The sequence below is a fragment of the Procambarus clarkii genome, chromosome 43 (genome assembly GCF_040958095.1).
Source record: "Procambarus clarkii isolate CNS0578487 chromosome 43, FALCON_Pclarkii_2.0, whole genome shotgun sequence".
Classification (NCBI taxonomy): domain Eukaryota; kingdom Metazoa; phylum Arthropoda; class Malacostraca; order Decapoda; family Cambaridae; genus Procambarus; species Procambarus clarkii.
The window spans coordinates 26,055,038-26,197,432 of NC_091192.1; the positions used below are offsets into that span (position 1 = coordinate 26,055,038).

The 142,395-nt window shown below is 41.8% G+C and overlaps 6 protein-coding genes and 1 non-coding gene across 9 annotated transcripts; 1 reads left to right on the forward strand and 6 right to left on the reverse strand.

Annotated features, from left to right (window-relative positions):
- Window positions 1-13,202: 13,202 nt before the first annotated feature.
- Window positions 13,203-27,586, reverse strand: LOC123755851 (WD repeat-containing protein 70). 3 transcript variants are annotated; one of them, XM_045738744.2, is made up of 4 exons: window positions 27,403-27,586; window positions 23,310-23,523; window positions 20,877-20,996; window positions 13,203-15,026 (listed from the first exon to the last, which is right to left on the reverse strand). In XM_045738744.2, the coding sequence occupies exons 2-4, from the start codon at window positions 23,515-23,517 to the stop codon at window positions 13,342-13,344; spliced, it is 2,013 nt and encodes a 670-aa protein (XP_045594700.1). In that variant the 5' UTR covers window positions 23,518-23,523; window positions 27,403-27,586; the 3' UTR covers window positions 13,203-13,341. The 3 variants fall into 3 exon arrangements, with proteins under 3 accessions (XP_045594700.1, XP_045594701.1, XP_045594702.1); XM_045738745.2 differs by having other exon boundaries at window positions 27,329-27,569; XM_045738746.2 differs by lacking the exon at window positions 27,403-27,586 and adding an exon at window positions 23,740-24,086.
- A 3,285-nt stretch (window positions 27,587-30,871) lies between these two features.
- Window positions 30,872-54,664, forward strand: LOC123755850 (AP-3 complex subunit carmine). Its single transcript, XM_045738743.2, is given in 12 exon segments — window positions 30,872-31,029; window positions 34,379-34,563; window positions 35,084-35,196; window positions 43,766-43,887; window positions 45,598-45,757; window positions 47,264-47,377; window positions 48,197-48,376; window positions 50,770-50,877; window positions 50,879-50,929; window positions 52,376-52,426; window positions 53,217-53,321; window positions 53,323-54,664. Coding segments are annotated over 12 exon segments (1,254 nt in total). The 5' UTR covers window positions 30,872-30,994; the 3' UTR covers window positions 53,353-54,664.
- Window positions 54,665-54,898: 234 nt separating this feature from the next.
- Lipt2 (Lipoyl(octanoyl) transferase 2) lies at window positions 54,899-61,379 on the reverse strand. Its single transcript, XM_069300159.1, has 7 exons — window positions 61,220-61,379; window positions 58,875-59,090; window positions 58,540-58,743; window positions 58,066-58,243; window positions 56,951-57,070; window positions 56,480-56,485; window positions 54,899-55,917 (listed from the first exon to the last, which is right to left on the reverse strand). Exons 2-7 carry the CDS (start codon window positions 59,083-59,085, stop codon window positions 55,689-55,691), a joined length of 948 nt encoding a protein of 315 aa, XP_069156260.1. The 5' UTR covers window positions 59,086-59,090; window positions 61,220-61,379; the 3' UTR covers window positions 54,899-55,688.
- Window positions 61,380-63,235: 1,856 nt separating this feature from the next.
- LOC123755847 (uncharacterized) lies at window positions 63,236-67,922 on the reverse strand. Its single transcript, XR_011221987.1, has 3 exons — window positions 67,676-67,922; window positions 66,477-67,336; window positions 63,236-64,109 (listed from the first exon to the last, which is right to left on the reverse strand). It is a non-coding gene; the product is annotated as an uncharacterized protein (transcript).
- Window positions 67,923-72,289: 4,367 nt separating this feature from the next.
- On the reverse strand, window positions 72,290-79,941 carry LOC123755846 (uncharacterized). Its single transcript, XM_069300157.1, has 5 exons — window positions 79,894-79,941; window positions 78,933-79,177; window positions 76,397-77,363; window positions 76,047-76,366; window positions 72,290-73,008 (listed from the first exon to the last, which is right to left on the reverse strand). Exons 2-5 carry the CDS (start codon window positions 79,173-79,175, stop codon window positions 72,508-72,510), a joined length of 2,031 nt encoding a protein of 676 aa, XP_069156258.1. The 5' UTR covers window positions 79,176-79,177; window positions 79,894-79,941; the 3' UTR covers window positions 72,290-72,507.
- A 458-nt stretch (window positions 79,942-80,399) lies between these two features.
- On the reverse strand, window positions 80,400-99,193 carry LOC123755845 (uncharacterized). The gene is given in 8 exon segments (XM_069300160.1): window positions 80,400-81,635; window positions 81,637-81,804; window positions 82,083-82,952; window positions 83,225-83,484; window positions 83,663-83,760; window positions 83,792-84,068; window positions 89,187-89,240; window positions 99,044-99,193. Coding segments are annotated over 8 exon segments (2,181 nt in total). The 5' UTR covers window positions 99,132-99,193; the 3' UTR covers window positions 80,400-81,269.
- A 2,545-nt stretch (window positions 99,194-101,738) lies between these two features.
- Window positions 101,739-113,975, reverse strand: LOC123755844 (uncharacterized). Its single transcript, XM_045738735.2, has 5 exons — window positions 113,858-113,975; window positions 112,949-113,564; window positions 110,167-111,407; window positions 107,221-108,558; window positions 101,739-105,082 (listed from the first exon to the last, which is right to left on the reverse strand). The coding sequence occupies exons 1-5, from the start codon at window positions 113,861-113,863 to the stop codon at window positions 104,558-104,560; spliced, it is 3,726 nt and encodes a 1,241-aa protein (XP_045594691.2). The 5' UTR covers window positions 113,864-113,975; the 3' UTR covers window positions 101,739-104,557.
- Between the last annotated feature and the right edge of the window lie 28,420 nt (window positions 113,976-142,395).

Below are 142,395 nucleotides of genomic sequence, written 5' to 3' on the forward strand. Positions count from 1 at the left end.
ATCATGGCTCTTTTGGTTTTTCTTGTATATATGGAAGATACTGGAAAGACAGGTTCCAAATTTGCACAGTAGAATAACAACTTAATGGAGCTAAAGATACAGAAGGAAATATAGAATAGAACAAGTGAAGAGTATGAACATCGGAGATTATAGCTGTTCACTACAGTACTCTCAACATGTACTGTAACAGTACTGAAATGTACTTTCCAGTACATTTCAGCATACACTGGAAATATTGGCGGTATAAAGGTGGACTTCAACAAATTAAATAGGTTTCTGCAGAAAGTGGCAGACCAACCAGGTTATAGTTGATGTGTGGGCTTGTGGGCTATTCCAAGCAACAGCCTGTTGAACCAAATTATAACCAGTAGAGCCTGGCTCTAGGTCGGGCTTGGGAAGTGCAAGAACTCTCGGAACCCTCTTCAGGTAGGCACCAGGCTCTGGCGGTCCCAGACCAGGTTTTGTCTTTGGGTCCACTCACTTCTCCAGCCTCCTCTTTGGCAAGATCAACCTCCAAGTCCCCAATGGTGACTATCACATCACCTGGAGTGACTCGCTTTGATGGTTACTTCAGTGGTAACCATAAAATGATGGTCTAAGGCAGCATCCTTGCCATCAAAACTGTTATTTCAGCTTTGCCTCAGTGGAAGGTTGCACTGGTAAATTATTGCAGGATCCTAACTTGCATGCTGAAGGCTTCTGCAATTGGTGTCTTGAATTATATTTAGCGCTGTGTGAATATCTTGCAACTTAGTGTTATGTAGTCTTTTGTGGCTTGGTGCCTTCTTTGATAATTACTTTGCATCCTGTGATGGGCAAAATACAACACTAGCCATTTCTAATTTTTGACAAATATAAGATAGTAGAAGTTTGCTACGGTATATTGGAATTACAGTACAGTACTTTGAATGAACTCGCAGATGCCGCCACTCGGGCCATTTGTGTGTTCAACATTTCCCAGAAAAAAAATCTTTATTCAGGGCACTACCTGGTCATTAATGCTGCAATCTGCAACCATTGGCAGGGTCATTGGGCAGGTGTTACAGGAAATAACTGCTCTTTAATGATTTTTTTCCCCATGGCCTTTCTTCTACCATTGTAATGAGTGATGGGAAATGGCTTTGGTAGATTGCATATCAGCCGCTCGCCTAATGGTCATTTAATGGAACGTGCTGCTTCCTTTTGTCCAAACTGCATTGTTCCACATATAGTTGTGCACCTCATAAATTGCCCTGATTTTCGAGATGATCAAATGTCAGCATGCTGACAGTTAAAATCACTCGAAAGAAGCACAAGCTCTGGTAATGAGTTAGAAGTGTTTTAAAATTGGGAACAGCAAGTGGAGTATTTTGAGAACGATAAATGTAACATATGGTATACCATTTTCTATAAGATTAGGGCAGTAGTGGAATGAATGTTCAACTGAAAAAGGATGGGGGGGGGGGGACAAGTAAGTAAGTAATTATCAAAAGAAGGCACCAAACCGGGAAGGCTATGTAGCACCATCAAATTCGCAAAATAATCAGAGGGCGCTAAATATCACCAAGGTTGCCAATACGAGAACAAAAACGCATAAGGCGAACGATATCAAAAGTATCCGAGTCACCAAGAATTCTATCGAGGGACAGGTGACCGCGAGGGGCGGTCGGAAAGCAAGACACACGCTCGTCCTGGAAGTCAGGACATTCAAGAAGGACATGCACGACCGTATGCAACTAGGACAATAAGGAGCAGGGCGGCGCTCCATCAAGTGACCATGGGTTAAGCGAGTATGGCCAATACGCAACCTCGCTAGAGCTGTTTCCCACCGCCGGTTACGGTGGAAGGAGGACGGCCACGAGGAAACACAACATTTAAGAGTACGTAGCTTGTTACCAGTAACAGACAACCAAGAAGCCTGCCAACGGGTAAGGACTGAGGAATGGATAACCGGGTAAAAGTCGGAATACGGAATACCTTTACGAGAGATGGGACAAGAGCGGACAGCTTCCTTGGCGACAGCATCCGCACGCTCATTTAAAGACACCAATATGGCTGGGAACCCAACAAAACTCAACCAACTTAAATTTACTGTGAACAAGAAACTGCCAATGCTGGATCTCGACAACTACTGGATGAACCGGATTAAAGGACCAGAGAGCCATGAGGGCACTACGAGAGTCAACAACAACTACAAAGGAAGACTGACAACGAGAAAGCAGGAGACGAAGAGCATAGAGAATAGCATAAAGCTCCCTGTAAAGATGGTAGTCTCCGGAGGTAAGCGACACATATAAGTGCGATCAGGAAAAACAACAGAGTAGCCAACACCGTCCGCAGACTTAGACCCATCGGTGAAGACAGAAACGGAGCGGGAGTGAGAAGAAAAGTGCTCAAGGAAAAGGCGTTTTAGAACCGTAGGAGGGGTAAAAGCTTTAGTGATATGGGTCAAGGATGTACAAAACCGCGGAAGAGGGACTCTCCACGGGGGCAAAGAAGGAACAACACGAGGAGAAACATTAGAAATACGAACGGAAAGAGAGTCCTGTAGGCAAGATAACCGGACAGAAAGAGGGAGGTGGTGAAGAGGAACAGGAACCGCAGGAGGGGTAAAAGTTAAAGCACGACAGAGGAGAGAGGAAGGATGTTGTAAGGACCGCCCAAGATAGCGAAGACAGTAGCGATCACGGCGGTCTTGGAGAGACAGGAAGCCAGTGTCAACATACAAGCTAAGGACTGAGGCGCAACCCAGTATGGTGCAAAGCATCAAGACGGCGAAGAGTAGAAGGAGAAGCAGACGAGTAAGCAGGGCAACCATAATCGAGCTTAGACAGGACGAGAGAGGAATGTAAAGCAAGGAGAGTGCGCCTATCTGCCCCCCAAGAAGTATGGGACAAGACCCGAAGGAGGGTAAGGGCCTTAGAGCACTCAACACGGAGGTAAGAGATATGGGGAGACCAAGACAAACGAGTGTCAAGGAATAACCCCAAAAGCTTCGCGGAATCTTTGTACTCAAGGGCATGACCATAAAGTGACAAAGAGGGACGAAGACCGACCCGTTTCCGCGTAAAAGTCATGGCACAAGTCTTAGAAGTAGAGAACTTGAAGCCATGATCGGTGGCCCAAGACGACACGGCATCAATTGCAAGTTGAAGCCGGCGCTGAAGGAGAGGCGAATCATCACCCTGACAGCAAAGGGTAAGATCATCGACATAGAGAGCGGAGAAGACACCTGAAGGAAGAGAGGAAAGAAGACCATTGAGGGCAACCAGAAAGAGTAGTGGTCAGAACACTACCCTGGGGCACACCTTCGTATTGCTGAAAAGAGGCAGAGAGAGAGCGGTACCAAGGCGCACCCGAAAGGAACGACGAGAGAGGAAGCTGCGGAGAAAGAGAGGGAGACGAGCACGAAGGACAAAAGAATGAAGTTGAGATAGAATATGATACCGCCAAGTGGTGTCGTAAGCCTTTTCCAGGTCAAAAAGGACGGCAACAACGGAGGTCTTCGCAGCAAAAGCAGTACGAATATAGACCTCCAAGTTCACCAGGACATCTGTCGTGCTGCGGCACTTGAGGAAACCAAATTGAGAAGGGGAGAGGAGGTGATGGTGTTCCAGGAACCACATCAGACGAACGTTAACCATATGTTCAAAGAGTTTGCAGACACAACTTGTGAGGGCAATAGGGCGAAAGTCCTTAGGGGAAGTACCCAGAGACCCCGGTTTGCGAACAGGGAGGACTGACGACGACTCCCAGATCTGATTATACAGACTCGGTAAATACTGAGACGTGCACGGAGGGAGATGGTGAAGCATCTCGTAATGAATACCATCGGAGCCCGCCGCCGTAGAACTGCAGAGGGCCAGGGCAGAACGAAGTTCAGAGAGAGAGAAGGGATCATTATAGGGAAGCTGAAGACGAGTGCAGAAATCTAAAGGACGAGACTCAAGGACAGGTTTACGAAGAAGGAAAGATTGGGGAAGATGAAGACCAGAGCTAACAGAAGAAAAGTGGGAACCCAGTACGGAAGCGACATGCAACGGGTCCGCCACAAGAGTATCATGGAGGTGAAGGACCAGTGAAACATCGGGAACGCACTTACCCGCTATCTTGTGGATACGCTTCCAGATCTGGGCCAGAGGAGTTTCGGACGTAATTGTTGAGACATAAGATGCCCAACATTCACGTTTAGCCGTACGGATGGCCCTATGGGCCACCGCACTCGCTTTCCGAAAGAAAAGAAAAGAATCGGTCGTCTGCCTACGGCGGTGCCTCTTCCAGGCTGCACGCTTACAGTGGACAGCCCGAGCACAGTCTGCATTCCACCAGGGAACGCACTTCCGTGGACCCAGAGAGGAAGAGCGAGGAATAGAGCGGAGGGCAGCGTTGAAGACAGTGTCATAAAAAAGGAGAGCGCGAGAGAGAGGCAGAAGGGAGAGGTCAGAGAGAGCAGTACTGAGGGTAAATAGGGTCCAGTCCGCCTTAGCAAACTGCCACCTAGGGAAAGAGAGGGAAGGGCGAAAAGAGAAAAAGGAAACAAGGATGGGGAAATGATCACTTCCATGGAGGTCATCAAGAACCTGCCACGTGAAATCTAAGTAAAGAGAAGAAGAGCAGAGAGAAAGATCAAGACAAGAAAGGGTGCGAGTCCGAGAGTCCAAATGAGTGGGCTCACCAGAATTCAGAAGAGACAGGGAAAAGAGAGGAGAAACGGCTCAAGAAGGCGACCCCGGGTATTCGTCAGAACGTCACCCCAAAGAGAATGACGACAATTGAAGTCACCCAGCAGGCGCACAGGCTCCGGCAAGGAGTCTAGGAGGTGTTTCAAATCAGGAAGAGAAAGCGGGACACTTGGGGGGAGATAAATGGAACAAACTGTATACCATTTCCCCACAAAGATATGAGCAGCAGAACAATGGAGAGGCGAAGGAAAAAGTAAAGGAAGAAAGGGAACATCAGCACGAATCAAGAGAGCAGAAGAATTAGAAGCCCCAGCAACGGCTGGGGGGGGGGGGAGAGAAAGGAATAGCCACGAAAACGACCAGGACGAGCACCAAGCATCGGCTCCTGGAGACAGACACAAAGGGGCAAAAACCGCGAAATCAGAAGTTGGAGTTCGAGGAAATTGGCGTAATAACCTCGAACGTTCCACTGAAGAATGGACAACGACGAGAAGAGAAAGGACAAAAACAGAGAACAAGGAAGAAACAAAGGCGAAAGAGCAACAGAGCACGTTAAAGAATATCAGGGTTAGGGGGCATGGGTAAACTGAGCAAAGACGGAGGGAAGGAAATGGGAGAACAGATCAGAGGTGGGCGGGCGGGGTCCGGAGGAGGAAGAGGAGGAGACAACGGAGAGGAGCAGTCAAGGACAGCAGCAGGAAGAGGGGGAGTAGAAAGAGAGGAGTGCACCTCAGCAAGAGCAGCAACTGAAAGGGAAGCAGGGGCCAAAGAAACCTCCATAGCAGGAACAGGGGGCGCAATCACTGAAATGGGAGGGGAAGGAGCAACAGAGCCAGAAGTAGGAGCTGAGGAAGAAAGCGAAGCCTTCTTACCCGCCGGGGAGGAGGAAGGAGAGGAGCCAGGCTTACGCTTCTGATTTAAAGAGACTGGTGTCCCAGCAACTACATACCGGACAACGGATTCCAGTGTCTCAACAGGAGAAGCTGAACGAGAGCACACACGACGGCCGTTAGGAGAGCGATGGACATTCGCCTGCACCGACAGGCGGTGGGGAGAGCGATAGATGGAGGAAGAGGATGGGAAGGAGGATCGGAGGGAGACGAGGAAGAAGACACAGGAGACATGCCAGACCGGGTAGAAAGAAGGGGAGCCCCAGACAGAGGACCAGGAGGAGGACCCCTCGGGACAGAACGCAAAGGAACAGAGGAGGGGGCAGTGGGCGTATCAGGGTCCAAGGCCCAGAAGCGGTTGTGAGTCTGAGGAAGGAGGGAAGGACGAGGAGAGGAAGAGCGCAACACACGAGCATAAGAGACGTTAGTATAAGGCGGGAGCTGGCGAACCTGGCGCCTCGCCTCAGGAAAAGATAAACGCTCCCGGTGCTTCAGGTTGAGGACGGCTGCCTCAAGCTTGTAATGGACACAGGCACGGGAGAATGTAGGATGGGCCTCACCGCAGTTGAGGCAGCGAGCTTGGGGCACTCCGACTTAGAGTGACCTTCACCCCCACACAAAGGACAGAGAGAGACAGTCCCAGAGCAGCAGAGGGCACCATGCCCAAACCTCCAGCACTTGTTACAAAGTCGAGGAGAAGAATATACTCCTGGACAGAGCACCTAGCACCAGCAAGAATGACAGAGGATGGAAGGGTCCTACCATCAAAGGTGATCTTCACAACGCGAAGGGGTTGATGGCGACGACCACGAGGGGGACGAGTAAACGAGTCAACCTGGAGGACAGAATGGCCTTGGGCATCAAGGATATCCCGAATATCATCGTGGCAATCCTGCAGATTCCGAACACCGGTTGCAACATGGGGTGGGAGGAGAATAGTGCCAACACTGGCATTCATCCGAATGTTCTTGGAGACCCGAACAGGGATCTAGCCAAGGCAAGATAAGGCAGCCAAGCGGGAAGCTGCATCCTGAGAAGGAGCAGCAACGACACGTGTACCGAGACGAGTGGGGTTGAAAGTAACAGACGCATCCACGGAATCTACAAGATGTCGATGGAGGGAGAAATCGTCAGGAGGCGCAGAATCAAGAGGGAGGAGATCAAAGTATTTGGCCCATGAAGCAGGACCAAACAAGGCCTGATACGCATCAGCACGGGAAGGAATCGAGCGAGTGCGGCTGGGGCGCGAACGGCGTTGAGAACCCCCAGAGAGAGAGGGGTCAAAAGGCGCAGTAGTCACAACGAGAGACTTAGCCGCACCAGGGGACGAAGTGGTCACCACTGGGGGCTGGGGGCTCGACCCAACCACAGAGGAGGGAGGGGAGCTGGGGGAAGAAGTCAGGACGGTCAAAGGAGGAGCAAGGTCGGGGCCCAACGCAGCGGGAGCTACAGAGCCTGGTCTTCCAATACAGGCCGATTCGGGGGCTTGATCGCCCACCCCACGAGCCTGAGAGGGTACAACAGAAACATTCATCGACATAGAGACGAAGAGAAAGAAATTCATCCACGAATGTGCCCCCATACCCACCATGGAGCCACAATTAGAGGCAGGACACCCAACAGGAAGCTATCGCCGATCATGCCGGGGGCCCCCTAGGGGTGCGTCGTGAGTATACGCCCCACAAACGCCACCTTAAGAACCGTCAGTCCGTCGAGATCGGGTTCAGCGACGAAAGGGGGGATTGACAATAAAAGGTTCCCCTCGCTCGAGACGTCGGGTACAACAGTTCTACGGGTGCAAGAGTATGCCTCCCCAAGCACCTGGGCGTCAAAATAGAAGAAGTCCAAAGAAATAATCCAAAACAAGCAAAAGGCCGGCAGGAAACGACAAGCAGATAGGAGAAGAGGTGGGAGAAAAACGAAACATAATGAAAAGGAAAAGCGATCTGGCATAATTAGAGAAGACAGCAGCAGGAGTGCAAGGCCATAAAAGGACAGAGGACTGTCCCACGGAGCATCACACTCCGGCAGCCGACCACGAAGCCCCCTCACGACGCCAACGGGCCGGATGGGGAGTGCCGGAACACGGGGTGAAAAAGTGCCTCCTTTCATTTTCATAAAAGTATATATCATTTTAAATATTCATACTTTTATACTCTAAGATGTCTACAAGAATTGGTTTTTGTAAAAAAAAAAAAAAAAAAAAAAAAAATAAAAATAAAATAAATACACCCATTTTCTTTAAAAAAATTATATATATATATATATATATATATATATATATATATATATATATATATATATATATATATATATATATATATATATATGAATGAAAACTCACACCCCAGAAGTGACTCGAACCCATACTCCCAGAAGCAACGCAACTGGTAACTACAGGGCGCCTTAATCCGCTTGACCATCACGGCCGTCAAAAGGAAGTGATAGCCGAGGCTATTTGAGCCACTTCCCCGACGGCAACTCGGATGGTAATCTTGGGCATAGCATTTCACCAAATCACCTCATTCTTTGGGGCACACGTGAGGAACACAAATGCGAACAAGCCTGAATGGTCCCCAGGACTATATGCGAATGAAAACTCACACCCCAGAAGTGACTCGAACCCATACTCCCAGAAGCAACGCAACTGGTAACTACAGGGCGCCTTAATCCGCTTGACCATCACGGCCGTCAAAAGGAAGTGATAGCCGAGGCTATTTGAGCCACTTCCCCGACGGCAACTCGGATGGTAATCTTGGGCATAGCATTTCACCAAATCACCTCATTCTTTGGGGCACACGTGAGGAACACAAATGCGAACAAGCCTGAATGGTCCCCAGGACTATATGCGAATGAAAACTCACACCCCAGAAGTGACTCGAACCCATACTCCCAGAAGCAATGAGGTGAGAGCAATGAGGTGAATGAGGTGATTTGGTGAAATGCTATGCCCAAGATTACCATCCGAGTTGCCGTCGGGGAAGTGGCTCAAATAGCCTCGGCTATCACTTCCTTTTGACGGCCGTGATGGTCAAGCGGATTAAGGCGCCCTGTAGTTACCAGTTGCGTTGCTTCTGGGAGTATGGGTTCGAGTCACTTCTGGGGTGTGAGTTTTCATTCGCATATAGTCCTGGGGACCATTCAGGCTTGTTCGCATTTGTGTTCCTCACGTGTGCCCCAAAGAATGAGGTGATTTGGTGAAATGCTATGCCCAAGATTACCATCCGAGTTGCCGTCGGGGAAGTGGCTCAAATAGCCTCGGCTATCACTTCCTTTTGACGGCCGTGATGGTCAAGCGGATTAAGGCGCCCTGTAGTTACCAGTTGCGTTGCTTCTGGGAGTATGGGTTCGAGTCACTTCTGGGGTGTGAGTTTTCATTCGCATATAGTCCTGGGGACCATTCAGGCTTGTTCGCATTTGTGTTCCTCACGTGTGCCCCAAAGAATGAGGTGATTTGGTGAAATGCTATGCCCAAGATTACCATCCGAGTTGCCGTCGGGGAAGTGGCTCAAATAGCCTCGGCTATCACTTCCTTTTGACGGCCGTGATGGTCAAGCGGATTAAGGCGCCCTGTAGTTACCAGTTGCGTTGCTTCTGGGAGTATGGGTTCGAGTCACTTCTGGGGTGTGAGTTTTCATTCGCATATAGTCCTGGGGACCATTCAGGCTTGTTCGCATTTGTGTTCCTCACGTGTGCCCCAAAGAATGAGGTGATTTGGTGAAATGCTATGCCCAAGATTACCATCCGAGTTGCCGTCGGGGAAGTGGCTCAAATAGCCTCGGCTATCACTTCCTTTTGACGGCCGTGATGGTCAAGCGGATTAAGGCGCCCTGTAGTTACCAGTTGCGTTGCTTCTGGGAGTATGGGTTCGAGTCACTTCTGGGGTGTGAGTTTTCATTCGCATATAGTCCTGGGGACCATTCAGGCTTGTTCGCATATATATATATATATATATATATATATATATATATATATATATATATATATATATATATATATATATATGTCGTACCTAGTAGCCAGAACGCACTTCTCAGCCTACTATGCAAGTCCCGATTTGCCTAATAAGCCAAGTTTTACTAAATTAATATATTTTCTCTAATTTTTTTCTTATGAAATGATAAAGCTACCCATTTCATTATGTATGAGGTTAATTTTTTTTTATTGGAGTTAAAATTAACGTAGATATATGACTGAACCTAACCAACCCTACCTAACCTATCTTTATAGGTTAGGTTTGGTTAGGTAGCCAAAAAAGTTAGGTTAGGTAGTCGAAAAAACATTAATTCATGAAAACTTGGCTTATTAGGCAAATTGGGCCTTGCATAGCAGGCTGAGAAGTGCGTTCTGGCTACTAGGTACAACATATTATATTAAATATATATATATATATATATATATATATATATATATATATATATATATATATATATATATATATATATATATATATAACTGAAAACTCACACCCCAGAAGTGACTCGAACCCATACTCCCAGGAGCAACGCAACTGGTATGTACCAGTACAAGACGCCTTAATCCACTTGACCATCACGACCGGACATAATGAGGTGATAGCCGAAGCTATTTGAACCACCCCACCGCCGGCACTCGGATAGTAATCTTGGGCATAGCATTTTACCAAATCACCTCATTCTTTGGGGCACACGTGAGGAACACAAATGCGCCCCAAAGAATGAGGTGATTTGGTAAAATGCTATGCCCAAGATTACCATCCGAGTGCCGGCGGTGGGGTGGTTCAAATAGCTTCGGCTATCACCTCATTATGTCCGGTCGTGATGGTCAAGTGGATTAAGGCGTCTTGTACATACCAGTTGCGTTGCTCCTGGGAGTATGGGTTCGATTCACTTCTGGGGTGTGAGTTTTCAGTTGCATATTGTCCTGGGGACCATTCAGGCTTGTTCGCATATATATATATATATATATATATATATATATATATATATATATATATATATATATATATATATATATATATATATATATATATATATAAATGTCGTACCTAGTAGCCAGAACGCACTTCTCAGCCTACTATGCAAGGCTCGATTTGCCTAATAAGCCAATTTTTCATCAATTAATATATTTTCTCAAATTTTTTTCTTATGAAATGATAAAGCCACCCATTTCTTTATGTATGAGGTCAATTTTTTTTTATTGGAGTTAAAATTAACGTAGATATATGACCGAACCTAACCAACCCTACCTAACCTAACCTAACCTATCTTTATAGGTTAGGTTAGGTTAGGTAGCCGAAAAAGTTAGGTTAGGTTAGGTTAGGTATGTTAGGTAGTCGAAAAAACATTAATTCATGAAAACTTGGCTTATTAGGCAAATCGGGCCTTGCATAGTAGGCTGAGAAGTGCGTTCTGGCTACTAGGTACGACATAAATATATATATATAAATATATATATATAAATATATATATATAAATATATATATATATAAATATATATATATATATATATATATATATATATAAATATATATATATATATATATATATAAATATATATATATATAAATATATATATATATATAAATATATATATATATATAAATATATATATATATAAATATATATATATATAAATATATATATATATAAATATATATATATATAAATATATATATATATATAAATATATATATATATAAATATATATATATATAAATATATATATATATAAATATATATATATATATAAATATATATATATATAAATATATATATATATAAATATATATATATATAAATTATATATATAAATATATATATATATATAAATATATATATATATATATAAATATATATATATATATATAAATATATATATATATATAAATATATATATATATATATATATATATATATAAATATATATATATATAAATATATATATATATAAATATATATATATATAAATATATATATATATATAAATATATATATTTATATATAAATATATATATATATATAAATATATATATATATATATAAATATATATATATATAAATATATATATATATATATAAATATATATATATATATAAATATATATATATATATAAATATATATATATATAAATATATATATATATATAAATATATATATATATAAATATATATATAAATAAATATATATATATATAAATATATATATATATAAATATATATATATATAAATATATATATATAAATATATATATATATATATATATATATATATATATATATATATATATATATATATATATATATATATATATATATATATATATATATATATGTCGTACCTAGTAGCCAGAACTCACTTCTCAGCCTACTATGCAAGGCCCAATTTGCCTAATAAGCCTAGTTTTCATGAATTAAGGTTTTTTCGACAACCTAACCTACCTAACCTAACCTAACCTAACGTTTTCGGCTACCTAACCTAACCTAACCTATAAAGATAGGTTAGGTTAGGTTAGGTAGGGTTGGTTAGGTTCGGTCATATATCTACGTTAATTTTAACTCCAATAAAAAAAAATTGACCTCATACATAATGAAATGGGTAGCTTTATCATTTCATAAGAAAAAAATTAGAGAAAATATATTAATTCAGTAAAACTTGGCTTATTAGGCAAATCGGACCTCGCATAGTAGGCTGAGAAGTGAGTTCTGGCTACTAGGTACGACATATATATATATATATATATATATATATATATATATATATATATATATATATATACATATATACATACATACACACAGACATACATACTGTATGTCTGTACAATGCACATTTACAGCATTGTACAATATGTAATTGAAATGACCAAAGGTTAAGGAACGTAAAAGGTAAAAATGTAAAATGTAGAACTTGCAACACATACTATGAATAACCACAAAATGTGGATTATATTATAATGAATATACTTTACTGTACAGTATTGGAAAATATAAATGTAAATATCAAAGATTTTAACTTAAAATTATATAAGTTAAAATATCAATGACTTTAACAAAGATAAAGATCAAAGATTTTAACACAGATCAAGTTTTTTTTATCAAAAATAAGATAAAAGATTTCAATAAAGATAAAGATAAGATTAAAGATTTTAACAAAGATCAAAGGTTTTAGCAAAAGTAAGATCAAAGATTTTAACAAGCACGGAATACTGCAAGGGGGAATAAATGACTGGATCCCTTAGATTATGAATGGTATCATGGAATAAAGAAAATATTAAGCTGAAAATAGTTGTTTAAAAAGTACATATACTGTAGTACATAATAATTTGTGTGTACAGTAATAGGAAAAGGTATGATAGTATAGCTAGGACAGGTGGAGGATATTGCTGCAAAAGTGAAATACAGAGATGAATGAGGACAACTTTCATTTTCTACATATCCTGCCACAAGGATACTCAGAAAATGTATGTAGATGAAAATGTTTACAGTGGGCTACCTGTAGGTGTCCCTACATGACCGCCCTCAAATGTGTGTTCCTGAATGAATTGGTTTTGGTGATGGATGTTAGTCTTGAATATTGTATTTATTATATTAAACTATAGAACACTAATGCTTAAAAGTTGCAGCACACTGCAACTTTTTAACAGCCCCAGAGGCAACCAATTTATTAAGCTTTACTTTGTAATGATTATTAATCTTTTATTAAAAGCATAAATTTATAAGAATTTACACACTGAATTAAAAATACTACATATGCCCACACATCCCACATTAGTTTGTACGTTACAAGAAATGAGGGCAAACAAATACTTCTAATCAGATTTTATCTTTTTTGTGGCTGGTTCTTCAATTTCCTCCACTTTGGTCTCCTTTTCATCTTGGAAAACTGGTTTGGGTTGATTTTTTGTGTATGCTGGAGTAACCCAGTATGGGTTTTCTTCTGCATCCTTGGCATACTTCAATAAGGCTTCTCTTGGGTCACCTTCTTCATGTACCTTATTACGAAGACCCATATTACGAATGATATATGATGAGAGTGTTGATCCACCGGCTGAAACACGTCCTCCTGACCCGGCTTTTCCAACAGGTAAGTCTGGTTGGCGGGACTTTACAGGATCTTTCCTGTCTCTTTCTTCTAATTTCCGTGTAGACTTGTGTCTCTCTTCACGGAACATTGGCAATGCATGTGGTGTAATAACTTGCTGGGACACTACCACTTCAGCCTGCTTGGAACGCTTCCTGTGCTTACCGACAACTAAAATTGCACCATTATGTGAAACTTTAGGTTCATAAAGAAGTCGTACCTTGCCATCTCCACAACCAAGCATAATCTGGTTTAATCTAGGGTGCCAAATTATTTTCACAATATGACTTGTTCCAACTTCTAGCTCTTTCACAATTTCCCAAGTATTCCGATTATACATTAATAATTTCCCCGAAGTTTCCCCTCTGTTCAGAGAAGTTCCAGTTACTAAAATCTGGTCGTTTGGACTAAATACACAGTCAGTCATTCCAAATCTATTATAAAGATCGTTGGCAATGTGTACGGCTTGTTTTGTATTACGCATATCCCATAATTTTAGAGTATCATCGCCTCCCCTTGTGGCAAAACCTTTGTTGTCGTAAGCAAATACTAATCGTGAAGTGTCACTTCCTCTTGTGTGGGCATTTTTTATATTTAATGTCACATTAACAAAATTCTTGCGGTGATCCCACATTTGTATGGAGCCATCGTCGCATGCACATGCTACCAACAACCCATCTTTGCTGAAGGCACAAGTAGTTGGTACAGTTTTCAGGCCATTTAATGCTCGTGCTTTGATAACATTCTTCTGAGAGTGTGGTTGACTTGTGTGCCACAAACGGCAAGTGCCATCTCTTGCAGATGTCATAAATTCTTCCTTATCCTTTGGATGCCATGCACCACAAGTTAATCCTGCAACGTGCCCTTTTGTTTTTGCCATATCGTGCAAGTACATATCACCCCTGGCGCACTCAAATAATTCTATGCCATCTCTGTCATAGACTTTAGCCTGTGCAGATCCAGGAACAACCAAAACTTTATCACCGGTACAACTGTATTCAACACTATTGACTGGGTAGCCATCAGAAGGACAAAAGGATCTAAATGCTTCTCGTGCTTGATCCATGCCTTGAAAATCCCAATACCTCACATCATAATCCAGACCTCCTGTGACAAGTCTAGTACCTGATGGATCAACAGAGAGCCCGGACACTGTTTTTGTGCCATGTTCCAGAACCAGTTCATGAGTAACAGGAATTTTATACTCTTCTTCATCATCGCTCTCATCATCTTCACTTGCCTTAGGCATGCTTAAACTGGGAGGAAGCGGTGGTCCAATAAAGTCCTCATCTTCACTGCTATCGTCATTTCTTATTGACAGAGAAGATGGTGTTGAATCTTTTGACAAGGGCAAGTCATCTGCCTTACCCTTATTGTCTACTTGCTTGGCTTCCAATTGAAGTTTCAGTTTTTCTGAAAGGTAAAAACAATAAATTTAACTATTGCTGTACTTGCATCCTTAAATTAAAAAAATAAAACAGCGTTGAATGTAATGAAACGCCATTTTCTGGGCGAGTCTTGGAGGCTCCCCGGAGCTATCCATGGCTGATATGGATACCCTAACTATTTTGCATCAGTTGATGTGGGTGGAGTTCTAGGCCTACCGGGGACCACGAGCCAGAACCTGGCCCCCTCACAGAGGCACGGGGAGCAATGGCCCATAGAAATGCACATGTGATTTGGAGCATTCTATATCTGCCATCGACTGGGACAGGCACCCAGAAAGGTAAGCGCCACAAAACAAACCTCTATTCTGGTTAACAACGAAAATCGACAAACGAGTGGACAAAACTCCCCAAGAAAAACGAACAAACAAGCATGACGTCACACGTCACACGCCGCATGTCTGCGCAGCTCCCCCCTCCCAGGAAGGGAAAAGGGGGAGCCCCAGACCCCTGCGCCGGCAATCCCCGCCCCAGTTCCTCAGCTGATGGGATAGTGCATGGTCATGTGGCTCCAGCTCCAGTCTTGTCTCAGTGCTGTGACTTGTTTTCAGTGCTGCTCTTATGGTGGTCGTGTGAGCTGGGAGTAATATTCTCAGGTACTCGGGCTGCATGTGCTTAGGGTCACCTTTTCTGAGTGCCCTGTAAGTACCGCCCTTGGGGCTTGGGGTTGCCTTCCACAAGTCACCTTGGGTCTACCTCTGTTGGCTTATCGCTGCTTGGCGTTTGGCTGCCCCGAGTGTTTGGGGGGTTTTCTCCCTTATTTACCTTGGGGTAAGTGGTAGTTATAGCACTGGTAGAGCGCAGGGTAATGCGTATCTAGTTTTCACCTATAACAGCGGCCGGCTCTGTTCCCTCTGGGTATGTTGTCCACTTGTGTGGTTTTCTTTTATTTTTGTTTTTGCCTGGTAGGGGGGTCTGCCTTGTGTCCCCCCCCCCCTTATATTAGGGTCGTTTGTGTGGTGGCACCCCCTGCTTTGCCCTCACGGGTGGACACGTCCCGTGGGTTCAGCTTTAGCAGTTTGCTTGGTAGTTTGGGGCGCCGGTTAGCAGTGCCCTGCCTGGGATAACCCTTAGCCGACCCAGTCTAGGGGCCCTGGGAAACCCCACAGGGGCTTTCGGGTCCGATAGTGGAGACCCTTGCTTCCCTTCTCGCTTTATGTGAGTTAAGGGTTGCTCTGTCCTTTTGTCTCAGGGTGACTCTCCTTGTTTTTGTCCTCCGTCATGCTGCCTGATGGGTCGGTGACACATTCGACCCTGAGTCCTGCGAGCTTTGTTGCTTGTTCGTGACTCAATTCACCCAGTCTGCTGATGAATTCCCTTGGGTGCAGGCAGCTCGCGCGTTGCAGGGTAGGTTGTTGCAACGCGCTTGAGTTGTCGCTTCCCCAGATGCCCTGAGGCTGCCCCACTTTATGTAGGGACCCAGTTGACCAGACCACACGCTAGAAATTGAAGGGACGACGACGTTTCGGTCCGTCCTGGACCATTCTCAAGTCGATTGAGAAACAACATACTTCAGCCACGTTATTGTGACTCATCGCCTGCATAGGGACCCAGACTTGGGGGTTTTGGTCGCTTCGGCCTTGGTTCCATCCATGCCCCCTTGTTTTTCCCCTTCGGTGGTTCATTTTGTTCCCCCCCCCCTCCTGCTTCTGGCCCCTAAGTATCTGAAGACTTCGGGGTCGGGGCGGTGTTAAGAGGTTTCTGAGACTTGGGCAGTTTCGGGGGTTGCCCCGTCTGGGGTAGCTACGGAGGCATTCGAGTCTGTTCCTCCAGCTGATGCTCCGGGGTCTGACCAGTGGGCCCCTTCTCTTCCAGCTCTCTCGGCTGCCCCGGCTTTTTCTTGTGAGGCTGGGGCTTTGGAGGTTGACTCGGCCCCGGGGCCTGGCGTAGAGGCTCCTGGGGTTGGGGGGGGGGGAGCGGCCTTGGGGGTCTTGGGCTCCATTGGACCCCACCTGGATTTCCGTCCTTCTGAGTGGGGCTTACTGTTGCAAGGAGTGGGGTTTTCTTTTCTCCCCTCTGCGTACGATTTGGACTTGGGTTCTGCTCCTCCCCGGGTTCGGTTTCGTGTCCCTGTGGTTTCTTCGGTTCCGTGTTTCGGAGGTTTTCGGCTACCCGCATCTCTTCGCCTGCGGTGCGGTCGGCCTTTGTGGCTTACCTCCTGCGTGACCCGGAGTTTGCCTCCGTAATGGTTCCTTCTTCGTTCGGGTTTGGATCGTTGTGTCCTTACTGGGTGCGTTGTGCGGTTCTGGGTTCGTCCTGGCATGGAGACGGCTCCTTGTTTTCGCTGGATGCTTGGGACTCGTTCTGTCGAGCCCACACGTTTGAGTGGCGCGAGGCGTTGACGGTGGTCCGGGTTTTCCTGGGGGCGATTTTGCGCATATTAATGAGTGTCTTTTCGCTCCTGCCCTTCTGCGGGATGTTGGTGCAGGGCGGCTCTTTGTGCGGGTTCCTTCCCTGTTGGCTGCACTTGTGGCGGTGGAATTGCGTGCTCGTGGCTTTTTGGTTTCGGTCCTGCATTTCATTTCCCTCCTGGAGCTGTCTTCGGATTGGCTTGCGGAGGATGTAGAGGCGCTTGGGGACATTCCTGGGTCTGGCACCTTGGTTTCTGCTGCTTGGGCGTCGTCTGCCATGTTGAAGCTCCTGTGCCAGTCCTGCGGGAGGCGTTGCTATGGTTTTGTTGTGGGGCATCAGTGCTACCCCTTTCGTTGTCTCCCCTTCGGGTTGTATCTGGCACCTCATGTGTTCACACGCCTTACCCGGGTCGTGGTGGCCCGTTTGCGGCTGTTACGTGTTCGGGTGTTGGCTTACCTCGACGACTGGCTGGTTTGGGCTCCCGGTCAGTCCGCGTGTCTGCTCACCAGGGAGTTGTGTTTTCCCAGCTCGCCGGGTTCAGGTTCCTAGTGAACTGGTGGAAGTCCCGTTGGTTCCCTCCCAGGTTCGGTCCTGGCTGGGTATTGTGTGGGACTCTCGGACTGCTTCCTTGTCTCTTCATCCAGAGTCTCTCCTTCCACTGCGGTCTTGCTTGTGTCTGTTTCTGGGGGGCTCCTAAGTCACCCAGTGGTTGCTCGAGGGTTGTGCGGGAGCCTGAGCTTCGCGATGTTGTTCTACCCACTGGGTTGGGTTTGGCTTCGTCGGCTGTTCTGGTTCCTTCGGAGACGTCCCTTCCGCCTCTCTCGAGATCGCTGGGTTCGATCCCGGGGGCTTTGCGTTGGCTGCTGCGTCGCCGGCTTCATCAACAGGTTTTCGGGGTTCAGTGCCTTGGCGCCTGCCCGAGCCCTCGCTCGTTGTGTTCCCAGATGCTTCGTTGCTAGGCTCCGGCTTTGTGACCAGTGCTCACTAGGTCGGCCAGGGGTGGTGGGGTCCGTCCTTCCGTCAGGTCCACAGCACGGTGCGGGTGTTCGCGGTATGGTTTGCGCTTCGGAGGGTTCGGTCACCCGTGGATCGTCGTTCCGGCTCTATTCGGACTGCTCCCTGGTGGTTCCTTGCCTGAACCGAGGGGGTTCGATGAGGTCCTTGGCTCTTTGGGGTTGGTCACTTCACTGTCCAACGTCCTGGCGGTCGGCCTGTCCAGGTTCGTCCCCTGTCCACGGCATGGTCGGTCGACGCAGGCTCCTTCCTTTGGCTCTGCTGGACGTTCGGGCGTCCGGAGGTGGACCTCTTTGCGTCGGCATGGTCGAGGAGTCTTCCATTTTCCATGGCGCCCCCTCCCGACTGTGAGGCTGTCGGGTTCGACACCTTTCGGCGGGTCTGGTCAAGGTGGGGATTCCTGTACCTCATTTCCCTGGTTTGGCTGTTATTCCTGGTCCTGGCCTGCTTGGAGGCTTCCCAGGGTCGTGTGGTCCTCTTGGACCCGTGGTGGCCGGCTCAGCCGTGTTTTCCGGGGACTGCTTCCACGGTGTCCGAACCCGGAGGTTTTTTCCTCGGCTCCGCCTTTTCTGGAGATCGGGCCAGTCCGGTACGAGTCTGGTTTGCTCTTCTCCACGAGTCTTCGCATTTGGTGTTTTTGACTCGTGTTTCTCACCTTCCCTATGGTGAGCAGATGGCTTCTTTGTTGGTTTCTCACCTGCAGGTTCCTCTCGGCGGCAGTATGAAGTTTCCTGGCGGCTTCCGGTTCTTTTGGCCCTTCGTCGTTGTTCATCGTTTTCGGTTTGGGTGTTGTCCTTTCTCTCTTGGTTGTTCCAGGCCTGTCTTCTGCTGCCTAATACTGTCGCCTCGTATCGTGCAGCGCTGGCAGAGCCGCTGCTGCTAGCTTTCGGTATCGATGTTCCTTCTGCACCGTTTCGCAGTGCTCTTCTTCATGCTCTTCTCAGGCGCAGTGGTTTTTTTTTGCTCCTATGGTCGTGGTCATAGGTTTGTTCGTCTGCAGCCATCTCCCTTTTTTTCTGGCGAAGAATGTGACTGCTGCTTTCCGGAGGGGTCCCTGGGTTGCTGTTGCTTGGGTTATCAGGCCGGGGGTTCACCTTGTGTTGTGTCTGGTTGCGGCCCTCCGCCGTTATCTGCGCGCCACGGCTTCTGTGTCCAGGGACGCGCTTTGGGTTTATCCAGTTTCCCTTCTTCCCTGTTCGCGGGTTCGGGTCTCAGGTAGTCCGCGGGGTTATTAAATCTAGCCAGCCTGCGGTCTATCCCTGTGCCCATGACGTTCATAAGTTTGCTGCTCTAGCTGCCGTCTTCAGCGATAGGTCTTGGGCTGACATTCGGGCACAGGGTTTTTGGCGGTCCTGGCTGCGTGCTCCCTTGTGAACGTTGCTGGGCCCAGTCGGGCCTGTGTTGCTTTAGGTCAGTGAATGCAGCCTGTTGTCTTGACTTCGTGTTGAGGAGTGGAGCACCGACCGCCTCCAGGGTATGTCCCCTTGTTTTCTTAGGTAGTCATTGGTGAAGTATCTCCGGGAAGCCGTAGGAGCTCCCCCCAGAAAACCAGCGTTGAATGTAATGAAATGCCATTTTCTGGGTGAGTCCCAGAGGCTCCCCGGCACCCTCCCGCCCTCCGGTTGGCGTTTTTTTCGCGATTTTGATATCCAGCCTCAGAACTGGGGCGGGGAATTGCCGGCGCGGGGGTCTGGGGCTTCCCCTTCCCCCTCCCAGGGAGAGGGGAGCTGTGCAGACATGCTGCACGGCTCATGTGACGTCATGCTTGTTTGTTCGTTTTTCTTGGGGAGTTCTGTCCACTCGTTTGTCGATTTTCGTTGTTAACCAGAATAGGGGTTTGTTTTGTGGTGCTTACCTTTCTGGGTGCTTGTCCCGGTCGATGGCAGATATAGAATGCTCCAAATCACATGTGCATTTCTATGGGCCATTGCTCCCCGTGCCTCTGTGAGGGGGCCAGGTTCTGGCTGATGGTCCCCGGTAGGCCTAGAACTCCATCCACATCGACTGATGCAAAATAGTTAGGGTATCCATATCAGCCATGGATAGCTTCGGAGAGCCGTAGGGGCTCCTCCCAGAAAAGTCATATGTGTATCTGTTCACAGCTTTAGGACTATACATTAATACTGTATATGGTATATCTCCAGTTTATGTATCAAATCTATTGCTTTCCAATTAATAATATGTGCAATGAAAAAAAAGTTCTTGGATAAGATTTTGTATAAGCCTTTCTGCATTGCAAGGTAGAAAAAGCTTACAAGAGAATGAACAAAGTAAAAATGATTTAAGTAGTGTGAAAAGCAACTTATTCTCTCATGAAAATCTAATGCTCATTTCTCAATTACCAGTTTATATTATTGACATTTTAAATGCACCATGGGGTTTTAGTAATTTACAAAAGAACATCTAGCCCCCTGAGAATGTCAAATTACTTCACAGAATATTTAATATTTACCAATGTTGTTTCTGTTTCTTTCAATGGCAGCTTTACGAGTCTCCTCTGCCAACTGGCTGATGTCAAAATCCCTTGCCTTCTTGCCGAAGCCAGAGAATCCCATGGTGTTTGCCATTTCCTCTGTGGGAGACAAATGTAATCAGTAAATAGTCTCTTAATAAAAATATTATATATATATATATATATATATATATATATATATATATATATATATATATATATATATATATATATATATATATATATATATAGATAGATAGATAGATAGATAGATAGATAGATAGACAGTGGCAAATAGGACACTGGGATTTATTACAAACAAAATACAAATGCAAATATTTATTCAGGTAAAGTACATACATACAAGGTGAGATACAAAAGTTGGTGGATTTATAGATAGAGCTAGTACATACAATGCCTAAAGCCACTATTATGCAAAGCGTTTCGGGCAGGAAAAACACTAAGACTAAAACTTAATACTAATTGAGATTAAAGTATAAATTGTGTTGAGAAAAAATAAGAAAAAAAAAATGAAAGAAAGGGGGGGAGGGAAACATGGCAGAAAAAAAAAAAATACAATTTGGTCAACAAACAGCATTGTTTAAAATCGTTGACATGGGTTGACATTTAGGGGTGAGGTAGGTTACATTGAGTTAATTAGGTAGTACTTAGTTTTTATCTTAAACTGGTTGGGAGAGGTACAGTCTTTAACATAATTGGGAAGGTCATTCCACATTCCACATTCGAGGTCCCTTGATTTGTAAAGCATTTCTAGTTTGACCAAGTCGTACTCTTGGAATATCAAATAGGTATTTGTTTCTGGTGTGGTGCTCATGGGATCTGTTACAACCTTCTAGGAAGCTTTTAAGGTCAGTACTGACATTACAGTTCAGCGTTTTATATATATAAAATACACATGAGAGGATGTGCAGTGACTTAATATCTAACATATTCAGAGATTTGAGTAAGGGTACCGAGTGATGTCTGAGGCCAGAGTTATATATTGTCCTAATACCAGCTTTGTGCTGAGTAATTAGACGTAAATGATTTTGGGTAGTTGAACCCCAAGCACAAATACCATAGCATAGCATTTATCAAAGCATTAGTAATAAGACACCTGATTACACACAGAAATCACAATAGCGTGATGCATCAAATGAACAAATCCACAAGGGCCGCATTCTGTGTGTAATGAAGTAAGAGCGAAGAGGTAGAACAGCCTATTGACGGAGCTCGAGTGTATGGGGAATTGCGTAAAATCCTGGTTTGTATCTCGGAGAGGCTGCAGGGTCCAAATAAGGGCAGTAGAACTTCTGATTGCAATTCTTTACCATGTCGTAGTGCAATCAATTAAGGCAGCGTCTGGGATGCTCTCGGACGTAGGTTCGAACCCTTGTCACGGCCCTTGTGGATTTGTTCATAAGACACCTGATGTTGTTCTTCAGCTATATCTTGCTCTGGTTGGGCTCCATTTATATTATGCAGTTTTGGTTTGTTTTGGTCGCCGTACTATAGAATGGATAAACATTCACTAGAACGCATCCAGCGTAGGATGACAAAGTTAATCCCCCAAATTAGAAACCTGTCACATGAAGAAAGATTGACAAAGCTTAAATTACATTCTCTAGAAAGGCGAAGAATTATGGGTGGTTATCTTGAGATGATTTCTGGGCTTTTTAGTGTCCCCGCGGCCCGGTCCTCGACCAGGCCTCTACCCCCAGGAAGCAGCCCGTGACAGCTGACTAACACCCAGGTACCTATTTTACTGCTAGGTAACAGGGGCATAGGGTGAAAGAAACTCTGCCCATTGTTTCTTGCCGGCGCCTGGGATCGAACCCAGGATCACAAGTCCAGCGTGTTGTCCGCTCGGCCGACCGGCTCCCCGGTCGGGAGCCGGTCGGGGCTCGTAATAGAGGTGTATAAGTGGATGAATGGGCATAACAAAGGGGATATTAATAGGGAATTAAAAATATCAACACAAGACAGAACACGAAACAATGGGTAGAATTGGATAAATTTAGATTCAGGAAAGACCTGGGTAAATACTGGTTCGGTAACAGGGTTGTTGATTTGTGGAACCAATTACCGTGTAACATAATAGAAGTAGGGTTGTTGATTTATGGAACCAATTACCACGTAACATAATAGAAGTAGGATCCCTTGACTGTTTCAAGTGTAGGTTAGACATATATATGAATGAGATTGGGTGGATATAAATCGGAGCTGCCGTGTATGGGCCAATAGGCCTTCCGCAGTTACCTTTATTCTTATGTTCTTAAATCCAGCGTAAAAAAATCATCAGGATAAAGGGAGGGATCTATGACAAGCTACCAGCTTTCCATCCCCATTGAGGCCACTAAAGACAGGGTGGCCCTCAGGTAAATAAATATACAGAACCCCCATAAACACAATCAGCTATTGATATACCCGTACCTTCATTTTCTTCCTTGTCATTTTCTTCCTTGTCGTTTTTGACATTCTTCTCTGGCTGGATTTTGCCAAAAGACCCAAATCCTGTAATACTTGCTGTCTGCTCCTCAGCATCTTCAGCTGTGCATGGTGTTGTTGACAGTTCACTGATGGGTTTTGTGCTACCCAAGCTGAACCCAATTTTTCCGAAAGATATCTTCCCACGATTCATTTTGCTCTGCAAATAGGTAGAGATAATTATAAAGTACTGTACAGTAAATTGCTACTATGCCTCATTATAAAAAACTTTCTAAATTAAATCAACACTCCTACGTTGGTAATTAGTTTATTCTGCTGCATAGCATTTGCTTTTATATTTTTGTATTCTATATTGTACAGCACTGTACTAAATATGGTATAGTATATTGCCAAGGGTTTTACACAATTTTTGTACCTGGATATGGTTCCCTGAGTTCTTCTACTCCCTAAGCCTGGCCTGGGGCCAAGCTTGACTTGTGAGGGCTTGGTTCAACAGGATGTTGCTTGGAGCAACCCACAGGCCCACATATTCACTACTGCCTGGCTTATCCAGCACTTATTGCAGTAAACTGTCCAGTTTTGTCTTGAAGATTCCACTTATGTTCTGGCAATATTTTTTATATTTGCTGGAAGGATATTGAACAACCATGGGCCTCTGATGTTCATACAGTGTTCTTTCTCTGATTGTGCCTATGCCACCTTTATTCTTCACTGGCTCTATTCTGAATTTCCTTACATATCATTTGCTCTAGTATGATGTTATCAGTATAAATTGTTATCGAACCAATCAACTTATCATTGAGGCAAGAAAACAAGTGAGTAATAAACTCCCAATTGTATTTTATTTTTTGTTCACTGCACACCCAAACCATATAAAATGAACCAGTAAAGAAATTTTTTGTGGTAGAAGTAAGGTTAATTTTACTGGATGTCTGGCAGACTGTGCATTTAATAATGCCAGAAATTGAATTGGTCTCATGATTTTCTAGAAAAAGCTTTGAAGCTTTTCTTGCAATTTTAAGGAAAGTACTATACAGTATACAGTAATTTAAATCTTCCATGGGCTTTATGCAGCCAAATTTGTCAATCAACAAAATGATTCATGCGTTGATAAATTTAACAAAACATGCTGTGCTATGTCATTTAATGAAACTATTGTATCACATGAGTGAGATTCAATTATCTGTACGTGGAACAATTGTAAAATATTCATACAGTATATAATTCAATTACCAGAGGCACCAAGTTAAACAGTGATGGATATAAATAAATTGTTCTACTGTACTATAAAACCTTTACCAAATTTAGAGAAACCTCGGGTGACGAGCGGCTCCATCTACGAGCATTTCAGGTAAAGAGTGAGCTACTCACAGAAAATTTGTCTCGACTGACGAGCTTTCGCTCGGTTAACAAGAAAACCATGTGGTGGGAACCATAGCGTTCCTGCTGGTTCTCACAAATTCTCGGATGCCTCTGATGATGTAAATCAATGAAATTTTTTATAAAAGATGCTAATGATACTGGGATGTAAAAGGGTGACTGCTGTAATGTTACAAAACATTGATTTTTTGTTTAGAAAAAAGAAAAAAGAAAAGATTAAAAAATTTGAAAAAAGAAAAAAATGTCAAAAGGTTTGTCAGGTAAACTGCTCCATTTTCTATAAAAAGTAAAAAAATACAAAAATAAAAAAAAAATTGAAAAAAATTAAAAAAAAAGTCAAAAAGGTTTGTTCATTTTATGTCAGGTAGGCTGCTCCATTTTCTATAAAAAAAATTTAATATCATATTGATGTTTTTCGGTGGTGGAATAGATTAATTTTATTTCCATTATTCTTAATGGGGAAATTCGTTTTGCAAGACGAGTGTTTCACATGACAAGCTCGGTGTCGGAACGAATTAAATTCATTTACCGAGACACCACTGTATTACCTGATATTATAAAAACAGTTAGCCCTCACTTTATGTAAGTTTCATACAGTATCAGTAAAATTCACTATTCATGAAATAAGTATTGGGTTTGCTAATTTGTTCTTGTGTTTTATACATTTATTAAGTTATATTCTTGTATCATGGAACCTTCCAAATGATATTGCATTTGTTGCACCTATGAAAAATGAAAGTACAGGTAATGTAATGTTTACTCTCACTTATGTCATTAGTGAGTGCTGACACTGCTTCATCAGTGAGGTAATTGAAGTCACTGCAGATACAACGTTTCCAAAAAGGTCTATTCGGAAGTTGGCATTTTTCCTATACATTTCTCTCTATGTACATGGGTATTTTTTATATTTGCAATGTAAACTGATAGTAAGGGGAGTCGCCCTATTTCCAAACCTGCTCGAAATTTAACCTAAACTAACCTACATAACCTGATCTAAAATAAATCCAGAAAAGTGTGTATTATTAATAATAATAATTGTCATTATTATTATTATAATAATAATAATTTTAATAATAATAATAATAATAATAATAATAATAATAATAATAATAATAATAATAATTCATTGTGTCGGGGGACAAGAAACCAAAGTGTATTCATACACGTTAGGCTTATATTGAGGCCCCACCCCCCCAAGGTTGAATTACTGACCCCGCCCAGGATGCAACCCCACAACAAGCTGATTAACTCCTGAGTACCTACTTACTGCTAGGTGAACAGGTGCATCAGGTGAAATTCAAACCTGAAATTCTCTATTGTGCATCGAAAATGAATCCGATTGTACTACCGGGACCCTAACAGATTATTATTATTATTATATTCTTGAATTAATTTCCATAATAAAAATACCTGGCAAGTATAATAAAATAATCATGTTTTACACTAATTTACATTTAGGACATTACAGTAATTTAATAAAATCAGTCATACTGACACGAGCTTGATATCCCTCGAATTCATCAGTATCCAACATGTACAGTACTAACAGGCAGTGGAAAGTTGTTAATTAACCATAAAATGAATGTGCTGTTTCTGCAGCCATCAAGATAGAGCATGCAACCAAATCCCTATGCACAAATCATTAAATCAATCTAACCTAACAAGAACAAAATTTAATCTTCTCCAGTCTTAACAAGCAACAGCAACAAAATTTAAACATTGTCATAACAAGAAACAACAAAGAAACCACTTAAAGACCTAATAAAAACAATATCATAACATGCAACCAAAACAACAATAATAATAATAAATAAAAAAAATGCTTTCTTCGTAAGTCCAGGTAGTAGTCGTGTTCATTCTCGACTCACAGTAAAGAATTCTGGGTTCGAATCCCAGGTGGGACAGATATAGTTGGGCACATTTCCTATCACCTAACAGTAAGTAGGTACACAGGAGGTAGTCAGCTTGTTGTGGGGTTGAATCCTGAGTGGGGTCCATAATTCAATCTTGTGGGGAGGGGGAACACCTCGATATAAGCCTAACATGTATGAATGCACTCTGGCTGCCTGTCCCTCAACACAATGAATTATTATTAAATTATTATAAAAATATGCATGCTGTACAAAGAACATAAGACAGGTATATTTAAAGGTATGGGGATTGAACATTAAAATGAAGCCACTAATGTGCAAAGCATTTCTGGCAAAACTTAGATAAAATTCAGATAAAAATTAGGTATAATGGGGTAAACACTAAATAATAAATGAGAAGTAGAGCAATGTATATGAGATGCTCAAGATATATAACAAATGATATATAGTACAATATAAGGAGATGCTGGCCTCGGCCAGGCTCGGGGAGTAGAAGAACTCTCGAAACCCTCTCAGGTAAGCTCTAGATGCTTACTGATGACAGACAAATCATTTAACCATTTAATAATTTAATAAGCATATAAGACTTGAAAGGTATGATGAACGGCATACATTTTAATCAATAAAATTTAAGATAACAGTAAAACATAAAAATCTTTTTTCGACAGGGAAATGTGAGTGAGATTTGTTACACAAAGTTAAGTAGATTTATTTATTTATTTTTATTTTTTTTTATAATACAAGAGTTCTTACATTCTTGTTAAGCCACTAGCACGCATAACGTTTCGGGCGAGTCCTTAATAGATAGACAAAGTGGCCGCACTTACTGGGTGACAGTTATTACTAGTGGTCACTCAGACCATTACCATGCCAGGACCACCACTCCGTGTCCTCACACCAACACAAGAACACTTCAGCGTAAGAAACAAGAGCAGCCCACCAAATTAAATACGTCACTCAACAAGAACAACAAAAACTGTAAACAATGTCTGAGTCGCTTAGTCACAGAATATTTTTAAGTAAGAGAGAGCAAGTTTAACTTATTTTGCCACAAAACATTTCATTTAGTTACAAATACTTGCATAAAAGAGTACATTTACTTAGTTTAAGGATTTTATGTTGGATTAAAGACGTTTGGAGATTTTCAGTTATTATTTTTTTTCAATTTAATCCTAAAGTTTTTCAGTTAAATAACAAAGTTTTTTTCAGTTAAATACTAAAGGTTTTTCAGTTAAATCCTAAAGTTTTTTCAGTTAAATCCTGAAGTTTTTTCAGTTAAATCCTAAAGTTTTTTTTAAGTTTTATCGAACAACGATTAGGGAAAGGATAGGTTCATTAAAAACTGAGACAGGTCAGATGGCGAAGAGACGAGTAGTATTTTTAATATATATTTTATCTCTGTATTTACTAAAGAGGTACTTAACATTATGCCTTCAGGCAAACAAATCTATTTGATTGGGAAAGAAGACAGGTTGACTAGTTTAGCAGTTACCAGGGAGGATGTTATTAAACAAATTATTAGCAGTCTCCGTGGTGTAGTGGTAAGTCACTCGCCTGGCGTTCCGCGAGCGCTATGTCATGGGTTCGTATCCTGGCCGGGGAGGATTTACTGGGCGCAATTCCTTAACTGTAGCCTCTGTTTAACGCAACAGTAAAATGTGTACTTGGATGAAAAAACGATTCTTCGCGGCAGGGGATCGTATTCCAGGGACCTGCCCGAAACGCTACGCGTACTAGTGGCTGTACAAGAATGTAACAACTCTTGTATATATCTCTCAAAAAAAAAAAAAAAAAAAAAAAAAAAAATAGTGAAACTCAAGCCAAACAAATCCCCAGGGGATTTGTTTGGCTTGGCAAGCACCCTGGCAAACTAAGTGTTTGCCAGGGTGCTTAAAGAATGCAAAGATTAGCTTTGCGAGCCATTATCTGCCATATTTAATAAATCATTAGAGTCAGGCAGAGTGCCAGAGTCGTGGAAGGTTACTAATGTGGTACCAATTTTCAAGTAAGGAGGAGATAGATCACTTGCGTCAAACTATCGGCTAATTAGTTTAACGTCTATTGTTAGATGGCAAATTCCTTGGCGTTCTCATTGACCAGAAGCTGAATTTCCAGGGACACATTCTAAATATATGAAAAGTTTTGTCTTTAACATGATTGGGAAGGTCATTCTACATTCTGGGCCCCTTGATTTGTAGAGCATTTCTAGTTTGATTAAGTCGTACTCTTGTAATATCAAAAAGATATTTGTTTCTGGTGTGGTGCTCATGGGTTCTGTTACAACCTTCAATGAAGCTTTTAAGGGCAGGATTGGCATTACAATTCAGCGTTTTATATATATATATATATATATATATATATATATATATATATATATATATATATATATATATATATATATATATATATATATAATACACATGAGAGGATGTTCTGTGCCTTAATATCTAACATATTCAGAAATTTGAGTAAGGGTACCGAGTGCAGTCTGGGGCCAGAGTTGGATATTGTCCTAATAGCAGCTTTGTGTTGAGTAATTAGAGGACGTAAATGATTTTGGGTAATAGAATTCCAAGCACAAATACCATAGTTAAGATAAGGATAGATGAGGGAGTAACGGAGCGTCACCAGGGCAGGGCGAGGTACATAATATCTGATCTTAGAAAGAATGCCAACAGTTTTTGAAACTTTTTTAGATATATTTAGAATGTGTCCCTGGAAATTCAGCTTGTGGTCAATGAGAACGCCAAGGAATTTGCCATCTATTTTGTTACAAATTTGGGTATTATTTATCCTGAGATTTATGCTTGTTGAGCTTGAACCCGTTGCTCCTCTTTCCTGTTACGTCTGACCTTTTGGAGAAATTGTCCGGATCAACATCCTCCAAATTGTTTAGTATTTTAAAGGTGTACCAAAATATATGTACCAAAGCCATACAACTTCACCATCTGGTCACCATTTCCCGTCACGCTGGGTGCAGTCGCACCTCCACAGATCTCCAGTATCATCTATTGATACTGGTGATGGCTCAAAAGGGCCACCACTTACGAGCAATTCATGCCCGTGCCACCTTTTGGGTGGCTTCATCTTCATCTTAACACATTCACAAGGGAGACATCTCCCGTCATGCAGGGTGCATTCGCACCTCCACAGATCTCCAGTATCAGCTTTTGATACTGGTAATGGCTTAAAATGGCCACCACTTACGGGCTATTCATGCCCGTGCCACCTTTTGGGTGGCTTAATCTTCATCAATCAATCAATCAGGAGTAACCACATTCATGGGAGACATCTCCCGTCACGTAGGGTGCAGTGGCACCTCCACCTCTAGAAGTGCCCTGAGTCGACTTTTGCGTGTTCCTATGAGTTGATTGAGCTCCTCTTTCTTTACCTTGTTAGAGCCGACAGTGACGCCAAGGTACCGATAGTGGTCAACCCATTCAAGTGTTACACCATTAATTTGCAGTTCTTCATTTGCTCTCCGCTTGTGATGGGAGTATGCCTTCGTCTTGTTTGTGGAGAGAGTGAAACCGAGCTCAATACATTTCCTTCCAAGGAGTTCAATGGACTGTTCAATTTTTCCCAAGGTGGGAGCTTGTATTAGGACATCATCTGCATATCCCACTTGTTGTGTTCCTTCCGGAAAATCAATATTTGCAATGGCGTTCATAAGTACATTGAATAGTGTAGGGCTTAAGACTCCGCCTTGGGGGGTCCCGAGTTCCATATTCATTGTTCTGGAGACTGCTCCATTGAAGCAAACCTTGGCTTTCCTTCCTGTGAGGTAGTCTTCAACCCATTTCATGAGTCTCCCCTTGACACCCATGCATGCAAGCTCGTCCAGGATCGCAATCCCCTGTGCTTTGTCGAAGGCTCCTTTGATGTCAACAAATACAGAGTACCTAGCCGTGTCATTAGCCAAGTAATTAACTATACAATTTGCTGTGCTCCGTCCTTTAACAAATCCATTGACCCCCTCCCGAAACGCTACGCTGGCTCTCTGTCCTCGCCGACAGTAGTGTTAGTGGCTCTCAGGTAAACTCAGATATATTTATTAACTTATTTATAATCAAAAAGATACATTGGATTGAGAATACATAACATTTGTGTTCTTATAATCTTACAAAGCCATTACACGCATAGCGTTTCGAGCTTCGAATGTTATTTTATATAGTCCGAAAATCTGTTGAATTAGAAATTATACAACATACCAAAACAATAAATATTAATAAATATTATGAATTTATATGTAGATTTTCAATAGTATGACAACTAGAGCTGGTAGAGGGAAGCCGATGCCAGGGTTGTGATCGGACACGTTGTAAACAGTGGAGGTCAGCTGTCACTGATGGTGGCAGAGTGACGCCTGTAGTTCATTATATTTAGCCACCCAGAGTGTTTTCTGGACAGGCGACAACCATGATTCACAGCCTCTTTATTATTAACTCGTCCGGGTAAGACATATTTTAATTTATGCCAGTTTTGATGTAGGATAAGGTCCGTCTAATTCCACGAAAAAAACATATTTTTACCCATAAATAATGTCACTTTATAACTAAATTAGATGAAACTAGGTGGCAGGTGACACTACAGGAGGACGACGAGCCAAGTGACAATGTTGTGGCTTTGGTAATTAGATGGTACCCAATTTCGTTATAAAATGACATTATTTCAGAGTAAAAATGTTTTTTTCATGTTCTACATTCAGCATCAACATTATAGTGGGTAAATGTCATATTTCTTCATTACTGACAGTCCAACTACTTGGGCTGGATGGTAGAGCGACGGTCTCGCTTCATGCAGGTCGGCATTCAATCTCAGACCATCCAAGTGGTTGGGACACCATTCCTTTCCCCCGTACCATCTCCAATCCTGATCCTGATTCCCTTCCCAGTGCTACATAGTCGTAATGGCTTGGCGCTTTCTCCTGATAGTTCGATTCGATTCATTACTGACGGGCTCGACAGCCGAGTGGACAGCGCTTGGGATTCATAGTTCTAAGGTTCCAGGGTTCAATCCCCAGTGGAGGCGGAAACAAGTGGGGGAGAGTTTCTTTCACCCTGATATCCCTGTTCACCTAGCAGTAAATAGGTACCTGGGAGTTAGACAGCTGCTACGGGCTGCTTCCTGGGGGGGAGGGTGACAAAAAGGAGGCCGGGTTGAGGACCGGGCCATGGGGACGTTAAGCCCCGAAATCATCTCAAGATAACCTCAAGATACAAAGCTAGGAGGCTTTGGGTAATTAGACTGATTGGTAGGTAAGAGTAATTAGGTGGGTAAGATAAGATGTAGGTAAGACCCCCAGAAATGGAAATGGTTATGCATACAGTAGTTTTTAATTATAATTAATTCATTGTCGGGAAACAGGCAGCCAGTTTATACATACAGTACTGTACATAATAGGCTTATTTGAGGTCCCCCCCCCTAACCCCCAGGGTTGAATTACTGACGCTCCCGATGTAACGGGGTGGGGGAAATGGCTCTCTTTAGTCCATTATTCCGCCCCCCCCCCCCGTTAACTAACAAGGAGGGGGGAAACAGCTCTCTTTTGTCCGGTATCCCGCCCCCAGTTAGTTAACTATTCTAGAGTTCCCTCAGAGTTCCTACTGCAAACTCTCTAGCTCAACACCTTGTAACCTAGGTATTTGATTACCTAGGTGCTACAACTACAAGGCGCCGTGACTTGATCAGCTACCCGCAACTCTAGAGAGAAAACTCTAGAACATTTCACTGCCCCAAACGTATAAGAGAACTGAAAGGGAAGAAATGGATAATGAAGTAATTAGTGAGGGTTTGGGGTGAGGGAGGTAGAGAGAGGAGGGAGCAGTAGGTGGGAGGAGTAAGGAGGGTCATCAGGTGAAAGGGAAAAGGGGGAGAGAGGCGGAGGGAGAGATGAATAGGAAGTGAGTAGGAGGTAGAGGTAGAAGGGTAGATAGGTAGAAGTAGAAGGGTAGATAGGTAGAAGTAGAAGGGTAGATAGGTAGAAGTAGAAGGGTAGATAGGGTAGAAGTAGAAGGGTAGATAGGTAGAAGTAGAATGGTAGATAGGTAGAAGTAGAAGGGCTGCCACCATGCATTTGGGTCAGTACATACTGACCCTAATCTACAAGCAGCTTTACTTGCTGCTTGTAGATTAGCTTGTAGATTTTGATATCTAGCCAAACACAATATACATGGCTCTTGTCAATATGGCTTCAGACCCAAAAAAAAGCACTAACGATGCACTTATTAGTATGATTAACTTGATTCATGCAGCTCTTAATAAAAATGAGTTCCCTGTTGGGTTATTTGTGGACTTACATTACATCATTATGGAGTCAGAGGACACTCCCTGCAATACCTCAAATCTTATCTTACTGACAGGCTTCAGTATGTTTGTGAATAATTCAATTTCTCTCACCCTACCCATCAACATCGGTGTTCCTCAGGGCAGCATACTTGGCCCTCTCCTCTTTCTCATCTACATTAATGACCTTCCAAATGCCTCCCAACACCTCAAATCAATTCTATTTGCTGACGACACAACCTTCATTTACTCCAGTTCTGACCCCCTTGCTCTAAATGCCACAGTAAATACTGAGCTAAATAAAGTCCATCTCTGGCTAACTGCCAACAAACTCACCCTTAACATTGACAAAACTTTCTATATTCTGTTTGGCAATTAATCCTCTAATCAAATAAATCTTAGGATAAACAATACCCAAATTTGTAACAACTTAGATGGCAAATTCCTTGGCGTTCTCATTGACCACAAGCTGAATTTCCTAGGGACACATTCTAAATATATAAAAAAAAAAAGTTTCAAAAGCTGTTGGCATTCTTTCTAAGATCAGATATTATGTACCCCGCCCTGCCCTGGTGACACTCTATTACTCCCTCATCTCTCCATATCTCAACTATGGTATTTGTGCTTGGGGTTCTACTACCCAAAATCATTTACGTCCTCTAATTACTCAACACAAAGCTGCTATTGGGACAATATCCAACTCTGGCCCCAGACATCACTCAGGTACCCCTACTCAAATCTCTGAATATGTTAGATATTAAGTCACTGCACATTCTCTCATGTGTATTATACATATATAAAACGCTGAACTGTAATGCCAATCCTGACCTCAAAAGCTTCATTAAAGGTTGTAACAGAACCCATGAGCACCACACCAGAAACAAATACAGTTTTGATATTCCAAGAGTACGACTTAGTCAAACTAGAAATGCTTTACAAATCAAGGGACTTCGAATGTGGAATCACCTTCCCAATTATGTTAAAGACTGTACCTTTCCCAACCAGTTTAAGATAAAAACTAAGTACCACCTAATTAACTCAATGTAACCTACCTCACCCCTAAATGTCAACCCATGTCTACGATTTTAAACAATGCTGTTTGTTGAGCAAATTGTATTTTTGTTTTTTTCTGCCATGTTCCCCCCCCACTTTTTTTAATTTTTTTTTTCTGATTTTTTCTCAACACAATTTATACTTTAATCTAAGTTAGTACTGTATTAAGTTTTAGTCTTAGGTGTTTTTCCTGCCCGAAACGCTTTGCGTAATAGTGACTTTAGGCATTGTATGTACAGTACTATCTCTATCTATAAATCCATCAACTTTTGTATTTCACCTTGTATGTATGTACTTTACCTGAATAAATAAACATTTCGGTCGATCAAAGCCAGTTGTCAACTCCAGACTGTTTTACACCAGCCATTTTACACCAGCTGAATAAAAGTACATCTTGGTGTTCATGACAAAAATTGCATTTAGTGATTCTAGCCATTTAAGGGTTAATATAAAGCATGGTTACAGGGATGTGTTCATGGAAAAGCACTGGAAGAGCGTCATCCCTCGATCTATCTGCGATTATTTCTTTGACGCTCAGAGGAAGGCTAATAACAATGAGGACATTCCACCAGTTATCACCACGCCACACCACTACCTCATCAGCGTGTTAAGAAGTAACCTCTTCTTTATTGCTGTTTGCATGACTGAAGGTAAGATATAAATCTGCATTTGATATTTGAGACTATAAATGTTTGCAGGTGCATTACTTTCTACACTAAAAAAAAAAAAAAACCCACTGCATTTAACATAATCTTGCAAACTTCATACATGCTCATACCTCTCTTGCAGTGTTAATTTAAATTGATATCCTAAATGTTATATTTTTAGACTAAGATTTAATGCTCTGGTGTATGTCCCTGTTTTTATCCACACTATGCATTTCATGATGTGGTTCTCGATATATGTTGAACTGCAGGAGGTACTTGTAGTCTGGTCATAGTTGAACTGTGAGAGCATTTACATGTTTACTGATATTGTTACTTCCTATGTATACCATATGTTTTGTTTGACACATTTAATTGTGATAGATAATGGATCTGCTAATTCCTGTTCACACTTTACTTTTCTCTAGCAGATTCATCCGATATTTCTTTTTTTATATGAATCCAATTCCTGAGATTCTTTATCATGTCTTAAAGTGCTTTGAACATATTCTGTTTATCATTCCAGTTCCACCTCTGTTTGTGATAGAGTTCCTTCATCGTGTGGTTGACACGTTTGAAGATTACTTTGGAGAGTGTACCGAGTCAATAATTAAGGAGCACTATGTAGTGGTCTATGAGGTAAGTTGTGGAATATAACTAGAATCAGTCAGTGATGTTATTGTTGTGGAAATTAGCATTAATATTTGTAAGCCATAAATTGTTGAGACTTCACTGTTTGTGAAGTGTTGCATAGTCATGGAGTACAGTAACCAGAGGTTTTACAGGAGGCTCTACCATCACTCAAACCCTTCACTCTTTCAAGCTTTGACTCTTCCCACCACATGACCCTTTCTTTTGTATGTTGTTCCACTCTTCACTTCTAGGATTCTGGTTATCTTCCTCTACCATGTGATTCTTTTAATTTCTTGGGCTGGCCGTAACAGCAATGATCTCGCTCCATGCAGGCTGCCATTCAATCCCCAACCGTCCAAGTGGTTGGACACCATTCCTTTCTCCCGTTCCATCCCAAATCCTTATCCTGACCCCTTCCAAGTACTATATAGTCGTTATGGCTTGGCGCTTACCTGCTTGATACCTGCTTGATGGGGTTCTGGGAGTTCTTCTACTCCCCAAGCCTGGCCCGGGGCCAGGCTTGACTTGTAAGAGCTTGGTCCACTAGCCTGTTGCTTGGAGAGGCCCACATATCCACCACAGCCCTGGTTCGTCTGGCATTCCTTGGAGAAAATTATCTAGTTTTCTCTTAAAGATGTCCACAGTTGTTCTGGCAATATTTCTTATACTTCGCTGGGAGGATGTTGAACAACTGTGGACCTCATATTTATACAGTGTTCTCTGATTGTACCTATGGCATCCCTGCTCTTCACTGGTTCTATTCTGCATTTTCTTCCATATCATTCACTCCAGTATGTTGTTATTTTACTGTGTAGATTTGGGACCTGGCCCTCCAGTATTTTCCATGTGTATATTATTTGATATCTCTCTCGTCTCCTTTCTAGTGAGTACATTTGGAGAGCTTTGAGACGATCCCAATAATTTAGGTGCTTCATTGCGTCTATGTATGCCATATATGTTCTCTGTATTCCCTTCATTTCAGCAATGAAGGGCATATTCAGCTTTGTCCTGATAGTTCCCTCCCTCCTTTAATTTCGCCATTGTGTCTCTTTCTTGTTAAATGATTCTCGAGCATTCTTCTAACATGTCCATACCACCTCATTTGATTGTTTTGCTTGCTCCACATTTAATTCCTCACCCCTCTCACTACTACCACATCTCTTGTACATTACTATACAATCCTCCACATATTTACTGTACTGGCTTGTATCAGGGGAGGGTTTAATACTATTTTTCTATTTATCAGCACAGCTCCCCCCCCCCCCCCCTGATGAAATAATATAATAACTAAAGTAATGATGACACTACAGTACTTACTGCTGCTGTTGTCAATCAATCAATGGACAATGGAGTGCACACTGGAGAGTCTCCTTGTATTTGTCTCGCGTATGGAGCAGGGGCTCAATGTCGCCTTATCTGGGGGAATCGGCTCAACTCTGGCCTATTTGTCATAAGTACACACCCCACTGAGCCACCGGACTTACCCACACTCTCCTTGCGTTGGGATAACCTTCCAGTTTGTACACGTAAAGTTCCTTTACACGGCTTCACCAAAAACATGTAGTTCCACTCTACTAAAGTTCCACTACACTCTTGGAGATCCATCATATAATCTTCACCAAACACGAAGCTCATACACGAACTTCTCCATACACAAACATGTAATTCCATTATTGTACCAAAATAACATTTTATCAAAACATAAATAAAATATATGTATATATACATATATATACATTATATATATATGTATATATATATGTATATATATATATATATATATATATGTATATATATATATATATATATGTATATATATATATATATATATATATATATATTAGTATATTTTGGTAGCAGTCTTTCCTGTAGACATATATTATTAAATATGACCGAAAAAGTAAGATTAATAATTCTAACACGAATTTTCTCAATCTTTCGTACATTACGCTTCACTGTTGGAGGTAAATAAAAAATCAATTCTCCAAAATTCATTTTTATTTCTAGTCTGACGCGACACGGGCGCGTTTCGTAAAACTTATTACATTTTCAAAGACTTTAGTTCACAAATACACAACTGAATAGAACTTACGTATCTCCGATTTTATATCTACATTTGAGTGAGGTGGAAGGGGTGATGTGGCATTAACACAAGACAGAACAAAATGTGGTATTAATAGGGTATTAATTTCATCAACACAAGACAGAACAAGAGTATTAATAGGGTATTAATTTCATCAACACAAGACAGAACACGAAACAATGGATATTGAATAGAAGTGTTTGTAGAAAGCCTATTGGTCCATATTTCTTGATGCTTCTATATTGGAGCGGAGTCTTGAGGTGGGTAGAATATAGTTGTGCAATAATTGGCTGTTGATTGCTGGTGTTGACTTCTTGATGTGTAGTGCCTCGCAAACGTCAAGCCGCCTGCTATCGCTGTATCTATCGATGATTTCTGTGTTGTTTACTAGGATTTCTCTGGCGATGGTTTGGTTGTGGGAAGAGATTATATGTTCCTTAATGGAGCCCTGTTGCTTATGCATCGTTAAACGCCTAGAAAGAGATGTTGTTGTCTTGCCTATATACTGGGTTTTTTGGAGCTTACAGTCCCCAAGTGGGCATTTGAAGGCATAGACGACGTTAGTCTCTTTTAAAGCGTTCTGTTTTGTGTCTGGAGAGTTTCTCATGAGTAGGCTGGCCGTTTTTCTGGTTTTATAGTAAATCGTCAGTTGTATCCTCTGATTTTTGTCTGTAGGGATAACGTTTCTATTAACAATATCTTTCAGGACCCTTTCCTCCGTTTTATGAGCTGTGGAAAAGAAGTTCCTGTAAAATAGTCTAATAGGGGGTATAGGTACCTCTGAAGAGACAACTAACACAACACCTATACCCCCTATTAGACTATTTTACAGGAACTTCTCTTCCACACTTCCACGCTTCCAACAGTGAAGCGTAATGTACGAAAGATTGAGAAAATTCGTGTTAGAAGTATTAATCTTACTTTTTCGGTCATATTTAATAATATATATATATATATATATATATATATATATATATATATATATATATATATATATATATATATATATATATATATATATATAATGTCGTACCTAGTAGCCAGAACTCGCTTCTCACCCTACTATGCAAGGCTCGATTTGTCTAATAAGCCAAGTTTTCCAGAAATAATAAATTTTTTCTAATTTTTTTCTTATGAAATGATAAAGCTAGCGATTTCATGATGTATGAGGTCAATATTTTTTTATTGGTGTTAAAATTAACGTAGATATATGACCGAACCTAACAAACCCTACCTAACCTACCCTAACCTATCTTTATAGGTTAGGTTAGGTTAGGTAGCTGAAAAAGGTAAGTTAGGTTAGGTAGGTTAGGTAGTCGAAAAACAATTAATTCATGAAAACTTGGCTTATTAAGCAAATCGGGCCTTGCATAGTAGGCTGAGAAGTGAGTTCTGGCTACTAAGTACGACATTATATATATATATATATATGTCGTACCTAGTAGCCAGAACGCACTTCTCATCCTACTATGCAAGGCCCGATTTGCCTAATAAGCCAAGTTTTCCTGAATTAATATATTTTCTCTAATTTTTTTCTTATGAAATGATAAAGCTAACCATTTCATTATGTATGAGGTCAATTTTTTTTATTGGAGTTAAAATTAACGTAGATATATGATCGAACCTAACCAACCCTACCTAACCTAACCTAATCTATCTTTATAGGTTAGGTTAGGTTAGGTAGCCGAAAAAGTTAGGTTAGGTTAGGTAGGTTAGGTAGTCGAAAAACAATTAATTCATGAAAACTTGGCTTATTAGGCAAATCGGGCCTTGCATAGTAGGCTGAGAAGTGCGTTCTGGCTACTAGGTACGACATATATATATATATATATATATATATATATATATATATGTCGTACCTAGTAGCCAGAACTCACTTCTGAGCCTACTATGCAAGGCCCGATTTGCCTAATAAGCCAAGTTTTCATGAATTAATTGCTTTTCGACTACCTAACCTACCTAACCTAACCTAACCTAACTTTTTCGGCTACCTAACCGAACCTAACCTATAAAGATAGGTTAGGTTAGGTTAGGTAGGGTTGGTTAGGTTCGGTCATATATCTACGTTAATTTTAACTCCAATAAAAAAAATTGACCTCATACATAATGAAATGGGTTGCTTTATCATTTCATAAGAAAAAAAATAGAGAAAATATATTAATTCATGAAAACTTGGCTTATTAGGCAAATCGGGCCTTGCATTGTAGGCTGAAAAGTGAGTTCTGGCTACTAGGTACGACATATATATATATATATATATATATATATATATATATATATATATATATATATAATAATATATAGTATATATATCTTCGAACGCTGATTGTTATATTGTTATATATATGTGTGTTCTCTGTAAACTGTAGCATTGCAATAAAACAAAACATACAAAAAAAATAATAGGGGTGGTAGGTGAAGAAAAGATTAGTGTTCAGTGAGAATCCACAAGGTCTTCTCTGAAAATTGTTTTCTTCTTCGAGGATGTGGGTCCCTGCAATTGCACCAGAGGTGCTACCCCTATACAGTACAGTGGTACCTCGGAATGCGAGTGTCTCTGTATGCGAGTTTTTCGGAAGACGAGCAGGATTTACTCCAAAAATATGTCTCGGAAGGTGAGGGTTACCTCGGGACGCAAGTTTGTTGATACGTGTACAGGCCGACTGGCGCGTGGTGGCATGGTGATCGCGCCTCAGTTTACCAGTGTCTCTTGTCCAGTGACTATCCCACCTAAATTCTTCACAAGGATTTACAGTTTTTTATCGGTTTTTTGGCCATTTGAGCATAAAAGTTGTCATTATATATCTTGCCATGGGTCTCAAAAAAGCCATTGGTAAGGTTCAACCTAAGAAAATAGCTGTGAGTAGAGGCAGTAGAGGATGTCCCTTCTTGATTAAGAAAATGTGTGAAGTATGGGAAGAACTGCAAAGTTTTGTTGAAAAAACTCACCCAGATAAAGCTGTAGCAGGCCGTTGCATTGACCTTTTAAATGATAATGTGATGTCTTACTACAGACAAGTGTTAAAATGTAGGGAAAAACAAGTGTCATTAGACAAATTCTTAGTAAAACAAGCAAGTCCTAGTGGTATGCAGGCAAAATGTGCCAGAGTGTGCATACCAGTGAAGTCCTCACTGCCTGATGTGATAATGGAAGGGGACTCCCCTTCCAAACAGTAACTCCTCTCTTCCTCCCACCTCCTCACCATCTTCCATACGCCTACAGCATTCAACAGCAAGGTAAGTAATAACTTGAACATAGTTTTGTAGGTTTATTTAGATGAATTAGGTATAAAAATTTAGTTTGATGTGGGGTTTTTGGGGTAGTCAGGAACGGATTAATTCATTTCCCTTTATTTCTTATGGGGAAATTAGCTTCGGAATGCGAGTTTTCGGAATATGAGGCGTCTCCAGGAACCAATTAAACTCTTAAACTGAGGTATGCCTGTATATATAAATATTATAAAATAAACCTGGGTGTGTATACCTGGGTTTAGTCCCTGGGCAGGATAGAAATGGTTGGGCACATTTTGTTTTATCTGATGCCTTTAGTCACCTGGCAGTCAAATAGGTACCTGGGAGTTAGGCAATTATTGTGGGTTGCATCCTAGGGAAGGTCAGTAGTTGACCATGGGGAGACCTTGGTAAATCTAAGTACAGTAACTTCAAGCTGATATTAATAAAGTTTTCGACTCGGCATCAGAAAATAACATGATGTTTAACAGTGATAAATTCCAGGTACTCAGGTACGGTAAAAATGAGGACCTTAAACATAATACTGAGTACAAAACACAATCAAATGTACCCATAGTAGGAAAACAGCATGTAAAGGATTTGGGAATAATAATGTCTGACGACCTAACGTTTAAGGAGCATAACCAAGCAAATATTGCGACAGCCAGAAAAATGATAGGATGGATTACGAGAACTTTCAAATCCAGGGATCCCATCACAATGGTTGTACTCTTCAAGTCACTTGTGTTGTCCCGTCTTGAGTACTGCTCAGTACTCACTTCCCCCTTCAGAGCAGGAGAGATTGCTGAAATAGAGGGAATACAGAGAACATATACGGCACGCATAGACGCAATAAAGCACCTAAATTATTGGGATCGTCTCAAAGCCCTCCAAATGTACTCACTAGAAAGAAGACGAGAGAGATATCAAATAATATACACCTGGAAGATACTGGAGGGCCAAGTACCAAATCTACACAGTAAAATAACAACGTACTGGAGTAAACGATATGGAAGAAAATGTAGAATAGAACCAGTGAAGAGCAGAGGTGCCATAGGCACAATCAGAGAACACTGTATAAACATCAGAGGTCCGCGGTTGTTCAACGTCCTCCCAGCAAGCATAAGAAATATTGCCGGAACAACCGTGGACTTTTTCAAGAGGAAACTAGATTTATTCCTCCAAGGAATGCCGGACCAACCGGGCTGTGGTGGGTATGTGGGCCTGCGGGCCGCTCCAAGCAACAGCCTGGTGGACCAAACTCTCACAAGTCAAGCCTGGCCTCGGGCCGGGCTTGGGGAGTAGAAGAACTCCCAGAACCCCATCAACCAGGTATCAACCAGTACAGGCTTCCTGTCTCCAATAATGGGAAGGTACTCCTTATTAAAGGGTAATAAGGTTCCCTTATTACCCTTATTACTTTATTAATGTACACCCTTATTACTTTATTTATGTACACTGTCGGTCAGTGTTCATGTTGATATAAATGGTGATTAAATAAACTCTCCTTTTATCACATGTGCCCCTTTTTAATGGCTTCTTATCTTTGATTTATATACTGTACTAATATACAGTACTGTGGTACAGCGAAGAGTGAATTACTCCCTAGAGCCAAGCTTGTAAAGTGTGTAAATGAGTTGTTTGTGTTTTATTTCTTATTTAGTTTAACATGGTTAATACATTTTTACATGAGAAATATTGAAGGGGAATTTCCCATCAATCCCTATTTGATGGGATTGAACTTGTACCTTCTGAGCTTCTCTGGCACAGGCAATCATATGACTTCGGTATTTTTTCATCATGCTGTATATCACGTGACATGATTTCACAGTGCAAATTTGCAAATTTGATTAACACTTTCAGCCTCACGGCGAAGGTAAAAAAAAAAGCGGTATGTGCTCACGGCGTTTTGCCGCGTAAGCGTAAAAACAAAAATGTGTGTACTCTTTTTACTCTCCTGACCTTAGTTCTCGAGCTACGTATTTCATTTTGGTACCAACGTGTTCGCAATAAAATTCTCTAGAAGAACATAAGTAAAAAAGTCACGAAACGTATAGGGATACCAGCACCAAATAAATAACTACGAAGATGACTCGCCGTGAGCGCCCAACAGCAACAAAATGTTTTTACTCTTGGGATTGTTATCACCTCCACACTTGTCCTACAGCGTTAATTTTGGTATCAGTGGACTCGCAATGAAATTCCCAACACGGTGATATGAATATAAGCGTACAATAATGATTGCAGCCCGCCCGCAAGAGTGTGGGAAGTGGTGAAATTGTTACCCGGTATCGGTGACGGGACGACACACGGCGCTTTGAAAGTTTATACTTATTTCACTCTCATGACATTATTATTCTATGTACATCATTCATTTTTGTGTCAATGTGTTCGCAATAGAATGTTCTATGAGCCCGTAGGTAAAAAAAAATCAACAAAGCGTAAGATAGAATAGCGCCAAATATAAAACAACGCTGGAACATATCAGTGAGTCAAACACACACGAAATATTTTTACTTTTGTTATGTTTGTGAACCTTTCATGAACTTATTGTACCATGCAGCCTATTGGTGAGAAAGAGAGCCTCATGGCGCGCAGTTTGAAACAAACCCAAAGTAAATCGGATAAAAATTGAATTTTATACAAATATTTTAAAAGAGGACATAAATTTATGTCCACTATGTGGGAGCGGGTAGGCGAAACAGGACGCTGGGAGGAGTCCTCATCCGCAGAAAGTGTTAATGTACAGTGTGTTGAAACTAACTGATTGGCTTTGTTTTCTCATGTTGAAACTTAATAATAGTTGTAAGAACATGCAGAATGTTATATACATCTTAAACTCCTCTCACTATGATTATTGACCATCTCTGTCTAATGGGTGCCTCCCCCACCTTACGAAGGAGAGAAATGAGTCACAATAATGGGGCTTAAATAAATAACCTGACTTCCTACACATAAATAAATTTAAGTGATATTTCAGTTCATCCTGGAGCCCTTATGGAATGTTGTTACTTTCATTTTCTGTTAGGTGAGATATAAAAAGAAAAATGGTGTAGTAGTTGATGACATGGTTCTGAAAACTGAGTTGGGTATTAGCTTAACTGCTCATTTTAGAATACAGTATAGCAATTGTCTTAGCTGCTCCTGTAAGAACATGGTAACTGATGAATGTGAATGATAGGATAATATAGCACAAAATGTTTACAGTGCAAGACTGTAAGTGGAACTTTTTTCAAGTGATGGAAATTTGTTGTATTTCAGCTGTTGGACGAGATGTTGGACAATGGATTTCCGCTGGCCACAGAGAGCAACATCCTGAAGGAGCTCATCAAGCCTCCAAACATCCTGCGCACCATTGCCAACACTGTTACAGGCAAATCAAAGTTAGTACAATATTTTGTATTTATTTCTGTTTTTTTTAAATCTTTCATTGAACTTAATATTTATTTTTTAAATAGTTTGTGCTTCTTGTCCCTTTTTTCAGCCCTCGTGCCCATCTCCAGTATGAAGTTGTAGCTCTTCATATTTCCCCTACCATTTCAATGTCATGTTGCATTTCTCCTTGCCGGAAACTTCTGGCTACAGTGGTTCCTTCCTCTACCCCACACATTCTGCCAAGGTTACACATTACTTTTTATACTGTAATTTTCAAAACCTAAGAATTTGCAAAGCTTATTACTACATTCTCCTTTATTTTGTATTCTACTTAAAGTTTCCAACATATTTAGTCTTCAGAATTTAGCCCCGTGAAATAATATGATAATAATAGGGGGTGGTGTATGTATAACGATTGTATATCAGATGTAGTAGTGGAAGATGTTAACCTTCTGGAAAATGTCAGTCTGATCGATAAGAACAGTTATTATATACATGTACAATTTTGACTGTACAGTATTCTGTACAATAGCATAAGTGTATGATGTATGATATTCGTATTTTGTTTAGTTTGATGAAGCCTTTGTTTTCTGTGATGTCTGTTAATGCTTAAGGCAGGTTTATTTGGATTGGTTAATATTCACAAACTATAAAGAGAGTTTACATTCATTTTGGAGTATTTATCGAGTGTTCATTATCTTTTTCTAATTATTCATTGTTATCTCTCAAATTCCAGAGAATATCGGTAAGTTTTTCTTTATTTGAAACCTGGAGTATAGTAGTGCGAGAGTAGGGAACGCGTGTACAACACACTGATGATATAAGTAATTTGACACCAAAGTTGAATATGCATAGTTTTTGTGTACAGTTAATTAGCATTAATACTGTACAAAGATGTTTTTTTGTTGTCATGCATTCATACCTCAGCAACATTTGCCAATTATTGTACCTGTAATGATTGTGGCTTTATTGTATTGCAATAGAGAACTCTTGCACAACTTGTATTATTATGGCTGTGTTGTATAGTCGAGAAAATTATCACTGACGTCACATTGTAGAGTGATTTGTTGAATGTGCTTGCACAAATCTAAAATTTATTTTATTTTGCACTAATATAAAATTTTCTTTTAAGAATTACTATAGTAAAACTGAGGACTATTACTAGCACTGATTTATTACTAAATTTGAGAGAATGAATTTGGCAATATGGTTTGGTTTGCTGGTACAGTATTTGAAATAAAAGCATAGACATGAGAAGATGGATAGTTGATAAAATAGGGAAACAAACCAAGATAAGGAACAAATCCATCATTGTATAGTATGGATGTTTGGAAAGGTTTCCATGCTGTATTAGCTAATTGTATGGGGTTTCACTCGTGTTTTAATCGCTGATCATACTGTATGAATGACATAATGGGCTTCTGTGCTGATGAGGCGGCTCAAGTATGGTTTACCCAAATTAGAGATGCTAACGGGACAGTGTTACAATTGGTGTATTTGGACGATGCTTTTACACTAGGCGTGTCAGGAAAGTAGTCTGGTAGAACTGAGAGTCAAGTTGTACTCTTCACTGTTTCAGTACATCTCGCCAGTTTTAGTCTTTGTGTAATTTATCATATTCAGTTAATTCTCCTAACAATTTATAGCTGGGAGATTTGTAATAACTTGCTAGCATAGTACTATATACATTTTTAATAATTTTTATTTTTGTTTGTTAGTGTAAGTGCCACTTTACCAACTGGGCAGCTTAGTAATGTGCCGTGGCGCCGCTCTGGTGTCAAGTACACGAACAACGAGGCGTACTTTGATGTCACAGAGGAAGTGGATGCTATTATTGATAAATCTGGGGCAACTGTTGCTGCTGAAATCCAGGGATATGTAAGTATAGTATACTTGAATTTCTCTGTTAATTCAAATTTTTGCAGTTTTGCCAGGGGAAAAATGAGCTATGAATTAATTAGGTGTTTACTTCCATGTTCCCTGTATTTCCTAGAGAACAATAAATGCACTCATTCTTTAGTAGATAATTGTATGGTGTTTATTATGAGGATATAATAATAATGATAATAATAAGGTAGATGTAGAAAGTGGTAATATGTCTGAGACAACAAGCTATAGTAAGCAAATGGTTTGACAAGGTGGAAAACCCTAGTATATAAGTGATACATTTATTTTTCTTATTTATTGATAGATTATATATACTGTACAGTGGAACCTCAGTACTCGAACAACTCCCAACTTGAACATTTCAACACACTGATGCTGTGTTCATGTACGGTATTCGTCCGTTTGCTTGGCACTCTCCATAAACATGTGTCCCTGATGCATTAGTTTTGCCATAGCTGTCGTTCCGTGTGCAACCTACTACACTTTTCTCTTGGATATTTTTGGTATTTTAAGTGTAAATGTCACCTAAGAAAGTTAATAATACAAGCCAAGCAAAAAGAAAATTGGTTAGAACCATGATAGAGATGAAGAAAGACCTTATAGCTAAGTACGAAAGTTGTGCCATGTCTGTTTTTGTTACCGAGTTTGGTACGTGTAAATCGACGATATCTACAATACTTAAAAATATAGAGGCAATCAAAGCAGCTGATGTTGCAAAAGGAGTGAAAGCAATAACAAAACAGAAATCGCAGACAATTGAAGTTGAGAAATTGTTACCGATTTAAATAAATAAATGACAGTTGGCTGGTGATACTGTATCTGAGCTCATCATTTACCTGGTTGATGGGGTTCTGGGAGTTCTTCTACTCCCCAAGCCCGGCCCGAGGCCATACTTGTGAGAGTTTGGTCACTAGGCTGTTGCTTGGAGCGGCCTGCAGGCCCACATACCCACATACCCACCACAGCCCGATTGGTCCGGCACTCCTTGGATGAATAAATCTAGTTTCCTCTTGAAAATGTCCACGGTTGTTTCGGCAATATTTCTTATGATTGCTGGGAGGGTGTTGAACAACCGTGGACCTCTGATGTTTATACAGTGTTCTTTGATTGTGCCTATGGCACCTCTGCTCTTCACTGGTTCTATTCTGCATTTTCTTCCATATCGTTCACTCCAGTACGTTGTTATTTTACTGTGTAGATTTGGTACTTGGCCCTCCAGTATCTTCCAGGTGTATATTATTTGATATCTCTCTCGTCTTCTTTCTAGTGAATACATTTGGAGGGCTTTGAGATGATCCCAATAATTTAGGTGCTTTATCGCGTCTATGCGTGCTGTATATGTTCTCTGTATTCCCTCTTTCAGCAATCTCTCCTGCTCTGAAGGGGGAAGTGAGTACTGAGCAGTACTCAAGACGGAACAACACAAGTGACTTGAAGAGTACAACCATTGTGATATATATATGTATACTTTAATGTTTTATTGTTATTTCTTTACAGATTGATTGCTGTATAAAGTTATCTGGAATGCCAGACCTCACCCTAACATTCATTAACCCACGGCTCTTTGATGACGTCTCGTTTCATCCATGTGTGCGGTTGAAACGCTGGGAAGTAAGTTTACTTTTCCAAGCTGGTATACAAGTATATATAGTAAGTTACTTTACAAAGTGATTTACACTAATTCCTATAATATATATTTCGGCATGTATTTATATACCCTGTATTGGGCTAAGCACCAAGAGGCATGTACAGTAGTATGTGGTTTAAAGTCCAGCAACAGTATAATAATAATAATTTATTGTCGGGACAGGCAGCCAGTGTGTATATACATGTTAGGCTTATATTGAGATTGAACTGGTGCAAGATGTGATCTGTCTTTGTGCCTTCTTTTCTGTTATGGAGTGATTCCAATGAAGAGCAGCCCTTGATTGCCTTTAGTGAAAATAGAGAGAGCAGGATCGTAATTGACCTAGTGCCTGAAATGTTGTGTATAATTTGTGGCTTTATATAATGTACAAATTCTGTAGCTGCTAATTAACCAATGTAACGGATTCCTATGTACTTTTTGTAAATAGTTATTATTGTTTCAATAATAAGTTCTGGTTGTTTAGTTCCAAAACTTTTCAGTCTGTTACTATCTAATAACTTCAAGTGCAGACATGAAAAGTTTTTTTAGAAGGCATCTGATCAGCCAGGTTGAGATGGTATGTTGGTTTGTTGACTTCATCCTGATGACAGGTAGTCACTAGGTTTGCCTGACTGCAACAATTATTCTCACTACTCTATTAGTTATGTGTAATATTAATAATTTAATTAAAAAAAAATATTGCATTCTTAGAACTTATGGGAGAAATTTAGTTTTGTAATAAAGGAAAATTTAGTAGTTATTGGAATTATGACATTGGTATCTAATGTTTCTTTATTTTCCAGTCAGAAAGAGTGCTATCTTTCGTCCCTCCAGATGGCAACTCGCGTCTCTTGTCCTACCACATCAGCTCACAGTCGATTGTTGCCATTCCTGTATACATAAGACACAATATATCTTTCCGAGATGTAGGCGGAGGAAGATTAGACATCACTGTAGGACCAAAGCAAACCATGGGACGAGCGGTATGTGATGAATTCTGACCCCTTTTTAGTATAAGTGGTAACATTCGTGGTCTGGTATTCCTAGCACATCCATCTCATGTTTTGTGATTGGTAGTGTACCTGTACATGTATTGCCAGTAGACATTATTACAATATTTCTAATTTTTATGGAGTGGCAAGGCATTGCCTAAAAATTTGTACTGTAATATAGTAATATATTTTTTACTATAAAACCTTTAAAATGTCTTATATCATTCACAATATAAGTTTCATAAACAAGCACACCTACATTCCAGATATAGTGCTCCTTATGAATTGTTATATACCTGCACCTTACATATACAGTAATTAAATTTACTACCTTCTTGCTGACTGCTTTTACTCAGTATTATCCCTTAAAATATCATGTACAGTATTGTTCACACTTACTCTCCGCTTCCTCACACACTGTCCCCATATCCATCCGCCTCTCCTCAAGTACACACACTTCACCAATCTACCATAGGTTATTCGTTCAACATATTCACACCATCTCAGTATGCTTTCTTCACTCTTATTGATTTTTGCTCTCCACATCTTTGACATTTTTATGTCTTACACTTAACACCAGAAAAGCATTCAAGATTGTCCATTTCTATTACTCTTAACTCTTGATTTCTCATGTTCATATCACACCATTAACTTGCAACCACAAGATTTTGCATGACAACTCTATTATACAAGCTTTTGGTTGCATCTATTCCTATTTTGTTTTCCCAACCACAGCTTTCAGCACTACACTATTCATATGCATTTCGCATGCAATTTCCTTCTCTCTTCACCACCATAACTTGATTTATATCGACATTGTATTAAGTCTTCTCTTGTGCAGCAAGTACAGTACAGTAATTTTCAGCAAGTCTAAATCACTTTGCTAAAAAACTATCTAGTTACATAAATTTTGCTCATATTTGGCCTATATACTGTACAAGGTTTACACTGTACATTTCTTTTATATTCTTACCTTAATCGTCCTCTTGACCCCATCGCTGTACATAGTGAACCACCAAGGTGACATCACACTACTATAGGTCTTCACCTACATTAATACCAAAGACAGACATTGCTACCTTATATAACAAATTTTCACATCATTTAACAGAACTTGGCCAACTTTACACATGCTCACCACTCTTCTGGGTCCTCTGTTAATTTGATAAGTCTTTCAGTCACTTTATATATGCTTTTTCCAGTTATGCATATTACATTAATGCCTCTCTGATTCTTGCACTTACTATATTCTTCTTTATCTTTATACAGTGGTACAATCACAGCTCTTCATTAAACTACTGTAAAAAATGAACGGTTTTTAATTGCCATGTTAAATGTATGAAGAATTGTGAGTGGATGCCATGGACTACTGATATTCATGTTGGAACCTGCTCTTGCACAAGACAGTACATATATGACTTATTACTTGTAGTCACTATTTGGCTGATTAATAGGTACATATGTGGTATATGTGAAGTTATATTTTGTTTTTAAGGTAAAAACTCTTCCTATAGATTTGCTAAACACCAGTTTTCATATTAGGAATTTCTTTTTCAGTTTTATTAAACAATAGAGATTTTATACAATATCCCGAGTTACTTTACAATTTATTTAAATATTTTGGTTTTGTTTTATTATTTTTATAAAACTGTAATATCAATAGTAGGTATAGGTTAAGTAATAATTGTAATTAAGAAGCAATAAGATGCTTATCTTAACATACTAAGAAGGTTAGGTTAGGTCGGTGTTTTCTATTAAGCTTTTCAAGGTAAACTAAAATATTCACAATAAATTAGTATGTCGCATATGCTACTTATTAATAAGCCAATATTGACTATAAGCAAGTGCGAGAACGGGTTGCATGTAGGTACTGTACATTTTGGGTAAATATTTTAATGTGAATGTTTCTCCATTAGATCCAGCCTGTTATATATTGTATTATGCCTGTAGTAGTGTTGTACCTGGATTGGGTTCTGGGAGTTATACTCCTCCAAGCCTGGCCTGGGCTTGACTTGTGAGAGCTTGGTCCAACAGGACTGTTACTTGGAGTGACCCACCCCAAGCAACAGTTTTATTATATGGTGTGTCTAAACCACATAATATTCAGTTTTATTATTGGGTTTGTCTAAATTTGGCAAGAAAAGCATAAGTTGTTAAGTAAGGTAAAGTGCCAAGCCAGTATGACTATACAGTACTGTATAGCACTTTGAAGGAATATAATGACTAAGAACTAGGATATGAGGGGTAGAGTGCCCAGTCACTTCAAGGATCATATGTTGACCTGCAAAAATGCTACCAGTCTTTATGCTACCCAACCACAAAGTGTAGACACACACAGTTGGAAATTGTTGCATATTTTTTTAAGGCTGCTACATTCTTTCTAGGTTGAAGGGGTAGTGTTGGAAGTACCAATGCCAAAGTGTGTCTTGAATTGCAACCTGACAGTCTCTCAGGGGAAGTATACATTTGACCCAGTTTCAAAGGTGCTAGCGGTGGGAACTAGGACGCATAGATCCAACAAAATTACCCAATATGCGTGGAAATGTAAGTAGGCCTAATCATTATTAATTTCCTAAGGATTAACTTACATATTATACAGTTAATTTATCTTCATAGATAGCCTTGAATTTAGATGTCCATCTTTTACAATCACTGTTTACAGTACAGTACTTACTCCAGTGTTGCCTTAGTGATCAAGGATTCTGTTAAATTAACCAACCTTTAAAAGACTTAGTATAGTGTTGTATTTTTCGAATGTTTAGAAATAAAGCTCTTTTGCTTGAGTACCTTAAGATAAAATACATTTGTAAGTATTTACTGATATCCTTGCCTAAATCTGAAAAGTTTAGATTAAATTGTATAACTAACAAGAGGAGCTTGTGCTATTTTCAAGTCTCCTTGCACAAGTCTGGGGAATGCATGCATATGACTAATGTTGCTGCCTAGTTTGGTGGGTGTGGAGCAAGATTAGTAACTTTACCTGACTTGCCATAGATGTAAACTGCCTTGTATAGAGACTTATTGGCCTCTTCTTGAATCACTTGATTATAAAAAGACTATTGATACATTCATACAAATATGTCTGTAATACTAAGAATTGTCACTAGCTTCACAAGATTGTCACTTGCTTAGCTAAATAAACTTTGGGGTTCAGTTCCTGAACCCATTATGTGTGTCTGTAACCCTTTCCACTACTACCCACAAGATGGGTATGGGGTGCATAATAAATAAATGGGGAAAGAAGCTTGTTATTGAAGTGAAAGGCTAGGTTAGGAGCAAGACGTGTGGGTGTGTCATTCCCTTGTATCTGGATGTGAAGTGCTGGTGTGGCAGTTACAACAGTGAAGATGGAGTCCTAGGATCATTTATAGTATTAAGAGTGCAAATAGGAGGAATGATAGTCATAAAAAGAGGTGCAAAAGTTGGTGAATTGCAAGATTGCAGAGATAGTTTGTGTGTTGAACATTTTGTGTGTATGATAAAATTCGGGAAGGGCAATACAATGGGGAAATCTGATGAGTGAGTCTGAGCAACATACAAAAAGTGACAAAGAAGACGACTTAGTTAAGGAGTGAATAACAGTTTGTATTCTGCCACTTTCAGAGGTATAAAATCAATTGAGAAAGATATGACAGACTCTATGGTCTCAATTGTGTCAGACAATTGAGAAACACAAACCGAAGCCTCTGTGGTACAGGTTGGCTCCCATATCTCTGAAAGCAGCAGAATAGCTTGCTCAAAGTATAGTTTTCACCTATAATTTACAATAAGCATTTTATACCTAGTCTGTGACATGTTGGAGATCCTACCAATTCTTAGTGATGTACAGTAATGTCCACATTTGAGATCATGCATTATGATTAGACGAGTCACATTTGAATATCCTTAGTCCACTTTAACAATATTTCTTGTCTTCTCTATCCAAATGAAAGTTAAGAATGGTAATCATGATAAGAGGTGATAATAATTTAGACATTTGTTATGCTTCAGATGAGTGTACAAAGTGGCGCTCCTTCCCCAGAAAGTAATCCAACAATAAATGTAAGTATCATAGCTGTTCACTGTACAAGTTTCAGAAATTGTGGAATTTTCTAAGTTGCCTGAAAGTATCAAAGTTTTAAAGCCAACTATTATATTTATAAATGAGGTTATCAAAGTATAGTCTATTTATTGTAGAATATTAATTAGAGAATGAAGTAAAGTTACGAAGCAATTGCTGCAGGAAAAAATCAATTATACAGCTGTAGTTACTAAATGTGAAAGAATGTTATAGTGTGTATATATATACCAGGAGGTAGGAATATGGAGGCTTGCTGAGATTGGGCACAAGTTCATGTTCAGCCATACTATATTGGCTAGGGGGGGGGGGAAAACAATGAGAACTTGTCTAAGGTAGGTGGGGAGGGTATTGTTGTTATGAGCATGTTGTTTATATTTAAACATTCATCTGTAAATTTGAATCATTAAAAAGTACAATAATAAATTCTGATGGTTTCACCTTGGATTGTAGACCTCCTTACAACTCCAGAGTTGTATACAATCCATAGGTGCAATTGATATAAATCCATAGAGCACAATAACTAATAACTGATCAATTTATGTTAAAACTTATGAATGGCCCAATAAATTATTGCTTTACAAGTATTAGCTTTCAGAAACTTGAATTCATGTTAACAAAAAAAAAATTACTTCTTATAAAGTAAAACTGTTAACTAAGCAGTACTAACTACTTAGTTTACTAAGTAGTTTACTGAGTTAACACTACTGTATTTATGAACTTTTACATAACATTACAATCATGTCATCAAGTTTTTAATGTTTCGTCCTCTAGGTACAGTTCACCATCACGCAGCTGGCTTTGTCAGGCCTCAAGGTCAACCGCCTTGACATTTATGGAGAGAAATACAAGCCATTCAAGGGTGTCAAGTACATCACCTAAGGCTGGTCGCTTTCAGGTCCGCACATAAGCAATTAATGTGTCGTTGAAGAGAATTAATGATCTGTAGACTAATGATGGGAATAAGTTTAATATTCTCATGTTTCCATTTTTTTTTTAAGTTTAGAGAATTAAAGTGCAAATTTATATAACTTAAAGCAAAAATTCATATGTACAGCACTGTTTCAACCATTTGTTGCAACAAGGTTTTATATTTGTAAATTATCTGCAGAATAGTTAGTATAAATATATATATTCCTTGTCTTTATACTCATGTTGGTGCATATTTAATATATCCTTAACAAATATTTATTTTGAATTTACTTAAAACATTATAAAATATTTAAATGTTGAAAAGTTCCTGTATACTGAAATGTTTGGATACTTCCCAGTAACTTGGATTCTATGGCTGAATCCAAAAAGAAATCTGATACTTTCCAAAACAAATTGCAGACCAACAGCAAGATGTCATGTACATAAGTCTTGATTGGTTTTGTATAAAGAACATTGCACCAAAGAAGGCTTAGTCATTGATGCATACAGCTATTTCAATACTGTAATAAAGTTGGTATTATGCTGCAATACATTCCAACCTCAAATTTTAGTTAAGGATCTAATGGGGGGGGGAAAATCGGTGTTCCAAGACCAACAATTAGTATATAAAAACACATCTTTGGTAGATTTTTTTTTGGGGGGGGGGATAGAAAACTCGACAGGTATGTTTAAAACCAAATTCTACGATTTTGAATTTTTAGTTTGCAGAGCTGGGCAGGATGCATCAGAGGTTCAAATGTAAAGCACTTAAATAATTTTGTTTATTCCCTGCTTAAATTGTGGCAGTTAAACCTTGGTCAACTGGAAACTGGGCTGTTGTTTTATGGGAGGGGTTGGTGGATCGCCTCGTGCATTGGCTAGGTGAGTGAGTTTAGGTAGATTATAAATATCTAGATAGCCTATGGAAGGAGCTGGATAAATAAGCCTTAGTACAGACTTCACCTTATGGTTTCACGTAGTTGGAGACATGAAGCATCTGTAAAATTATTACCATGGAAGAGTCAGATATAAAAATCTACCAGTGAGTGCAATTTTAATATATTCTTATTGCCTTAAAACAATACTGAATGTTTAAGTTTCATTAGTTATATTTGATTATACAAATAACCATATTAATCAAATATGTTCTTTAATATTGTGTAACATTTTAATCTTAATTTTATTTTTAATTTGCTTTAAATAAAAAGCTGTCATAAATCCCCATAAAGTCTGAATGAGGATAGAAGAATTATTAGCTATAAAACCTTATTATTATTGCTTGTGCAAATAAAACTACAAAATAAAACGAATTGTGATTATCATTTCAATCAGGGCATCTGTATTGCTTAACTGAAATTACAAGAGTTCTAGTACTTCCAGGCCTCCCTAATGATACCCTGTTCCATGAGCCTATTTCTGGAAGCAATCTGCATGCCCCATAGCCATTACAATTTGTCTGGTCATGTATTTCCTGTCCCCCTTGAGTGTGATTAGGTAGCAACAAAAGGCACACTTTTATAGCAAATGCAAATAAATAGCCACACTTCAGTTACAGTATTTAAATAATTTATTTTTTCAGAAACTAGAAATATATACATACTACACTGTCACATCTTGATTTGGAAATATATATATGAGCAATCATTAGAGCCAAACAAAACACCTCTGTAATATTTGTCAAGTTCTATTAACTATTATGGAAAAAAAAAAATTCTAGTATGCTTCACTTCTGAACTTGCAGAGGAATGGTATGGGTTTTCTTGTACTGTACTACAAAAGGTAGGTCGGTCGATATCTCTCTCTCTCTCTCTCTGTCTACAGTAACGCATTGGCCAACATATTAGAGAGGTTTTGCATTTTTTCTAAATAATCCCAATGGTAAGTGTGTGGCCGAGGTGCATGCTGCCTCTAAAGGGTGGGCCGTGTGGGTAAACAAATGGTGTATGAAATGGATAGACTAAGATATTTGAGTTGTTTATATGGTATGTTATCCAAAGCGTAATGAACACGAACTATGAACAATGTTCTTGTGGATAATAGATTAGTCGCTAACTAAATTAAAGTTATGTATTTGTGAGGTACGTGAAGCTTACTAAAAATACCATAAAACTTTCACCTAAATACATCACACACAATAGTAGATTAATTCAGCACAAAGTCAAATCTATATTTTTTGTGTTACATCAGAGGACATGGAGCACTTTTTAACTGGAACAAAATATTTTTTATCTTAATGTTGCATTACTTTTTAAAATAAAACTTGGCCCAAAGTACCAATATTTTAATTTTTTTTTACATTAATAGTAATAAATTTTGATTACCAGTAGTAACTAATCATTCCATAACAAATTCATCAGCAGCAAGAACAAGTTTACATTGAAATACCTCTGAGAAGGATTTTAGAAAGTAAGGCTCTACTTCGTCTACTGTCACATCCCTGTTTAGTTCCTTGCTGACACTTGTTGTACCCTTGTCGTCCAGCCCACATGGAACAATGTGATCATACCACTTCAGATCTACGTTGCAGTTCAGGGCTAAGCCATGAGTTGTTACTGTGACGCCCCTGGATACCTGAAATATACAGAAAAATCAAATGTATGCAAATTTATCCATTTCAAAATTTACCTTTACTAATGCAAATCAGGAAGCTGTCTACCTGTAAAAATATAGAACAAATATTATCTTGCATATCTATACCTATAACCATCACCCTTCCTCCATTTCTATAATAATGGAACATGTAGTTCAATCATTTATGAAATAAAATTACTCTTTCCAGTAGATGCTAAAACCTGAGCCAGAATAAAATTATGATGTTATAATGACATCACACTACACTGTGCATATCATTTACAAAACACAGCATTTTATCTCTTATGGTTGGGATGGTTGGGTTTAGTTAAAGTAAGTCTGACGACATAGGGTGGTGAAAATGTAATCATGGTTTAGACCCCTACTCCTCATTTCACAACAAGATAGTTGTGTTTGCAACATCTTGCAACAGTAGACCTAATGAAGAAATAAGCAGCAACTCTTACAAAACCTGATGTAACTAAGGAGAAAAAAGCATGGCATAATTTTCCCTTTGGAAAATAAGCTAGAGAAAGTATTTCATGCAATTACACTGTATACTGTTAAAACCAACCATCATCATCAACCCGGTATTACAATTTTCTGCAACTACAGTATTTGGTTAGAAAGAGCTTACTGTGAAGAAAATAATTCATCAATAAAGGAAGCAAGCTGGGAAAACTACCAGAAAAACTTCATATCACAAGATATGTCTATGATATGACAGCAGTGCTCCGTGGCGTAGTGGTCAAGATTGTCAATACTGAGAATGCTTAAAAAACTTTGTACTAAATAGTTCCAATCAAGTAACTAGAACACACTTCTTGAATATTCAATGTTAGGTAATTATAGAGATGAGGTAGTCATTATTTAGTTCCTATGAGAACCAGTAAAAGGTAGACTTAAGATTTTTTCGAATGAGCACACTGTGTAAGTGGAACAGTAGCAGAAGAAGGGAGCCATCTTCCATGTGAAAGCTGTTAAACACTAAGGTCACGAATCATACAAAGAAAACATATCCTTACCTATTAGCACACAATTTATTTTCACCAACCCACACTCCAGTGTGAGGTGTTGTGTGCGCACCAGTAATTCCCAGCAACTGCAAAGTCCGTATGACAGTCCGTTCCAGAGCACACACATACCTAATAAACACAAGTAATTCAGTGAAACTTCACTGCAGCAATTTTTTTAAATGAATCAAGCATGGATTTTATCTTATTTACTCTGGAGGTGAAATAAGGCTAAAAATACAGTCATGTATACATTTTTCTTTAAACAACCAATTTAGCAATGATCAAAGATGTTTCATTATAATTGGTAGTGCATGTGCCTAGGAAATCCAGGGATTCATACATCATCAATACTTTCTCATATACATCTTGTTCTGTGACTTCACTCTGAATCAATTCTATAAATTGAGTATTTGTATATTTATATAAATCTTGCTTTTCAGGCAATCATTGAGTTGCTATAAATGCCGTGCGTTACCTTGCGATGATTTCAGGGCTCAACGTCCCCACGGCCCGGTCCATGACCAGTCCTTCTGGTTGGCAGACTGGTCAACCAGGCTGTTGGACACGGCATCTTGCAGCCTGATGTATGAATCACAGCCTGGTTGATTAGGTATCCTCTGGAGGTGTTATCAAGTTCTCTTTTGAACACTGTGAGGGGTTGGGCAGTTATGCCCCTTATGTGTAGTAATTAACTTCATGCAACAAATTTAACTTGCATTTCCTCATCAAAAGTAGGAGTAAATTTTGAGGTTGTGTCATTACCTGTATTGTGAATATTAAATTACATATCATTTGCAATTTTTTTTTAATAATTCATGTATGCTAGATTACTTCTCATTTATTTTGGTTTGCTCCATTAAACCTATAAATAATTTAACCGAGCTATTTTAAGTTATACTCGAAATGATTTGCATATTAGTGGCTTTATTTAATATAAATTTGCTGTAACAACTAATTTACCAATAATCATGTTATATGTACAGTACAGTATATATTTTTTAAAATATTACTATTATCACTATATAATTGATGAGAACAATCCCATAAAATATTAAATCTAGAAATTATGAGTAAAACTTCGATTTATGTAAAAATAATGAGATGGGATAACAACCGAGCCTTACCATTTAATGCCAGAATTGAAGGATTTCAAGTGTAAAATGGGGTAAACTGTCAGCTGCCCTGGCCCATGGAAGGTTATAAGTCCCCCACGGTTTGTGTGGTGGAAGTCCGCACCTGTCGACTTCAGTCGAGCTTCCACCTCAGCTGTATATTCATATTCACGAAGGCCAGTTGTGTATACTGTAAGCATAAGACAATGATGTAAGTGTAGTTATATTACACAGGAAACTATCTGAAAATTGTGCATTAAAAATCATTATTAATTACATTTCAAAATATTCCCTACAATCACTTTATATCGTGTGTGTGTGTGCACACTCATATATGGTTTTTCCATCAAGTGAATTTCATAACAAAATAACAATTTATATTATATTCTGCCGCACATACAAGTTACTGTAGTACTAAATACCTTAAATCATTAAATCAACATGAAAAAAAACAGCTGAGCCTTAAAGTAGGACTTTAGCACACACCTGGTTTGTGTTCCACAAGCAGTAGTGTGTGGCCAGGTGTCTTCCCATCCTTTACATTTTTTGCAATTCTTTCTGCTATCGTTTTCTGGTAATTCCAAACGGGCAAGTATCGCAAACATCCCAATTTTTCAACATGAATAATATTGCTTGCCATTTTTAAGGCTGGTTTGGCAGACCTGACTGAGATAATTGTATTTGAAATTTCTGCAAAATACAGTTCAGTACTATTTTTTGTACTTATAATATATTATAAAAATAAAAATATATGCTTTTCAAATACCATTACTGTATATTCCTTAACCACACACTCATTCACTTCTGAAAATGCCCCATACCATTGACAAACGGATCTTGCATCATCTTCAGTTTCCGCCAGCCTTGTCTGAGTAAGTGCTCTATGCGGAGTATGTCTGTCTTTGGAACAGCTGAATTCTTACGAAACTCATGCTGTACACTGTTGTAAAAACCTGGCTTCTTCTCGGCTGCCCGAAGACACTGCTTATACAAGTGAAGGACTTCCTGCTGTACCCTACTGTGGCGAGGCATCTTGGCTGCAAGTGAAAAATAGACTCGGTTGTACTATTTACTAGAAATGAAAATAATGATTTAATTGTATTATTCTATAATGGGATCATTATGATACTGTATGTATAAATGCCTATACTTGTATTTTAATGAGAGATTTTTACTTAAGTATAGACAAAGGATGCTGCTATATTGTACAATGCTATACTGTAATGAGAAAGTGATTTGAATTATGTGCAAGGACCCTCCTCTTGAATCATTATAAATAGCTTGTAACTAGTGTTACAATACCTGCAGTCCATTTAACATCTCCCTACCTGTTCTTGTCATACAAGCTCTTGACAAAATCTTAGGCTACTGTTTATTAGGTTGTACATATTTAGATAGAAAGTGAGTTATCCCATTATACTTAGCTTTAAGTACCCAGGGAGGACAGAAATGGCTTGGGCATGTTTCCTTTCACCTGACACCTCTGTTCACCTAGCAGTAGTTGAGGGCCCTCAATAAGACTAAGTACAGGTTTCCTGATCTGAACAATGAGGATTATAAATGAGTATTACATGGCCAGAGACTGAAGTCTGTAGGAAAAACCGTTCACTGAAGTCTATAATTGGATGGGCGAGTTTGTGGATGCAGTGTCATCCGTGGCTAGGTGTACATCGACAGGCTATACGCTACTTGAGAGAATGGTGGCGAGTGAATATGACAGGGGGCAGGAGGAGGAGACCAAGCCAAACATGGTTTCCCATTGTTAGGTGACAAAAAGCCTGTTAGGTTCATCAACATCCACCAATGCCAATCACTGATCTTTCCCAGGATACAAACCACAACAGCTGCATATCTCAAAGGTAAAAATTTACTGCTAGGTGAACACCTGAATGAGTTAAAACATCTCACCTTGCCTGGAAATTGAATTCCAGGATTATTCATTTGTGATTTAACTGCACTAACTACTTAACTAAAGAGAGTGGCAAGTGTGTGTGAATAGTGTACGAGAGGTGATGGGGAACACGACTAGGTGGAATCAGTTCCCCCGTCACACGAGAGGTGACAGGAAACACGACTAGGTGGAATCAGTTCCCCGTCACACGAGAGGTGACAGGAAACACGACTAGGTGGAATCAGTTCCCCGTAACACGAGAAGTGACGGGGAACACGACTAGGTGGAATCAGTTTGTTAAATGGTAGTGAATGTTTAATATTTTTAAATTAAAATTCACAGGATGGAATTGATACCTGTCATAAAGCAGTATTGAGAAATATTGGATGTAGCAGCAAAATGTAACGGCTATTTATTCTACAAGAATGTTTACAGAAGGTGAATAAACTTTTTTTTCCAACATTTCTTTTCTGTTTCCTTATGAATCTTAAATCAACCTTACTAAACTTGCAGGAAATTGGAACATTCATAATAATGTTGAATTATCCATACAGTTTTCCCCATGAACTTTGTAATGTGGACTGTATCAGAGAACATGCTGTACATTCTTTGAAATAATTGAAAAAGCATTACCAAGAGGGTTATGCTCACACAGACCCACGTGGGACCTGCATTATACTGCCCATGTAATTCTGGTTATATTATTTGTATACAAATACTATAGTGAAGTGCCCCATAAGCCTATATCTAACATATCCACAATGCTAATTTTTTTAAAGTTTCGTTTGTCAAGGAACAGGCAGCCATTGTATGTATATACATTAGGCTGTTACAGTATTGAAGTCCTCCCCCCCCCCACCACAGGGTCAAACTACTGACCCTCAGCACTGGCCTAGCTTTTTATATATGCGTGTCCGTCTAATTACCCAAAACTTCCTAGCATTACGCAAGTAATGAAGAAATATGACACATTTTCTCACTATAATGTTGGTGCTGAATGTTGTTCCGAACCCGGGGGGAATGAAACGTGCACAAACGTTTAAGTCTTTGCTGGGAATTGAACCAATCCCAGAGACCATTGGGTTGTGAACCAACTGTACCCACCACTGTGCTACTTACATACCAAAACTGGTACAAATCAGATTATACTTTCAATTAAATATGTAATTAAAGCTCCCCTCAAAATATAAATAAAATACCCGTTAGGCCGACCCTGTGTATCGATGTATACCACCACATAAAATCGTTTTAGCACTGCAAATAACCGATGATCACCTGGTGAATGGAGACATACTTTAAGCTGGGTTCATCTTGCACTACACACGACATAAACACGACCGCAAGAGCCAGACATCTTGAGATACTGAAGCAGTTTACAACCTGGTAACCCTTCAATGTTTCCCAGCACAGCTGATGCAGTCCATGCCACCCACGATACGGAGAAATATTTCACATTATTTTTATTTTGATAACCACATAACAATTTAACTAAGGAAATGATAAGCTTGTTTTTGTTTTAAATTATATATTAAATAAGTGTGACTATGATGCGTTAACATAATTAATGGTGATGAGAATGTTAAGTCAACATCCTTGATGGTGAATTGGATGATTTTTGTATTGCGTCACCGCAAGCTCTCTGTGACGTCACGAAGGACACGTTTGTAAGGGTTAACAAAACAAAATTTGTATTTTATTATGGTTTAGTTTTGATTGAGAAGAACAAACCTCTATTGTATGTGGTGGTGGGAGAAGCACCCATACCACTCTTACTACTAGTACTCTTGCTACACTAATTTCAATTACTCGTAATTTGCATTCAATTACAGTTTCTCATATATAGTTGAGTACAAGAACCTGCTTAATTATTTTATTATTATTATTTATATATACCAGAGTTCTTACATTCTTGTAAAGCACGCATAGCGTTTCGAGCAGGTCCTCAATCCTAGTTTTCCCCGGAATACGACCCGCCAAATCGTTTAGATACCCATTCACTGCTGGGTGAACAGAGGCTACAGTTAAGGAACAGCCTCTAGGAACAGAAGCCAAGTCAATCCTCCCCACGAACCAAGGACAAAGCGCTCGCGAAACGACGGGCGAGTGTCTTATCACTGCGTCACTGAGGACTGAATAATTTGTTAATTATTTATATAATAATAATATAAATAATAATAAATAATTCATTGTGTCAGGGGAAAGGCAGCCAGTGTATATATACATACTAGTCTTGGATCGAGGTTCCCCCCCCCCCACCCTCCAAGAATGTAAACTCCTGGGAAACTATTTACTCTTAGGTGAACAGCGGCATTAGGTGAAAGGAAACGCGCCCAACCTTTTCTGTCCCGCCAGGGATTTTCAAACCCGGAATTCTCGATTGTGAGTCGAGAACGATCCCAACTGTACTAACGGGACCCCAATAGGGTTTTCGAGGTCCCACTGACTATGGGCAACCACTGACCTAATTCCCTAGTACTACAACTCTCAACAGTTGTCTAACTTTCGGGTACCAAGTTACTGCTGGATGAACAGACACATCAGGTGAAGGAAAACGTTGCCCAATTGCTTCTGGACAATCTGGTTGTGACTCAGCTTCGTTTACCACTGCGGCACAGGACCAACTAATACTATAAGATGTGATCTTGCTACTAGTAATCTTAAGATACTCTTACTTATGATAATCTTACTAATGACAGTCACACCTTAATTCAACCGATATCATGCGTGTCTATTTTACTCATATACAATATATCTTTTCACCTAGAAGTAATCAACATTATTTTTATTTATATATATACAAAGAGTTCTTACATTCTTGTACAGCCGCTAGGACTCACAGTGTTATTTCGGGTAAGTCCTAATTTTCACACGCACACACACACACACAAACACACACACACACACACACACACACACACACACACACACACACACACACACACACACACACACACACACACACACACATATATACACATTCCCAGGAAGCAGCATACCAGCTGTCTAACTCCCAGGTACCCATTTACTGCTAGGTGAACAAGCAGCATACCAGCTGTCTAACTCCCAGGCACCCATTTACTGCTAGGTGAACAAGAGCATCAGGATGAAAGAAACTCTGCCCATTTGTTTTCCGCCTCCGCCGGGGATCGAACCCGGACCCTTAGGGCTACGACCCCCGAGCGCTGTCCTAGACAAATACAGTTGTCACCATTTCCATGATTCAAAAGTACATCACCTACCTCTATAATTTTTAACTTAATTTAATTCCTGTTGCCTGGGATAGGAAGCCTGTTCTTATTTATTTGTTTATTTATATACAAGAAGGTACATTGGGTTTATGAGAGTACAGAGCATTGAAGTTTTACATTCTTGTAAAGCCACTAGCACACATAGCATCTTGGGCAGGTCCTTAATCTAACAGTGTAAGGTTCCTTATAGACTTATCGAGGTCCCTCTTGGCCAACCTTTCCCAGGATGCAGTCCACAACAGTTGTCTAACTCTCGGCTACCTGTTTACTGCTAGGTGAAAGGAAACGTACCCAATCGTTTCTGTCCTATCCGGGTATTGACCCCGGACCACTAGACTGTGAGATAGTTGTACTCAAATGGATTGTCATTCGGTAAGCATGTTAGGCGCCTCACTCCTGGGAGGTGGGAATGACGACTCCCACAGTCCACAATGGTGACCTCTCTGACGCGGACATGCTTCACGGCCGCTGTGTACCACATCCATACCCTCCACCACCTCCCCGAAGGCGCAGGCGAACTTCTTCCCTTTGTGCTCGCGTGTGCAAATGTGGAAAAACGCATCCAACTCCGGCTCACCGCCCCTTGCTCCAACCACGAGTCCTTCCACTTTCTCACTGATGTATTCCCCTCCCCACTCCAAGCCCTGCATCAGCCCCTGGACGCTGGTTCCCTCAGGGGTCAAGTACTTGCCCCCTGCTAGGGTTTCTCCAGGGGCACCCGGCTTGGCCACCCCGTGGAACTTGCTGGCCCTGTAAGATGGGCCTAGAGAGCCCAGACACAGAGCTAGGAAGTGTTGAGCGCGACGAAGGCGGCCATTGAGGCGGATGTAAACACGACCAAGACTTGCCCCTTCCATACCTAAATCCAGGAACACTTGAGGCTTTTCTCGGCTCATCAGTGATTGTAGAAGCGACATCTGTTGGGGGAAAGGTAACTATTAGACTTAAAACACAGCCACAGTGAATTAATATCCAATGTATTACATCAAATGTTAACAAAATCCATTATACTTTCATTTTTTAACCAGATACCTGGATTTTCTTTCAGAGGACACTCCCTGCAATACCTCAAATCCTACCTTACTGACAGGCTCCAGTATGTTTCTGTGAATAATTCAATTTCTCCCACCCTACCCATCAACATTGGTGTTCCTCAGGGCAGCATACTTGGCCCTCTCCTCTTTCTCATCTACATTAATGACCTTCCAAATGCCTCCCAACACCTCAAACCAATTCTATTTGCTGACGACACAACCTTCATTTACTCCAGTCCTGACCCCCTTGCTCTAAATGCCACAGTAAATACTGAGCTAAATAAAGTCCATCTTTGGCTAACTGCCAACAAACTCACCCTTAACATTGACAAAACTTTCTATATTCTGTTTGGCAATAAATCCTCTAATCAAATAAATCTCAAAATAAACAATACCCAAATTTGTAACAAATTAGATGGCAAATTCCTTGGCATTCTCATTGACCACAAGCTGAATTTCCAGGGACACATTCTAAATATATCAAAAAAAAGTTTCAAAAACTGTTGGCATTCTTTCTAAGATCAGATATTATGTACCCCGCCCTGCCCTGGTGACTCTCTATTACTCCCTCGTCTAACCATATCTCAACTATGGTATTTGTGCTTGGGGTTCTACTACCCAAAATCATTTACGTCCTCTAATTACTCAACACAAAGCTGCTGTTAGGACAATATCCAACTCTGGCCCCAGACATCACTCGGTACCCCTACTCAAATCTCTGAATATGTTAGACATTAAGTCACTGCACATTCTCTCATGTGTATTATACATATATAAAACGCTAAACTGTCATGCCAATCCTGACCTCAAAAGCTTCATAGAAGGTTGTAACAGAACCCATGAGCACCACACCAGAAATAAATAGTTTTGATATTCCTAGAGTACGACTTAATCAAACTAGAAATGCTCTACAAATCAAGGGACCCAGATTGTGGAATGACCTTCCCAACCATGTTAAAAACTGTACCTCTCTCAACCAGTTTAAGATAAAAGCGAAGCTATACCTAATAAATTCCCTGTAACCTACCTTACCCCTCTAATGTCATCCAATGTCTGTTTTTTTTTTAAAGAGCGCTGTTTGTCGACAGAATTGTATTTGTGCTGCTTTTTCAGCTATGTTTTCATTTTACTCTTTATGCTCAATTAGTATTAAGCTTTAGTCATTTAAGTTTTTCATGCCCGAAACGCTTTGCGTAATAGTGGCTTTAGGCATTGTATGTACTAGCCCTAACTATAAATCCATCACTCTTTGTAAAATCTCTTTTATGTATGTACCTTACCTAAATAAACATTTTGATTTTTTTTTAATATAAATATAACGTGCAGATTCCCTCTCTTCTTGTGTTTGCCGAGCCAGCAAAGTATTATATATTGCAATGATAATTTTTAGCATAACGTTAAAAAGCGGGAGTCCAGGGAGGCGAGTCCGGCCACACTGCATGACCTCAATATATTACCATGTTTCACATCCATAGAATAATAAACCCATGGAATCGTCTTCCCGCCAAAGCCAGCCCAACCACTTGGGCTGGACGGTAGAGCGACGGTCTCGCTTCATGCAGGTCGGCTTTCAATCCCCGACTGTCTAAGTGGTTGGGCACCATTCCTTTCCTCCGTCCCATCCCAAATCCTTATCCTGATCCCTCCTTCCAAGTGCTATAGTTGTAATGGCTTGGTGCTTTCTCCTGATTCCCTTTCCTTCCCGCCGAACCCGTAAATATTAAAACATTTTAAATACTAAAACTTTTGACAAGCCGGTGGCTTCTTGTACCCATCAAGACCACTAGAAATGGTGGTCCTCAAGTAAATTCAGAATATATAAAAGAAAGCACCACACTTCCTAAAGGAGTAACTGGAGAATCAGCTGAGTATTAACCCCTTACTTAACCTCAGAACTGTATTTAGGTTAACCTGTATTTATTTATTTAAAATACTCTGTCCTTCCCTTTCTCCAACACTGACCTCCCACATGGACCTCCCCACACTAACCTCCCACACTAACCTGTGTGGCGGTGATCTGTTTAGGTACAGACCCACGGGGTGCTTATATATCTGGATACAGGATATTGTTATTTGAACTGTACGAGTGGCACAGTTGTTTTATGCTTCATCGAAACTGCACAGCGCTCCGAGGTCTGTGTCCTTAGCTTAAGTAAAACATCATTACTCACAGAATTTTCCTGTTACACCCGAGAATGCGCTGTACTTTCTATCCTACGGTCAGCGGAACAATAATTTAAAAAGGCTTACCTGAACCATGAAGTGGCCATCATCCAAGTGGTTTCTCAAGGCATAGAGATGAAGGCGGCCGTGATCCCACCTCAGCTCTCCAGTCCGATGGTCTGAGCTCATCACACAACATCGAAGTGGCCAGGGAGTCTTTGGCACACCAACACGTGTACTTTGTGACCCATCTGGCGCCTCATCCTCGCTAAACGCTGCTACTGCGCCTCACTTCTCTCACTTCTTCCGGATTTGTTTTCGTCCCGGGGTTCGAACTCTCTGAGAATTCCAAAGTGGCGTTCTGTCCCTCTTGACCATCTTGGAGAGCAATCTGTTCAGTTTCTTCTATCTGGGTCTCTTGCCACTCGGCTTCACTGACGGAGACCTGGCGGAATACTGACGAGGAAGTTTCCAACTGGCAACAGGAGTCACACCTCGTCCTTCTATCTCCTCTTTCAGGCGGTCCCTCCTTTGAAGGGGCTGAGGATGCTGAAAACTTATTGACCTCCGCTTGGAGGCTCTCCACCAGAGTCAAAGACATCAGCATCGACTCGATGCTGTGAATTCCAGTCATGTCTTTCAAGATCTTCTCCGCTGTCTGAGCCGAGGAGCTGAGGACTCTGCTCTCCTCAGCGCCTCGTACGATGAGTCCTATGAACTCAAGGATGCCGCTGATGACACTATCGGTCCTGGTACGTATATTCTGGACCAGCTGGGCGCTCCGGGTGTGAATCTCTTTCTTCCTCTCCTCCACGAAGACTGTGGCTCGGTCCACGCTGTGGCCCTCCCGCACGTGGGCCTCCAGGAGGCAGTGGCCACACAGAGGCTTCTGGCAGCCCACGGCACCAGAACTCTAGAGGCGACCTGTGTTCTCTGCACCCTCCTCGCTGCTCCCACCCCACCACAATGATAAGAATTAATAATAATAATAATAATAATAATAATAATAATAATAATAATAATAATAATAATAATAATAATAATAATAATAATAATAATAATAATAATAATAATAATAATAATAATAATAATAATAATAAATAATAATAATAATAATAATAATAATAATAATAATAATAATAATAATAATAATAATAATAATAAATAATATTGAATTAAAAATTGAATTAAACTAGCAGGAGACTATACAAGTGTACCCTGTTGTCTTAACTGATTTATTTGTATTTATTTATTTAAAATACTCTGTCCTTCCCTCCCACACTGACCTCAGACCTCTTGAAGTTCTCCGATATGTTCAACAAGGCGAAGACAGTAGGCAGGTGTTGTACAGGTGTCCCCGGGTGCGGGCTCCTGCAGGTGGGGCAGGCCAGAGCGCCCTGGCTCTCCACCACGCCGTAGAGGCACTGCCTGCAGAAGGTGTGGCCGCAGGAGGGCAGCACAACCGGTTCTCTGGTGCCTGCTGCGTACAGCTCCGAGCACACCACACACGTCAGCTCATCCTCCATGCTGCCTCTGTCAACATGTCATGGGTGTGTCAACGGGTGTCATATAGTCCCAGAACAAAGAGGTATGAGTTACGAGGAAAGGCTACGGGAACTAAACCTCGCGTCCCTGGAAGACAGAAGATTAAGGGCAGACATGATCACAATCTATAAAATTCGCAGAGGAATTGACAGGGTTGACAAAGACAAATTACGTAGCACAGGGTGGAACACGAAGAAGGGAACACAGGTGGAAACTGAGTACCCAAATAAGCCACAGAGATATTAGAAAGATTTTTTTTCAGTGTCAGAGTAGTTAACAGGTGGAATGCATTAGGCAGTGAATGTGGTGGAGGCTGACTCCATACACAGTTTCAAGTGTAGATATGATAGAGCCCAATAGGTTCAGGAACCTGTACACCAGTTGATTGACAGTTGAGAGGCGGGACCAAAGAGCCAGAGCTCAACCCCCGCAAGCACAACTAGGCTAGGTGAGTAGTGCTGTGTGTGTCAACGTGTGTCCACGTGTCAATGGTGATATATGTGTCAACGTGTGTCATATGGTGACATATATACGTCAACGTGTATGGTATCACATGGTGTCAAGGACTGTTACATAGTGTCATATGTCAAAGCGTGTCACATGTCACATTTGAAAGTTAGACCCAACTTAGCTTCATTAGTTACAGACTTAGGTAACAATTAACATTATAACAAGTGATCCAACACATTCAAACATCTGTAACTCAAGACACAATGATCTTTGGTACTCCTTGTGGTACTCCAGCCTGGCCTGGCCGGTGGAGTGAGGACACTGCAGGCACGAGCTTCATCCCCAGAGCAGTTATATCCTTCTGGAGATGAGGTCTCCATGCTTGGATTCAGTAATCCAAATGGGGCCGCGCCAGAGATTTATGCAATTGAATCACTGCCTTCATTTTCCTTAGAGTCAAAAGTACGCTTTGATTATTCCTAGTGTTTGGTAAGTTTTTTTGACCTGCTGTTCCAACCTGCTGGGCTAACTTTCACTGAGTGGTGGATTTTGACTCCAAGGTCCCTTTCTTCGTCAATCTGCTGAAGTAATGCCATTAATTTGGGAGTTGTGGCGCGGGTTCTTGTGTCCCACATGCAGGGTCTTGCATTTATCAATATTAAAAGCATTTGCCGGTCTTCTGACTATCAAATGGCTTATAAAGCCTTCTTTGTTAAGCTTCAATATCATTTTCATTTCTCAATTTACAATAAATCTTCGTGTCATCTGCAAAGTCAATGATGTGGTTTGTAATATTCTCAACTATGTCATCGATGTATAGGACAAAAAGGACTGGCCCCAAAATGGACTCCTGTGGCACCCCACTGACCACATTCTTGTTCTAGACTGACTTCCTCCATTATTAATTCTATTGTACTAAGCTTCTTTTCTACATATAAGGTTCTTCAGACCTATAGTTATCCATTTGGGAGTCATTATTATTCCATCTAATTAATTTACATCCTTCCCAAGAAACTCCTTGATCCACCAAAGTCATCTTTCCGGAAATCTGGCACCTAAACAAGTTTCTTTTACACATATACTCTGTTTTATGCCAAAGATGATTTCCTTGTGATCATTGTTCCCTAGTTCACTCCCTATTTCCTTGTGATCATTGTTCCCTAGTTCACTCCCTATTTCCTTGTGATCATTGTTCCCTAGTTCACTCCCTATTTCCTTGTGACCATTGTTCCCTAGTTCACTCCCTATTTCCTTGTGATCATTGTTTCCTAGTTCACTCCCTATTTCCTCGTGACCATTGTTCCCTAGTTCACTCCCTATTTCCTTGTGACCATTGTTCCCTAGTTCACTCCCTATTTCCTCGTGACCATTGTTTCCTAGTTCACTCCCTATTTCCTCGTGACCATTGTTCCCTAGTTCACTCCCTATTTCCTTGTGATCATTGTTTCCTAGTTCACTCCCTATTTCCTCGTGACCATTGTTCCCTAGTTCACTCCCTATTTCCTTGTGACCATTGTTCCCTAGTTCACTCCCTATTTCCTTGTGATCATTGTTTCCTAGTTCACTCCCTATTTCCTCGTGACCATTGTTTCCTAGTTCACTCCCTATTTCCTCGTGACCATTGTTTCCTAGTTCACTCCCTATTTCCTTGTGACCATTGTTTCCTAGTTCACTCCCTATTTCCTCGTGACCATTGTTTCCTAGTTCACTCCCTATTTCCTCGTGACCATTGTTTCCTAGTTCACTCCCTATTTCCTTGTGACCATTGTTTCCTAGTTCACTCCCTATTTCCTTGTGACCATTGTTTCCTAGTTCACTCCCTATTTCAACGTCGTTCATTTGTGTCTCCTTGTTAGTTAACATTCAAAGATAAATTTTAAAACATTTTGTGTTAAATAAGAAGATTTTTTAAATATGATCGAAAACATAACGCTTGTGAACACAGATAAAAATAAAAAAAATCACAGGAAAAACTTAAAAAAAAAACTTAGACGAACTAAAAGTACACCCGAACGACCGTACATTCAGGTGTACTTTATTACTGTTTGTACACTCACCAACAATACTAAAACACAAAGTTATGATAAGAAACTACAAGAAAATAATACACAAAATATTGGCAACTAGAGATTATCTTGTACTGGAAGTCATCAGATATCTACTGCGATGAAGAGTCTTACTTGTGTTTCTTTCTATAATCAAGCAGCAAGACTCACCTGGAGGAGGTTCTTGGCGTCCGGCGGCAGGAGATGCTCCGCTCTGATGCCTCCTGACGAAGGTTAGACGAATTGGGCGTAGCGTCGTCTCGGCAGTTCTTTAATTCGACTTCTTAAAGAAGCTCTGGCATGGGAATTGGACCGCCAGACAACAGAGTGCCATTCTCGGCACCGCCTGGCGAAGGAAATCTTTTCAAAAGACGGGGCTTTTGGGCAAAAGACGGGACGGGGTTCGTCCTTGTATCGCCAGGCGTCTGTGACGTATCTGAGGCTCTGTTGTGAAGCAGTTTTTGTTAAGAATACAAAAGAGCGTCTTGTTCGTAATTAGTGGCATCAACCACAGAACTGCTGTGGTGAGATTGATTACAACGGTGGCGGTGTGGTGGACTCCAGCGGGTCTGTGGCGGTGTGGTGGACTCCAGCGGGTCTGTGGCGGTGTGGTGGACTCCAGCGGGTCTGTGGCGGTGTGGTGGACTCCAGCGGGTCTGTGGCGGTGTGGTGGACTCCAGCGGGTCTGTGGCGGTGTGGTGGTCTCCAGCGGGTCTGTGGCGGTGTGGTGGACTCCAGCGGGTCTGTGGCGGTGTGGTGGTCTCCACTAGTACTGTAGCGGAGTTGTTGAGACTAACAGCACCGTGACTAACTCCAGTAAGACTGCTGTAGAGTTGTGAAGGCTTGCGAAGCGTTGGGACTCAACACCCCCACAACCCTCTGTTTCTAAGGGAAGCTGCAGCCTCCGCAAAGGAACAATAATGATGATGCTATTTGACCAGTGTTTGTGGGGTATGGGGGAGGCGCATGCGGCCGTGTGTGGTGGAGTGTGGTAAGTGAGGCACTGAGGATGTCGTGAGGGCCACAGGATGTGCCAGACCACCTAGGTGCCACTATCACTCCTCGGACATGCTGTGAGAACACGTCACGTCACTACCTCATTAATATCTTTAAAACAAGAAGAAAAAAAGTACTATTATCTCACTTCAGAAGTAAAACAACATTTTCTGGCTATAAAACTCCTCACTTTTCTTTAGCATGATGCCACATAAGTATTATGAAGGATTTTGAGCTCGAAAGTGAAATAAATGTTAGAGAGAGCTGACAGGAGCACAACACACCGCGGTCACCCGTCCTTGTGGACGCCACACATCTCCAACGTTAATTTTGTTTACTATATCTAAATGTTCTTCTTGTATTCCATCCCTTAATACATTATTATATGAGCCATTTAGTGCCCTTTGAGGTTAAATGTTTTATAAAATTGCGGCAAAATATAGAACAAAATAAGAAATATAGAAACGTGGTAACCCAAGGCAGCTCTCATTAAAAAATGTCTGCTAGAACATGAAGATAATAATTAGTATATTTTATACCAAGAAATTTGTAGTTGTGGAATATGAAGGCAGATGTACGTGCTGCTCCAGCCTCAAGTACTTATAATTAATTATTCGGCATTGGGCTTAAAGCCTATCAACCTCTGGAGGGTTATTAAGGCCACCACGATAGCCTATTGACCAAGCAGCAAGTATACTTTAGTCCTGCACAATGCTTAGTGTATATATACACAGAAAAGCGGGGTCTACACCTGTCAGTGTAGTATATTATATATACTCCCAGTATATTCCTCTGCTAATTATAAGTAGCTGTATTGTTTGTATGGAATTATTGGGGTTTCTGTTATTATTATTATTTTGTTAGTGTTCTTGTTTTCTTTTAGCATTATTATTCAGTTACCAGTAATTATTAATGTAATTATCATTATTGCGGTTTTCATTCCTAGTGACTGGTCTTATACACTCAAACACTCAGCAGGTGATTAATATTTCTTTGATTTTGAGTGACTTGAAGAACCTGGCAGTGGTTCCGCTCACCTTGGCTGGTGACTCAGAACCGTCCCGGCGTCAATAATGGTGACGCTAGAAATTGGATGATGACGTGTGGCCTCCGTCACCACCTTGGAGGCCGGCCACCACCTCTCCGAAGGGGCAGGAGAACCTTTTGGCGGAGTTGCTTCTGGTGCAGATGTCGAAGCAGGCGTCGTACTCGCTCTTCCCGCCGCTGGAAGACACCACCAACCCTGTCCTCTTGGCTCTGGAGTACTCTCCGCCCCACTCCAGTGGCTCTCCTCCTGACCCCAGGCCTCCCGACCCCAAGTCTTCTGACCCCAAGCCACACTCGGCTGTGACACAGTGACTGACCCTGAGGCACTCTCCTGGACGGTCTTTGCTCTCCACTTTACTGAAAGTGGCACCCTTGTAAGTGCGGCCGTGGGTGGCTAACACCAGTGCCAGGAAGTGCTTCGCTCGACGAAGGTGACCCCACAGACGGATGTACACTCGCCCGAGACGCCGCTCGCCGACCCCAAGGTCAAGGAACACTTCCGGTCCTTCTGACAGCAACGACTCCACGATCGACAGCTGTCAGGGAGGGACGAGACAGTTAGCGGTGGCCTGGCATGGGTCTGTGTTGTGAGACTGTTCTCAACCTAGGCTACACGTACCTTCAAGGGCTACACGTACCTTCAAGGGGGCTACACGTACCTTCAAGAGGCTACACGTGCCTTCAAGGGGGCTACACGTACCTTCAAGGGGGCTACACGTACCTTCAAGGGGGCTACACGTACCTTCAAGGGGGCTACACGTACTTTCAAGGGGCTACACGTACCTTCAAGGGGGCTACGCGTACCTTCAAGGGGCTACACGTACCCCAGGTTGAATACCCCTGATCTAAGAATAAGCTGTTTGCTGCGAACATGGATAATTAAGAACACGAAGTTAACTGCCATAGGCACCTCAAAGGACAGGCTGTCCGCTTCCAGTTAACTCACAGTTTATAACAGACATGATGGGAATCCTACACAATGATAGTAATCTCATTATGAATCATAACAATGTTCTTACAAGAATGTAAGAACTCTTGTATATATATATATATATATATATATATATATATATATATATATATATATATATATATATATATATATATATATATATATATATATATATATGTCGTACCTAGTAGCCAGAACGCACTTCTCAGCCTACTATGCAAGGCCCAATTTGCCTAATAAGCCAAGTTTTCCTGAATTAATATATTTTCTCTAATTTTTTTCTTATGAAATGATAAAGCTACCCATTTTATTATGTATGAGGTCAATTTTTTTTTATTGGACTTAAAATTAACGTAAATATATGACTGAACCTAACCAACCCTACCTAACCTAACCTAACCTATCTTTATAGGTTAGGTTAGGTTAGGTAGCTGAAAAAGTTAGGTTAGGTTAGGTTAGGTAGGTTAGGTAGTCGAAAAACAATTAATTCATGAAAACTTGGCTTATTAGGCAAATTGGGCCTAGCATAGTAGGCTGAGAAGTGCGTTCTGGCTACTAGGTACGACATATATATATATATATATATATATATATATATATATATATATATATATATATATATATATATATATATAGGGGGGTACCACCACTGGTGCATTTATAGGGACCCACAGCCTCAGAGAAGGGAACACAGAGCACTCAGGGAAAAACTTGACATTTAACTCTGAATACGAAAGAGTGTTCACTTCTCCTACCACCCCCTTTTATATATATATATATATATATATATATATATATATATATATATATATATATATATAATAAAACAAGGTTTCCGGCTGGCTCTGAGCCCTATGCCATGTTGTGTGATAGTGTGAGGCGAGTGTGTATGAGATGTTTCAGTGTGAAGAGAGTGCTTGTGAAGTGTGTGGGTTAAGTTTGAGAGAGCGTGGGAGGTTCTCTCCTGAGGCCAGTGTTGAGAGCCACCTCCCCGCGCTCCGGCTCACAGCTAATACAAATATTTGCTACACTTCTCCGGTCCTAAAATGTAAACAAACTATCACATGTGTTTTATTAATTATAAGGAGAAAGCACCAAAGCAGTACGGTTATATAGCCCCTGGAAGGGATGTGAGGACAAGGAGCTGGGATGTGAGGACAAGGAGCTGGGATGTGAGGACAAGGAGCTGGGATGTGAGGACAAGGAGCTGGGATGTGAGGGACAAGGAGCTGGGATGTGAGGACAAGGAGCTGGGATGTGAGGACAAGGAGCTGGGATGTGAGGACAAGGAGCTGGAATGTGAGGACAAGGAGCTGGAATGTGAGGACAAGGAGCTGGGATGTGAGGACAAGGAGCTGGGATGTGAGGGACAAGGAGCTGGGATGTGAGGGACAAGGAGCTGGGATGTGAGGGACAAGGAGCTGGGATGTGAGGACAAGGAGCTGGGATGTGAGGACAAGGAGCTGGGATGTGAGGACAAGGAGCTGGGATGTGAGGAAGGAGCTGGGATGTGAGGGACAAGGAGCTGGGATGTGATGGAGCAAGGGAGCTGGGATGGGTGTGAGGGACAAGGATGCTGGGATGGTGAGGACAAGGAGCTGGGATGTGAGGACAAGGAGCTGGGATGTGAGTGACAAGGGAGCTGGGAGTGTGAGGGGACCCAAAGGAGCTGGTGGATGTGTAGGACAAGGAGCTGGGGGATGTGCAGGGACAAGGAGCGGGATGTGAGGACAAGGAGCTGGGATGTGAGGGACAAGGAGCTGGGATGTGAGGACAGGAGCTGGGATGTGGAGTGACAAGGAGCTGGGATGTGAGGACAAGGAGCTGGATGTGAGGACAAGGAGCTGGGATATGAGGACAAGGAGCTGGGATGTGAGGACAAGGAGCTGGGATATGAGGACAAGGAGTTGGGATATGAGGACAAGGGCTGGGATGTGAGGACAAGGAGCTGGGATATGAGGACAAAGAGCTGGGATATGAGGACAAGGAGCTGGGATATGAGGACAAGGAGCTGGGATGTGAGGACAAGGAGCTGGGATATGAGGACAAGGAGCTGGGATATGAGGACAAGGAGCTTGGATATGAGGACGAGAAGCTGGGATATGAGGACAAGGAGCTGGGATATGAGGACAAGGAGCAGGGATATGAGGACAATGAGCTAGGATATGAGGACAAGGAGCTGGGATATGAGGACAAGGAGCTGGGATATGAGGACAAGGAGCTGGGATGTGAGGACAAGGAGCTGGGATATGAGGACAAGGAGCTGGGATAGTGAGGACAAGGAGCTGGGATATGACAGAGGGAAGGATCAGTGCCATTGCGGGCCATCAGGGATCGAACGGGGACCCTGCAAGAGGCGAGACCGTTGCTGTACCGACCACTTCAAGGGGCAGGAAAACGATCTCAAGGAACATACATTTAAAATAAAGTACCACAAATTAGTGTATCCCAAGTTAGCGACAAGTACTGGAAAGTTGGTACAGCGCACCGGTGGTACCACACTGTATCCCAAATAAGCTACAGAGTACCGTAAGGTACCATACTTTATCCCCAAGACCCCAATATGACGTAATTTATACCTAAAGTCCAAGTAAACCTTTTATCACATCAAGTTATGTGTACCTGTACGGTGAGGAAGGGAGACTGTAGAGGCTGCTTGGTGAGGCAGTATATATGTAAACGTCCTCCTTCCCACTCCATCCTGCCCTCCCTCCCATCTTGACTCTTCACGGTACACTTCACGTCCTCCAAATGGCAATGGATGATGCCCTCTTCCTCCGCTGGGAGTTGAGACACTTCTTCCGTCGTCAGGTCTGCGAAGCCGGATGGAGCTGAACTTCCGGAGGATATCTGGAGTGGAGTTGTTGGAGTGTTGTGAGGACGTCTCAGAGTTGTTGGAGTGTTGTGAGGACGTCTCAGAGTTGTTGGAGTGTCGTGTAGACGTCTCAGAGTTGCTGGAGTGTTGTGTAGATGTCTCAGAGTTGCTGGAGTGTTGTGTAGATGTCTCAGAGTTGCTGGAGTGATGTGTGGCAGCGATTTGCGGCTGGAACTTGTGAATTTTATGCCTCCACTCGCCTGGAAAGTGTCTGTTCTCTGATGTGTCTCATTTGTAGCGAGAGTTATACATTCAGCTGAGTTTTCTCCACTGTTTCTCGAAGTGTGAGAAGTTATACTTCGAGGTTCCTCAATCTCGTCCCCACAAGCGGCGCTGGGTGCATGTGAAACTCTAACTATCGAGGCAGCTGGCGAGGTTGGTGTTCTCTCTGTGTGTACTAAGCTCGTGCCTTCACTTCCGGAAATTGAGGCGTCGGAGCTGAAGTTACGTTGATGCCGACGTTGCAATTGGTCTCCAGGGCCCGTTGTCCTCATGCAATCTGATAAAGATCGTCTTGGTGCACATGACTGATCTTGAGAGGCTCTGTGGCTGTCACCTTGTTCTTGTTCGTTCTTGTGCGTGTCATCGTGTTCTTGCGATTTCCTGTCCATATCTTCTGGTAGGTCCATTGTCTTGTCGCCGGGGTGATGAACCATATCATTATCGTCGTGGCATATTTTTCTTTCGAAGTCATTCTCCAGCAGCCTCAAGACACGGAGGGCAGACTCCATATCTTGAGAGCTCTTGGCTTCTTCCATCAACTCTTCCGTTTGCTTCGCGGAGTCACTGAGCGCCTTCGTATCTTCACAGCTCTTACAGACAGCCAAGATACCCTTTTCAAGACTCTCCAACAACTTCAACTTTTCTTCATTGATGGAGGAAAGTTTTGTACGACCGGCGTCGATAGCCTGGGCCTTCGTCTCCCGTAGAACGTGGTCGACGGAAGTGATGGTGGCGTGATGAGTGAGGTGTTGAGCATCAAGGAGACAGTGACCGCACGCCACCACCTCACACTCATGACACCAGAACTCTATTACGGAGCTGTGACTGGAACATATGCCGTGCTGTTGGTAGGGGGACGTAATGTCAGGGTTAATAAGGTTAAAATTCGTGGGAGTAGTTGTGGTAGTGTGAGGGCCGCGTCAGCCCTCGCCATTATCCTCACCTGCTCCACCTGTAGGGAGGGAGAGAGATTGTGTTAACTGATAGTTTATGTACACAAATTGCCTGTCAGTGTAGGCGGACGGTTTCCAAGAGTCTCGCCGACATGCTGGAGGGTGTAAGCTTGGCTCGAACACTGCACAGAGCCGAGTGGTGTCCGGCCAGACACCACTGACCAGGCCACAGTTGTCCAGAGGAGCCGTCTGGCAGGAGGTAGGACATAACACAGCTTGACTAACCTTTGTACACAAAAAGAGAACGACTTGAGAATGGTCCAGGACGGACCGAAATGTCGTCGTCCTTCTAGTGTGTGGTCTGGTCAACATACTTCAGCCACGTTATTGTGACTCATCGTCCTGCATACACAAAGAGAAGTTTTGAGGGACTGTATTTTTCCTGGTATAGTGAAGGGACTCCTGGCGTCTGTCACCAAGGACGCTCCTCGTGAGTGGACACATGGCCCGTGTCCGGCGTGTGTCCATGCTCACAGGTAAGTGATACATACTGGGTGTAGCAGGTGAGCGCTCCACCTCACTCTCAAGATAACAGCTGAGCCAGACACATTGTCTCGCGGCCTCTCTTGTATTACACATTTTATTTGTGTTTACTTTTTTTATATTTCATATTGATTATTCTCCAAATATATATTCTTGCTACTCTTGATTATATTTATGTGTTTGCAGTGTGTTACAATTACACGTAAGATACACTGTCAGGATACTTACCGTTCTCGGGGACAGGAAGCCTGCACTTAGGCTTATCCAGGTCTCCTAGACCAACTACTGGCATTCCTCAAGATGCAACCCACAACAGTTGCCTAACTCCCAAGTACCAATTTTCCTGCTATATGAACCAGGCATCAGGTGAAAGAAAACTTGCCCAACCGTTTCTGTTCTGCCTGGGACTGAGCCCCACTCCCTCGGTTGTAAGCTGAGAGCAGAGCCCACTGTGCTACAGGACCCAAACAATACTAATAACAATAAAAACTCCTTTTGACCATGTGGCAGCCTGGTTGTCGGGGCGCGGGCGTGGGGAACACCCACCACACAGGTTCGAACCCTCTTCACGGCTCCTACGGTTTTTCTCGCTGATAAATCACATTAGTGTGACTTCTCTCTGTGTACTAAATATAATGCTATAAGAGCTCTGCGTATTCGTGGTCAAGGCAGCTGTTGAGGTCCACGTGTAGCAAAGCCCCGCCCACACGCCGCCGCTGTCGCCACTTGTTAAGTGTCGCAGTAGTGACGGTGGAGGTTATATTGGTGTTATTAGTAGTGTTAGAAATCACAACCACCCTCCAAACTGCTGATGAATTATTGGGATTGGGTCCAGAGAATCAGCATTCATTCTCTCTCTCTCTCTCTCTCTCTCTCTCTCTCTCTCTCTCTCTCTCTCTCTCTCTCTCTCTCTCTCTCTCTCTCTCTCTCTCTCTCTCTCTCTCTCTCTCTCTCTCCCCTAAAACAAGAACCAACCTTAGATTTAATGAAGTTCTTGGTCAGGTTTAGAAGAGCGAAGACCACAGCCAGCTGGGAGACGGGAGCGCCGTCGTGAGGGACCCTACAGTAGGGGCAGGAGAGAGGGGCAGAGGCAGTCTTCTCCAGGATGAGGAGGCACTGCCTGCAGAAGGCGTGGCCGCAGCCAGGCAGCAGGACCGGGTCGTGGGCTCCCGGGGCGTAGGTCTCCGAACACACGCCGCACGTCAGCTCAGCGTCCATGGCTAGATACACAAGATTTATATTAAGACTTTAATTGTTGGTCTCCATCCTCGTGTCTCCTACCACGCACGCACGCACGCACGCATACACAGTCTCTCGAACAAGGGGACACAGGTGGAAACTTAGTACCCAGATGAGCCAGAAAGAATTTTTTCAGTGTCAGGGTAGTTAACAAATGGAATGCATTAGGCAGTGTTGTGGTGGAGGCTGACTCCATACACAGTTTATAATGTAGATATGATAGAGCCCAATAGGCTCAGGAATCTGTACACCAGTTGATTGATAGTTGAGAGGCGGGACCAAAGAGCCAAAGCTTAACCCCCGCAAACACAACTAGGTGAGTACACACGACAGGATGTCTAAATGTTAACCAAATCGTCTCAGCTGATAAGGCAAGATGACGTTTCCTGAAATGGCAAAATATCCCACACTTAACTCCTCACACACCAAGACATACACACACTACACGAAGATACAGAGACACTACTCGAAGACACAGATACACTACACCAAGACATATACACACACTACACCACCACCCACAGATACTACACCAACACCCACAGATACTACACCAACACCCACAGATTCTACACCAAGACACACTCACACTATACCACGACACACTACATACACACACACACACACACACACACTACACACACACACTACACCAAGACACCCACACCAGTCAGGGAGACGACAGCAGGGAACTTACCAGCAGGGAAGAGCTTGCAGTAGTAGCAGCAGCAGCAATCTGGGCGAGACAGAGAGAAAGAGGGTGTCTGATAATGGTTTTATCTTATCATATGTTTCATCCTTTATTGTTGTGATGTAATTTTATTAGTTTTACAGCATTTTCTTTATCGAGGAAATCAATTGGAGCAACAAGATGACTGGAACTAGCCATCAGGGTGCTCCTGCAGCGATTGATGGGTTCAAGTCACATTGTTCCTTTCATTGATGCATATTATGTTAGTGTGAATTTCTTTGTGTACTTTCTTCTTGGTTATTGTTTGGCTGATTTTATTCGTCATTGTGTTTGTGGCTTATTGTTTTGCTTCCGTGTCTTCATGTCCCATCCTCAGTCAATGCCTTGTTTCCTCCACCATCACTATGTTATCCAGTTACAATACCTCTCATATCTAGTCACCATACCTCTCCCCCCTCCACCACCATTCCCCCCCTCTAAGGCGACAGACGAAGAATAAAACAACATTTGCACATACTTTATTGAAAGAACTTTTATACAACGTAGGTCAATACATAAATAAATAATAATTATAATAATGGCATAGCCTACTAATTAAATGATAAATAATATATATAAGTTGCAGGAGTAATTATATATATATTTTTTAGGTTAACGTTTCAAAATAATTCACTACAAAAATTATAATTAATATATCTATTAATTTTTTTAGTAAAATTATTATTTTCGATGGGAATTTCTATGTAACATCTACGTAATGTAATTTATTGTTTTAACTAAAAATATTCTCGTCCACACATGTTTCTAATCTTCATATCCTCATTTGGCTTCTAAATTAATTAAGACATTAAGCACCAAAATGCGTGTTGACGTTCGTAACAAGTATCCGCATGGAGACGGATACCATCGTATCCAGTACCCACGTGGATCGGATGGAAGTCTCTGTGGATTTCTGGTAGATCAAAAACGGATTATAGCCAAGACACAGTGGAAGTGACTTATTAGTACTCAAAGGTCGCCACAGAAGCGTTCCAGTGAGGTTGATGGGAGTGGCGTTGATAAGGAGAGAAATATGCTGAGGTAGGGAGGGTGTACAAGCATTAATGAGCACGTGGGGAATTTCTTGGGATTCTTGGAATTTCTTGGGGACGGAGTGGTGGAGGACGCTAGGGGAGTTGTTGGAGAGTGGTGGAGGGTGCTGGGGGAGTTGTTGGAGAGTGTTGGAGGACGCTGGGGGAGTGGTGGAGGGGTCGTGTTTACAGCAAACATCTATCGCCAAGAACGGCTCGTAGTGTGACTGGAGGGGAATATATAATGACATTTCTCGATATTGTCAGCCACGATATTGTGACTCATCGTCTGCAAATGACACGTCTTCATCACTAGTTAGATCGAGCAGGGTCAGTCACCACGACCCCGACCTCGCTCATGGTGACCTCTCTGACCGGTTTGTGGTTGACGGCGGCCAAAACCGCCTCCCACCCTCCAACCACCTCCCCGAAGGGACAGGCAAATTCCCTATTAGGATTCTCTATGGTGCAGATATCGAAACACGAGTCCCTATCCGGCCGGCCACTACCTGCGCCTACTACCAGCCCTTTTCTCTGCCGACTTTTATATTTTCCGTCCCATTCCAAGTTATCCATGACCCCCTGGGCACTCAGGTCCCCCCTAGGAGTTAAATAGGGCCCCGCGTGGAGGCACTCTCCTTTTAAACCTCTCGAAAAGACCTCCTCGAACTTGGCACTCCCTGTATGAGGGCCCGTGAGTGCCTATACAGAGGGCCAGGTAGTGCTGCGCCCGCCGGAGATGACCCCACAGGCGGATGTAGACGCGACCCAGACGACGTCCTCTGGCAGTCAGGTCCAGGAAGACTTCCGGAGAGTCTTCGGGTATAACGCTCTGCAGCACCGACAGCTGGTGAGGGGAGAGAATGCTTTATTCCTCCACAGTATTGTCTTGACACCTTTCTCTATCTCACTTTCTCTCTGCTTACTCCAATCTCTCTCTGGCCCTGCCCTGCTCAATACCATTCTCCCTGCATCCTACGCTATCATTATCCCTGCCGCTCTAACTTTCTCACTCTCTCACATTACCTCCTTCCCTGTATCTTCCTGCCCCTGTCTTTCTCCCTTTCCTCCCTGCTCCCCCTCTCTCTTCCCTCCTGCACCCCCTCTTTCTCCCTCCCTCCTCACCTTGATCATGAAGTGGGCGTCGTCGATGTGGTCGCCGAGGGCGTACATGTGGAGTCGTCCATCCTCCCAGGCCAGTTTGGCTCTGCTGCCGTCGTCGTCGTAGACGCAGCACCTCAGGGGCCACAGGGCGGGGTCCAGCACTCCCAGCAGGGGCCCCTGACTCGACACGTCAGCCCTGCAGCTCCCTGAAGTGCCCTGAGTGCCGTACATCTGCGAGTAGTGAGCGTACTTCACCTCTTTGTTGGGGTCGATAGCGGTCTTATTTACGCTGGGAGGTGGAGAACGGATTCTCTGATTTATATTGTTGGTGGTGGAGGTTGTGGTAGTGGTTGTGGTGGAGTCTGTGGTTGTTTTCCTTACCCGTCTGGTGTTGGTGGGGGTTGCGGGTTTGGTGTCTGGTGGGGTTTGTGTCTGGGATCTGTGGCTATCTCTCCTCTCCCTCCTGCGTCGCACCTTCGGAGTCTTGACCTCAGGCTCCGCTTCACTGGAGCTCCTGCCAAGGCTACCAAGGATACTTTTCATCCGCATGAGGCTCCCCATCACGTAATGGAGATCAGCGGTGCTCTTAGTCTCTGCTAACATATCTCTAACATCGTGGGCGGAGTCATCGGCGAGGGCGCTGGCGTCGCAAGTCCGTAGCAGCTGAAGAGAACACTCCCTTACCTTCGCTAGGATCTTCTGTTTCTCCTGCTCCACGCTCTGCAACACCGCCACTCCATGTTCCTTCATCTCCCGCCGCTTCTCCGCCAGCAGGACCTTGGTGCGGATCACGTCGTGGCCCTTCTGGACGGAGCATTTGGCACACAGCGACGTCCGGCAGTCCCGGCACCAGTAGGCCAGTGGCTCCTCGTGCCTGCTGCACACACCAATCTGCAGTGTACACATCCGTCAGGATAACAGTCACTGCCACAACTGCAAGAAACTACTACTATGACCTGGACAAACGTAAAGAATGGTCCAATAAGTGGTTACTAAAGTTTAACCAAGCAAGTGCTGACTTATGTAATCCCACTTCCCCCAAATGTGGAAATTAAGTTTCCTCATTTCCCGGAAAGCAACTTTATTTGTTGACCAAACTATAACCTTATTTAAGAGAGAAAGAACCCTGAAACACTTGTGATTTAGTTGGACCCGATGCTCACCTTAGATGCCCTGAAGGCTTCTGCCTTAGCTAAAAGTTCCGCATGCACAGGGATCTGGTCGACGGGAGGCTTCAGATGGCGCTTCCTGCAATTAGGACATGGAAAGTGGCCCCGTTTCACGTCCTTGGAGAGACAGGGCCTGCAGAAGGTGTGTCCGCAGCGAGGGAGAAGGACGGGCTCCCGCTCCTCCTCGTCGTAGAGTTCCGAACACAAAGGACACAAGAGATCGCTGCTCGCATCTTCTTCTTCTTTTGTTTCTTCAGGTTCCGATTCCAGTTCCGGTTCTGGCTTCAGATTTCTGTTTGGTATCTGAAATCTTATTGGATTTCCATCTTGTTACGGGTTTCTGTTCCGGATTGGGATCCGCCTTCGGTACTGGTTCCGACTTTGGTTCCAGCTTTGGTTTCCATTTTGTTACGGGCCTTTGTTCTGGTTTAGGTTCCTGCTTTGGTTCGGGTTTCGGTTCCGACTTTTGTTCCAGCTTTGGTTTCCACTTCGTTACAGGTCTCTGTTCTGGTTTGGGGTCCGGCTTCAGGCTCTGATTTCGGTTCCGGCTTTTGTTCCAGCTTTGGTTTCCACTTCGTTACAGGCTTTGGTTCCGGTTTGGGTTCCGGTTTGGGTTCCGGCTTTGGTTCCACTTTTGGTTTCCACTTCGTTAGGGGCCTCGGTTCCGGCTTGGGGTCTACCTTCGGTTCTGGTTCCACCTTTAGTTCTAACTTTGGTTTCCATTTCATTACGGGCCTCGGTTCTGGTTTAGGTTCCGTCTTTGGTTCTGGTTTTGGTTCCAGCTTCGGTCTCCATCTCAATCCCAGCTTCACTTCCAGCTTTGGTTCCGGCTCCATAGCTGTAAAAGCAAGACATACTAAGGTCACACAGGCTTCGTACAGTACTCAATATATTCGTCCACCACAGCATCATTATTACTTCCTCGAGCGAATCACTGTGTTCAGATTCTTAAATCTAAAAAAAATGTAAATTTGTCAAGACTGATAAGATTGTCACTGTGGTCTTTACCGCACTTATATACAATTAAAATAACATCACGTTAAAAACTATACTTACAACAAACTATCAAGTTGCTGCATTTAACATCACACGTTCATTATCACAAAAGGTTTTTGACCTAAAACATTTTTTTTAAAGACGTCCATGTCTAGGAGAGGCTCAGTGCAGTTTATTATGTGCATAAAATGTTATTTTTTAATTGTTAATATTCTTTCATTACAATTTGGAATTATTATTATTATTATTATTATTATTATTTTCTGCAACCTGGAAAACTCGCTTAATGTTTGGGTCTATGGAAGAAAATAACAATTGTTAGATTACAAAACAATATATAAAGATAAAAGGCCAAGGTTATATTTAGTTGAAGGTCAAATGTGGGAGTGAAAATATCTGGTACGCGAGCTTTTACAACTGAATTACACCATTAACTTGCAAGAACTGCTGTATGAATATTGTCTACAGTTTTAGTTTAGGTAAAGACGTACATGCAGCGTGACACATCAAATTCAACATCCTGCAGACTGATAGGCTATCATGGAGACTCATCTTGCATTATTTTAAAGTCAGATAATTTCTTCTCGTAGCCTCAATTTCAAATATGAAATTGTTAAGCCGCCGGCTTCCTGTCTTAGTCGATGTCACTACAAATGGTAAATTCAGGTAAACGAATAAATACATTATACCTTCAGTTTAAATTATCCTCAACAGAGAAACTTTACATATAAAAAGTTAATTTCACCTCGTAGGTGTGGGTGTACGTAGTCTCCGTGGCGGGTGTGATCACCCAGTCCGTCCTAAGGTTCTCCAACGTCAAGAACACGGCCAATGTAAAGTGTCCTCTCCTAACCAACCAGAGGACCCCAAACAGAAAACGGTACATTACGTCACTTTCGCGAGCCTCTTCCATTTTCTAATACTGACAATTTTTGGCCTTGTTTAAAGCGTACGAGCGAAATGCGACGTTCTTTGTAAGAGGACAGGTTGAATCTTACCTGCGAGCTAAAAACAGCGTCCTGTCTCCCTCCCTGCCAACCTTCCCAACACACTCACGCATGTAAACAATATTCCCCCACCGCCATTTTTTGTATTAGCAATCTTAGGTACACAAGTGTATTGGTAACATATTCTATATAAGAGGTTAGAGAGTATAGATCAAGACCTAGTTATACGTTCCACTAATATGTCCATCTCTTTGGATAGTTGGATGAGTTTAGTTAGTCTACTAATCCAAAGTAGCAACCTTTGGGTAGATTATGCGAATATCTTCTAATAGTGGCGAGGGATTGAAATAGTTACAAAACTACGGGTATCTCATGCCATTTGGTTCAAGCTCATTGATAACAAGGCAGTCATGAATATAGAGTTGAAGAGGTTACCCACTACCTCTTGTTCAGAGAGTGTTCAGGTGGAGCACACACTCAGTCCTCTGGAACAGTGCAAGTACATTTTGACGTATCAATGATCTAAGGCCAAAAAGTGATGTACTAAATAGCATAGTAAAAGTAGTAGTAGGCTATCCATCAGTCTCAGGAGACTATGGAGTTGCGCTCTGGTTGTCGGTTATTTTGCTAGCCGCCAAATAGCATAGCGGCTAGCAAAATTGACGTGATGTCCTATTTTCTATTCGTGGGTCTTCGGTTAGGTTAAGTTCGGGTAATTTAGTACATCAGTTTAGTGACGTTATGAGCGCTAGATAGCACTGGCTCGATAGCGAAGCCTCGGTCCATTTGGCTCTTTAAATTTTAAAAATAATGTGTTTTCGTATCTCCATTTTGGAATAAAAGATTGAATTTGTGAATCCTAGCAATAGCTCGCGGATGTTGGTACGTCTGCTGGCTAGGGATAATAAAAAGAGTTGATAATTTAAGATGTTTATTCTAGGCGCAGAAGCAAAGTGGAAAGTTGACTGGTCATTAATCCTAAGCTTCACAAGATGGTAGAACATTTTGCCTCAAGTCACCTCCAAAGGATACCTGATCAACCAGGCTGTGACTCATACGTCAGGCTGCGAGCAGCCGCGTCCAACAGCCTGGTTGATCAGTCCGGCAACCAGCAGGCCTGGTCGACGACCGGGCCGCGGGGATGCTAAGCCCCGGAAGCACCTCAAGGTAAGGTAAGTCTTAAACTAAAAAACACAACTTGAATAGTAGTAAATATAATGAAAATATCAGTAATAGAAGCCAGAATAATAATAATGATTTATAAGCAACAGTGGCAGCCAACTTTTATTAGAAGATCTAGCGACACAGGTTCGAATTCCGTTATTTTTATGGTTAACAATGATAGTATGTATGCCTTAGTATGAAGAATAGATAGCCTTTGTATGAAGTTTCACATTTTAGTCCATCTTCACCCCTTTATAATAATATTCATTAAAATCGATAAGTTTTCACGCAGCACTAATATTTCGAATTTCTGAATTATGAGTCAAGAGCTGAACATATACAAGAGGAAAGCACCTCACCATATTAGGCTGTCATACACCAAGTGAAGGAGGGGATATGAAAGAGATATGCAAACAACTTCTCTAGATACACAGTGCATCGCGTACAGGGTAGATCTGCCAAATAGTTGGAAAAAGCTAACATGATACCAACAACCTCGGCAAGGGACACACAGGAGGCCCCATGATTAGGGGCCCAAGACAGTCACAACTTTGCAAGGTAACAAAGGGAAGCAAGAAGGCGGCTCATGGGAACACGCAGCAAAAATAGCGTTCACAAACATTCTTCAGCCTCCAGCCGAGGAAGAAACCAATGGGCAGTTTCTTTCACTTGATGCCCTGTTCTCCTAGCAGTAAATAGGTACTTTGGAGTTAGACAGCAGCATCCTGGGAATGTGTTTGTGTGTGCGTGTTATATCAAACTCCCCTAAACGTGACTTAATCAAACTAGAAATGCTCTACAAATCAAGGGGCCCAGAATGTGGAATGACCTTCCCAACCATGTTAAAGACTGTACCTCTCTCAACCAGTTTAAGTTAAAAGCGAAGCTATACCTAATAAATTCCCTGTAACCTACCTTACCTTTCTATTGTCAACCAATGTCTGTTTTTTTCTTTAAAGAGCGCTGTTTGTCGACATAATTGTATTTGTGCTGCTTTTTCATCTTTGTTTTCATTTCTTGTTTTCATTCTACTCATTATGCTCAATTAGTATTAAGCTTGTCATTTAAGTTTATCATGCCCGAAACGCTTTGCGTAATAGTGGCTTTAGGCATTGTATGTACTAGATCTACCTATAAGTCAAACAATCCTTGTAAATATTTATTGTATGTATGTACCTTACCTAAATAAAATTGTATTGTATTGTATTGTATTATGAGAGAAATATATGTAAGAGGAAAATAGATCAGTACATTTGATAACTGAGGGATAGAAAGGCGGAAAATAATAGCTAGCAACTTTTAGCCTACAGGCAAACACACACACACACACATATATATATATATATATATATATATATATATATATATATATATATATATATATATATATATATATTATATTATATATATATATATATATATATATATATATATATATTATATTATATATATATATATATATATATATATATATATATATATATATATATATTATATTATATATATATATATATATATATATATATATATATATATATATTATATTATATATATATATATATATATATATATATATATATATATATATATATATATATATTATATTATATATATATATATATATATATATATATATATATATATATATATATATATATATATGTCGTACCTAGTAGCCAGAACGCACTTCTCAGCCTACTATAAAAATCCCGATTTGCCTAATAAGCCAAGTTTTCCTGAATAAATATATTTTTTCTAATTTTTTTCTTATGAAATGATAAAGCTACCCATTTCATTATGTATGAGGTCAATTTTTTTTATTGGAGTTAAAATTAACGTAGATATATGACCGAACCTAACCAACCCTACCTAACCTAACCTAACCTATCTCTATCGGTTAGGTTAGGTTAGGTAGCAGAAAAAGTTAGGTTAGGTTAGGTTAGGTAGGTTAGGTAGTCGAAAAAACAATAATTCATGAAAACTTGGCTTATTAGGCAAATTGGGCCATGCATAGTTGGCTGAAAAGTGCGTTCTGGCTATTAGGTACGACATATATATATATATTATATATATATGTCGTACCTAGTAGCCAGAACGCACTTCTCAGCCTACTATGCAAGGCCAAATTTGCCTAATAAGCCAAGTTTTCCTGAATTAATATATTTTCTCTAATTTTTTTCTTATGAAATGATAAAGCTACCCATTTCATTATGTATGAGGTCATTTTTTTTTATTGGAGTTAAAATTAACGTAGATATATGACCGAACCTAAACAACCCTACCTAACCTAACCTAACCTATCTTTATAGGTGAGGTTAGGTTAGGTAGCCGAAAAAGTTAGGTTAGGTTAGGTTAGGTACTCGAAAAACAATTAATTCATGAAAACTTGGCTTATTAGGCTAATCGGGCCTTGAATAGTAGGCTGATAAGTGCGTTCTGGCTACTAGGTACAACATATGTATATGTAAGAATTTTCATGAGTAGTTTGAAATGTAAAATAGCCACACCAAAAAACTTTATTATACATGCTTGGCTTCGTTTATTATAAATGCATAAATACTGAACTCTGGATTATTAATAAAAGAAAAACATAGAAATCTGGGATTAGGCTTAGAGCAATGATTATTTACTGGTTTTCAACTGCTTATATTATACAGTTGTTTTGAAGCATATAATTATTCTTTATACATGATTTAAAAGATCGACTTTGCATATTTTAGTATATTTACCTCAGGCCACAAATGGCCTCCCTCTCCAAGCGTACACATTATTTACAGACCACAGGTGTTATTTTTTAAATTTACACCAATATGAGTACACATTCGTCAAATTCTTCACCATTTACTCACGTTGTTGTGGTTGGAGTGGGTGTGTGTTCATCAACTTGCTGCGCCATCTTGAACCTGAGGACAAACATCAACAATAACAAACATTCTGCGCATGCGCAGACTCGGAGAACGGTTGCCAACTTTCAGCTTTTGTTTTTATTTGCATTATTTCCTTCCCAATAATATTTGTGATACTATAAATATGTAACTACCATACAGTCTCGTACAATTATTGTATGACATAGGTGTATAGGTTCGGCCAGTGAGTGGATGGGTGACAGAAGATCCTTGGCAACGACAGTGGTATACCAGATATATATCTATTATGTCCATCTAGATCTATATACCAACTCACAAATATTCATCACGCCCATCTTTGAATCTTATCCACACCCACTATGTCTCACGCCCACACGTGAATACATGTAGTACTCACCTAGTTGTGCTTGCGGGGGTTGAGCTTTGGCTCTTTGGTCCCGCCTCTCAACTATCCATCAACTAATGTATAGATTCCTGAGCCTACTGGGCTCTATCATATTTACATTTGAAACTGTGTATGGAGTCAGCCTCCACCACATCACTTCCTAATGCATTCCGTCTGTTAACTACTCTGACACTGAAAAAGTTCTTTCTAACGTCCCTGTGGCTCATTTGGGTACTCAGTTTTTACCTGTGTCCCCTTGTTTGTATTGCCAGTAGCCAGAGTGACGCAGACTCCTGACATTTATCACACTGGGGTAGACTTGGGGCACTAGCCAGAGTGACACACACTCCTGACATTCCTAGTGACCGTTTTACGGTAACAACCTTGTCACGGAGCTAGTGACCTTGCTACGACAATTACTGGACCTTTTCGCTGGACAAAAATGACCTTGTTACGTCCCTCGTGACCGTGAAAACGATGCAGGTGTTCTGACCTTCAACTTCATCCGTGAAGGTGAAGGAATGTTATGGGATGGGAGGCTGTAAAGGAATAATGACGGCACGGGAATAACGAAAAAGCACAGACTGAGAGAATGAGAATAAGAAATAGGAATATCCGAGAAAGATTATGAGCAACGGAGGTGCTTGTGCTCACGATGACAGAAATATATTACCTTGGCTGCCACACAGAGGCGCCCAGCCTCCCGATAATAATAATAATAATAATAATAATAATAATAATAATAATAATAATAATAATAATGCAACAATAATAATAATTCAAACAATATAAATAATAAAAACTATAATACTAATTCTAACAATAATAATTCTAACAGTAATAATGGTGGGTGGTTTACTAAGCCAGGGAGCGAGGAGGGTGTAAGGGCGCGCGTGCTCGCGCCAGCTGCTCTCCTTCCTACCCCAGAAATAGTCAGTGATATAGAAAGGCACATATATAGTCAGGCATGTGGGGGAGCAGACACGCATTCGGACACCGCTTCGTCTTCACCCGAACAAATTGTATTTTCCCACCTACTTTAGGATTCAAACGTTCCGGTTTTCTATTGATTTAATATTTTTTTCATATTCTAAATTATTATTGGAGGATAAATTATTATCCTCATTCCCCTGGGACTTGATTTAAACAATATATTGATCGTCTGCTACACCATGCGCGATAGATATAATATTAGTTAATTAGATAACTAGTAAACTTAAAAGTACTTGTTCGAATCACATCTAAAGTGAATATTTGTCCCAGTACAATAGCCAGGTTAAACTGTCGGCTGTGACCAGTAACTGGATGGGTGACCAGGTGGTAACAGCAACGCTCTTGCGCTAGAAAGGGCCCCTTAACAAGCCAATTAAGGGCTTCGTATCACCGACACGGTATATAAACATACCGGAGACCATATATATACATTATAGTATTCGCGCCAATACTATTAGGCTATTGTAGGTACCCGGCGTGTTGATGCCGTATATCACTGACGTATTCTACACCTGGTGATTGTGATGGTGGTGAACATGTGACTTGTTAAGGCGGTCACATGTGTGATGGTCACATGTGTGATGGTCACATGTTTGATGTCAATGCGTCGAGATGATGAATGATGGTATATGTCAAGTGTTGGAACTAAGGCGTGAATAATTAACACTGTCAACTGGCAGTCATTATAAGGCCTAAATATAAATATTTATTTTTCTTATCTAAAAGAATACTTTGATCCCTTACATAGTTCAGTGTAAAGCTCTCCAACCCATCCTCAGGCTAGGCTCGTCCAGGCCGCGGCCGACCCCATAGACGCATTCCTCAATTTTCACGTACCGTGATCAAAATTGGCATTTTCTCATATATATTAACATAATTATAAACTAGAATCTCGTGCACTGTTAGGGTGAAGCATTTACAGCAACCCGTCCTCAGACAAAGTTCCATTCCATCCAGCGGTCGACCCCAAAGACGCATACAGCAAATTTAACATGCTGTTCATTCAAAATAGGAATTTTCTCAAATATAAATTAATATTGTTATATATTAACATATTGTACATATTTAGGCATTGGTTAGTTTAAGTGTTTAGGTTCTGTTGGCGATTATTTGTATTTGTGTTTGCGATTATAAGTGGGTGAAGCATTTATAGCGTTGTAGTTACGAACAAAATTCGTCAGTGAAGCACTTGTTCCGGAAGTGTTCGAACGTCATCTGCTGCGAGTCGTGTGTAAACTGTTTTTCATTCATAAACAGGGGGTTTGGCGGGTGCTTGGAATCACTTTTGGGTCTGTCTGGAGGGCGGGGTGGCATTTATGGCGTTATGGTTCGAAGACAAGTCATAAGCGAAGCACTTGTTCCGGAAGTGTTCGAACGTCATCTCTTGTGAGTCGTGTGTAAACCGTTTTTCATTCATAAACTGGGGGTTTGGTGGGTGCCTGGAATGGACTTTGCCCTTTGTTTATGATGACGGGTTGCCCGGCTTATATACACTGAGAGGTTATGTTCTCAGTGTATATGTTTGCCTGAGGGCCACTAGCTCTCTAGGGGCCTCGACCGGGACAGGAAGTCGGCGGCTGGTCAAAGGTCCTCTCATTTTTCCTAATATACTCTTAGTTCAGGATAATTATTGTACCCAAACACCATTTAGTGTCATAGTCGGAAAATTGGAGCAGCATAACTCAAATTCAAAGACTTTATTTATAAATGTTTTTTCACTATAATTGAATTAGTTTACACAAAAACACAGTATATTTTTTGCTGTACCTCCTCTAAAAAGTACACAAGTGATTTATTACGCTTAAAGTTAATTGAAAAGACAACACGGAACCAATTATCAAATTCAAATGCGAGCATAAACTGAACTAAAAATAACGAAAAATTCAAATTAGCTTTAATTTCTCTAGTGTTATAGGGAGGTGGTTTCCCTCCACTGTGTCTCCTGTCACCCGTTCCCATTACCATTAATACATTATAATGCCAGGAGCGTAGGCCAGCGCAATGACAGGATATGACGTCACCAACAGCTGTGGCAGCCATGACGGCTTCGTTATCAGATAACAGATCCAACAGTCATTAAATTAATGTATCCTGCGGACATTTGCTTGTGACTAATTTGTGTATATAAATGGAAATGTCACTGCTGCGCAACATGCTCGATAATATGTTAGCTTAGTTTATTGAATATTCACCTAATAAATCATAACACCCCAATATTAACAACACTGAACTAATCACTCAAAAACCAACACACTTAACTCATCACAAAGACGCTTAACTAACCGGCACTAAGCTAACGCAGGCGTCGTTACTTACACTGACGCACCTGACAAACAAAGGCCATTATTGCACTTAACAGAACATTACAGCGAACAAATCCTTCGTGAGATATGTTGCCAAGGCTCGACACAGATGACCATCATAGAGACCAAGGTCGACAACAGGAGCAGGAAGAGGTCGACAACAGGAGCAGGAAGAGGTCGACAACAGGAGCAGGAAGAGCTCAACAACAGCAGCAGGAAGAGCTCGACAACAGCAGCAGGAAGAGCTCGACAACAGCAGCAGGAAGAGCTCAACAAAAGGAGCAGGAAGAGCTCGACAACAGCAGCAGGAAGAGCTCAACAACAGGAGCAGGAAGAGCTCAACAACAGGAGCAGGAAGAGCTCGACAACCCAAGTCAAACTACTGAAACAGGCCACAGCTATACCACAGGTAATTTCAACACAATCAAAACCAAGTTACTTAGCAAGCCAATACCACCAACCAACTTGGGTGTTACTAACGCGCTTACACTGTCACTAACGTATTAACGCTTAATCCAATGCATTCAACGCATCAAAACCACCATAACCAACGCACACAACTGTAAATCACTCAGTGCATCTAAACGCCTGTCTTCAACGCGCTCAACTGCCTTCCAAGGAGGAGTTGATTATAACCTTGGATTGCCTATAAGCACTCTAAGAACAATAGTACACCAAGAACTTCAACAAAATCTTGTAGATCTGAGGTAAAGTGAAATTGACACCAGTAATTCCATCCATCATCATACTATCATGCAAGAGGAGCCACACATCTATGGATCATCCAATAATATCAGCAGACAACTAGATGTTACTACTGCTCGGCTTAGACTCGGTTACAAGTATCTCTGGGAATTCTCATTATCTACTGATGTAGACCTGACCAAATGTAAACTGTCAGCTAAATTATTCGCACACCCTCCGTCACTATGTGATGGAGTGCGGAAAGATACGTGATTTCAGAGACAAATCTATAACAAATGTTAATGGAATGTGTAAATATTTCATCCAAATGATCTAGTTCCAGAACGATTAGCCAAATATCCCCAGTTTGCTAACTGTAGGTAGTAACTAACCTATAACCTATCTAACTGTAGGTAGTAACTAAGTGATTGTAACCTATCCACCGCTGCCCACTGGATGGGGGGGGCGGTGTGCAGGACAAACATAATCAATTGTGACACTAGCTCTCCACATATGTCAGTTGCTTAATTTAGAAACTGTACTTGTGGTCGGTCTCGAACCCATTGTTCATGTAACAATATACATTGAATTGTGTTAACTAGCTCATCAAGATTGTAACTTGCTTAGCTAAATGAATTGTGGGGTTCAGTCCCTGAGCCCATTATGTGCCTCTGTAACCCTTTCCACTTACCGCCCACAAGATGAGTATGGGGTGCATAATAAATGAACTAAATTAAAACGCATCAAAACGACTAATCAACAAGGCACTCAACGCATGAAAGCACACACACAAGGCACTTGAACACGCCATAGTTCATATCCCCTCAAGTGTGTGTGACAGACACATACAGCTAAACCTTTAGCGAATTTGTATTGGCGCACTTCCAGCTTTACCTCGAACCAGACCCTTCCCTTCACCCATTACTCCCTCCCTCCACCCATTACTACCTCTTCACCCATTACTGCCTTCTTCCATTCATTGCGCAGTGCCAACAGTTCATAAACATTTCTCCAGTGTACGACATCAAGGTATCGTCGCCACAATCGCTAGTCTGGCGTACGGTACCGCCGGCGCCAGCCCGGCCAAGCTCACTTATCTCTACTTTGCGTCACTTACTAAGCCAGATCACGCGCTAATGGCTTGTAAAGTGTAAAGTGAGCCTTTGTACCCAAGTCCCGCAGAGCATGACGCCATTTTGAGACTGACTTAGTCCTTGCACTAAATACATCTATATTTCAACGCTACGGATACAAGCATTCAAACTAAATAACCTTAATGGAAATAATAATTCATTGTGTCGATGGACAAGCAGCCACATTATTTTATTTTATGATAAGCATAATAAACCCCAACCAGGGTAGAACTACTGACTCTCGTCAGGGTGAAACCCCAGGACAAGGCGACTAACTCCTGGGTGCCCATTTACTGCTAGGTGGACAGGGGTATTAGGCGATAGGACAGGCGCCCAACCATTTCTGTCCTGCCCAAGAGTCGAACCTGGAATTCTCGAGTGTGAGTGGAGAACGAAGCCGACTGTACTGCCGGGACCCCAATGTACACTTTGTGACTACTGAACAATGGGTGTTGATAGAGTTGACTGGACAGTATAACATGGTACGCTTATGGTGCAGTTAATGCGTACAAATTAAACCGTTGTCAGACGCAGCTTCCAACCATAACTTAACTAAAGATACTTCATAGTTACATCTGGAGTAAATTTATATTTGTAAAGGTTTAGATAATCCGAGTAACACGACTTCTGACGGCTTCCCGACATCGTTGTTCCCAGACAAAATAAAGGATTTATATTTTAAAGATAAAGCCTATAAGTTAATCCCTTCACGCCAACTGCTGCCTCCCTTTACCCATTCTGCCTCCCTTCATACCTTAGAGAATTACACAACCACACACACACACAACCCTGAGCGGTGGCTTAGTGGAATATTTATATCTTTCTGCCCAAGGTTACGGCCACAGTGGAGCAGCATGGAGGCTAGCGAGGCTCGAGGCCTTCCAATACGGATAATAATTAGCTGTTGACGCACGATATGGTGTTAATAATGCCTATTGTCTGTATTACAGCTATAGTGCCAGCAAGATATTATTTTCTCGTAATATGGACCAAGCATGGTGATTGCTTTTTGATTAGTTATTATTTTAGTGTTGAAAGTTAGGCTTTTAATTCATTACAATTATTGAGCCTAGGCATTATATACACCTGGGAAGCTGGCTGATTTTCAAAAGTCTTTCTGTTATTCGTAGTTATGTAGATATATCTTGTAATCAGTCCTTCACGTGGAATACATTTAGCATTAAACTTTTTTGTTCAATGTTCACATTAGTATATTTCGCACATTTAATAGAAGAGCAACGATTTATGACATTATTTCAACATAGTAACTGGTAATCGTTAAACGTAAATGGGTTAATTTGTATACATAATATTTAAGGAATATATGTGACACACCAGGAACATCTGGCTACAATATAAACAAGACGTATCAAGCCGGGGACCACCTGACCACAGCATAATCAGCCTCAGATGTGATGTGTGTCCTCACACGTGGCGGGTGTTGTGCCTCAGGAATGTGAACAGCGAGCCAATGATGTGGGCCACCATTGTGGACCCGTCACTCAGTGTGACAACGTGGGCCACCATTGTGGACCCGTCACTCAGTGTGACAACGTGGGCCACCATTGTGGACCCGTCACTCAGTGTGACAACGTGGGCCACCATTGTGGACCCGTCACTCAGTGTGACAACGTGGGCCGCCATTGTGGACCCGTCACTCAGTGTGACAACGTGGGCCGCCATTGTGGACCCGTCACTCAGTGTGACAATTAAGGTGGGCCGCCATTGTGGACCCGTCACTCAGTGTGACAATTAAGGTGGGCCGCCATTGTGGACCCGTCACTCAGTGTGACAACGTGGGCCACCATTGTGGACCCGTCACTCAGTGTGACAACGTGGGCCACCATTGTGGACCCGTCACTCAGTGTGACAACGTGGGCCACCATTGTGAACCCGTCACTCAGTGTGACAACGTGGGCCACCATTGTGGACCCGTCACTCAGTGTGACAAGGTGGGCCACCATTGTGGACCCGTCACTCAGTGTGACAACGTGGGCCACCATTGTGGACCCGTCACTCAGTGTGACAACGTGGGCCACCATTGTGGACCCGTCACTCAGTGTGACAACGTGGGCCACCATTGTGGACCCGTCACTCAGTGTGACAACGTGGGCCACCATTGTGGACCCGTCACTCAGTGTGACAACGTGGGCCACCATTGTGGACCCGTCACTCAGTGTGACAACGTGGGCCACCATTGTGGACCCGTCACTCAGTGTGACAACGTGGGCCACCATTGTGGACCCGTCACTCAGTGTGACAACGTGGGCCACCATTGTGGACCCGTCACTCAGTGTGACAACGTGGGCCACCATTGTGGACCCGTCACTCAGTGTGACAACGTGGGCCACCATTGTGGACCCGTCACTCAGTGTGACAAGGTGGGCCACCATTGTGGACCCGTCACTCAGTGTGACAACGTGGGCCACCATTGTGGACCCGTCACTCAGTGTGACAACGTGGGCCACCATTGTGGACCCGTCACTCAGTGTGACAAGGTGGGCCGCCATTGTGAACCCGTCACTCAGTGTGACAACGTGGGCCACCATTGTGGACCCGTCACTCAGTGTGACAAGGTGGGCCGCCATTGTGAACCCGTCACTCAGTGTGACAACGTGGGCCACCATTGTGGACCCGTCACTCAGTGTGGGTTTAATTTTAATTTGTTCCACTGACGCTTTCTGACCAGTTTTCTTCATCTGACATCAGACCAGTCCAGTAACAGTCTGGGGCGCCAGAACAGCCGCAAATGTTTAACCTCGCCACACAGGAAACAAACACAAAGTGGTGGACATTTTGTTTCCAGTGATATTCCAGCGCGGGCCCCAAGCCTCTTGCTGGCGCACTAAGTGTTACTTGCTTCTCGTTCCTGTCTTAACCGGTGTATGGGTATTTATGTCTCGTATATTGGCTTCAGTAATGTTTTAAGAATAACTTGTACACTGTAAAATCTCAGTTGAACCCTTACTTTACGTTAGATAAATATTCCTTTGGTCTGTCGGGCATTTCTCCACAGTGCTAACATTTCCTCTCAGTCTTCTAGAACCAGTAGGCCTATTTCTCAATGCACATGGGTATCCAAGCCTCAGTGCGATGTAAGTGTAACTTCTGTTTCTACTGCTCAATTTCATCAAAATAAGTGGTTCGTAGTTGATTGAATTCTTGTACCAATCCACAGATCCTGATGTTGCAGCTGCTGCAACGTATTAGTATTTCCACTCTGTTATTAATGCAAATAAAATACTGTACTGTTGTTAGAACTACTGACTCCATAATGTAATAGTATATGCCTGTCATCATTTAGTATCACCTTTGTTATTGTATTGATTTGCTATTTTTCTTGAACTCTCATTTTTCTTAGCTTACCTCTTTTAGTATTATTATGTGTTGACTTCCCTCACACCTTTAAATTAATTAAACAAAATTCTAAACTATTTGACGTTTTGCCCGAAACTTTTTGCGTAAAATAGTGGACTTTATTGTTATGTGTATCACCTGTCTCAACAATTGTACATTACTCTTATGTTATTTGTACACACATTCTTTTCAATCAAAATTTTGAATTGGAATTTGCTGAGGCTTATGATCACAGCAAGGACGAAGTGACCACACGGGCAGCCATGCCAGTGGCTAAGAGGACTTCAAAAAGCTTGCAAACGTTTACAAAATGACTTGATGTTGGACTTTTAGACCTATCAACCTCTGAAGGGTTATCATGCCACCACAAAAGCTTACTAAACAACAAGCAAGTATATCCTGAACACAGTTTAACAAAAACTCCTGAAGTGTTTACACACACACAGGAGTGGGGGTATATACATATACTTAAGGATATAAACATGTATCACTGAATGGTATACCAATACCATATATAATTGAGCTCCGAGGCCCAGTCAACCAGCACGCATACAAGGGCATAATGCTCCCCCCCCCCACACACACACAGTCAAGCACCTTATAATTTGACAATCTCTTTTCCTCTGGTGCTTAAAATACATGAAATAAAGCAAAAGTAATTTACGATAACGTAGGATAAGCTATCGTTAAACAATTAATTTTTTTCACTAATCTTGGAATGTAATTGCCATTAAATACGTAAACTTCAATTAATACCACAAAAAACTCCTTTAAAATACAGGATGAATTACTGTGCTGACGGTACTTGAAAAGTTTACCATTAGCAGGGGGCAAAAATATCCTGAACATGTATGTACATACATCAAGAGGTATACCCCGTCTCTATACTTGCCGGTTGGTCAGTAAGTTATTGTGGTGGTCTTAATAACCGTCGGCAGTAATGATCATTAACATGAACGACACCGGAAGCAAGAGTTATGTTACCTGAGGTGTGAGCGGTGGTAGGCTGCGGCGGCGAGCGGTCATCAGTGCGGGTCGGCGCCACCATCACGGCTCCTCCACCCTTCAACATGCCAACCTCACTCACGCTCACCAAGACTCAACTGTCCCTTTTCTGCTCTAGGCCCTTCTACACACCCCCAACCCCACCCCCTCGGGTGGCCGACTCCACCCCCTCCCCTCCCTACCTTGCTGCCATTTCCCCGCCCGCCCTCCCCAACTAATAGCCCCCCTATTCTCAGGTATGACAGTTACCTTCTCCAACTCGCGTTCAAAGTATATTTTGCCTTCATACCTCTTTACCTTTCCCCTCTATATAATAAAGACCTATATTTCCCCCTCGTAAAAACCACCTCACTGTGAGATCTTCACCCGTCCTTTCCAACCCCACCAACCTCCAACCTACCTGCCGTGGTAGTAATCACCTTCCCCCCCCCCCCCACGTGCCTCACCAACTACCAGTACTAGACAAGGTAACATGTGATCTACCAGATCTCTAGCCATGCCCATGGAAGACAGAAGAAAATGTATATATGCTGGTTAGCAATGTAAATGTCTGGCCACATCTGTGGCAGGAAAAAATACTAGGTAAAACACATTCAGTACCCACATGCACATTGTAACGCGTTACAGCAGTAACATGCTTGCTCAAAAACTCGAATTCCAAATAATTCAGTGTAATTTTTTTTTAGTTTGGTCAAGATGAGACAAGATGAGAAGTCCTCCCCCCACCTCACTGCAACCCGTCCTCGACTTATGTCCATTACATCCAGCGGTCGATCCCACAGACGCATTCATAAATTTTAACATGCTGTTCATTCAAAACAGGAATTTTCTCAAATATATATTAATATTATAATATATTAGTATATTGTGCATATATAGGCATAGGTTAGGTTAGGTGTTTAGGTTCGGTTGGCGATTATTTGCATTTGTAGTACGTGGGTGAAGCATTTATAGCGTTGTGGTTCGAACAAAATTCTTCAGTGAAACACTTGTTCCGGAAGTGTTCGAACGTCAGCATTTGTGAGTCGTATGTAAACCGTTTTTCATTCATAAAGCAGCCCGTCCTCCAAACAAAGACCCAAAAGTGATTACATGCACCCGCCAAACCCCCTATTTATGAATGAAAAACGGTTTACATACGACTCACACAACCCGTTCTCACACTAGGCTGTTTAAAGCAGCGACCGTCCTCCCCAGACGCATTCATCAATTTTAACATACTGTTTATTAAAAATTGGTTTGTTCTCATATATACATTAATATTCTTATACATAAAAATTGTATATATTGTTTGGCGTAGGTTAGGTATTTAGGCTCTGTTGGTAATTATTTGTATTTATAAGTTCGTGGGTGAAGCATTTATCGAATTGTGGTTACAGAGGATGTGAGCGAAGCACTTGTTCCGGAAGTGTTCGGACATCATCAGTTGTGAGTCGTGTGTAAACCTCTTTTCATTCATAAACAGGAGGTTTGGCGGCTGGATTAAAGAGGTTTGATCTTTCTATGCGAGAATGGGTTGACTCACAACTGTTGACGTTACCTTGAGGTTACATTGAGGTGCTTCCGGGGCTTAGCGTCCCCGCGGCCCGGTCGTCGACCAGGCCTCCTGGTTGCCGGACTGATCAACCAGGCTGTTGGACGCGGCTGCTCGCAGCCTGACGTATGAGTCACAGCCTGGTTGATCAGGTATCCTTTGGAGGTGCTTATCCAGTTCTCTCTTGAACACTGTGAGGGGATTGCCAGTTATGCCCCTTATGTGTAGTGGAAGCGTGTTGAACAGTCTATGAACAGAAGTAGACGTTCGAACACTTCCGGAACAAGTGCTTCACTGACGAATTTTGTTCGAACCGCAACGCTGTAAATGCTTCACCCACGTACTACAAATACAAATAATCGCCAACAGAACCTAAACACCTAACCTAACCAGTGCCTAAATATGCTCAATATGCTAATATATAACAATATTAATTTATATGTGAGAAAATTCCTTTTTTGAATGAACAGCATGTTAAAATTGACGAATGCGTCTTTGGGGTCGACCGCTGGATGGAATGGACTTGGTCTGAGGACGGGTTACAGAGTATATTGTCAGTGAAGTTTGCATTCCAAATTATCTTTATATAAATGATAGAGTAAATAGGAGGCACAAGGTAGTAAGTCTGTATGTTAAAGACTCAAAACAACAGTTGATGTAACACTGAATTTAACGTTGGTTCTATACTGATAACGTTGATCCAATGTTGATAATGTTGATATTACAATTACTCGACCATATTTTGCTCACTGGGTCACTTACCTACAACAAATTGTTCGAATAATCAGACCAGGAATCAAAGTAATGAAGAAAGGCCCAATAAATCTTCTAGTATACAAATGTCCAGATGCAACAGTCGAATAAACAATGTCGAGAACTGCCTAAAAAGACCAGATCAAAATCTTAAACTTCTAGGAGACTTCAACTTTCCAAATTTGAAGAAGTAAAACTATATATATAACTCATATAACGTGTCCAAGACACACATGACTTATGAGGTATCCACCCCTTACCCACCAATCCACCCCACGTAGTATCCTACCACACAGCCAATGGCACGAGTGGCACACGAACAAGGGGACACAGGTGGACACTGAGTATCCAAATGAGCCACAGGGACCTTAGAAAGAACTTTTTCAGTGTCAGAGTAGTTAACAAGTTTAATGCATTAATTAGGCAGTGATGTGGTGGAGGCTGACTCCATACATCGGTTTCAAGTGTAGATATGATAGAGCCCAGTAGGCTCAGGAACCTGTACACTAGTTGATTGACAGTTGGGAGGCGGGATCAAAGAGCCAGAGCTCAACCCCCGCAAGCACAACTAGGTGAGTACACACCCACCCACACCCCCACACCCCAATCCTTACATCCAAAATAGCTATGCTTGAAAAAAAGTTAGTTTAGTTAATTTATTATGCATCCCATACCCATCCTGTGTGCGGTATGAGAAAAATACATTTGCCACAAGAGAAACTATTATAAATTGCACTGTATCTATTGCTACCCAATCTCCCAACCTTTATGTTCCCAATTTGAACATCTTTACCATTGTGATCATTGCTGTCTTCTTATATGTGCTGCCAATCTGCTGTATGGTGTTTGTAAATCTTGTTTATCTGTATCTTTTGCTACCCAGCAAAAGATACAGATAAACAATCTTTGTGTACCCAATCTGAACATCTTTACCATTGTGATCATTGCTGTCTTATATGTGCTGTCAATCTGCTGTATGGTGTCTATTAATCTTGTTTAAATTACTTATCAAGCTGTCAATGTAATCAATCAGAGCTTTAATATAACAATGTGCTTTAATATACTTACTTATCTCTCTCATCTCATTTTTCTCTTGCAATGTATCTTTATCATTTATCAATTCTGATAGAAATTACCTACTTAAAATTATCTGCTAGATTAAGGACCTGCCCGAAACGCTGCGCGTACTAGTGGCTTTACAAGAATGTAAATACTGTACTATCCAATGTATTCTCACAAACCCAATGTACCTTCTTGTATATATATAAATAAATAAATAAATAAACGCATTGATTTATAGAAAACGAGAAATGTACATAGGACAAACTATGTATTTATATTTTTAATTTATTTAACGTTCATATTTGCAAATGTCGTGGCAAGAATATACATATAACAAATTGTGATACGAAGGACAGTAAGGGATCACCATTGATGTTTGTTTCATCAAATAATAATAATATAATAATAATAATAATAATATAATAATAATAATAATAATATAATAATAATAATAATAATAGTTTATTTAGGAAGAGTACATACATAGCTGCAGAGTTACAGTACAAACATTCTGTTAGATTTAAAGATAGAGCTAGTACATACAATACCTAAAGCCACTAGTACGCATAGCATAGCAAATCAGATTCAACTTCAGATAGACAATGTTAACATTACCAATAAACATGAAGGATAGTTCCTTGGCTTATATATGGACAAGAGACTCAACTTCACCACCCACATACAACACATAGCCAAAAAATGTCTCAAAAGCTGTCGGTATACTTTCTAAAATCAGATATTATGTTTCTCACTCTGCTCTTCTCTCATTATACTACGCGATAATCTAGCCTTATCTTACATACGGCATCTGTGCATGGGGTTCAACCACGGCAAATTACCTCAAGCCTATCATCACTCAGCAAAAATCTACTATCAGAACTATAATAAACTGTCTTCAGACAACACAGTCCCTCTGAGTTCATTATCATGCTAAACATACACTCACTCCACACATTCTCTTGTGCTATCTACATGTACAAAACCTTGTTCCTAAATGCTAATCTTGATCTGAAATTTTTCCTTGATAGGTGTAATAGAACCCACGAGCACCACACCAGAAATAAATATGTCTTTGATATCCCAGAGTCAAACTAAATCCATGTCAAGACTCCATGCAAATAAAAGGACCCAGTCATTGGAATTCACTCTTTGATAAATTAAAAAAAATTAAACCCATGCCCTGTTCAAAAGTAAATTATAAAAGTACCTAATTTCATCCTCATAGTTTCCTACCTTGTGCTTCAAATTCGCGCTGTATCTTGTACTACCCACTTCCCCAATATTAGTACTCCACTTAAGACATATATCCTTACCTGTGTAGTCACCTCTGTCAACTTATGTTGTAGTTACTTGTTGATATAAAACCTTGCTACAATGTATCTTTTCATCTTACCAGATATGTTAGATTAACGACCTGCCCGAAACGCTATGCGTGTTAGTGGCTTTGCCTGAATGTCAAAATACCAAGCTTTTGTAATCTCACCAACCCATTGTACCTTCTTGCAAATAAATCATTATTGTTATTATTAAAATTGCACCTATAATAATAATAATTTTATTTAATGATTAAATGCAGTTTAATTGTCAAGATTAAAACAAAACTGCAAGAATAAACTGCACTGTCGTCAATAATGTAATGCATAAGTTCTATTTGGTCTCAGTACACCTCTCGAATGAGGACAGATGGTCTTTACACCTGACTGAGGCCAGATGGTTTCGTCATCCTCTGACCGAGGTCTGATAATAATAATAATAATGTTTATTCGGGTATAAGTACATACATACAAAATTAATTACAATCAGAAAGTTGGATGTCTAGATAGATCTAGTACATACTATGCCTAAAGCCACTAATACGCACAGCGTTTCGGGCAAAGCTAGGTCTTTACACACAGACACAGAGAGTGTGTGTAGACACACACATGGTCTCTACACACCCCCCTGACTGAGGCCAGAGTCTTCATACCCCGCTGACCGAGACCACGTGGTCTCTTACACCCCTTGACCGAGGCCAAAGTCCCTACACCCACACACCGCTGACCGAGACCAGATGGTAAACAACCTGAATTTACCTGAATATACTGTAACACTAGTGACGAGTCTTGACAATTAATCTTAATTCATTTAATTAAGTGACACCTAAATTAATCTTGACAATTAATATCAACAGCAACAGCACCAACCTCTGAGACCACAACATCTCCAGCGTGATTAACAGCCTCACGCACCACATCCATTCCCGACACCACCATACCAAAAGGACAGGAGAAGGTTTTAAACAAGTTATCTTTCGTACATATACCAAAACTACCATCTGTTTGAGCTTGTCCGCCTCCCGAGGCAATGAGTTGTCCAGCTTTCTGAAGTTGTCTGTATTTTCCATCCCATTCTAAATTGTCCATTAGCCCTAATGAGCTGGGACCAGATTTATCAGAGTAACCCTTGCAGTGTAGGACTTCTCCTGGTTGGCTCCGGTCAGATATTCTATCAAACTTGGAGCCTTTATAAGAGGGTCCAAGAGTGCCGAGGCAGAGTGCCAGAAAGTGTTTAGCACGACGCATGTCGCCCCACAACTGAATATAGATTCGTCCCAGGCACTTATTGTCAACACTTAGATCAAAGAAAACTTCTGGCTTCTCTCGAGAAAGAAAACGTTCCAGCAATGGTACCTGCAGAATAATGTATGCATTAATAATAATAATAATAATAATAATAATCATAATAATAATAATAATAATAATAATAAGTTATTCACAAGAAGGTACAATGGGTTTGTGAGATTACATAAGCTTAATATTTTAACATTCTTGTACAGCCACCAACACGCATAGCGTTATGAAGAGGTCCGTAATCTAACATATCAAGTAAGATGAATCCTGCCCGAAACGCATTGCGTAATAGTGGCTTTAGGCATTGTATGTACTAGCTCTATCTATATATCAATCCATTAATGTAACATCACTTGTATGTATGTACCTTACCTGAATAAACATATTTATTATTATTATTTATTTATTATGAAAGGACACATTGTAGCAAGGTTTTATATCAACATATAACTACAATATAAATTGAGGGGATTACACAGATGAATATATATGTCTTAAGTACTAATATTGGGGAAGTGGAAGATACGGTGTGAGTTTGAAGCACAAGGTAGGAAACTATGATGATGAAATTAGGTACATTTTGGTTTTACTTTTGAATACGACATAAATTGGATTTTTTTTTAATTCATTAGGGAGTGAGTTCCATAGACTGGGTCCTTTTATTTGCATAGAGTGTTGACATAGATTTAGTCTGACTCTGGGGATATCAAAGATATATTTATTTCTGGTGTGGTGCTCAGTTTGCTAACTGTAAGTAGTAACTAAGTGATTGTACCCTATCCACCGCTGCCCGCTGGATGGGGGGCGGTGTGCAGGACAAACATATCAATTGTGACACTAGCTCTCCACATATGTCAGTTGCTTAACTTAGAAACTGTACTTGTTTTCGAACCCATTGTTGATGTGATGACTTGTATTGAATTTTGTAACTAGCTCATCAATATTGTAACTTGCTTAGCTAAATGAATTGTGGGGTTCAGTCCCTGAGCCCATTATGTGCCTCTGTAACCCTTTCCACTACCGCCCACAAGATGGGTATGAGGTGCATAATAAATGAACTAAACTGTAACTGTGGTGCTCGTGGGTTCTATTACACCTATCAAGGAAAAGTTTCAGATCAAGATTAGCATTTAGGAACAAGGTTTTGTACATGTAGATAGCACATGAGAATGTGTGGAGTGAGTGTATGTTTAGCATGATAATGGACTTAAACAGAGGGGCTGTGTGTTGTCTGAAGACAGAGTTCGTTATAATTCTGATAGCAGATTTTTGCCGAGTGATGATAGGCTTGAGATAATTTTCAGTGGTTGAATCCCATGCATAGATACCGTATGTAAGATAAGGCTAGATTAGTGCGTGGTATAATGAGAGGAGAGCAGAGTGAGGAACATAATATCTAATTTTAGAAAGTATACCGACAGCTTTTGAGACTTTTTTGACTATGTGTTGTATGTGGGTGGTGAAGTTGAGTCTCTTGTCTATGTATGGGCTGTGACTGACCTTCAGCATTACCAATGTCTCAGTCTTTATTCTACTGTTCTGTATTCAGAAATAAAGTTTTGGACAAATACATTATCCAATATACATGATCTTCCCTACATATTTACTGGTATGTTGCTTCCTGTACTTTCATGCAAAAGTCATAATATATGTTTTAAACCCTGTATGACATTTTCACTTACAAATCATACAATCCTATAAGTATATGAGAACGTAAGAATTATAGAGAACCTTCAAAATTTACCCCTCTAACCCATATCCCTATCTACTCTATTCTTGAAACATCAATAATTGTAGCTGGTTGCCTGATTCAACAACCAACGTACTTTCTCCTTCTCTTCCCCCCCTCTCCCTCTCCCTCTCCCTCCCTCCCTCTCCTCTCCTCTCCTCTCTCTCTCTCTCTCTCTCTCTCTCTCTCTCTCTCTCTCTCTCTCTCTCTCTCTCTCTCTCTCTCTCTCTCTCTCTCTCTCTCTCTCTCTCTCTCTCTCTCTCTCTCTCTCTCTCTCTCTCTCTCAAAACTAAATTTCTCTAGCTCCTGCCCATTGTTGCAGGTTGTGATAGTTTCACATCTTCTCTAGCACAACCTTATATGCACACTCTCACAAGCACACCCTTGTTACCAGATCCTTACTAGCACACCCTGCCTGGCACACACTTGCTGTCACCCTACTAGTTCATCTTTACTAGCAGATCCTTACTTGCAAGGTGATGTGAGGGTGGAGAGGCGAGGGGGTCAGGGCACACAGGTGAAGGTGCTCATCTTCCAGGGTCAGGCCCATTTGGCGTCCGTCACTAATGGTGCCACAACACCTGAGTGCCACCACCTCAGTCCGGCTCCTGTTATCAGCTGCTTCAGTCTGGCTCCTGTTGCCAGCTGCTTCAGTATGGCTCCTGTTGCCAGCTGCTTCAGTATGGCTCCTGTTGCCAGCTGCTTCAGTCTGGCTCCTGTTGCCAGCTGCTTCAGTATGGCTCCTGTTGCCAGCTGCTTCAGTCTGGCTCCTGTTGCCAGCTGCTTCAGTATGGCTCCTGTTGCCAGCTGCTTCAGTATGGCTCCTGTTGCCAGCTGCTTCAGTCTGGCTCCTGTTATCAGCTGCTTCAGTATGGCTCCTGTTGCCAGCTGTTTCAGTCTGGCTCCTGTTGCCAGCTGCTTCAGTCTGGCTCCTGTTGCCAGCTGCTTCAGTCTGGCTCCTGTTGCCAGCTGCTTCAGTATGGCTCCTGCTGCCAGCTGCTTCAGTCTGGCTCCTGCTGCCAGCTGCTTCAGTCTGGCTCCTGTTGCCAGCTGCTTCAGTCTGGCTCCTGTTGCCAGCTGCTTCAGTATGGCTCCTGTTGTAAGATTCCCCAACCTGGATGCTGTCATTTTCATCACCTAAAGATCGCTTAACCTGACTATTCGCACCCAGTCCGTTGACAGACCTCTCAACTTGGACGCCGGCTTCTCCTACCATGGCAGAGCCCTCAGGCTGGCTGCTGTCACCTTCGTTGTCAGATCCTTCACATCCTCGAACCTGCTCTGGGTTCGATCTGACAGTCAGTAACCGGCTAGAGCCAATATAGTCCATGTTTGCCTCATCTGACGCGCCTGACTGTACCGCTTGTCCTACCATCTCTTCCCCTCGCCTCAAGGAACCAGTTACGTGATGTAAGGTCTTGAGAGCATTTCCCAGCTGACTCAGAGCTTCCATTGAACGCTTGATTCCAGCTTGATTTCCGTAATTTGTCATTACTTCGGAAACTGTTTTGACTTGACCTTGAATAGAGTTGCTCATGTGACACAACTCGACAATCCTCCTGATGATCAAGTGTAATTCATTCGTAATTTTGTTCTGTCGATTCTCCGAGTACTCGAAGAAGTTCCTGGCTTGCTGCTTTACATTGTTATTGATGTCTGCAATGTTAATGATCCTCTCGAGCTTATGGCTCTTATGGCGTTGTGTATCCAGAAGACACAAGCCACACAGAGCCTCTGAACAGTGGCGGCACCACACACACAGCTGGTCTCCGTGGCTCTCGCATCTCTCCAGTACTGAGCCGGACGCCTGCAACACAAGCACCATGATTTGTGGAGGAGAAAGTTGGGGAGGGGCGAGGGAGAGGGAGGGAGGGAGGGGAGAGAGACGGGGAGGGAGAGGGAGAGGAGAGAGAGGTGGTGGGAATGTGGGGAGGAGAGTGAGATGAAAGAGAGGACAGTGGAAGAGGGTGAAACATGAGGAAGTTTTGAACACAAATTTAATTAAATCACTGTGATATGTGTGCGTAACTTCGAAGCTTAGAGCACTAACAACACTAATCACCCCCCCCCCCCACCATCCTATCAAACCCCTCGTCTCAATCCCAATCCTCACAATCCCATCACTCCATTAAATCTCATCCGATCTTTCCCCTCCCTGACAATGCTGAAGTGTTTTAGTGACCTACACAAGACTGCAACACTTGACACCAGAGATAACAGTTAAGACTATCAGAAAACTTTGAACCGTTCTTATCGAATATTTCCGCGAGTCAGAGCGATTAGGAGCTCTGGTACACGTACTAGTATTGTAATGACTACATACGAGTCATTTAATAATTATCACTCTTCCTCCTGCTTGGTCATGAAGGAGGCCGGCCTCGGGTAAAAGAGCTAGGGCTGTGACGACCTCTGTCAGGACCGTAGGTGCGGGACCGGGCCGTCCACCTCCTGGGACTCGTGCGGCCCCCCCCCAGGCTCTGCTTCAGGAGGCTGGGGTCGTTCTTGCCCTTGATGGGGTGGTTCTTCTCCGGCCCCGACCACGGCGGTCTCCGGGGTTTGGAGTCCCTGTGCCTTCTTTCACCAATTTCGAGGTCAACCCCGGAACTCACAGTTCCTGCGACGGCGCTGGAACCAATCGTATTGGCGTTCGCCTTTCCATTTAAGACTTTCGTCGCCGTGGAGAGGTGTGACCGGCTGCCTGGGTAACAGCTTCTCCATATCAATCTACCCTGGCTCTGCGCCCTGGAGAGGAAACTCCAGACCGACAACCAGAGCGCAACTCCATAGTCTCCTGAGACTGATGAATGCCTACTACTACTACTGCTACATACGAGTAATCAAGGAATTTTAGTGTGATTCTACGGGACGGATCACTAGGCTGAGGGTCAACGACGCGCCTTGGGTCGTCCAGCAGGACGCTCGCTCCATCCCCATTATCCTGCTCCAGAGACTTTCTCATAGCCATCACATTATTATTTCACTGTGTGTGGATCTTTGACAGGCCGCTGGCTTCCTGTCCCCGTCGAGGACACTAACGCTAGTAGTGTCCTCGGCGGGACACCACTAGCGACTAGTTACTTAGTGACCTGAAAATGTATTCCTCAGGTAAATTCAAGTAAATAATGAAGTGAAGTAAAGCAAAAACTGGCGAGGACATCCCGCAGTCACATCCAACGCCTTGTACCAAGTGGCCGGTAAAGAGGTGAGTGTCATACTGTGTAGCCCACTATGCTAAGCCTCCAGGTACGTCACCAGCTGAAGTGTGACGTACCGTCACTAGTGGTGATGTTACTGTACACAGCAACTACGCTGCTCTTACTGCTGGGCTCATATGGAGACATGACTTATAATTATATACACAGCTGCTGTGTTCTGAAATAACACAGGAAAATGTAGATATAAACACGTTCCTTACCTTAGCTTTCGTGTAGGCTTCTGATAAGTTAAGAATGGTATAGAGAATGGGGAGTTCCGAGACTGACACACCGAAGTGTGCAGTCTTGCAGACCGGGCACTCTACACTGCCTCGCTCCTCTAAGGCAGGAGACTGTACACTGCCTCGCTCCTCTAAGGCAGGAGACTGTACACTGCCTCTCTCCTCTAAGGCAGGAGACTGTACACTGCCTCTCTCCTCTAAGGCAGGAGACTGTACACCGCCTCTCTCCTCTAAGGCAGGAGACTGTACACTGCCTCTCTCCTCTAAGGCAGGAGACTGTACACCGCCTCTCTCCTCTAAGGCAGGAGACTGTACACTGCCTCTCTCCTCTAAGGCAGGAGACTGTACACTGCCTCTCTCCTCTAAGGCAGGAGACTGTACACTGCCTTGCTCCTCTAAGGCAGGAGACTGTACACTGCCTCTCTCCTCTAAGGCAGGAGACTGTACACTGCCTCTCTCCTCTAAGGCAGGAGACTGCACACTGCCTGTCTCCTCTAAGGCAGGAGACTGTACACTGCCTCTCTCCTCTAAGGCAGGAGACTGCACACTGCCTCTCTCCTCTAAGGCAGGAGACTGTACACTGCCTCTCTCCTCTAAGGCAGGAGACTGCACACTGCCTCTCTCCTCTAAGGCAGGAGACTGCACACTGCCTCTCTCCTCTAAGGCAGGAGACTGCACACTGCCTCTCTCCACTAAGGCAGGAGACTGTACACTGCCTCTCTCTTCTAAGGCAGGAGACTGTACACTGCCTCTCTCCTCTAAGGCAGGAGACTGCACACTGCCTCTCTCCTCTAAGGCAGGAGACTGTACACGTACACTGCCTCTCTCCTCTAAGGCAGGAGACTGCACACTGCCTCTCTCCTCTAAGGCAGGAGACTGCACACTGCCTCTCTCCTCTAAGGCAGGAGACTGCACACTGCCTCTCTCCTCTAAGGCAGGAGACTGTACACTGCCTCTCTCTTCTAAGGCAGGAGACTGTACACTGCCTCTCTCCTCTAAGGCAGGAGACTGTACACTGCCTCTCTCCTCTAAGGCAGGAGACTGTACACTGCCTCTCTCCTCTAAGGCAGGAGACTGTACACTGCCTCTCTCCTCTAGGCGTGTAAGACAAGGTCTGCAGAAGGTGTGACCACAGCGAGGCAGTACAACCGGACTCCTGGTCACAGCCAGGTACGTCTCCATACACACGGGGCAGGAAATCTGCTCCTCTATGGCAGGTTCTGAAATTTGAAGAGCAGATTGATGAGTAATATATATTTTTTTTACACAGACGGATATAGGAACAGACGACTTCTGTTAGCAGGCTGAGAGCTTCCCCCCGCCCCCCCCACCTCCCACCACAGTTTATAATAAGCCATACTAAAGGTGAACAAAGGTGAACAGTTAAGGACTGGCGCCCAGTCAATCCTCCCCGGGCAGGATACGAACATATGCCAAATCGCTCGCGAAGAGCGGGGCGAGTGTTACCACTGCGCCACTGACAGTTGTCAGTTTACATGCAACGTTTATTATGAATGATAGTTGAATGTAAAACTCTCAAGACCTATACCCCTGGCAACACCACACGTCTTCAAGACAATGACACATTTAAAGACATTCAGATCAACCTTAAGACGACAATGATGATTTGTTGAATACTTGTGCAAGATGTTGGTATTTGGCCCAAGGCCTATCGACCTCTGGTGGGTCATGAAGGTCACCACAACAGCTTACTGACCAACCAGCAAGTATACTTTAGTCTTGATCATTGTCCAGGACTAAATTATACTCAGTGTATACACACAAGAAAGCTTGGTGTATACCTCTCAGTATACATAGACAATGGCATGTATACTCCTTAGTGTGCCAGTGTAACAGCTCTCAGTATACACACCCTCCCCCCCCCCTCCTCTGCAGAGTATAACAGGTACAAGTTAAACATCACCTGCATAATATCATCGGTGAGGAAACAACAACAATTATAGACTGACGATCCGGGTTCGATTCCCGGGCAGGGCAGAGAATGGTTGAGCATGTTTCCTTTCACCTAACGCCTTTGTTGACCTCGCAGTTAATAGGTACTAGTAACTTAGACAACTAAGGTCAGTTGGGGGAGGTCAGCTGTTCCACCTTTGATGGACCTCAATACAAGCCTAAAGTATATGTGTGTATATACACAGGCTTCCTGTCCCGGACAACGTGAATTATTAATATGCAAATCTAGATAATATTTAACATAAAAGACTAAAGCATGTTGAGGAGTACAGCTGTTCGCGGCCGGGGACAGGTAGCCTGTCACAGCTACTGGGGTTCCCCCTAGTCCACCAGCTGACTCTCTCCAGACTGCAACCCACAACAGTTCCGTATCTCCCAGGTACGTATTTATCACTGGGGTGAACAGAGGCATCAGATGTAAGGAAAGGTCTCGCCCTGCCCGGGACCCGAACCCGGGACCATTTTAAAAGTGGCATGGCGCCTCTGCCTCACTTAGACGATGTGATATTGAGCATATGGACTCCTGACTCACAGCTGGGGCACCCGGGTCCTCTTCCCGGCCACGACAGAGGCACTTGGGCACGTTTCCTTACATCTAATGCCGCTATTTACCTAGTGATAAATTCGTACCTGGGAGCCGGGCAACTGTTGTGGGTTGCAGTCTGCGGGACGTCGGTAGCTGTCTCTGGAGGACCTCCATAAGACGTCACCGATAACGGGGATTATTATTATTACTACTATTATTTAGTCTTAACTGTGCTAATAACAATGTTTATAATATAGTTACCTTCAAACCAGGATTGTGTTGCCTTCACCGTGCGGCCAAACACAGTCGGGAGGTCGAGGGTCAACTGTGGTGAAAATATCTTGTCTTTTGGTACATTTGTGTTGTTGTTATACCCGGCCGAGGCGGCGCTGTCATACACTCTTGTTGTGCTCCAGTCTCCCTCTCCTACAATATTAAGTTTACTAAAAGAGAATGATAAAGATGCTTTACTAGTAGCAAAAGCGCCGAACACTGGTGAAGTACCAGCGCCAGGTGTGGCCGTGTCAGGGGAGGGTGCTGCTCCAAGCACCGTGGAGGTGTGGCCCTCAGCACTCGGGTCATAGCGCGGTGATAGTGGGGTCACTCCGTCGAAGGCAAGAGATGGTGCTGTGTTGGTGGAGCTGCTGCAGGCGGCGAGGCGGCCCTTGGCGAGGACGGAGGTCAGCCTCCCCTGCCGCAGCTCCCTCCACACTGGTCTCCCCTTCGTCTTACTCACCAGCCTCGAGCGGTCTTGCTCAGGTAACTGCACTCCCGGCCACTCTGAAGGTCCACCTCCACCACCTCTCACCGTCCTGCAGGCTGGCGTCACCTGGTAGTACTCGTGTCGCAGCTCTTCCAGTGATTTGTCACAAAATTCCTGTAAATATCATCGCAATCACTTACAAGCGGCCAATAAATGTGACTGAGGATAGGAGTCACTATAAATATTTTGATGAAATAGTACAGCTCACCCATGAAACGGAGACAGTAACCTTAGTACACCCTTACCCTGGTAGACACCTCTGACCAGCCGCCGGATTCTTGTCCCCCTGGAAGCCATTAAAGATTGGGTCCCTCGGGTAAATTCTAGCAGCATTGCGACACTGAAGGTCTTGCTCAAGGGGCACTCGCATCGTGTGTTAAACAGAATCATATTCTTTTATAACTAACCTGCATGACCGAAATCACATTCAGTACTTCTGTGATGGGCTGACCGTAACCCTCAGAGGTCACAACGGTTGGGGCCACAAACTTGGGGAGTGGTGGTGCTGCTCCCTGGTCCTCACTCCTCCCTGCCAGTTACAACACAACATTAAACAAAAATAGTATTCCTCAAGATAATGATTTCTGCGACAGGACGGAGACGCTTAGGCAATATATATATATATATATATATATATATATATATATATATATATATATATATATATATATATATATATATATATATATATATATATATATATATATATATATATATATATATATATTATTAAATATGACCGAAAAAGTATGATTAATAATTCTAACACGAATTTTCTCAATATTTCTTATGTTTCTTTTCACTGTCGATGGTAATTGAAAAATCAATTCTCCAAAATTCATTTTTATTTCTAGTCTGACGTGACACTTGAACGTGTTTCGTAATAACTTATTACATTTTCAAAGACTGCAAACACTAAACAGAGTTCTACTATGCTATAATTTAAACCTAGATGAAGATTAAGCCACCCAAGAGGTGGCACGGGCATGAATAGCCCGTAATAATTTAAACCTATCTTAACCTTTTATTTTATATACCTGCATTTGGGTGAGGTGATATGTGTTACGAACCCGGATCCAGCGTCCGAGCCCGGAGCAGTGACGACCGCGCCATCTGTGGGTCAGCTCCCGAAACCCCCCTCCAAACGGACGACGACACCTGGTGAGGACGACGTGTACTGGCCTCGAGGGCCAGTTTCCAGTCCTGTTCAGCGCTCAACACAGCCGCTGCTGACCTCTGGTGAGGTGGTGCTCAGACTACAACGCCATCTATGAAGTGGATATGTCGGCGTTTGTGTCTGAGCCTGTAAGTGAGGTGTTTTAGTGTGTCCCAGTTATTGATGACGTGTCTGCTTACAGAGTCGACCTGGGACTGCTGTGATGGAAGTTGAGTCAGTCTACCCAAGGCAGCCGTCTCCATACCTTGTGCTTTGCTGCAGCAGCTGTGAAGTCGTCCCCCGGAAGAACACTGTGGTGTTACCCTGCCAGTGGAGTGGCAGTAGAAGGATTACCCGGGACCGACTGCTGGAGGCGATTATCCACTGGGGTATTGAGGACAGGAGAGTGATTTGTGGTATCACACGAGGCTCCTGACTAGGGCGTTACCCTAATATCGCTCGTGGAGTGGCCTTACCAGCGTGGTTGGTCCAGAACCTGCCAGCAGACCTGCTGGACTTGTGGTTGACGGCCTCCACGGCGGTGCCCCCAGTGGACCTGTGGCCAGGGTAGGCTCAGCTTCTCAAAGGATTCGTTGTGAGGCCACGAAAGCACCGAGGACTTAGCACCGAGAGCTTGGATCCAGAGTCTTCAGGAGAAGACGATTGTGTACAGTGTTAATACCCTTCCCCCTGTGTAATCTTATATTATTTATTTGGTGATGGTTTAATAATTATAATCTTAAGTTTTTGCCTTTATTTCCCTTCCCCTTTAAGTTACTTGCGTCACGGATCACATCCCTTGAAAGCCACTACTGGCTTGGGGTCGGATACAACTTCCTCTAACAACATCAGAGTAAGAACCCCGTTGCGTCCCGAGAGGGCCGTAACAATATGTTACAACAGTTTTGGATGAGGTGAAAACAAACTTTCAACACAAGACAGAACATGAAACAATGGGTATAATATTGGGTAAGTTAAAGGGAAGAATGGAAGTAACTGCAATGGGCCTATTGGCCCATATTTCTTGATGCTTCTATATTGGTGCGGAGTCTTGAAGTGGGTAGAATATAGTTGTGCATTAATTGGCTGTTGATTGCTGGTGTTGACTTTTTGATGTGTAGTGCCTCGCAGATATCAAGCCGCCTGCTATCGCTGTATCTATCGATGATTTCCGTGTTTTTTGTTAAGATTTCTCTGGTGATGGTCTGGTTGTGGGAAGAGATTATATGTTCCTTAATAGAGCCCTGTTGCTTATGCATCGTTAATCGCCTGGAAAGAGATGTTGTTGTCTTGCCAATATACTGAGTTTTTTGAGGCTTACAGTCCCCAAGTGGCCATTTGAAGACATAGACGACATTGGTCTCTTTTAAAGCGTTCTGCTTTGTGGCTGGAGAGTTTCTCATGAGTAGGTTGGCCGTTTTTTTATTTTATAGTAAATCGTCAATTGTATCTTCTGATTTTTGTCTGTAGGGATAACGTTCCTATTAACAATATCTTTCAGGACCCTTTCCTCCGTTTTATGAGCTGTGGAAAAGAAGTTCCTGTAAAATAGTCTAATAGGGGGTACAGGTGTTGTGTTAGTTGTCTCTTCAGAGGCTGCATGGCGTTTCACCTTCCTTCTTATGATGTTTTCAACGAAACCATTGGAGAAGCCGTTGTTGACTAGGACCTGCCTTACCCTACAGAGTTCTTCATCGACTTGCTTCCATCCTGAGCTGTGGCTGAGAGCACGGTCGACATAAGCGTTAACAACACTCCTCTTGTACCTGTCTGGGCAGTCACTGTTGGCATTGAGGCACATTCCTATGTTCGTTTCCTTAGTGTAGACTGCAGTGTGGAAACCTCTGCTCCTTTCCATGACTGTTACATCTAGAAAGGGCAGCTTCCCATCCTTCTCCATCTCGTAAGTGAAACGCAGCACAGAATTCTGTGTTGACACATTAATTGTTAGAATTATTAATGTTATTTTTTCGGTTATATTTAATAATATATGTCTACAGGAAAGACTGCTACCAAAATATACTAATATATATATAATGTGTATATATATATATTATAATCACTTATAGGTCCACTGTATCTTGTCACTCCTGTTTGCATGATGGCTGGTAATTAACCTAAGTAATTACTACGTGTAGTTACAGGATGAGAGCTACACTTGTGGTGGCCGGTCTTCCTTGTACTCTTTTTTTTTATAACGCTTTGAAACTACTGACGGTTTCTACTGGTGCAGCGTGTTGTGTGTTCTGTCATGTTCTGGAAGTTGACAGTGTAATATGGTGGTAGTTGGTTATTGATGTGTAGCCTCATGTATAATGTCTCGCCCATGCCCAGTCTTCTGTTGTCGATGTATTGTCGAGTATTTGGGTGCTATTTGTGAGGATATATCTGGTGATGGTCTGGTTGGGCTGGGTTCGCTGAATTTACATCCCTAAACATGCTAGGCTTAGGGCCCGCGCAGGACTTTCCCTGAAAAAAGTTCCTAAACCACCACTAGGACATGCATTTGTTCAAGTCCTCCAAGCTTTATCTCAACATTAATTGTAAGCGTCTATCATCCGTAATTGCACTCAACTCTCCAGGACACAAGTGTAACATGCTCGTGTCCGAAGCTAGACACAAATACAACAAAATTATTAATGATGGTAAAACAGTCCATCTCATGTTGGCCTTCGAATGCATGATAGAGCTGATGAGTTAGCCAAACAATCTGCCTTTAAAGGAGAAATTGAGTATAACCTTGGATTGTCAATGAGCAGTCTGAGCAATAGTACACCAAGAACTTCAACAAAATTTTGTAGATCTGAGGTAAAGTGAAATTGACACCAGTAATTCCATCCATCATCATACTATCATGCAAGAGGAGCCACACATCTATGGATCATCCAATAATATCAGCAGATAACTAGATGTTACTACTGCTCGGTTTAAACTCGGTTACAAGTATATCTGGGAATTCTCATTATCTACTGATGTAGACCTGACCAAATGTAAACTGTCAGCTAAATTATTCGCACACCCTCCGTCACTATGTGATGGAGTGCGGAAAGATACGTGATTTCAGAGACAAGTCTATAACAAATGTTAATGGAATGTGTAAATATTTCATCCAAATGATCTGCCACCAGAAATTTTAGCCAAATATCCCCAGTTTGCTAACTGTAGGTAGTAACTAACCTGTAACCTATCTAACTGTAGGTAGTAACTAAGTCATTGTAACCTATCCACCGCTGCCCACTGGATGGGGGGCGGTGTGCAGGACAAACATATCAATTGTGACACTAGCTCTCCACATATGTCAGTTGCTTAATTTACAAACTGTACTTGTGGTCGGTCTCGAGCCCATCGTTGATGTGACGATGTGCATTGAATTGTGGGGTTCAGTCCCTGAGCCCATTATGTGCCTTTGTAACCCTTTCCACTACCGCCCACAACATGGATATGGGGGTGCATAATAAATTAACTAAACTAAACTAAAAACAAAACTACTAGGACCTGCTCCGTCGGGGTATCAAGGACACACTGGAGCACATCCAGACCAACAATATCCAACCATGTAACTGTGAACAATGAGGTTTGTGTATCAACAAATAGTTATCATAGAGGAGAACATCCTGCCATGGTGCAATAGTACACAGGTGCTGTAACCTCCTCCTCCATCTCTCCTGCAACTGTAGTTGCGGTAACTATATACCACCCACTGGAAACCCGCAGCGGTCGATTCTAAGCCACGTGTCTCGAGTGTGACCATAGTTGAGGGTAATAAAGGGTAGTGATCGTATGTCCGCCAGTACCGTACTGGGCGGCGGATGGCAGCGCTGCTCCATGTCTCACAACAACAAAGTATCGTACCCAATTTTCCGTCGTGGTTAAATGCGTTATTTCCTCTACAACTTTCCACGTTACATTTATATATACAGTACGATATACAGTGCATACATTACACTCTAGCTAAATGCCAGAACTGCAGTACTTGACTTAGAATGCAAGACCCGATTTACGTAACAAACAGAGTGAATTTCGCCATTTTGAAATATTTCTTTCCAAAATGGTTAATTTCAATTAATACTAATATATTAAAACCTGAATTAGCAATTTAGTTAGGTTAGCTTTGGCTTGGTTTCATAAAATTTCTTTTAGTTTCATCTTCAGTTAAACAAAAATTCAAATGACATATAATGCAATAGAAAGCTTTATCATTATAAAAGAAAAAAATTGTGAAACAATATTCCAGGCTAATTCGGCTTGTTAGGCAACTTGGCCTCTTAGGCATAATGTACGAATAGACTACACACGGTATGAAGACTACACACGAGCAATACATGTATGATTGCAAAACATCAAAATATATTTACAAACACACGAATAAAAATAATGTATATATATATATATATATATATATATATATATATATATATATATATATATATATATATATAAGACTATATTAGTCTTATATATTGAAATGTATACAGTTCATTATTACTATGGAAACAGTTGTCACGTCAACATTGACACAAACTTGGCGATCACATACTTGATAACACTATCACAAATACCAATCAACTTTCTGTAATAATACAACACAAACAGGAACACTTCACCACTGTTCTCTGCCATGTTATGGTGTGTGTATGGTGTACTGTGCACAGTGGTGGGACGCTGCAAGACTACACCCTCACCCACCGCTGGCAGCCACTACACTCACCGCTGGCAGCCACTACACTCACCACAACCTCACCGCTGGCAGCCACTACACTCACCACAACCTCACCGCTGGCAGCCACTACACTCACCGCTGGCAGCCACTACACTCACCGCTGGCAGCCACTACACTCACCACAACCTCACCGCTGGCAGCCACTACACTCACCACAACCTCACCGCTGGCAGCCACTACACTCACCACAACCTCACCGCTGGCAGCCACTACACTCACCACAACCTCACCGCTGGCAGCCACTAAACTCACCACACCCCCACCGCTGGCAGTCACTACACTCACCACTCACCCACCGCTGGCAGCCACTACACTCACCACAACCTCACCACTGGCAGCCACTAAACTCACCACACCCCCACCGCTGGCAGCCACTACACTCACCACTCACCCACCGCTGGCAGCCACTACACTCACCTCTCACCCACCGCCTTTTCCGACAACCCCATTTATGCCGTCGCGGGCCCTGCCACTTCGGCCCGGGCTTCATGGGTAGTGGCCGCTTTCAAGCTTCACTTAGGCGGTATGGGACGGCGTGCCGGACCCTCCGAGACGCAACACCGCAACACCCCGCGTGCCGGTTAAGACACGAGATTATGCGCTGCGCTCTTCCCCGTTCAGTCACCCATACTGCAGCCACTACACACACCACTGTTACGACCCTGGGTTCCTCAGTGGAAACCAGAGATCAAAACTGAGCTAATAAATTGCCTTTTAGTATTGGAAAATGCATCACGATGCGTCTTTGTTCGTATCTTCCCTGCCAAACGTAGGACGAATCTTGTTGCTCACAAGCATTCAGACTCTTGAGCTTGTTGTGGATTAAGTATAACATTGTTATAAGATTAACTATCCTGAGAACGAGTGAAGTAACAATATGATGCATAGGGGAAGATTTTTAATGTATTTAGCTGCACGATCAATTAGGCTCCTCCCGGCACCACACTAGGCGGGAGCCCTGAGCTGTCGCTGGAAGCGTTCTTCTCTGTTGGCTGGCTGTGGTGAAAGGGACCTCCTCTCCCTTCTCTCGTTTCTTTATTTCTGTGTCGCTGATACCCAGCTAAGTATACTGTGTAACGTTCTCATTGTCTGGCATAGGCGTGTTCTAATGTGTAGAGTATTATACTTTGTATGAATTAGGTGTTCCTAGTGTGTGTATTACTAGTTATTCTAAAAGGGGTCCCAGTGGAACCACGTGGTCTCCCTACCCTAAGCTGACTCAGCTTCTAGCTCTTCACTAGTAGTAGTTTACCCTAGCTTGTTCTGAGTGTAAACCTTGTATCCTGCTTATGTGGACCAAGGCTTTTAACGTAAGATAGTGTGGTAAAGTAATTATTATTATTGTTATTGGTGTGAATGTATATGGGGGTTGTTAAGGGGTTAATAAATAAGTAAGTTAGTTAAAGGAGTATCCATTCATCCTGTGTAGGAGATCTATGATCAACCTCTAGGCTGACAATTGCAGTAATAAGCCACTAAGTTTACTTTTGTATAGTTTTAATTGGGGGCCGGGGCTTACTGATCTCCACTGCCAGAGATACATCTTTATTCTTTTTTTTTTTTTTTTTTTTTGAGATATATACAAGAGTTGTTACATTCTTGTACAGCCACTAGTATGCCTAGCGTTTCGGGCAGGTCCCTGGAATACGATCCCCTGCCGCGAAGATTCGTTTTTTCATCCAAGTACACATTTTACTGTTGCGTTAAACAGAGGCTACAGTTAAGGAATTGCGCCCAGTAAATCCTCCCCGGCCACGATACGAACCCATGACATAGTGCTCGCGGAACGCTAGGCGAGTGTCTTACCACTGCACCACGGAGACTGTTCTAACTACTGCCTCTACTTCCATTTAATATTAGATCCCCCATAGCAGCACCACCAATTTTATAACAACCACTCACCCACCGCTGGCAGCCAGTACACTCACCACACACCCACCGCTGGCAGCCACTACACTCACCACACACCCACCGCTGGCAGCCACTACACTCGCCACTCACCCACCGCTGGCAGCCACTACACTCGCCACTCACCCACCGCTGGCAGCCACTACACTCACCCCTCACCCACCGCTGGCAGCCACTACACTCACCCCACACCCACCGCTGGCAGCCACTACACTCACCCCACACCCACCGCTGGCAGCCACTACACTCACCCCACACCCACCGCTGGCAGCCACTACACTCACCACACACCCACCGCTGGCAGCCACTACACTCACCACACACCCACCGCTGGCAGCCACTACACTCACCACACACCCACCACTGGCAGTTACAACACACTATCCGTGAGCCTCCCACTCTATAAATACTCTTAACAATATACTATATAGGTAAAAGTATTTCATAGCTTCAATTATTTATATTCGCTTTCTCTTAAAAAAAAATCCTTCGCAACTCAAATATAGTTTTCCCTTCAATATAACTAATACGGTGTATATAAACATATAAACATTACAGTCTCCGTGGTGTAATGGTAAGACGCTCGCCTGGCGTTCCGCGAGCGCTTTGTCATGGATTCGTATCCTGCTGGCCGGGGAGGATTTACTGGGCGCAAATCCTTAACTGTAGCCTCTGTTTAACTCAACAGTAAAATGTGTACTTGGTTGTAACAACGATTCTTCGCGGCGGGGATCGTATTCCAGGGACCTGCCCGAAACGCTACGCGTACTAGTGGCTGTACAAGAATGTAACAACTCTAGTATATATCTCAAAAAAAAAAAAAATGTTTGATTAATGTTTAAATCAACGTAGTTTCATTACTCTATCAACGTCGTTAAAGTCAACCTTGGGTCCCAGTAGTCCCCGTGGCCACGGAGAAAAGAACACTGTTTTCCCAAAAACGGTGGGTTTTCTGAGGGAAGAGAAAACGTATGTCTGGAAGCTGACTTTAACCGCCCCAAGCTGCGCGCGCAACAAGCCGAGGTTATATAAATCCAGACGCAGACTGCGTGGCCCCTCTTCCCGACAAGCCAGCAGCTGCTCTCTTACAAAACGCCCACCCTCCTCCCGGGATCCTCTGCATCCTCTTTTATTTTTGAAAGGGACGGCCCACAGACGTGCTCAAGGGGCACTTGTTCTAGCATGCTAAGCATTTGCTGTATCTTTGGGGGTGCCTCGCCGGAACCCCCAAAGTGATAAGCCTGCAGATAGCTAAGAAATATTCCCATGAATTGTAATTAAATTAATGCAACTTTCATTTACTACCTATGGATGTAGTTATTAATTGTAATTGATTTCTACTTTATCATTAAGGATTATTCATTATAATTATTCCTTAATACTTTATTGATATGCACTAGTCAATAATTATTTATCATTCATCCTAATTAGCTATTTGATTCATTAAAAATAATTGCTTATCATTATACTATTTATTACTATTTATTATATAATAATAATAATTAATTTACTAGTTATTAATTTATTATATATTAATTTATTATTTACCATTATAAAATAAACAAGTCCCCAATCTGAGCACGTTTTCTTCCAACCTCAGAAAACACACTCACCTGGTGTTTCACGAGGGCTTTGGTCTAGGTTCGTATCCTGCCGGGAAAGATTTACTTGGAGCTGTTCCTTAACCGTAGGCCTTTGCTCACCAAGCAGTGAATGGGTACTTGGTTGTCAAACGATTTGTTTGACAACAAATTAGAACCAGGGAAAATTACGATTAGATTACAATTACAATTACATTACAAAATACAAATTAGAACCAGGGAAAATTACGATTAATGACTTGACCAAAATGCTGTGTGTGATAGTGATTGTACAAGAATGTAAGAACTCCTGTATATATAAATAATAATAATAATAAAAGTGATATCATCGTCGCCCAACCACTCTTAATTTCTTATATACTTATACACACAAATCACAATAGCGTGATGCATCAAATGAACAAATCCACAAGAAATAAATTTGACCATGTCGTGGCCTAGTCGACTAAGGCAGCGTCTGGGATCATCCCGGGTGTAAGTTCGTACCCTCATCACGCTCCTTATGAATTTGTTCTTATATATTTTACAGGTACAAACCCATCACAAATTCAACAACTCTCAGGAATTCCTCAACTGCTTTAAAAAATTAACAAATAAACGTAGATATACCATTTTCCTAACTGGTACTAATTGTAATTAAGTGGCCCACAGTAGGGTCATTTTCCACAATTACATCCCCCTTAATTATCACTTGCAGAACGAGTATGGGGTGCACAATGAACTACCGCAATATATTTTAGCATTATGGGTCCATGTTTTTCAATACTCTTCCTTTAAGCATAAGGGGGCTAACTTGCTATCTCTCACTGTGTTTAAGAAAACTTGATAAACACCTCAACAGGATACCTGATCAACTGGGCTGCAATTCGTACCTCAGACTTCAAGAAGCGGCATCTAATAGTCTGACTGACTAGACTACCTACCAGGAAGTGTGGTTGGAGATGGGGCTGTGGGGGCATTGAGTCTCAGAACCAACAACAGGTAGATGCCTATTAAATCACACAGTTGTTAACTATGTAATCACTATTGAACTATAGTATATCGTGGTGATCATAACTTGTACCACACATGAATGTTCGAACCTTTGGTAGATCCTCAGCTTACAATCGACAGATTCGGATTCAGTCCCTAGGCAGGAGATGTATCTATTTACATTTTCTTTCACCTGATGCCTCTATTCACCTAACAGTAAATAAGTACCAGGGAGATAAGCAACTGTTGTGTTGCATCCAGGCAAAGGTCAGTAGTTGGCCTAGTGGGATCTCGGCAAGCCTGAGTACAGGCATCCTGAACCTAACAAAAATTATTATTATATGGCCTCTTTTTTTTTTTCAGCCCATTATTTTTACTATTCTTTTAGTAAGAGTTAGGGGCTTTGTTGCCTGCTTTCACATAGCTAATTTGAAGGTGTTAATGTGAGAGTCACTGTGAGCACACTGGACTTACGACTACTTCCTACTGTAAGATCTTTATACATTGGATTTGAGTTTTCTTTACACTTCAATTAGAAGGATTTCCTGCTTTCATAAAGGAAACTACATTCTCTTTATGAATACTGCATTTTTGTTCTATACTTTCTTTTATTCAACTTGCAGTCTCCGTGGTGTAGTGGTAAGACACTCGCCTGGCGTTCCGCGAGCGCTATGTCATGGGTTCGTATCCTGGCCGGGGAGGATTTACTGGGCGCAATTCCTTAACTGTAGCCTCTGTAAACAGAGGCTACAGTTACGCAACAGTAAAATGTGTACTTGGATGAAAAAACGATTCTTCGCGGCAGGGGATCGTATTCCAGGGACCATAGGATTAAGAACTTGCCCGAAACGCTACGCGTACTAGTGGCTGTACAAGAATGTATCAACTCTTGTATATATCAAAAAAAAAAAAAAAAAAAAAAAAAAAAAAAAAAAAAAAAAAAACTTGTGTATGTTTTCAATATATTAAATTCCATTAAAACTTTTCATCTTTTTGAGTTCACATTGTGTATTTTCCTCTGCCTTCCCTAAACACTGCATGTCTATTATGTACTGAATAGTATCTTGAGTATCTGTTCATATCAAGCAGAGCATCTACTTCACCTTTCTGAAGGTAATGTTGACATTAGGCTTTGTCTACAGCTTGCAAAGTTTGTATCATTGATGCCATACATTGTCACATGTCTAAAACACTGAAATTTGAAACAGCGCTCATGATGATTATAATGGATCAATGAAGCTTGATGGGTGTAAAGTGTAAAGTTGTTACTGAAGAAAAAGAAAATGGGAGTGAACCTAAACAATCCACTGATCCACCCAGTACAACCTAATTAAATTGAATAGCCTGTCAAAAAAAAAAAAAAAAAAAAAAAAAAAAATAGATTAAACAAATCAAATACTGTAGATACAAAAATTCCTTAAATTCCTGGCTTGGAGCAATGCCACTAGGTATTCAGGTTTGGTCGGAAGAAATACATAGGCACCATTTTGGGCTAAATTATACAGCTACTTTATATTTCTACAGACTCAATAGCCACAAAGTTAACAGTAATTTCATTTATTTGGATCATCAGAGATTCAAATGCGAGCCTCGAAAATCCAAGACCATCGTCTATCAAAAGAAGGAGCAAAGCTAGTATTGTTATATAACAATACAATGGACGTTACAAATAAGGTTTCTAGATATCACCTGGGAAGCCTCAATGGTAGCAAAAAGACAGCGTTTATCTACACTGAAGGAGTCAAATTCACAAAGCTGACAACATATATTCTCTTTATTTGTAAAATGTATACAATAGGGAAAGTAACAATATACAGTATAGTATATGGATAATATGTTTAGTTAGACAAAGCTGTTGAAAAGTCCCCACAAAATTGTTCTGGGCAGGTCTTAATGCTACTGTAGCAACCACATTAGCAATAATGTGGCAGTTATTCCACATGCCAAGAAATTCTATGGCAAAAACTTAAAAGTTTTCCAAGAATCTCTCACTCACTCATTACATCAAACCATTTTCCCAAGGAATTCCATGTAATGTAAATGATAATCTGCAGCAACCCCAGTTACCAATGTAACATGTTCCCAGGCATTCCATAAACTACTAATAATACCCAACAGAAGCCAAGCAGTTTTCCCCCATCAACCAAATTACAAGCAGCCTGGATCTAGAAACAGGATCAATTGGACAGGAATATAAGGCTGCCAAATCACAGCAGGAACCAGCCTCACTCCATAGGTGGTTAAGAACATCACCACTTCAGATATACAACAACCTGCCTAACCAGACGCCTCAATCTCTACCACATACTACTCATCACCAGCCTCTCTAACCAAGTTATATCAATATATATATATTTAGTTACCCTACTGTGTGTTTGTCACCAAAGAGTACCATTACACTACTTAACACTTTTGTCCGGCGGCGTCGCAGTCTGCATGAACAAATAAACTGACGGATGTCTGCTGGTGACGCATGTTGCGTCAAAATTTAAAATATTTGTTAAAATTATATTTTTTATCCGATCATTATGGGACTAGTTTTAAGATGCCGGGTGCGTGAAAGTGTTAAACGACTGCTCTCAGAGTACAGGTGTTTGCAAAATGAATGTGGGTTTATACAGTAAATGTTAGGCTAATATTTAAGTGGATAAACATTTTTTAATTTAATGTTACTGAAGAATTTTTTTTAAATCAACAGAATAGCAATGAAAGATTACCAAAAAATAACTAAATTCAACAGGAACACATTGATTTAACTAAGTTATTTGCAGAGGCATTATTTATTAGAAAAGACTGGTAAAACCATGACAAATTTCCATTTTGTATACTGATAACAAAAAATTTAATTGTACCAACTTCATTAAATACATTAAATCTAAACTTTATTATTATGGTCATGAAATATAATTGGCTTTACTAAGGTTTGTGTTTGTTCATTGGAATGTTTGTTCAAGAGTGTGCATGTGACAAGCTCCACATTTTGTGCTTCTACAGCTTCCACCGACTCACAGATGATGGCAGCTAAATATGAAAAAATCCAACATGCTATAACCATATAAACCAACCCAAATAGACTAAATAAATCCTTAAACTTGATGTCTCTGCAGAAAATGACGCTACCAGATGTGAATTTACTAAGTATAAAGACGTTATAGTGTAAAGAACTGACATATAAATTAACAATGGTCAACAACAAACTGAACAATACTCGGGGGACCAATAACACCCATACACCAGACACGTGTAATACCAAGCATGACAACGGCAAACAGACATGGCGTATGCTTCAAAAGCAGCGGGGATTAATGGGGATATCACTCGCCAGTAATAATGACACACACCAAGATGGTGACTATCTGTGTGTTCTAATCTCTCAGTACTAAACCAACTCTTGCAATTCAAGTGAGCAGCACCTCTGACATGTGACTTCAAGCACTTGCAACACAACCAATCATTCAAGAAGCTCCATCATACAGCTATAGGCACAGCTGAGCTTAACTTCAATACAGTCTACTTGCATGGCAGCATTAGCATTTGAATGCAAGCACATCATGAAGCAATTATTCAGAATAATCTTATAATGTGATTATGGTAGAAAAATTACAGCTTATTAGATCTAGCAGGTGACCTTATACAATTAAATGACTGCAAAAATTTGCTAAGAATTTAGTCCTGGAATTCCTCTATCATGACAACACTTAACAAGTTGGCATGTATGCATTTCAGTGTTGGATGAAAATAGATACCTTTTAAAATACACAATAGTGTTAGAACAGTTTAGAGTTAAGCATCTACCCATTCTTTGTAAGCAACCATTCATCAACAAAAAAGACCAACAAAATGTTTATAAAAATTCATTCAACGTACTATCTCAAGGGAAACTCGGACAATAAAGAAATATTTAATACCACAATACAGCATATGCAAAAACAAAACGATTACTAATCAAGTCAACAACACTAAAGATATGTCCAGTTTTGTGAAAAGCCCCTTCAGTCAGCCTTGAGACAGCGAGAAATGCCCAGTGCTATATTCTAACATGTCATGCTAAAACTTTAGCATTTTGTTTCTTCACAACAGTATTCCAAGCAGAAAATGCCCTGCAAGACATCTCCATGTACTTCATTTTCTATGACAACCAATAGATAAATGTTCATATATATTTGTTCTTTATGCAAGGCATGATAGGATGGCATACACCTGGTTTTCAGACATAACAGGGCTAGGCTACACCTGTTCTTCAGGCATGACAGAGCTGGTATACACCCACCCTTCGGGCATGGCAGGACTGGCATACACCCCACTCTTCGGGCATGGTAGGGCTGGCATACAACCACCCTTCTGGCATGATAGGGCTGGCATACAACCACCCTTCTGGCATGATAGGGCTGGCATACAACCACCCTTCTGGCATGATAGGGCTGGCATACACCCACTCTTCAGGCATGGCAGGGCTGGCATACACCCACTCTTCGGGCATGGCAGGGCTGGCATACACCCACTCTTTGGGCATGGCAGGGCTGGCATACACCCATTCTTCAGGCATGGCATGAGAGTGCTGGCGGCCACTATCTCTTAAGATACATTTGTAAGCTATATTATACTACAGTCCTTACTATGATGGCTGTAGTGCATTGACTTTATTAATTTATTACTTTTCAAGAGAACAATAATCTCTTCATATCTCCTTTGGAGTGGCACACTTAAGGATATGTGCATCAAATATCGTTGGATCTGGCCAGTAACTGGTTAGGTGACTGCATGGACAGCCCTGCTCTTGGATAGGGTCTATAATAAGCTTGCCTAACAGGCTTCCATGGCTGGAACAATGGAACTATCCTGAAGTGTTGGACTAAAGTTATACATTTTAGTCACTACAAGTATCTTAAATGTTTTGAAATCAGCCATATCAAGCCTTGCTCAAAGAAATATCAGTCCTTTGCATCCTGGTACCCAAAGTTGGTGATTTCCGGAATGATTTGTATCAGTTTATATTAGTTTTTAATGATGGAATGTATTTGCGATGGAATAGTCCCCATACCTGGATAAAAAAAAAGTCTAGATAGGGTAAAAAATAGCAATTACTGCATCTTGTGTTGCCTTCTTGAACCAATGTATTTTTCCTTCTAAAACTCATGAAATGTATAAGTATACTAGCTAAGAGAGGCCAGCTGTAATAGCACATCCATCACACTAGTGCAATATATCGACAGCAACAGCACCAACCTCTGAGACCACAACATCTCCAACGTGATTAACAGCCTCACGCACCACATCCAATCCCGACACCACCATACCAAAAGGACAGGAGAAGGTTTTAAACAAGTTATCTTTCGTACATATACCAAAACTACCATCTTTTTCAGCTTGTCCGCCTCCTGAGGCAATGAGTTGTCCAGCTTTCTGAAGTTGTCTGTATTCTCCATCCCATTCTAAATTGTCCATTAGCCCTAATGAGCTGGGACCAGATTTATCAGAGTAACCCTTGCAGTGTAGGACTTCTCCTGGTTGGCTCCAGTCGGATATTCTATCAAACTTGGAGCCTTTATAAGATGGTCCAAGAGTGCCAAGGCAGAGCGCCAGAAAGTGTTTAGCACGACGCATGTCGCCCCACAACTGAATATAGACTCGTCCCAGGCACTTATTGTCAACACTCAGTTCAAAGAAAACTTCTGGCTTCTCTCTCGAGAGAAAACGTTCCAGCAATGGTACCTGCAGAAACAAAAACGGAATGTATGCACTATGACTGACCTTCAGCATTACCAATGTCTCAGTCTTTATTCTACTGTTCTATATTCAGAAATATAATTTTGGACAGATACATTATCCAATATACAAGATCTTCCCTACATATATACTGGTGGTTTCCTGTACTTTCATGCAAAAGTCATAAGCTATAACTTATTCGTTGTATGACATTTTCACTCGCAAATCATATAATCTTTCATAAGCCTATATATAAGAACACATGAACTATAAAGCACTTTTAAAATCCACCCATCTCACCCATATGCCTATCTGATCTATTCTTCAAACCTTCTTATTACACTATCTCAATAATTCTAACTGGCAGCCCATTATACTCACCAACAACCCAATTTCCAAACCCATACTTCCCTATCTTTCTTTTTTTAAAACTAAGATTTCTTCAGCTTTTATTCACTGTTGCAGGTTTTGACAGTTTCAGAACCTTGTTTATGCCCCAAATCAACCAGAAAACCCTTGTCATCTTCAGAGGCCATCGCTCTACCGTCCAGCCCAAGTGGTTGCAAACCCAACCACTTCGGTTGGACAGTAGAGCGACGGTCTCGCTTCATGCAGGTCGAAGTTCAATCCCTGACTGTCCAAGTGGTTGGGCACCATTGCTCCCCCCCCCCCCCTCCCATCCCAAATCCTTATCCTGACCCCTTCCAAGTGCTATATAGTTGTAATGGCTTGGTGCTCTCTACTGAAAGTTCTCTTCCCTTCCCTTGCTCTGTTCAATCCAACGACTTAAGTCTGGATGGTAGAGCGACGGCCTCGCTTCATGCAGGTCGGCGTTTAATTCCCGACCGTTCAAGTGGTTGGGTACCATTCCTTCCCCCCGTCCCATCCCAAATCCTAAACCTGATCCTTTCCCAGTGCTATACCTGTATAGTAGTAATGGCTTGGCGCTTTCTCCTGACAATTTCACTCCATTCCCCCCTGTGCAAATTGCAAATTGAAACACTTCACTCTACCTTCATAAAAAAAGTCCTGGTATCAGACTGGTTATCCTTCTCTGCATTTTCTCTAGAGCCCATGTCTATTATGCACTACAGTATAACAACCAGAACTATTTGCAGCATAGGAAGCAGTCAAATGCTAAAGAGTTCTTTCAGATATATCAAAGATTAAGATTAGCTCGTAGAAAATTTCAACCGGTCAAATTAACCGATATTGACAAAGAATTGGGTGAAATTCTTAGTACCTGTACTTGTAGGTGGATATTAATACGAACAGCCCCACATGGGTTAACAGGCCTTCTGCAATGTCATTCTCATGATCTTGTGCTAGTGGACTCACAACACGCCATGGAGAATCCTTCAGGGTTATGTAGTCATTCACAAACTTCAAGCAGGCAATACTTACTTGCAATGAGTAACAAGAATGGGTGGAAAGACTATGGCTTGCCCTGTAAACATGTTAAGTGAGAAAGTACAAGGAAAAATATACCAGTATACTAATACTAAAAGGACAATTAAGCACAAATTTACCTGAACAGTAATAAGAGCATCTTGTGCAGCGTATTCCAAGGCACAAAAGTGAAGCTGGTCATTTTCTACCATCAAATTCATCTGACGTCCATCGCTAGTTTTTCCACAACATCCGAGTGACAACATCTCCACCTGGTTGCTGACTCCACTTCTTTTATCAGGTCCTTTAGTCTGAATACTGCCACCTTCCTCAATCTCAGACCCTTTAAACTGGATACTGCAACTTTCTTTCTCGTCGCACTCCTCAACCTGGATTCTTGCACCTCCACTATCAGACCTCTTAACCTGGCTAATGGCACCTTGTCCATTGTCAGATCCCTTGCTTTCATTAATGTTACATTGGCTTAATTTTATATTCAACATTTCATTACACTCAATAATATCCTTAACTCCTTCTGCTGACATGACTAACTGGTCATCTTGTGAGGATAATTCACTCTCTTGATCCAGGGAGTCAGTTGCTTGATGCAAAAATTTCAGGGCATCATCCAATTTGCTCAAAGTTTGCATTGAAACCTTAATTCCAGTTTTATTTCCTTTATTTTTCATTACATCGGAAACTATTTTGACTTGACTTTCAATAGAGTTGCTCATGTGACACAACTCGACAATCCTCTTGATGACGACGTGCATTTCATTCATAATTTTGTTCTGTCGATTCTCAGAGTACTCAAAGAAGTTCCTGGCTTGTTGTTTACATTGTTATAGATGTCTGCAATGTTAATGATCCTCTCGAGCTTATGGCACTTATGGCGTTGTGTATCCAGAAGGCACAAGCCACACAGAGCTTCCGAACAGTGGCGGCACCACACACACAGCTGGTCTCCGTGGCTCTCGCATCTCTCCAGTACTGATCCGGATGCCTGCAACACAGTCAACATTTAGAGAGCGGGCAGGAGGGAAATGGAGAGAACGGGCAGGAGGGAAAAGGAGGAAGAGTGTTGCATTACTAAACTAAACTTCAAGTACAGTATACTTCAGTCTACAACAGTTAAAATAAATCCGTAAAATATCCATATATATCCATTAAAAGGTGTATAAGAAAAAAGTGATAAAATATGAGTAATCTTTATCATGCTGGCATTGCAAAGCAGAGAAATGTTTCTACAGATGTTAAGAACTGCAGCAATATATTTGATATTGATGTTTCAAATGCGAGGTCATAAAATCCACATATGGTAACAAACGTGACTTATGATACCAATACTACCATACTTACTACTGTACATTTAATTGATATTTACTGTTTAGTGAACTATAATTGTATTATAACAACACTGTACATAAATGATGACCAAACCACACACTAGAATGTGAAGGGACGACGACGTTTCGGTCCGTCCTGGACCATTATCAAGTCGATTCAATCGACTTGATAATGGTCCAGGACGGACCGAAACGTCGTCGTCCCTTCACATTCTAGTGTGTGGTCTGGTCATCATACTTTAGCCACGTTATTGTGACTCATCGGCTGTACATGAATATTTATCAAAAATTTAAAATTCAAATTCAAATGTTTATTCAGGTAAAGTACATACATACAGGGTGTGATACAAATATTTATGAATTTATAGATAGAGCTAGTACATACAATGCCTAAAGCCACTATTATGCAAAGCGTTTTGGGCAGGAAAACACTAAAGACAAACTTAATACTAATTGAGATTAAAGTATAAAATGTGTTGAGAAAACATAAAAATAAAAATGGGGGGAACATGGCAGAATAACAGCAAAAAAATACAATTTGGTTGACAAACAGCATTGTTTAAATAAACAGCAGACATGGGTTGACATTATAGGGGTAAGGTAGGTTACAGGGAGTTAATTAGGTAGTGCTTAGTTTTTATCTTAAACTGGTTGAGAGAGGTACAGTCTTTAACATGGTTGGGAAGGTCATTCCACATTCTGGGTCCTTTGATTTGTAGAGCATTTCTACTTTGATTAAGTCATACTCTTGGAATATCAAAAAGGTATTTGTTTCTAGTGTGGTGCTCATAGGTTCTATTACAACCTTCAATGAAGCTTTTAAGGTCAGGATTGACATTACAGTTCAGTGTTTTATTTTTATTTATATATATATATATATATATATATATATATATATATATATATATATTATATATATATAATATATATATATATATATATATATATATATATATATATATATATATACAGTATATATATATATATATATATATATATATATATATATATATTTTTTTTGTGACGATAATCTCTTTCAAGAGAGATTGAGCCTGCTCTTCCCTACTTTAAGTTACGCCAAAGACACAAGTATAAGATGCTACATTCAAGATATGTCACCAGTAGCGCAAAACGTATCCAAGATCCCCCCACTCCACACACCCTCCACGCGCCGGCTCGTCATCAAACCAGCTAACTACCCTTCACCACCTTGCCTGCCTCTGATTGGTGACTCGCCAGCTGCACACCTGCACACAGCACTTCAGCGCCCTCTACACGAATCGACGTCTGAGCCTGACCAGCACTCCACTTTAGAATATTCCTTGTGCTCTTACGGTTGATGTCTCTCTCTGGCATACTAGCTCATTAGCTCGTATACGAAGGGAGGTTTCAGCCATAGCCGATATTCTCAGCACCATTTTTACATTGTAATTTTGTATTTCACATTGTCTTTGTATTTTCTTTATTATTTAACTGTAATTTAACTTCCCGAGATTTGTCTTTATTTTCATTTATGTTTAAAGTAAATATATTAAAGTTTCATTGCTCATATTTTGTGTTTTACGTGTTCCTCCCTCTAACTTACCACAGACAACAGGCAAGCAGTCTATATTTTTGTTTAAAGTGTGACCAGGCTTTGACACCTGCCATTGGAGGACTGCCGAACATCAACACTCCAACACTTTCCCGTCACTAATATATATATATATATATATATATATATATATATATATATATATAGATATATATATATATATATATATATATATATATATATATATATATATATATATATATATATATATATATATATATATATATAAATAAATAAAAATACACATGAGAGGATGTGCAGTGACTTAATATCTAACATATTCAGAGATTTGAGTAGGGGTACCGAGTGATGTATTGAATATCATGAATGGTTTATGAAATAAAACTATCACTACAGTAGAAATAAGAGAACATTTTGTGTTTTATATATGTACGTGTACACTATGTATGCGACGTTAATGATAATTTTCATGCCTGTACAAGGTTTCGGGTCCAAATGGAAAATATACTTTCCTTACCTTAGCCTTCCTATAAACTTCAGATAAGCTAAGAATGGAATGTAGAGTTGGGATCTCTGACACTGCAACACCCAAATGTGTCATGCAGGAAGGGCAGTCCACACTGCCCTTCTCCTCTAACGTTTGAAGACATGGCCGGCAAAAGGTGTGTCCACAGCTAGGCAATGCAACCGGGGTCTTGGTCATGGCCACATATGTTTCCAAGCAAATGGGACACGAGATCTGCGCCTCTATAGCAGGTTCTGTAATTTGAAGAGTTGAAAGAGGAGAATACCAAATACAGTTCATGCAATGCATGTCAGTGTGATAATGCATGAATCTCTATGGCCCCTGGTTGGGGTAACAAACAACTCTGGTAGCACGTTATAATCAACACACAGTACAGGGATGCCTTAACTTTAAGGTTCAATGCAACCTTTAGAAATTTATTTTTCTAACAGTGACAGTGGTCTGTCCTCTATTCATAAACAAGGGATACAAGTTCAATCTCCAAGCAGGACAGAAAAGGTTGGGCACATTTCCTTTCACCTGATGCCTCTGATCACCGAGCAGCAAAATAGATACTGGGGAGTTCAGGAGATTGTTGTTGGTTACATCCTTAGAAAGGTCAGCAGTAGATGGCCTAGAGAGGACCACAATAAGCCTAACTATAGGCTTCCTGTCCCAGATAACAGGGAGCACAAAATTATTATTAAACACCATAACCAGAGAGTGCAAATATTTTTGGATTATCAATTGGCCATCAGTTAAGGTACAACTGTCTTGAGGCAATGCAATGTCATCTAGCTTATGGTTTCATGTTGTCAGGGACAGGAAACTTGTACTAGGGCTTATCAAGGTCCTCCACTGGGCCAACTACTCACCTTACCATGATGCTACCCACAACAGCTGCATAACTGAGAAGCACAAATTTACTGCTAGATGAACGGTGGCTTCATGCATGTGAAAGGAAATGTGTCCGACCATCTCTATCCAGTAAACCCCCCCCCCAGAATGGATAATGGCTAGTTCACTATCACCCATAACCATGCATCAAAATCTAAATACAGAGATTAGGTCACAATTGAAAAAGTGACAAATTAGACCACCCAACCCACACACGTGAAAAGAAAGCAAAGTAACGATGGCCCTTATCGCAGCAACATAAAGCTCCTGTATGGACCATAACGCTCTCACTTTCCTTTCTTTCACAAATGTGGGTATGGTGTCTAAAACCTCAAATGCTTACAATAAGCCTACAGCCTCAGGTAAATACTGTACCTTCAAACCATGTCTGTGTTGCCTTTACTGTTCGGCCGAAGACAGTCGATGGATCAAAGTTTGGTTCAAACTTTGCTTTTGTTGACACTTTCTTGGATGCTTGAACATTCTGCCACTCAGTCTGCCAGGTTTGGCTGCCAATAAAACTGTCATAAGTAATTGTGCTGGCTAATGATACATCACTCTGAGAAGTAACTGTGCTGGTTGGTGAGACATGACTCCCAGAAGTAACTGAGTTGACTGGTGATACATGACACCCAGAAGTGACTGTGCTGGTTGGTGATACATGACTCCCAGCAGTGACTGTGCTGGCTGGTGATACATGACTCCCAGCAGTGACCGTGCTGAAGACTGGCAATACATGACTTCCAGCAGTGACTGAGTTGACTGGTGATACACGACTCCCAGCAGTGACTGTGCTGGCTGGTGGTACATAACTCCCAGCAGTGACTGTGCTGACTGGTGATACATGACTCCCAGAAGTGACTGTGCTGAAGACTGGTGATACATGACTCCCAGCAGTGACTGTGCTGAAGATTGGTGATACATGACTCCCAGCAGTGACTGTGCTGGCTGGTGATACATGACTCCCAGCAGTGACTGTGCTGGCTGGTGATACATGACTCCCAGCAGTGAATGTGCTGGCTGGTGATACATGACTCTCAGCAGTGACTGTGTTGAAGACTGGTGATACATGACTCCCAGCAGTGACTGTGCTGACTGGTGATACACGACTCCCAGCAGTGACTGTGTTGAAGACTGGTGATACATGACTCCCAGCAGTTACTGTGCTGGCTGGTGATACATGACTCCCAGCAGTGACTGTGCTGAAGACTGGTGATACATGACTCCCAGCAGTGACTGTGCTAGCTGGTGATACATGACCCCTAACATTGACTGTGTTGAAGCCTGGTGATACATGACTCCCAGAAGTGACTGTGCTGGCTGGTGATACATGACCCCTAACATTGACTGTGTTGAAGACTGGTGATACATGACTCCCAGCAGTGACTGTGCTGGCTGGTGATACATGACTCCCAGCAGTGACTGTGTTGAAGACTGGTGATACATGACTTCCAGCAGTGACTGTGCTGACTGGTGATACACGACTCCCAGCAGTGACTGTGTTGAAGACTGGTGATACATGACTCCCAGCAGTTACTGTGCTGGCTGGTGATACATGACTCCCAGCAGTGACTGTGCTGAAGACTGGTGATACATGACTCCCAGCAGTGACTGTGCTGGCTGGTGATACATGACCCCTAACATTGACTGTGTTGAAGACTGGTGATACATGACTCCCAGAAGTGACCGTGCTGAAGACTGGCAATACATGACTTCCAGCAGTGACTGAGTTGACTGGTGATACACGACTCCCAGCAGTGACTGTGCTGGCTGGTGGTACATAACTCCCAGCAGTGACTGTGCTGACTGGTGATACATGACTCCCAGAAGTGACTGTGCTGGCTGGTGATACATGACTCCCAGCAGTGACTGTGCTGAAGACTGGTGATACATGACTCCCAGCAGTGACTGTGCTGGCTGGTGATACATGACCCCCTAGCATTGACTGTGTTGAAGACTGGTGATACATGACTCCCAGAAGTGACTGTGCTGAAGACTGGTGATACATGACTCCAGAAGTGACTGTGCTGGCTGGTGATACATGACCCCTAGCATTGACTGTGTTGAAGACTGGTGATACATGACTCCCAGAAGTGACTGTGCTGAAGACTGGTGATACATGTCCCCACGAAGTAACTGTACTAAAAACTGGGGTAACTGGTGGTTGAGCATGCCTGCTGCAAAAATTGGTGAGGTAACAAGGCTATGTATTGCTGTACCAGCGAACATAGATTCCAAACACGTGCTGATGCCCCACATTTTGATACAGAGGGAGAAATAGTCGATGAACTACATTCTGTGGCAAAGCCAAAAGGTGCCTTGTTAGCCAAACTGTATGTGCCACTGGTCACATCCTGTCCTGGATATAATCCAATGAATTCTCGTCCGTGATGCTGGATTGCATGGCATTTCTACCGCTGACACATTAACGATGGGTTTCCCATGGTAATGTTCAGGAACTAGTTTCTTCCATAGGTTCAAATAATCCACCCACACAGCACGATTCCTTCCTGCTGCTTGGGTGTCACCTGGTAATATTCATGTCGAAGTTCTTCCAGTGATTTGTTCGAATACTCCTGCAAATATGTTCGCATTTGTAAGAACGATAAAAAACCAGCGGTTGAAATGTAATGAAACACCATTTTCTGGCGAGTCCTGGAGGCTCCTGGAGCTATACCGCGCTGATATGTATGTATATAGACCATAGCATCAGTCAATTCGATTGGAATTCTAACCTACCGGGGACCACGAGCCAGAACCTGGCCCCCTCAATAGAGGCACGACGAGCACTGGCCTATGGAAACCCCCAAGTGGTTGGAAAGCATTCTATGTCTGCCATCTACTGGGTTGGGCACACCCAGGATGGTTGGCGTCTCAAAACAAAATTCACCAGGTAAAAATTGCTACTGTAAATTGAACTATCAAGCAGAACTCCACAATATGAAAACATGCAAACAAGCATGACGTTACAACCGCCACGGCACTGCTGACTGCGCAGCTCCCTCCTCCACAGGAGGGCGCCCCAGACCTCTCGCATTGGCCATTCCAATCCCAGTTCAGAGGCTGAATATCAAAACGCAAAGCCGCCGACCTGAGGGAGGGAGGGTTACCGGGGGAGCTTATGGGACTCACCACCAGATAAAGGCATTTCATTACATTCAATGCTGGTTGTCTGTGGAAAACCCCCTCCGGGTCCCTGGAGCTACCTAGCCACAAAAAAAGAAAAGAGGGACTTGCCCAGGAGGCGACTGCTCAACGCGAAGTCAGACACCTAGCTAGAAACCTACAACCCAAAGCGACACACGCCTGATTAGGGCCAGGAACATTAATGAGGTAACAGACAGCCAGGGACCGTGTTTTACCTCCAAAATCCTTGCGCCCAAATGTCAGGCCAAGACATATTACCAAAAACAGCACTCTATTATCAGTATCAGTGGACTGGGTGAATTGGAGAACCAGCAAGAAACACCACTCGCAGGACTCCAGGTTGAAGGTGTCACCTTCAACCTGGTTGTGATTTCTGTGTATAATGATGTAAAGGCAAAAGAGGGAGAACGGCTTATTGACATAGCTCGAGTGCATGGGGAAGTTATGTAAAACCCTGGTTTGTGTCTCGGAGAGGCTGCGGGATCCAGTAAGTTCAGTAGAACTTCGGTTTCAACTCTTTTAACCATGTCGTAGATCAGCTCGATTAAGGCAGCGTCTGGGATGCTCCCAGACCCAGGTTCGAATCCTCGTCACGGCCCTTGTGGATTTGTTCATTTGATACATCATGTTATTGTGATTTCTGTGTGTAATGATGTAAGGGCGAAGAGGGAGAACGGCCTATTGACATAGCTCGAGTGCATGGGGGAGTTGTGTAAAACCCTGGTTTGTGTCTCGGAGAGGCTGCGGGATCCAGTAAGTTCAGTAGAACTTCGGTTTCAACTCTTTTAACCATGTTGTAGCTCAGTCGATTAAGGCAGCGTCTGGGATGCTCCCGGACGCAGGTTCGAATCCTCGTCACGGCCCTTGTGGATTTGTTCATTTGATACATCACGTTATTGTGATTTCTGTGTGTAAGGTAAATTTAATTAATATTTCTGGGAGTGTAGAACAGATTAACTTTCAAAATACATTTCATACATAATAAACACAAATATTTTGTACTATAGTATATACAAGTTATAGCTTACTTTTATTGATGACTTGTTGGTGTATGGAAGACAGTGAGGAAGGGGGGGGGGGGGGAGAAGGAGAGGTGTTAGTGTTTGGAAGGGGGAGTCGCCTTCCATTATAACATCAGGCAGTGATGACTTTTCTGGGGTACTCTCTCTCCTACGTTTTGCAGGTATACCAATAGGATCTGGTTGTGGCTCACTGCTTGCTTGTCTTACTAAGAAATCTGTCTAAAGACACTTGTTTTTCCTATGTTTTAACACTTGTCTGTAGTGAGACCTCACATTAATTCACTATGAATGATCTCGTTTTCCTCTATCGTCATCATCACATTTGTTTTCTTAGATTGAACCTTACCACTGACTTTCTTTGGATCCATGACATGATATATAATAATTACCTTATGTTCAAAAACCAAAAAAAGCAGAAAAACAATGAAATTCTTTACAACGAATTCAACTACGATCGTTACTACTCATTAGGCACTGTTAAACTGAGGCGTGGTCTCTCGTGCCACCAGGAACCACACACTTGATCAACCCATACATGTATCAGCAAACTCGTAACTCGAGGCAAAGCTCGTAAACCGATTCAAATTTTATGAAGAAGTTGGGCTCATCGCCCAAAAAATTCATGGAAGGGAATTCGCAAGCCGAGGTTCTACTGTACAGTACTTACAGGGCACCTAGAGAAGGCAGCCCTAAGTGCATGCAGCCCCAGTACTCCTGGATTGCACACCACCACACAGCAGAACAACACCGCAAAGGTACAGCATTGCTCAGTGACAGTAGCCAGAGCCGAACGACCGCCACACAACACATAAGCCTCAGAACTGGGGTTGAATGGCCGGCGCAAGGGGTCTGGGGCTCCCCCTTCACCCTCCTGGGGAGGTGGGAGCTGCGCAGACAGCAGCATGGAGGCGGTTGTGACATCATGCATGTTTGCATGTTTACACATAGTGGAGTTCTGCTTGATAGCTTCGGTTTTCGGTAACAATTTTAACCAGGTAAGAGTTTATTTTGAGACGCCTACCTTTCTGGGTGCCTAACCTGGTAGATAGCAGACATAGATATGTTCCAACCACATGGGGGTTTCTATAGGCCAGTGATCCTCGTGCCTCTCCGAAGAGGCCAGGTTCTGGACCGTGGGTGTTACGACCCTGGGTTCTTCAGTGGAAACCAGAGGTCAAAATTGAACTAAATAAGCTACGTTAGAGTAGCAAAACGCAACTCAATGTGTTTTTGTTTGTATCTTCCCCTGCCAGACGTAAGACTATTCTTGTTTCTCAAAGAGCATTTAAAGACTGAGCTGGGGTTGATTATTTAAATAATAACATAGGCACCAACTATGTTTACTAATACTTTAATCATTTGTAAAGTAACAATACGTTGCATAGGGGAAGATTTTTAATGTGCTTAGCTGCACGATCAATTAGGCTCTTCCTGGCACCACACGAATGCGGGAGGCTGATCAGGGCTGAAGCGGGCTTCTCTGGTTGCTGGCTGTAGTGAAAGGAATTACCTCCTCCTTCCTCTTCGTTTCCGTTATTTCTGTGTCTTGTTCAAGATAAGTATACTGAGTACATTATTCAATCTTGGCATACTCATGTTCTAGTGTAGAGTAGTATACTCTGTGTGTAGTAGGTGTTTTTTAGGGTTTAATTACTAGTTATTCTAAAGGGGGTCCCATTGGAACCACGTGGTCCCCTACCCTAAGCTGACTCTAACGCAAATAATTCAATAGTAGAGCTTACCCTAGCGTTGTTCAGTGTAAAACCTTGTATCCTGCTTATGTGGACCAAGGCTTTTAACGTAAGGTAGTGTGGGTAAAGTTATTATTATTATTGTTATTGGTGTGAATGTATATGGGGGGCTGTTAAGGGGTTAATAAATAAGTACATGAATTATAAGAGTATCATTCTTCCTGTGTAGGAGATCTTGATCATTCCCTAGACTGACCATTGTTGTGTAGCCAAGTAGTCAGCACTACTTCTAGTTTCCATGGGGGCTGGGCCTTACTGATCTCCCCAAATACATACATCTTTATTCCTGACTGACCTTACCCCTGAATAGCACTAGTTTCCCCATAGCAAGCCCACCATTTTATTATAACAGTGGGCCTGTAAGCTATAACTCCAATCGAATTGATTATGCCACGGTTTAATACATACATATCAGCTCGATATAGCCCCGGGAGGAGCCGGAGGAGCTCTCCACAGAAACCACACAACAAAAAAACCATGAAACAAATTATTTATCATATAAGGCACAGTGAAAGCTTGAGAATCTTATACCACTAAAATCAACTTGTTTCAGAATAAATAATTATGGAGGGGACCTGCTTGTTGTCCTAGTATAGATACATTTGCCCACTACAATATGTATGCAAATAAAATTGGCTTGAACAGACTTTTGTGTGGTTTTTTGCATGCAGAAGACTGAGCATTCCGGCCAAGAACAGCTGGTTCAGAAAACTACCTCCATGTTGAGCATTGTTGTATGTTCGTGAGATTGCAACTTGTCCCAGCATACAATTAGATGAAAACATGAAAAATATCAAATGTATAATTTATCCCCTCTTATGAGCATTTAAAATAATTATTAAACAGTTTATTATTAGCAATTAATTGTATTACTGTATACTGTAGTATTATATTAATGTATAACCTATTTTTGGGCAAAAGCCTATTGGTTAAGCAAACAGATTCCTTCCCTGTCCACCAACTCGTGAATTTTCCTCATTTTGCACTGCAAGGCAAATGTAACCTGAAGGATTTCCATCTTTCCTTTAGTTAATTACACTAATTTTGATAAAGGAATGATGTCTAATGGCTGTAATAGTCACATTGAAAGAGGTACTGTACAAAGAAATGGAAGATGCCAACTACTAACAAAAATATGAAATTTTGATTTAGACTTGAATTTGGGGCTACCGTAACAAGGGGAATACACGAAAGTTTGCTGCCAACAGGGACAGCGCTGGACCGATTTTAAGGATGCATAGAAAATATAATGTCTACCTTATTCAGTACT

What these genes read in the sequence shown, in the direction of transcription:
- LOC123755851 (XM_045738744.2), bottom strand. Translation starts at nt 23,517, where the DNA reads ATGAATCGTGGGAAGATATCTTTCGGAAAAATTGGGTTCAGCTTGGGT. An exon ending in TGACAAGGAAGAAAATGAAG is followed by an intron (nt 20,997 to 23,309) that starts GTACGGGTATAT and finishes TGTCTCCCACAG; the next exon opens with AGGAAATGGCAAACACCATG. An exon ending in AAGAAACAGAAACAACATTG is followed by an intron (nt 15,027 to 20,876) that starts GTAAATATTAAA and finishes TTTACCTTTCAG; the next exon opens with AAAAACTGAAACTTCAATTG.
- Lipt2 (XM_069300159.1), bottom strand. Translation starts at nt 59,085, where the DNA reads ATGCCTCGCCACAGTAGGGTACAGCAGGAAGTCCTTCACTTGTATAAG. An exon ending in GCAAGATCCGTTTGTCAATG is followed by an intron (nt 58,744 to 58,874) that starts GTATGGGGCATT and finishes TGTATTTTGCAG; the next exon opens with AAATTTCAAATACAATTATC. An exon ending in TTCAATTCTGGCATTAAATG is followed by an intron (nt 57,071 to 58,065) that starts GTAAGGCTCGGT and finishes TGTGTTTATTAG; the next exon opens with GTATGTGTGTGCTCTGGAAC.
- LOC123755846 (XM_069300157.1), bottom strand. Translation starts at nt 79,175, where the DNA reads ATGGACGCTGAGCTGACGTGCGGCGTGTGTTCGGAGACCTACGCCCCG. An exon ending in AGAACTTCATTAAATCTAAG is followed by an intron (nt 77,364 to 78,932) that starts GTTGGTTCTTGT and finishes CCCTACCAACAG; the next exon opens with CACGGCATATGTTCCAGTCA. An exon ending in CTCCCTTCCTCACCGTACAG is followed by an intron (nt 73,009 to 76,046) that starts GTACACATAACT and finishes CCTCCCTGACAG; the next exon opens with CTGTCGATCGTGGAGTCGTT.
- LOC123755844 (XM_045738735.2), bottom strand. An exon ending in AACACAATCCTGGTTTGAAG is followed by an intron (nt 111,408 to 112,948) that starts GTAACTATATTA and finishes TTCAAATTTCAG; the next exon opens with AACCTGCCATAGAGGAGCAG. An exon ending in AAGCCTACACGAAAGCTAAG is followed by an intron (nt 108,559 to 110,166) that starts GTAAGGAACGTG and finishes CTTGTGTTGCAG; the next exon opens with GCGTCCGGCTCAGTACTGGA.